This window comes from Mus musculus, chromosome 3 (genome assembly GCF_000001635.26).
Source record: "Mus musculus strain C57BL/6J chromosome 3, GRCm38.p6 C57BL/6J".
Classification (NCBI taxonomy): Eukaryota; Metazoa; Chordata; class Mammalia; order Rodentia; family Muridae; genus Mus; species Mus musculus.
Window position 1 is genome coordinate 16965799 of NC_000069.6, and position 132392 is coordinate 17098190.

The following is a 132392-nucleotide window of genomic DNA, read 5'->3' on the forward strand; positions in this document are numbered from 1 at the left end:
TAGTGTCTGTATAACATCTGTTCAGGCTCTTCTGGCTTTCATAGTCTCTGGTGAAAAATCTGGTGTAATTCTGATAGGCTTGCCTTTATATGTTACTTGACCGTTTTCCCTTACTGCTTTTAGTATTCTATCTTAATTTAGTGCATTTGTTTTTCTGAATATTATGTGTGGAAGAATTTCTTTTCTGGTCCAGTCTATTTGGAGTTCTGTAGGCTTCTTGTATGTTCATGGGCATCTCTTTCTTTAGATTTGGGACGTTTTCTTCTATAATATTGTTTAAGATATTTGCTTTTCCTTTGAGTTGAAATACTTCATTCTCATCCACTCCTATTATCTGTAGGTTTGGTCTTCTCATTGTGTCCTGGATTTCCTGATTTTTGTGCTGATGTTCTCTATGGAATCTTCTGCACCTGAGATTCTCTCTTCCATCTCTTGTATTCTGTTGCTGATGCTGGCATCTATGGTTCCAGATTTCTTTCCTAGGGTTTCTATCTCCAGCGTTGCCTCACTTTGGGTTTTCTTTATTGTGTCTATTTCCCTTTTTAGGTCTAGTATGGTTTTGTTGATTTCCATTACCTGTTTGGATGTGTTTTCCTGTTTTTCTTTAAGGACTTCTACCTGTTTGGTTGATTCTTACGTTTACCTTTCACCATATGGTAATCTCTGGAGTTAGTTGTTATAGTTGTCTCTGTTTAGAGATTGTTCCTCTGGAGATTCTGTTACCCTCTATCAGCAGACCTGGGAGACTAGCTCTTTCCTCTGAGTTTCAGTGGTTAGATCAGTCTCTGCATGCAAGCTCACCTCTTACAGAGAAGGTGCACAGTTATCTGTTGTTTGGACCTCCTCCTGGCTGAAGATGAAGGACCAAAACAGAACCTTTCCCAGAAGCTGTGTTGCTTTGACCTGTCCCAGAAGCTGTTAATTTCAGTAGTCCACACTCTCACCTGTTCAGACTACTTTCTGTGGAGTCCCGGAACCAAAATTGTTCCTGCAGATCCTGAGGCTAGGGCCTCCAAGGCTGGCCAACCACCTGACCTCTGGCTGGGAAGGTGGCTGGATGTCTGAAGCCCGAAAATGGCGCTGCCTCAGAAGCTCTGTAGCTCTTGCATGTCCCAGAAGCTTTTAGCTTCTGTAGGCCACACTCTCACCTGTGTAGGTTACTTTCTGAAGAATCCGGGAACCAAGGTGGCTCTCGCTGATCCTGAGGCAAAAGCCTCCGGGGCCAGGCGGACATCTATGCTCTGGCTGGGAAGGTGGCTGGATGTCTGGACCCAAAAATGGTGCTGCCTCAGAAGCTCTATGGCTCTTGCCTGGCCCAGAAGCTATTAGCTTCTGTGGTTTCCACTCTCACCTGTGCAGACAACTTTCTGCGGAGTCCCGGAACCAAGATGGCTTCCATGATCATGAGGCAAAAACCTCCCGGGCTGGGCGGACCCTGTCCTCTGGCGGAGAAGGTGGCCGGATTTCTGGAGCCTTAAATTGGCGCTGCCTCAGAAGCTCTGTGGCTCTCGCCTGTCCCACAAGCTATTAGCTTCTGTAGTCCATATTCTCACCTGTGCAGACAACTTTCTGCTGAGTCCGGGAACCAAAGTGACTCCCGCCAATCCTGAGCCAATATCCTAGCCTCCCGGGCCGGGAGGACCCCTGTCCTCTGGCCGGGAAAGTGGCCGGATGTCTGGAGCCTGAAAAATGAATCTGCTGCAGAAGCTCTGTGGTTCTCATCTGTCCCAGAAGCTGTTAGCTTCTGTGGTCTCCCGGAACCTAGTCACTCAAATTTAAGAACAAAAGGACTGCTGTAGTTTCTGAAGGTGGTGAAGTTTGTTAACTTTTTATGCCTAAATTCTCAAAATTAATGTTGAAAAGTCATCAGCTTTACTTAACTGTGGCAAGAATCTGTTTTGATTTCTACTGATCTCCTTGCTATTCACCAGTTTACCTTTTGGTGCATATTGAAAAGCCCACTTTCCTTCAGAAAATTTCTGGAAAATCTTCAATGATAAAGTGAGGTGCCCTCTATTGAGATAGTATAAAACAAGCTGAACATGTTATGTATTAAATAAACAGACTTTAGATTTCTCAACATATACATTTTATCATGACCTTGCCTTTTGATTTTGACATCTCTCAAATGATTTCTTGTTCTCACACACATAAATATATTTTTCTTAATTTTGTATGTTTTTCCTTTTCCCTAATTCCATATCATTCAATAATGCTAGGAAATGTAAAGCATTCTTGCTTTACATCAGAAGTTACACTTTTATATTCTTATAATTGTGTAGACAAGGGAAGAGAATGTAATTACTGGAGTAAATTTATCTTTTGTAGAAAAGAAATCTTGGTAGCACTATAACTATTATAATGGCATAGTAAATATACAGATTGTAATATGCAGCTATTTTTCAGTATGATTATTATAGTGCTGCTATTACTAGAACCAATTTACTGTAGATTTACTAGGCAAAATATTAGTTACTCTATTTTTCATATAATAACTATAGTTTGTTATGGTTTCATGAAAAAACTAGAATGATATTATAATAGATTTTATTATGTTGTCTTTATTAGTGGTAGAGAGGGACTTTCAACTTGTTTTATAGCTTGGTTTTGTACATACTTTATGACCATTTTCATCCTCATTTTCTACTGGGTTAAAAGAAATATTTATTAAAAATAATAATTATATTAAAATATAAAGCCCCATGCTAATTAATTGCTTTTTTATTCTCTTCATGGATTAATTAAAGTGAAATACTATATTTTATTATTGAGTATACATGATTGTGTGTTCTTTGTCCCCACAATGGATTAAGTACTGCTAATAACCATGATATTTGCTCTAAACCTAAATAATGAAAACAGACCATGTGTGGAGACATCCTTTTGCTCATTACTATTTTGCTGCAAATTTTTGCCTAGGCTTTAAATATTTCCTCATTTCATGGTGGGGTTTTACCATAATGTCTAGCCTATCATGAGTTTCTGCTTCTATATATTACAAGAGACAGCAAAGCTGTTCACAGAATTGTTTGTGCCACCTATTTCAATGTACTCTTTTGGTCTTGGTATACAGCATTAACATTACAATCAAGAATACAACTGTGAAGGCCGTGGAAATACCTCAGTGGGTAATGTGTTGCTCCACAAGTATGAGGATGTGAGTACCGATGTCTAGCATCCATAGAAACAAGCCATGATGGCACACATTTGTAATTCAAGGGATACAATTGGAGGGATGTGCAAAGACAAGCAGATCTTGGAAGCTTGCTGGGTTACTAGACTATTCAAAATGCAAAGTTCTAAGTGCAGTAAAAATGATCCTACATCAAAAAATAAGGTGGAAAAGAAACTGATGAACACATCAATATACCAGTTCCTCAACTCCAGATATGCCTATATGTATGAACATATGCCAGTGCACATGTGACTACCAAACACACATACACACACACACACATGAACATACATAAAAAAATAATTTTTCAAAAGGTTACAAATGTAAAGGATTATATACTATCTGAAATATAATATACTCTAGACACACACATATACACACATACACACGCACACACTCACACACACATACATACAAACATACACATACACACACACACACACACACACATATAAACATACATACAAATAATTTTTTAAAAATTACAAATGTAGAGAATAATATTTTATCTGAAATCTACCATACTATTTTTCTAATTTCCATGAAACTTCTACAGCAATAATGAATTCTTTGAGGAGTTTAGTCACTTTAATCATATGTTGGTTTTTATTTTATGCATTAATCTACTAGTACTCTAGCAATGTCAATGATTATATGATACATAATATCCATTTTTCCTTCTCTGAAATTTTGTACCATTTGGGAGAGAGCATTGAGACAGAGAGAAGTCAAGATAACTGGTAGTAACTGAAAGCTTTATTTGGAGTAGTAGATTTGATACTTAGTGAAACTATAAAACTTTTCTTTGTATCTTTACTGGTAGTTCAGGACAGAGATACAATGAGTTGGAAAACACAGGTAGAAAGAAAGACAAAAGCCTTCTGGACACAGCTGCTCTAGGTAGGGTGCTATCTGAGTGCTAAGCAAGCTCAGAGCTTCTTTCACAATCACCTATCAATTGAATTACTAAAAAGAGCAGCAGAGTATGTAGTAGCTTATTTTCCTGTTGCAGCAATAAAATCTCCTAACAACAAAAAAAGAATTATGAGAAATAAAATTTATTTTGACTCACAATTACCAGTTGAAGCCCCACCATACCTGGTAAAAGAGCTTAAGGGAGTAGGTTATGTCACATCCACAATCAGGAACACAGACCTTGTACTCAAAGCATGTGTGCTCTCTCTCTCTCCCTCTAGGAAATGGTGCCATACAAATCATTTTCCACCTCAATTAACTTTATGATGATAGTCACACAATGGCATGATCAGAGCCTACTCTTCCTAGTGAGTCCAGATTTTGTCAAATTGACAATTGAGATAAGTTTTCCGAGAGTGAAAGATTGACAGCCCTTATTTTCTTATTCCCAAAAGGTCAAAAAAGTAACAGGCAACCTGAAACCATCTGTAAAAAGGAAAGGATTTGGGCAATCAAACCAATTTTATATGAATCCTTTTTTTTTTTTTTTTTTTTGCTATGTTATCTATATGACTACATACATGTTATTAAAAATATTAGTGTTAAATATTCATTTCAACACAGAGACAACCAGCTTTCTATGAAACCCCTTTTCTTTATCCTCATTGCTATTTAAGAACAGACTAGTCATGTGACTGTATCCTAACCAGGAAACTACTAATAGAATGAAGCTTGCTATTTCCAGGCCTGACTGTGAAGGATTCTCCACAATTCCCTGAACAATGTTCTTGTGCCACATCTCGGTCAGAGGGATACAACTGAGAAATTAGGAGCCCCAAGGTATGGTAAAAGGTGACAGAGAGGAAATATGGGTGCCAGAAGTTACAATAGAATGTGCTTCCTTTATTATGTATGGGTAAACAATTTCATCAAGGAAAAATATTCATTTTATCAAAATTATCACCAAAGTTTCTGTTTGTTTGAGATAGGGGTTGCCATAACCTAATTAGAACACTGATAGCAGTAAAAGAGACAAAAGGGGATACAATTTGGAAAAGGTGGGCTCTATGATCCTATACAATCAGAAGGGTTATACAAGAGCCTGTCACTCTTGAGATGAAAAGGACTTCATAGAGATCATGTACAGAGCTGCACAATGCAGGGCTTTTCCTCCATAAAATGGCTACTTTGTGCTTTTATGGTCAGTCTGTTGACTAAGATGTACTATGAGGTTTATTTAGGAAAAAAAATAATTAAAAATATCAATTGGAAAAATTATTTTCTTTAGGGTACAATAGCTCAACCAAATAAAAATATATTATGTTTCTCAAGGGATGTAAAAGATGGATTCTAACCAAGCTGTGATGTAAACAACAGTAATATTTACATTTTCTTTTACCTACTGAACAAAGAACACCCAAATTGATATAAAATAGTTAAAGCATATTAACGATAAATGTCATTTAGCCTAAGGTAGAAAAAAATATTTTCATCTCAAGCTATAGTCAATAAAATTGCTAATGAGACATTTTACACATTTTCATTTTATATTGCGAAATGCAGTATGCAGATTCTCCTTACAGCACATCCTCTTTGAACTTCTGCTTGTCAAGTGCTCAGTAGACGCATAAGGTGTGGGACTATTGTTGATTTTTGACTCTGTACATTCAGATTAGTATTTTCACATTTATCATTTACATCCTATTACAGAGATTTAAGATTTAATGATATTCTTCTCCCTGCCTGTCACCACTTTCTGAGCTTCACTTCTTAGATTTGGTGTTTGGACCAATGGAATGACTAGCTCTATTCCCACTATTATCCATATCATAATTTAGACAGATATTTCGTACTTTTATACTCTGTTATTCATCTTCTATTGTTTATAGGTTAAACTCACCCTGAATCTTTACAATCTTGTTTCTCAACTATTATTGAATCATTTAAAATTTTAAGTATTATTACTGAATATATTATTAAGAACTTCTTAAAGCTTTACTCCTTGTCCATTCATTCATACATTCTCTACTTCATCTAATTACCATGTACACTGAAAGAACTCGTCCCATAGACATGGTAAGATGAATTAAACTGCTATACCCATAAGGAAAATGATATAAAAATATAAGGATGTAAGGGTATATATATAAGTGTTTATAATACAATTAGAAATGATAGTAGCTTCGGAAAGTGGTTGTAACTGGTTCTGTTCTAGCATCCGTTACCTGAGTAGACACAGGTAGTGGACTAGGGTTATGGTACCTGGAATAAATTCTTTCCTGTTCAGTAGCTTTATATCCCATTAGATGGCTGTTGTACTCTGATAATCAGTCCCATTAATGTATGTTTCAGGAGATCTTGCTATTCTGGTAATTGTTGGGGTTAGTAGACATTACGGCTGGGTATTACTACTGATTGCTTTTCTTTTTTGGTTGCTTAGATAGATACTTCTAGTAGCATGAGATCTAGTCCTTAGGGAGTAGGCTTCTAGTTCCATTACTTCAAGTCCTGTGTCTGAAGTGTATGGTAACTTCAATATGTCTTAACTTTAATTTCTCAGAGGCAACTTAAATGAATGCCAGCAACTTGTATTATTTGTGGAGATCCTTGAACTACCTTTACAAAACTTTAAAAGCATGCTCCCCATGCTTGGCACAGTGACCTCTCTCAGATAATCTATAACTTTTCAGGGAATTTTATCAACTGCATATATGTATATACAGTTACACTTGTATATACAGTCTCAAGTACACATAAAATAATATACTTTTCTATGGGCTTTTTATGCATTCTCAGGTTTATTTATTCTTGCTCTCTCCTTGCTGTGCTGCCCTTCCTCTTGCTTCTTCAGGTCAATCTCTGCCCATCCAGTTTTCCCATTTTCCTTTCATAGCTCCAGAATCTTACTTCTTCTCTCTCCAGAGTTCCTTCTTCTTCCTTCCCCATAGTCTCTGGTTATTTCTTGGTATCTGGAATTACTCCAGATGATATATTCAAATCTAAATATTCAGAGCTAGGATCTACAAATAAGAGTCCATGTAGAGCTTGTCTTCTTCTTCTTGTACTCACTGTATTTTGTAGTTTCAATTGACCTGTAAATTTTATTTTTATTAATATTTGGATAGTATCCCATTGTGTATTTGAACTACATTTTTATCACTCACTCATTAGTTGAAAAACATTCAAGTTTTTTTCCTTCCCTAGCTACTGTGAATAAATTGGTGATGAACATTGCAGTGTAAATATCTGTAGAGTAGGATGCCTTCTGCTCTTGCTGATTTGTATACTGGTGTGCTTTCTAACTACATCCTAAAAATCTATCCTTGTATCATATATTAAACATAGCCTTTTCTAATTAGTAAAGTTTATTTTTGCAGCAGATGGAGAAAGTGGTAGAAAGTGAAACCTGGTTAAAATGTAAATAATAATTGATCACAGGGCACCCAGCCCCAAGTGATATACCACCCCCCCAACACACACACACACATCACACCCCTTACATCTAAAATATTAAGAGGATGCAGAAATTGTGTGAGAGCCAGAAGACTAAAAGTTGTGCTCTAAGATTGTTTTCCTTATAAATAGTAGGGAAGCAACACAAGTGAAATTTCATTGATACCATTGCCTAAGCAAGATCAACACAGTGGCTTTGTCAATATTTATAAAGCCACATACTTATGCTAAGAGCTCTCTCAGTCAGAGAGGGGGAGGAGGCAGAGGGGGAGGGGGAGAGGTAGGGGGAAAATTCTCCAGAGATGAGCCCACCTGATAGGTTATCCAATCCGAAATGGTCAACTTTAAATATATGTAAGTACTATATAGCATTAAGTGGACTTCCACCTGACACTGCTGACCACCCTTATTTGTAATTCACTCCTCCCTTGACTAATCCTCATTATTTTCCTTTCTTTTAGCTCATTTTAATTAAGTCTTTCTCCTCCCTTCCTTCAGCCCCCCATACATTGGTGTTTTTCAGTTCTTCTTGTAGTTGCTATAAGGTCAGAACTAAACCCTGGCTGCCTGGTGATGTATAGTTCATATTTTGAAGCAGGTTCTGTTTTTGCTGCTGTTGTTTGTTTGTTTCCTTATACTTTTTTGGTTTTTGTTTTTCTTTTGTTTTTTTTTTAACTATGAATGATTTTTTTTTTTTTTATTGTATAAAATCAGCAGATTTTTCACATATATAAACCCATGTTTCTGGCATTGAATCATTAGGAAAATTTAGTTATTTTTAAAGAAACAACAGTTTTTGAAAGCAAAATATTTGTATATTTTTAATAGAAGTTTCACTGGGCTACACTCACCAAGTCTGCTTGGAAGTTCTAAGGAACATGAGTCTTTTGCCAGAAGTACAGTTCTTTAGAGATGAGTTGCCTAACAGTATAAAAAAATCACTCCAAAACCCATCTTGGAGATGGTGGGTTGAGCATCCAACCCTGTCCCTAGGTACAGCTGAATGGTCATTATTAGTTATGAGAAAGACAGTTTTAGTTGGCCATATGCCAGGAGAAGACCACTCATCCAAGAATATTTAGGCAGCACAAATCAATCTTAAAGAGCTTTTAAAAAAGACAAAAATAGTTCTTATATATGTTATCTTTTATAGATACCATTTTGGGTGCAGTTTATTATTATTATTATTATTATTATTATTATTATTTATTGCATGGTGTGTGTGTGTGTGTGTGTGTGTGTGTGTGTGTACGTGTGTGTACGTGTATTTTCCATTTAGTAAGAGTTTGACATCAATGTGTGTAATACTGGATAGAGTCATGTCTACCTGTGACTATTAGGTTGAACCATAGATACCAGTAATGTGCTACATGTGTAGGTAAGAAAGAAAATAGAGCAAATGCTTGAAAGAAATGGTGAATGGTGTCTAAAACAAAGCTTTGATTTATTGGCAATAAACTCAGAATGAAGAACTAGAGAAATGTGCTACTGAAAAGAAGATAGTGCAGAGTCTGAAGGAACACCCATACAGAGACCACCCCACTTGGGGATCCATCCCATAAACAACCACCAAATCCAGACACTATTGCAGATGCCAACAAGAACCTGCTGGAAGGAGCCTGATATAACTGTCTCCTGAGGGCCTTTGCCAGTGCCTGGCAAATATAGAAGTAGATGCTCACAATCATCCATTGGACGGAGCACAAGGTCCCCAGTGAAGAAGCTAGAGAAAGTACCAAAGGAGCTGAAGGGGTCTGAAGCCCCATAGGAGGAACATCAATATGAACTAACCAGTAACCCCTAAAGGTCCTTGGAACTAAACTACTAATCAAAGGAAACACATGGTGGGACATGTGGCTCTAGCTGTATATGCAACTGAGGATGGCCTAGTCGGTCATCAACGGGAGGAGAGGCCCTGTGAAGGCTCTATGCCCCAGTACAGGGGAAGACCAGGACCAGGAATGGGAGTGGGTGGGCTGGGGAGCAGGGGAAGTGGGGAGGGTATAGGGGTTTTTGAGAGGGGAAACTAAGAAAGGGGATAACATTTGAAATGTAACTAAAGAAAATATCTAATAAAAAGAAAAGAAAAGAAGATAGTGAAGGAAAAGAAAAAAGATAGAAAAGAAAAGATGACTGAGTAAGAGAAGGTATGTTATGCCAAAAGATTCCGTGCTTTAGAGATTCATATCTGTTAAGTCAATCCATTCAGATTTGAGTCCGTGACTGTGTTGAAGCTTAGTAGAAGTCAGAGTGATTAGAAATAAGAAAAACAACTACAAGCAAAGGCACTATGTGTCTGCAGATACTTTTTTAATACATCAGAAACAAGTTGTTTATTCTTGTTTTTATATGCATGTACATGTTTGGGGTCATAGTTGTATGAGTGTCATGAAAGTACTTGATGCTACCAAAGTATAAACACTTTGGTAAAAGCAAAAACAGCATTAACAAAATACTTTTACCAAATCATATCCAGTACAAAATAGTTCAGTGAGTAATGAATCGGTAAACACAGCAGCATGTGGACACAGTAGATTCCTTTTACAATATGTTTCATATATATATATGACTCACCACAACAGAGGTTATAACAGGAAAGACTCAAGGTAAGACCAATGTAAACTAACGATAAAACAGGAGCAACTCCTGAGCCTCCATTACATTTTGTGTAATCTTTACGAAAATCTATAAACAGTAAGACAGCAATAGTAAGTGCCTTTAATATTTTAACAACTATTGTTTGTCAATTATTATTTGAACTTAGAATGCACTTTCCCCAGTAATTTTCATTAGAAAAAGCAGGGAATTCAATTAATTTTTATGAAGAAAAAAATAAACAAAATAATAAGATTTTATTTTTTAATGTTGTATGTCTATTGTTTGCAAGATGTAGTTACTGGCATTTTTGGGTGTCTTAATTCTTGCCTTTTCTGTAAATACATGCATTGTATAACCAAATGCATGTATGAAGTGCTCATCTATGCATGTGAGCTCAATTATGTATATGTAACTGTTACTGATTTTATAGGAAAAAAGGGAGCAGAGAAATTATATAATAATGCTATAACCTTAAAAATTTAATAAGTAGATAGTAAAGAAAAATTCAGTTTTAATCAGAAAAGCACACCAAAATAAAATAAAATAAAATGTTTTTACTTGAAAATACTGAAAGATGCTTTTAATGTGTGTGTGTGCATTTGGTGTTCAAGTTTCAAATTTCCTGCTCCTACAGTCATTTCACCTATGACTGCTGTGTCACTTGTGTGTCTATGTGCAGTGTTCTGACCTATGAACATCTGAATAATTAGTAGCCTAATGTTCCCTGAAAAAACAAAAACAAAAACAAAAACAAAAAGCCTGAGACAAGCAGCAGTCTGGTGGCAGGCAAGCCCAGACTGACTCCCAGGACAGGAAGAATGCTGGAGACTAGAAGAACCCCGACTAGGTCTGCAAGCCCTGGGTGGGCATGAGCCTGAGATAGATGGCCACTCAGCCAGGCTGAGTGAGGAATGAGCCCAAGGCAACCATCAGACTGGAACCTGCACAGGAAGCTAGTCTGAGATGAACACCAGTCCAATGCTGTACAGGCCTGGGGTTGATGGAGATGCAGATCATGCTCGAGAGGACCCCTATCTGGCACCATCATGCATGACAGAGCAAAACACTCCTGAGACCACTGTTGAGGTTACCCATAACTCTCAGAGACTCGAGATCCCACTATGAGGAGTAAGTAATGGATAAATGGAAGAGAAAGGGAAAGGGGCCTTTCTGAGACAAAAGTATTGAGAAACAGCCTGATGTAAGTAGCCAGACATAAAACCTGGGTCCATTGTGGGTACCTGGCCTGTACTTCCACTAGGGGCCATTTCTGGGTACATAGCCTCAAAACTGTGAGTCTATTAGCCCCAAAGGCCAGGCAGATGTCCCTGGTCTGGGCTGCCACCTGGAACATCTTGATGTCTGGGAGCTATGCACAACAGGACCCACCCCTCACCTGGGCATCACGAGAGAGCTGGCCCTAAAGCCCTGAGAATAAAAGAGCTGACCCCACCACCCTAGCCAGCTGCATTACTTGGGAGAGCTCCTGGTGGCTGAGCCCAAGGATTTAAGTATGGGAGAGCTGACACTATCATTTATCTCAATGCCATGGCATGTGTCAGGGCAAGATGCTACATTCCTCCTGCCTTACTCCTCAACACTTACAACAGGTGGCAGAGCTGGCCCTGGGGTCATGAGAGCAGGAGAGCATTCTTTGCTTTCTACCTGCTGCAACTCTCAGGAGAGTGGGCCCTGCACCTTGGCTGGGCAACACAGCAAATCTTTCCATGGTGATAAGGGCACAGGTAAGCAAGGTCTGAGGGAATGAGCATGGGAGAGCTGGTCCTCCCACTTGTCTGCTACTTGGAGACATGGGCAAGGGAAAGATGACTCCCTCCTGCTCCTTGCCACTTATGGCAGGCAGGAGAGCTGACCCCAAGGTCATGAGAGTAGAAGGTCATGGCCTTCATCTGCTGTAGCAATAGGGAGAACAAGCACTTCATCTAACATGGACAGCACAATAGAGCTGACCATGGACATCAGGGTTGCAGGTGAGCTGATCCCAAGGGTGTAAGTGTGTGAGAGCCAGCCTTGAATTTTGTCTGACATGTGGTGGCATTAGTGAGGAAGAGAGCCCATCCCCTCCCTTTTGCCTTCACCAGGAGTGGCAGATAGGAAATCTGGCCCTGACAGGGTCAGGAGAACAGGAGAGCTGTCCCTGGCGATCAGTGGTGCAGCACAATAGAGCTGACTCTGATTGCAGGGGTTTGAGTGAGCTGGCCCTGAGGGCATGAGCATAAGAGAGCTGAGCATGCCTCTTGTCTTCTCTTCAGCAACAGGGTCAAGAAGAGATGCTTCTCTCTACCCCCTTAACTCTTGTCACCTTTTGCAGGCAGGAGAGCTGACCATGGAATCATGAAAGCATGAGAGCTATCCCTGCCCTGCACCTCCTGTAGCACTCAGGAGAGTGGGCCCCTGCAACTTACCCAGGCAGCACAGTTGACCTGGACAAGGATGTGGAAGTTTCAGGTGAACTGACCCTGAAGATATAAGGGCAGAAGAGCTGGCGCTGCTTCTTTTCTACTGAATAGTGTCACAGATGAGGGAGAAACACTGCTCCTTTCCCTCACCTTTTATGGCAGACTAGAGAGATGGCCCCAGGTTTATGAGAGTGGGAGATCAGGTCATGTCCCTTACTAGCGGCAGCATTTGGGAGATCAGGCCTTGCACCTCACCTGTACAAGAGAGTTGAGCTGGCCTGGTTGTGGCTCAAGAGAGGTGAGCACGCCTGATAGCTCTCAGGCCCAGATCAAGGGCTTTGAATTGACTCAAATGAACATCTACCCAACTGAAGAGATGCTGCTGTTCATGAAGGGGCTGATTATGCAAAACCGCAGGATCTCCATGTCACAGGGCAACCACACGATATTAAATAGGAGTCCCAGTGAGGTTCCAATACTGAAAGAATAGCAGAAGCCAGATTCCTTGTCCCAGACAAATGAACCTTTGCAATGAACATTGGCAAGTGAAGAAGTATGGACCAAAGGGAATACTGTGGGGCACACTGTAACACACCACAGTTTATACAAGGAGTTTTTTTTTTTTTCTTTGATGAGGGGAGATTACAAGGGTGGAGAGTGGGTATGAGATGGGGGGAGATAAGTGGGATCAGGGTGCATGATGTGAAATTCACAAAGAAACAATGAAAAGCTATTAAAAAGGTGCATTTCTATGTAAAATTCAATAAGAGTGTATCTTGTGGATAATCTTTAGCAGAAAACATGTATGTAGGGAAGGGAGTCTTGAGAATGAACTGAAGAGATAGAAAATAATAAGGTCTGAGTGCTGTGTCTTTTCCTATCATGGCACTTTGGTGGAATTTCTCAATGTGTTCTATAGGCACAGGAAAGGAGACAAGTCTGCATTCCGCGGTGCTTCCAGTGCCAAATGGAGCATGTCTTTGCTTTACAGCCATAACCAGCAAGTAAAGAGCAGAAGAAATTGCACTCAGTTCTTCCAACTATAAAATGTGTAACATAAGAAAAATATATATGTTATTCACTTTAAAAACACGAAACACCACAATGAACATGTTTCACATGGGGAAAGAACACAAACCATAGACTTGGATAGTCTGTGTTAGCTCCTTTACTTTTAGAAATTCCCCAAATCTCTAAATGTGAATAGCTCATTGGCAAAGTTAAGCCTAGACAAAATATTTTGTTTGCATAAATTTCATCTAAAAATTTAATGCATGTGCAGAATCTATATTTTCATTTATAACTGATTATGTTTTAACCAGGAGAACAAGGAACAAGACATAAGACAAATTCTGAGATCTGCAGGAGATTAATGCACATTTTATTTTATAACAGAGCTAACCAAATGGTATCTATGACCCCTGTATTCTTTTAAAAGTTGCAATAATATGAATACTAATATATAATATATGATCAAATATGTTTGAGATATATGAAGGCCTCATCACATTTCTCATTGTGTTTTTTTTATAGTTTTCCCCAAAATTAAATATCTGATTTTATTTTCAAAAGAAAACATATATTTCTTCTTGATCAACATGTGGCTTCACTAGATATAGACCTTGAAATGCAAATCTCTGTTATTCAGCATATTCAAAGAAGATAATCAAGATTTGTCTGCACAGTTCTAAAGAAAGTAAAATAAAAAATGTTTCCACACTTTGCCCCTTCTTAGAATTGGAAACGATCACCCATGGAAGGAGTTACAGAGACAAAGTTTGGAGCTGAGACAAAAGGATGGACCATCTAGAGACTGCCATATCCAGGGATCCATCCCATAATTACCTCCAAACGATGACACCATTGCATACACTAGCAAGTTTGTTGCAAGGACTGTGATATAGCTGTCTCTTGTGAGACTAGGCCGGGGCCTAGCAAACACAGAAGTGGATGCTCACAGTCAACTATTGGATGGATCACAGGGCCCCCAACGGAGGAGCTAGACAAAGTATCCAAGGACCTAAAGAGATCTGCAACCCTATTGGTGGAACAACATTATGAACTAACCAGTACCCCAGAGCTCTTGACTCTAGCTGCATATGTATCAAAAGATGACCTAGTCGGCCATCACTGGAAAGAGAGGCCCATTGGTCAGGCAAACTTTATATGCCCCAGTACAGGGGAATGCCAGGGCCAAAAAATGGGAATGGGTGGGTAGGGGAGTGGGGGGGAGGGTATGGGGAACTTTTGGGATAGCATTGGAAATGTAATTGAGGAAAATATGCAATAAAAAATATTTAAAAAATGTTTCCAAGTTTATAAATAGCATTTAGGTTCAGTATTGAAGACCTCAAGATTTTAACTCTGTTATTTAATGTACTACTGTTCCTACATAATGCTTAAAGTCTTCCATCTTCCTACCCATTCTCTATGTTGCTATTTCATAATCTTCTCTACTTCTCAACAGCTTTCACATTTCAATGTTTTTTCTCTACCTTTATCTCCTCTTAGGATTCTCTTAATGTTTCTCCAGTATGTAGTAGCTAGTGACTTATTGATACCTTTATTTCTTGATTATTTCTGTTGGACTTAGTATCATTTTTCTAACCATTCATAATACTTTCTTATTAGAATTGTGGAGATGATCTTATCACACCATGCTCATTAGTTATCTCATCTGAAAGAATGAGACATCTTAATTTGAGGAGGCTCAGTCCCTTTACAGAATCCTATGATAGCATTTGAGGAATACAGCATCTGAAGACACTGTGACACTAAGCACAGACTTAAACATTCTTGAAGGAGGCGGAGATTGGTGAATCTGTGTGAATAAAATTCTAGTTAAGACTTTGGATGGCTAGAGAGTGATACCTCTATTGTAGAAAGAATTTAGAAAACTCTACTGAGGATGGAGCTCTTATTTTCACACTATTTTCAGGGTTAGGAGACTGTCTAGATGGGTTTTAAGCGTTAGTGTAGGTTTTCTTGTGGGTAAATTTCTTGTGAGAGAAGTTTCCTGCTAGTCACTTTTTATCAGCATATAGATCTTTCTCCCCAAAGCACGTGCCATCTCCTAATTCTGATCTGAGCACCCTATCACTCCAATGAAACTCTGGAGAGATGAGCTTAGATTTTCTGAAACAGATGGTTCATCTCTTCAAACTTAACCTGTTTGTAAACAGAAGCTATTGAGTATATTGGTGAATTGAGGCAAAAAAAAAAAAAAAAAAAAAAAAAAAAAAAAAAAAAAGGAAGAAGAAGAAGAAGAAAGTAAAGAAAATTCAGCAAAATCTATACCATACAACAGATCTCACCTAACAGGATTATTTGGGGAGGGGGTTACAGAGAGACACAGAGAAGGAACATGAGAGAGAGAGAGAGAGAGAGAGAGAGAGAGAGAGAGAGAGAGAGAGAGTTTACATTTACTCTTCTGCCATCAATCGTCATTTTCTGAACACACAGAACCTAAAGGGTAGAAGGAAGTAGACTGTAAAAAACTAGGTATTTCTGTCCTATAATCCTATGGCTAATTCAGATATGTTATCCATGCGATGAAATTTTCTGAGTGCCTACTTCACTAACCCCACAAGAATGAAAGCCAGATAAGAAGCCAGTGTTTCCCCAAAGCAACATTTATGGCTTGAGGCTCCCCATTGCTGAGTTTGGCTTGATCATGGTAGGGATAGTGTGACATGGTTCCCTCCCCTGAAAGAGGGCATCATGTTGTCTCAACAAATGTCAGTGGTTGCTGTGGTTGTAAGACTTGTGTGTGTGTGGTGTGTTTGTGTGTATTACTTCTTGTTCCTCCTTTGGGAAATATTCTCCCTGCCAAGGTTAACATGGTTAATAACTTCATAATAATTAGAAACAGTCCAGGAGTTAGGGTGTGTCTATGTCTCAGAAAAAAATGGTAAATGCTGAGATCTCTAGGTCCACCATTAAGGCTGTTCAAAAGAACTCTGAAAACAAGAGTTCAAATATATATAATTTCTCAACTATGCAAAATATAAGGATGTACTATAAGGAGATTAACAGATCTAAAAGAACAGGTTAAGCTGCACTATGAGCCAGTTTTTCAGAAAAATACCAAGGAAGGAGATAAAGAGAATTTATAGAGTGGTGATCATAGGATAAGATTCCACCCAGCTAAGTTTTTGTTTGTGCTTAAAGTGGAGAGAAGATTCCGAGATTCCAGGTCAGTCTAAGATAGGGGGAATTCTCGTTCAGGTCCAGGCATTGTAGGAATAGTAATTTCAGAACAGGGACTGGGGTTCCAACCAGCTATCTTCTTGTGTGCGCTTATTAATGACAGACATCTGTGAATATTTTTGCAATGTTGAAAAAATTGTGCTGTTGTCTCTAAGAATCAAGGGGCTGGGGTCATGGGATTCTGATTCATGGGAATGTGGGACAATGACTGAATTGACATGTAATGGAAAGATTATGCTTTTGAGCTGCAATGAATGAGCTATCCAAAGTGTTTTTAGGATAGTAAGAGAAACTATCTTGAGCAGAACATACAAAGAACAATCTGGAAACCTGTCAAGCATAACATAGGCTGTCAGCTTGTAACCACTGATTTCACTTCGTGGTATTTGTTTCATTCTCTCCCAGACACTCTGGTCTCAGAAATCTTGAGTTTAACAGTATACTTAGTGAAAGGCTCTAACATACCTAAGCATAGCACTGAGCTGCCAGCACACCCCACCCTCCCCTTCCCTCTCTCTTGTTAAATCATCAGATGTGGGGAATTGCAGGCTGGTTTCCAGTTGAGCTGAGGTCTGAACCGCAATGGTCATAATTCTCCTTCTTGACATGGTAGGCATTCCCTCATGCTCCTGGAACTCTGGCCCCTGCCTTAGTTACCACCTCCCACAGCCCCCACAAGAGAAGCATGGTCAGTAGTCAGGTAAGCAATGGCCCAAGCTTCTGACCTAGCAACAGTGAAGACCATAAAAGGGGCTGTTAGGCCCCCACCTCACTCTCTTACTCTTACTCCTTTGTTCCTTTACCTCTCACTTCTCTCACTTCTCTTTCTCTTTGTCTTCTTCTTTCCTCTTTTTCTCTCCCTCTTTCTCTCTAACCTTCTCTCTCTCTCTCTCTCTCTCTCTCTCTCTCTCTCTCTCTCTCTCTCTCTCTCTCCCTTCTCTCTTTCCCCCTTCATTTCTATAATAAAACTCTTAAACCATAGAGAGTCTCTGCTCCATTAAGACCCGCTGCACACTCTGGTCAGTGTTGGGAACTTCTTCCCCTATTTCCCTCTCTCCTACAACCCTGGGGCTTTAGCAAGGTAGCTCTGTGGTCCCTGGGAAGGGGCTGCCCCTTTTCCACCGCCCCTGCCCCTGCTGTGTCGGTCAGGCATGCTCACCTGGGCGGAGTAGAAAAGTGTCCAGCAGCTCTGCCTGTGTCCGCCTGCCCAGAGCACAGGAACTATGGTCGGATGTTTGGCCCCTTTTCTTTCCTCTTCTTCCCCAGGACCTCCCCAGGGCCCCCCTTTTTTGTTTCCTAAAATTAGATTCCCTTATTTAGCCACTACCACATTTCTAAAACTGGCTATAAGGACTATTCCTTCATTTGGCCACTTCATGATACCTGACTCATTTTGAGCCTGACCCCCAAGGTTCATTCTGAACCTACCAACTAGTCCTAGTTCATTTCAACATGGACCAAACCTCATCTTTTTTCCCTTTAAAAGGCACTCCTGCAAAGCCATTTGCTGCTGTTTCTGCCCAATTCAGATTCAGCCACCATGCCTCTGTCTTGCTTAATAAAGAAGCTTTTGGTGTTGGAAATTGGTGTTTGAGTATGCTTTGTGCCTAACTAGGGGATCTGGAAGGGACCATCCCACATTGCTTAGGTACCTTCACTTAGTTTAAAAAAGTGCCAGAAGTCTGATAAATGTGAAGTATCTCATCTATATGTGAAGATTAAAAGGTAAAATGAGAATACCAATATGGTCTCAGAAAGTTGAAAAGAACTTCAGAAAGTTCAGAAAAAAAAGTGATTTTATTAAGTGATTTGGAGATATTTTTGTCTCAAATATATTTATTTAATTAAAAAAATTAAAAAAACATAAATATTTAATGTAACTTAGGTTTTGTTACCTATACTTTTACAAGAGAGATTTACACTTTATTAATCAAAGTCCAATTTTGCCAAATATTTCAGCTTTTTCCCTGTGAATTTTGCATCCTTGAGCTGCATTTTAATGACTTTCGTGTAAATTTGGAGCACTTTCATCATTATATTCACTGTACTCTAGCTGAATATTCTCTCTATTAATCTTTATTTAAACTTGGGGTTAACCAGAACACTGACTTCAGGGAACAGAACTGTTAGTGTCATTTCAAAAGCTGACGAACTAATACTTAATTTGTATTTGTTGGTTTCCTGCCATAATTTATTGTATTTCCTTCAAGATTCTGTAATCTGTCATTTACAGTGTTAAATTGTATATTTATGTCACTGATTACCATGCTTCAGAGGATTTTGAAAACACATTCACATTTATGCAATTTTGTAAAACATGTTTTATACTTTTCCCCCATTTTCTATTATTGTGACATAGAATCTTCTTACTTTTCTGTTTGTTTCCAGTGTAGTAATTTTACCACTTTTGTAGATAATTCTGACTTTCAAATTCATAGAACTCATTTTGAACTTCAGAGTTGTTTTGGAAGCAGCAGTTAGTCTGTTTTTAAGTCTTTTGATGGCTTGATTGGAAAACAAAGTGGCCAGGGTCTGCATTTGGGGGGGGGTGGCAAATGTATACTTACATTTTATACCAGTAATTCTGTCTTTGATTTATGATATTTTGTTTTTAGTGATTTTACTTGATCTCTCTGCAATTATATGTAGAGTGAAAGGCTAAATGGATAGTCTTCACAACAGCTTCTCAAATGTGTTTCGAATTTCCTTGCAGTAGCACCTCTCCATTAGGCAGATCTTCCAAGTTTATATTCTTTACTCAAAAGCTCATTTATTTTGCATTTACCTGTAGTGAACTCTATTTCCATGCATTAGTGTAGATACTTAAATATTCTCCATTGTGATGCATTCATTAGAGTGTTGCTATGCCTTACTTTTTCTAGTCATTTAAAAATAATCAGCAAAAAGGCAGGTTAAAGGTAAACTCTATCTGACCTGATTTATATTTTTAAGACAGATAAATTATGAGGAAACTTAACAGAATAATTATGGAGTAAACTTGCTCTCTTGTGCTTAGCTTTTACATGAAATCCACTAACTGTACATAATAATAATTGAAACAACCTAGAGGGCCTGAAAAGAGCTAACATAGCTTGTTCACATCACCCACCCAATAAACTTGTTTTGTGTCTCACTGTCTCTGTGCTTCAGGTAAGACATATTCACAGGTTTTGGCGAATAGGCTTACATGTACTAGAATTTCTTAAAGAATGCTGTTTGGAATAGTGTGAAGAGCAATGAAAATCTAATTGTATTCTAATATAATCAGGGAACCAGAATTTCCCCAATCTTCCATAGCAATGATCATTCCAGACTAAATTATTCCCTCAAGAAATATGAGTAGATTGTCCAGGAAATTTTCTTAGTTTCATATGTATCTAATAAACTTAAAACAATATCCTTTGAAATTGATTTGGAGGCTATTTCTTAGGATTAAGGATTTATTATTTTCAATTAGTACAAATTATTATTAATATCCAAAATATCCAAGCAAATAAACAAACAAAAAGGAAGAAAATCACCTTCCATTGCTAAAAGTAAAATATCTTTTTTGCATTAACTAACTAACTCTCTCTCTTTTTTTTTCATTTCTGTCATACACATTTCTCTTTTTTTTAACTACATATTTTCTTTCTTACATTTCAATTGTTATACCCCTTTCTGGTGTCGCCTCCAAAAACTCCCTCTCTCCTCCCCACCTCCTGCTCACCAACATACCCACTCCTGCTTCCTGACCCTGGCATTTCCCTACACTGAGGCATAGAACCTACAGAGGACCAAGAACCTCTTCTCCCATTGATGACTGAACAGGCCATCCTCTGCTACATATGCAGCTGGAGTCACTAGTCCCACCATGTGTACTCTTTGGTTGGTGGTTTAGTTTCTTGGAGCTCAAACACATGGGCACAGGGGACAATTTCCTGAACAGAACGCCAATAGCTTATGCCCTAAGATCAAGAATTGACAAATGGGACCTCATAAAATTGCAAGGCAAAGGACACTGTCAATAGGACAAAACAGTGACCAACAGACTGGAAAAAGATCTTTACCAATCCTATATCTGATATAGGGCTAATATCTAATATATGCAAAGAACTTAAGATGATAGAATCCAGAGAAACAAATAACCCTATTTTAAATGGGGTACAGAGCTAAACAAAGAATTCTAAACAAAGGAATACCAAATGGTTGAGAAGCTCCTAAAGAAATGTACAACATCTTTAGGCATCAGAGAAATGCAAATCAAACCAACCATGAGATTCCACCTCACACCAGTAAAGATAGCTAAGATCAACAACTCAGGTGACAGCACATGCTGGTGAGGATGTGGAGAAAGATAAATACTCCTCCATTGCTGGTAGGATTGCAAGCTGGTACAACCACTCTGGAAATCAGTTTGGTGGTTCCTCAGAAAATCAGAAATAGTACTTCCTGAGGACCCAGCAGTACTATTCCTGGGCATATACCCAGAAGATGCTCCAACATGTAATAAGGACACATGTTCCATTATGTTCATAGCAGCTTTATTTATAATAGCCAGAAGCTGGAAAGAACCCAGATGCCCCTCAACAGAGGAATGGATACAGTAAATGTGGTACATTTACACAATGGAGTACTACTCAGCTATTAAAAAGAATGAATTTATGAAATTCCTAGCCAAATGGATGGACCTGGAGGGCATCATCCTGAGTGAGGTTACCCAATCACAAAAGAACTCACACAATATGTACTCACTGATAAGTGTATATTAGCCCAGAAACTTAGAATACCCAAGATATAAGATACAATTTGCTAAACACATGAAACTCAAGAAGAACGAAGACCAAAGTGTGGACACTGACCCTTCATAGAATTAGGAACAAAACACCCATGGAAGGAGTTACAGAGTCAAAGTTTGGAACTGAGACAAAAGGATGGACCATCTAGTGACTGCCATATCTGGGGATCCATCCCATAATCAGCTTCCAAACGCTGACACCATTGCACACACTAGCAAGATTTTGCTGAAAGGACCCAGATATAGCTGTCTCTTGTGAGACTATGCCAGGGTCTAGCAAAGACAGAAGTGGATGGTCACAGTCAGCTATTGGATGGATCAAAGGGCCCCCAGTGGAGGAGCTAGAGAAAGTACCCAAGGAGCTAAAGGGATCTGCAACCCTATAGGAGGAACAACAATATGAACTAACCAGTACCCCCCGGAGTGGGTGTCTCTAGCTGCATGTGTATCAGAAGATGGTCTAGTCGGCCATCAGTGGAAAGAGAGGCCTATTGGTCGTGCAAACTTCATATGCCTCACTACAGGGGAACGCCAGGGCCAAGAAGTGGGAGTGGGTGGGTGGGGGAGTGGTTGGGGGAGCGTGGGGGGGGGACTTTTGGGATAGCATTGGAAATGTAAATGAAATAAATACCTAATAAAAATTTTTTTTAAAAGTAAAAATAAAAACAATGAATTCCAGAAATTCTTAGGCAAATAGATAGAACTAGGAAATATCATCCTGAGTGGGGTAACATAATCTCAAAGACCACACATGGTATGCACTCAATGATATGTGTATATTAGTCCAGAAGCTTTGAATACCCAAGATATGATTCACAAAACACATGAAACTTAAGAAGAAGAAATACCAAAGTGTGCATATATTGGTCTTTCTTAGAAGGGGGAACAAAATACCCATGGAAGAAATTACAGAAATAAAGTGTGGAGCAGAGACTGAAGGAATGACCATCCATAGACTCCCCCACCTGGGGATCCATCTCATATACAGTCACCAAATCCAGACACTATTATGGATGCCAACAAGTGTTTGCTGACAGAAGCCTGTTATAGCTGTCTCTTGAGAGGCTCTGCCTGTGCCTGACAAATACAGAGGTGGATGTTCACAGCGAACCATTGGACTGAGCAGAAGGACCTCAATGGAGGAGCTAGAGAAAGTTCCTAAGGAGCTGAAGGGGTTTGCAGCCCCATAATAGGAGCAGCAATATGAACTAACCAGGCTTGTTTTAGACTTGCATTCTGGTTTTTTGGAGATAATCCCTGGAAATAAACAACAATATAAATGGGGACCAGAGAGATGGTTCAGTGGCTGAAGTTCTTCTTGCACAGATATGAGGTCCAAAGTTCACATCCTCAGTACCTTACCTAAAACAGAGCATGAGAGCAATGCACATCTCTATTCCAACTATGAGAGATGCAGAGGCAGAGAGTTTCCTCGAGTAGCCAGCTAGTCTTACTGAATAAGTGAGCTCTAGGTCCAGGAAGGGACACTACTGTAAAAAAAAAAAAAAAGTGGAGAGTATTTGAAGATGACCACATTTCTGGTCACATGTGTATATACCCCCCCAGACACACACAGTGTATGTGTGTGTGTGTGTGTGTGTGTGTGTGTGTGTGTGTGTGTCTGGGGGAAGGGGAAGGAAGAGAAAGAAAATAAATCTTTGTGTTCATGCCCATCAAATAATGGAGGAGTTTACTGGATCAGTTTTAGATGACAGGTTCTTGTAGGCTTCTTAAACCACAGGAAAGTAAGAGAATGGTAGTTTAGAAGTACAGAGAAAAATTTATCAATTTTAGCTCAATATATTCAAAGAGTTGGTATTCTCATGTCTCTCAGTGAAGTTTCTTCTTTCTTATAGAAGAATAGTATGAGGCTGGATAGAAGATAGTTTCCTGCTTCATGCTGGCTGGTGTTTGCATTTCCTGGATGATTGATATATAGACTGTGGAAATTTGTGCCAATTCTGAGACATTAAGACATTTAGAAAGATTCCTTATTGTCTGTGCCAGTGACAGGCCACCTTAGGCTAGAATTCAGCCAAGAGTCCCACTGTTTCCAGAGGACTCTCCACCACACAGGCGCCCTAGCATGCCCAGGATCTTAGGATCATTGGTGAGTGGAACACATCTGTTCCAACAGAACCAGGGGTGTCTGGGGCCAGCTGGAGCAAAGGCACAGGAACCCCACCGGACCAGTGCCTCTGGTTCCTTCAGGTCGGTGCTGGTCTATGTTGGTTTAAAACTCAGCAGACAGCCCCCACAGTCCCCCAAAAAGATATCACTTCCAGGCACTCTAACATGCCCATGATCTTAGGATCCCGGGATACCAGGAGCTTGGTCACAACAGGATCTCAGAGGAAGCTTGACGGCCAAGAACTCTGACATATCCAGAATCTGAGGTTGACAGGATCCCAGAATCACAGGATCACGAAAAAAGCTGGACTCTGAGAAGTTCTGACTCAATTGGGATTACAGGAAGGACAGGCTCCAATCAGATATAGCGATGTCAGGGAGCACTTGAGACAATCAGATGGCAGGATGCAAGCATAAGAACAGAAGCAACAGAAAACAAGGTTACTTGGCATCATCAGAACACATCTCTGCCACCATAGCAAGTACTGGATACACTATCACAACAGAATAGCCTTGCACGCACTCAACTGGCCAGGAAGAACGACGCTGCAACAGGATCCTTCTGCACACGCTTATTGGGAGAGCATTGATTGCATAGGCGAAAGAAGAACCCCGAACAAGGAAAATGATGCTGCTTATATACCCCTCCATGTGACATGTCAGCTCCTGATTAGCTGCTCACTCATCACCCCACTACTACACCCTGGGATGGGCAGCGACTTGGCATGAATTTACTCTTGCACCTGCGCACATGACTTGTTTACCAGTTAGGCACAGCGGAGGCTCATGATGGCAATTGCTCATGGCTCTCCACATCTCCCCCATTTTATTTTATTAAAACGCAAGTCACTCTTTAATGGATGAAGATAGAGGTCGAATCCCTAGTGTGCAGAAATAGGGGCCATGTACAGGATTAGCTCTTAGGCTCACAGGCTTTTACCCAGAGCAACCCTGACCTGCTCCCGTGCCGTTTTTCCTAGGGGAGGGACACTTGGACACTCAACCCTCATGCAAATCGACTTGTCTTCTAGGAGTGCCCAAACCTCTGAGCGACTCCTATGCAGTGCTTAGCCTAACAATCCATAAGAGTCAACGACCTACTCACTCGTCCCTGTGCAATGAGTCTAGCCCCTAGGGGTGCAAGAGCTGAGTATGGCCTAAGGCGAGCTTTAATTGTTGAGTCTCTCTCATTTTCCACAGAACCGAAGAGCGCAAGAGCAGAGAACTCAGATGTCAATTAATTCTTAAGCATGGATAGCCAAATTTCAGGGGAGGCCCCTTGTTCAATGGCTGCAAGTGCTTGAGTGATAACGACCTTGTCACGGTTTTGTTTTGTTTTGGGTTCTGAGCTTGCAGACCAACCAGAGCATGGACACAAGCCCACAGCAGCAAACAAAATTACCCCCACCCATTCCTTAAAGTAAGAAAAAGCAGAGGTAAAATTGCCAACAATGATGGACGCTATTTGAGTTCCATTAAGGCTTAAAATCTGGCGTTAGATATAAGGAATTGAGGAAACACCCGAATTCGTCAATGGCATAGGTTTCAGGAACACAGAGCTCTTCAGTTTTCACTAGCGGGAGCACCTCCAGCCACAGGAACATCCACGTCCTCACAGCTCCACCTGTCCTGAATTGCTCTGGTCAGCCACTCCGGGACCTGCAGCTGTTGTCGATGATCCTGAGGAAACAAACAAACAGACCCTCTCTCCCAAACCAATTGAGAGCGCTCCTCTCTCACCTGATTCAGTGCCTCATTGTCTCTCTGGAGTTCTACAACACTGTCAAACCTGGTGGGCAATAATTTCCATACCCTTATGGCAATCTGATTCACCTGCTCAAATACCTGCACTGGATATCCTGTCTGTTGTTGTGCAAATCAACCTTGATCAAGCAGCATATCTCTATCCCTTGCAAATTCAGCTTGATCAGTGAAAATAGGACATCCCAGCAAGGAGAATCTAATCTCTCTCCAAATCCCCGAACAGAAGGTCCGTCTATATGCGGCTGCCTGCCCCTTTAAGAGCTCCATTTGCAATCGGCCCTCAGCAGGGCTTTTTCAGCTGTACCTGACTCCCAGCCACAGTGCTTTTATCACTTTCTACTGTGCAAATTGAGGCTGCTTTTCAAACAAGTTAAAGGATGGACAGCCAGCAGATAAAGTTTTAACCAATTATATTTTTCAACATAAAACACAAAACAATAATCATACACCAAAAACAGACAATAGACAGACAGGGAATAAAACTTGGGGTCTCAAAGGGACACAAATATCCTATCCAAAGCTAAAAATATCTCCATAGGAGCCAGAGCAGGACGTCTCCCATTTTTCTTCTGTCCCTAGGAAAGCTCTAAAATAACTTTTTTTTTCTTTTTTTTTTTTTTTACTTATTTTTCTGCACGTGCCTTCTTTTTCATTTCTCTCTGTTTCTGATATGCTTTTCTGGTGCTCCTGCAAAAGTCATTGCCCTTCCTTAACAGCTAGCTCACATTTCTTGTCCTGGATAAAGCGTCCTTGAGGTACTCACTTATCTACGTGAGGTTCTTAGCCCCAAGGTCGATCCACAAGTTTATCTACACTTGCTTTATGATCTTATGTGTCTGCCGAGCTACCCTCAGCAGATACACTCGTGTCCAGGGTGATAAAAAATTAAGGCAATAGCATAATATCAAGGCTAAGAAAGCAAGCAAGCAACACAATCCCAACGACAATTACCAGACCTACTGTGTAAGAAAGCATACCTCTCAGAGACTCACATTAATTTCCTTTTACTTACGGGTACCCCTGTTCCCTAGCTGAAAAGTTCTGAATCCACGCCATTAAATCCTTCTCAACAGTCTGTGTTGCGGGAACACTTCATTACCACCGTTCCCCAGCTGAAGAGTTCTGAATCCACGCCGGATCCTTCTCAACAGTCTGTTTTACGGGAACCTTTATCAACCACTCCTTCCCCGCCATGCAGTTCTGAATCGTCCCTGTAGCAGGGGGTCTTCGCTCGTGCCTGAAGATGTTTCTCGGTCTCGGGTTTCAGCACCATTTCTTGCACGTGCTCAACTGGCCAGGAAGAACGACGCTGCAACAGGATCTTTCTGCACACGTTTATTGGGGGAGCATTGATTACATAGGCAAAAGAAGAACCCCGAACAAGGAAAATGATGCTGCTTATATACCCCTCCATGTGACATGTCAGCTCCTGATTAGCTGCTCACTCATCACCCCACTACTACGGGGATGGGCAGTGACTTGGCACGAATTTACTCTTGAACCTGCGCACATGACTTGTTTACCAGTTAGGCACAGCAGAGGCTCGTGATGGCTATTGTTCACGGCTCTCCACAGAATAGCAAGATAAGGATCTAAAGTCACTTCTCATGATCATGATGGAGGACTATAAGGAGGACATAAATAAATCCCTTAAAGAAATACAGGAGAACACATCCAAACAGGTAAAAGACTTGAACAAAACCATCCAGGATCTAAAAATGGAAATAGAAACAATAAAAAAAACCCAAAGGGAGACAACTCTGGAGATAGAAATCCTAGGAAAGAAATCAGGAGCCATAGATACGAGCATCAGCATCAGAATACAAGAGACTGAAAAGAGATTCTCAGGTGCAGAAGATTCCATAGAAAACATAGACACAACAATCAAAGAAAATACAAGATGCAAAAAGATCCTAAACCAAAACATCCAGGAAATTCAGGACACAATGAGAAGACGAAACCTAAGGAAAATAGGTATAGACAAGAGGGAAGATTTCCAATTTAGGGGCCAGTAAATATTTTCAACAAAATTATAGAAGAAAACTTCCCCAACCTAAAAAAAGATATGCCCGTGAACATATAGGAAGCCTACAGAACTCCAAATAGTTTGGACCAGAAAAGATATTCCTCCATCATATTATAATCAAAACACCAAGTGCACAAAACAAAGAAAGAATATTAAACGCAGTAAGGGAAAAAGGTCATGTAACATATAAAGGCAGGCCTATTAGAATTATACCTGACTTCTCCCCAGAGACTATGATAGCTAGAAGATCCTGGGCAGATGTCATACAGACCCTAAGAGAGTACAAATGCCAACCCAGGCTACTATACTCAACAAAACTCACAATTACCATAGATGGAGAAACCAAGATATTCCATGACAAAACCAAATTTATACATCTTTTCATATACACAGCCCTTCAACGGATAATAAAGGGAAAACACCAACACAAGGAGGGAAAGTACGCTCTAGAAAAAGCAAGAAAGTAATCTTTCAACAAACCTAAAAGAACATAGCCACATGAACAAAATTCCAACTCTAACAACAAAAATAACAGGAAGCAACATTAACTTTTCCTTAATATCTCTTAATATCAAAGGACTCAATTCCCCCAATAAAAACACATAGACTGGCGACATAAACAGGACCCAGCATTTTGCTGCATACAGGAAACCCATCTCAGTGGCAGAGTCAGACACTTCCTCAGAGGAAAAGGCTGAAAAAACAATTTTCCAAGCAGATGGTCCAGGAAGTAAGCTGGAGTAGTCATTCTAATATCAAATAAAATCGACTTTCAACCTAAAGTTATCAAAAAAGATAAGGAGGGACACTTCATACTTATCAAAGGTAAAATTTACCAAGATGAATTCTAAATTCTGAACATCAGTGCTCCAAATACACAATGGAATACTATTAAAAACAATGAAATCATGAAATTCTTAGAGAAATGGATAGATCTGGAGCATATCATCCTAAGTGCAGTAACCCAATCACAAAAAGAATATACCATATACACACACTGATAAGTGGATGTTAGCCTAGCAGCTCAGAATACCCAAGATGCAATTTGCAAAACATGTGAAACTCAAGAATAAGAAAGAAAACTGGCGGGCCGCAGACAGCCGGCCACCGTCCGGACCAGAGGACAGGTGTCCGCCTGGCTTGGGAGGCGGCCTCAGCCTCAGCAGCAGCGGTCGCCACCTGGGTTCCGGGACTCAGCAGAACTTAGGAAATTAGTCTGATCAGGTTAGAGGGTGCGCCAGAGAACCGGACAGCTTCTGGGACTGGCAGAAGCACAGAGCCACTGAGGCAGCACACTTGGCGGGCCGCAGACAGCCGGCCACCATCCGGACCAGAGGACAGGTGTCCGCCTGGCTTGGGAGGCGGCCTCAGCCTCAGCAGCAGCGGTCGCCATCTTGGTTCCGGGACTCAGCAGAACTTAGGAAATTAGTCTGATCAGGTTAGAGGGTGCGCCAGAGAACCGGACAGCTTCTGGGACGGGCAGAAGCACAGAGCCACTGAGGCAGCACCCTTGGCGGGCCGCAGACAGCCGGCCACCATCCGGACCAGAGGACAGGTGTCCGCCTGGCTTGGGAGGCGGCCCCAGCCTCAGCAGCAGCGGTCGCCACCTGGGTTCCGGGATTTCCGCGGGACCTAGGAAATTAGTCTGAACAGGTTAGAGGGTGCGCCAGAGAACCGGACAGCTTCTGGGACGGGCGGAAGCACAGAGCCGCTGAGGCAGCACCCTTGGCGGGCCGCCGACAGCCGGCCACCGTCCAGACCAGAGGACAGGTGTCCACCTGGCTTGGGAGGCAGCCTCAGCCTCAGCAGCAGTGGTCGCCACCTGGGTTCCGGGATTTCCGCGGGACCTAGGAAATTAGTCTGAACAGGTTAGAGGGTGTGCCAGAGAACCGGACAGCTTCTGGGACAGGCAGAAGCACAGAGCCATTGAGGCAGTACCCTTTGCAGGCTGCAGACAGCCGGCCACCGTCCAGACCAGAGGACAGGTGTCCGCCTTGCTCGGGAGGCGGCCTCAGCCTCAGGAGCAGCGGTCGCCATCTTGGTTCCAGGACTCCCTGGAACTTAGGAATTTAGTCTGCACAGGTGAGAGTCTGCACCACAGAAGCTGACAGCTTCTGGGAACTGCCAAAGCAACACAGCTTCTGAGAGAGGCCCTGTTTTGGGCCTTCTTCTTCGACCAGGAGGAGGTCCAAAAACAAGATATCTGCGCACCTTCCCTGTAAGAGAGCTTGCCATCAGAGAGTGCCCTGAGCACTGAAACTCAGAGGAGAGAATCTGTCTCCCAGGTCTGCTGAGAGACGGTAACAGAATCACCAGAAGAACAATCTCTAAACAGAGTCAACTATAACTACTAACTCCAGAGATTACCAGATGGCAAAAGGTAAACGTAGGAATCCTACTAACAGGAACCAAGACCACTCACCATCATCAGAACCCAGCACTCCCACTTCGCCCAGTCCAGGGCACCCCAACACACCCGAAAACCTAGACCTAGATTTAAAAGCATATCTCATGATGATGGTAGAGGACATCAAGAAGGACTTTAATAAATCACTTAAAGAAATACAGGAGAACACTGCTAAAGAGTTACAAGTCCTTAAAGAAAAACAGGAAAACACAATCAAACAGGTAGAAGTCCTTACAGAAAAAGAGGAAAAAACATACAAACAGGTGATGGAAATGAACAAAACCATACTAGACCTAAAAAGGGAAGTAGAAAAAATAAAGAAAACTCAAAGTGAGGCAACACTGGAGATAGAAACCCTAGGAAAGAAATCTGGAACCATAGATTTGAGCATCAGCAACAGAATACAAGAGATGGAAGAGAGAATCTCAGGTGCAGAAGATTCCATAGAGAACATCGGCACAACAATCAAAGAAAATGGAAAATGCAAAAAGATCCTAACTCAAAACATCCAGGAAATCCAGGACACAATGAGAAGACCAAACCTACGGATAATAGGAGTGGATGAGAATGAAGATTTTCAACTCAAAGGACCAGCAAACATCTTCAACAAAATTATTGAAGAAAACTTCCCAAATATAAAGAAAGAGATACCTATGAACATACAAGAAGCCTACAGAACTCCAAATAGACTGGACCAGAAAAGAAATTCCTCCCGACACATAATAATCAGAACAACAAATGCACTAAATAAAGATAGAATACTAAAAGCAGTAAGGGAAAAAGGTCAAGTAACATACAAAGGCAAGCCTATCAGAATTACACCAGATTTTTCACCAGAGACTATGAAAGCCAGAAGAGCCGGGACAGATGTTATACAGACACTAAGAGAACACAAATTCCAGCCCAGGCTACTATACCCAGCCAAACTCTCAATTACCATAGATGGAGAAACCAAAGAATTCCACGACAAAAACAAATTCACACATTATCTCTCCACGAATCCAGCCCTTCAAAGGTTAATAACAGAAAAAAACCAATACAAGAACGGGAACAATGCCCTAGAAAAAACAAGAAGGTAATCCCTCAACAAACCTAAAAGAAGACAGCCACAAGAACAGAATGCCAACTTTAACAACAAAAATAACAGGAAGCAACAATTACTTTTCCTTAATATCTCTTAACATCAATGGTCTCAACTCCCCAATAAAAAGACATAGACTAACAAACTGGCTACACAAACAAGACCCAACATTTTGCTGTTTACAGGAGACACATCTCAGAGAAAAAGATAAACACTACCTCAGAATAAAAGGCTGGAAAACAATTTTCCAAGCAAATGGTATGAAGAAACAAGCTGGAGTAGCCATCCTAATATCTGATAAGATTGACTTCCAACCCAAAGTCATCAAAAAAGACAAGGAGGGGCACTTCGTTCTCATCAAAGGTAAAATCCTCCAAGAGGAACTCTCAATTCTGAATATCTATGCTCCAAATACAAGGGCAGCCACATTCATTAAAGAAACTTTAGTAAAGCTCAAAGCACACATTGCACCTCACACAATAATAGTGGGAGACTTCAACACACCACTTTCACCAATGGACAGATCATGGAAACAGAAACTAAACAGGGACAGACTGAAACTAACAGAAGTGATGAAAGAAATGGATCTGACAGATATCTACAGAACATTTTATCCTAAAACAAAAGGATACACCTTCTTCTGAGCACCTCATGGTACCTTCTCCAAAATTGACCACATAATAGGTCACAAAACAGGCCTCAACAGATTCAAAAATATTGAAATTGTCCCATGTATCCTATCAGATCACCATGCACTAAGGCTGATCTTCAATAACAAAAAAAATATCAGAAAGCCAACACTCACGTGGAAACTGAACAACACTCTTCTCAATGATACCTTGGTCAAGGAAGGAATAAAGAAAGAAATTAAAGACTTTTTAGAGTTTAATGAAAATGAAGCCACAAGGTACCCAAACCTTTGGGACACAATGAAAGCATTTCTAAGAGGGAAACTCATAGCTCTGAGTGCCTCCATGAAGAAACGGGAGAGAGCACATACTAGCAGCTTGACAACACATCTAAAAGCTCTAGAAAAAAAGGAAGCAAATTCACCCAAGAGGAGTAGACGGCAGGAAATAATCAAACTCAGGGGCGAAATCAACCAAGTGGAAACAAGAAGAACTATTCAAAGAATTAACCAAACGAGGAGTTGGTTCTTTGAGAAAATCAACAAGATAGATAAACCCTTAGCTAGACTCACTAGAGGGCACAGAGACAAAATCCTAATTAACAAAATCAGAACTGAAAAGGGAGACATAACAACAGATCCTGAAGAAATCCAAAACACCATCAGATCCTTCTACAAAAGGCTATACTCAACAAAACTGGAAAACTTGGACGAAGTGGACAAATCTCTGGACAGATACCAGGTACCAAAGTTGAATCAGGTTCAAGTTGACCATTAAACAGTCCCATATCCCCTAAAGAAATAGAAGCAGTTATTAATAATCTCCCAGCCAAAAAAAGCCCAGGAATTCAAGGCCCATACCTAAACATGATAAATCAATCTACAGCAAACCAGTAGCCAACATCAAAGTAAATGGAGAGAAGCTGGAAGCAATCCCACTAAAATCAGGGACTAGACAAGGCTGCCCACTTTCTCCCTACCTTTTCAACATAGTACTTGAACTATTAGCCAGAGCAATTCGACAACAAAAGGAGATCAAGGGGATACAAATTGGAAAAGAGGAAGTCAAAATATCACTTTTTGCAGATGATATGATAGTATATATAAGTGACCCTAAAAATTCCACCAGAGAACTCCTAAACCTGATAAACAGCTTAGGTGAAGTAGCTGGATATAAAATTAACTCAAACAAGTCAATGGCCTTTCTCTACACAAAGAATAAACAGGCAGAGAAAGAAATTAGGGAAACAACACCCTTCTCAATAGTCACAAATAATATAAAATATCTTGGAGTGACTCTAACTAAGGAAGTGAAAGATCTGTATGATAAAAACTTCAAGTCTCTGAAGAAAGAAATTAAAGAAGATCTCAGAAGATGGAAAGATCTCCCATGCTCATGGATTGGCAGGATCAACATTGTAAAAATGGCTATCTTGCCAAAAGCAATCTACAGATTCAATGCAATCCCCATCAAAATTCCAACTCAATTCTTCAACGAATTAGAAGGAGCAATTTGCAAATTCATCTGGAATAACAAAAAACCTAGGATAGCAAAAACTCTTCTCAAGGATAAAAGAACCTCTGGTGGAATCACCATGCCTGACCTAAAGCTTTACTACAGAGCAATTGTGGTAAAAACTGCATGGTACTGGTATAGAGACAGACAAGTAGACCAATGGAATAGAATTGAAGACCCAGAAATGAACCCACACACCTATGGTCACTTGATCTTCGACAAGGGAGCTAAAACCATCCAGTGGAAGAAAGACAGCATTTTCAACAATTGGTGCTGGCACAACTGGTTGTTATCATGTAGAAGAATGCGAATCGATCCATACTTATCTCCTTGTACTAAGGTCAAATCTAAATGGATCAAAGAACTTCACATAAAACCAGAGACACTGAAACTTATAGAGGAGAAAGTGGGGAAAAGCCTTGAAGATATGGGCACAGGGGAAAAATTCCTGAACAGAACAGCAATGGCTTGTGCTGTAAGATCGAGAATTGACAAATGGGACCTAATGAAACTCCAAAGTTTCTGCAAGGCAAAAGACACCGTCAATAAGACAAAGAGACCACCAACAGATTGGGAAAGGATCTTTACCTATCCCAAATCAGATAGGGGACTAATATCCAACATATATAAAGAACTCAAGAAGGTGGACTTCAGAAAATCAAATAACCCCATTAAAAAATGGGGCTCAGAACTGAACAAAGAATTCTCACCTGAGGAATACCGAATGGCAGCGAAGCACCTGAAAAAATGTTCAACATCCTTAATCATCAGGGAAATGCAAATCAAAACAACCCTGAGATTCCACCTCACACCAGTCAGAATGTCTAAGATCAAAAATTCAGGTGACAGCAGATGCTGGCGAGCATGTGGAGAAAGAGGAACACTCCTCCATTGTTGGTGGGATTGCAGGCTTGTACAACCACTCTGGAAATCCGTCTGGGGGTTCCTCAGAAAATTGGACATAGTACTACCGGAGGATCCAGCAATACCTCTCCTGGGCATATATCCAGAAGATGCCCCAACTGGTAAGAAGGACACATGCTCCACTATGTTCATAGCAGCCTTATTTATAATAGCCAGAAGCTGGAAAGAACCCAGATGCCCCTCAACAGAGGAATGGATACAGAAAATGTGGTACATCTACACAATGGAGTACTACTCAGCTATTAAAAAGAATGAATTTATGAAATTCCTAGCCAAATGGATGGACCTGGAGGGCATCATCCTGAGTGAGGTAACACATTCACAAAGGAACTCACACAATATGTACTCACTGATAAGTGGATATTAGCCCAAAACCTAGGATACCCAAGATATAAGATACAATTTCCTAAACACATGAAACTCAAGAAAAATGAAGACTGAAGTGTGGACACTATACCCCTCCTTAGAAGTGGGAACAAAACACCCTTGGACGGAGTTACAGAGACAAAGTTTGGAGCTGAGATGAAAGGATGGACCATGTAGAGACTGCCTTATCCAGGGATCCACCCCATAATCAGCATCCAAACGCTGACACCATTGCATACACTAGCAAGATTTTATCGAAAGGACCCAGACGTAGCTGTCTCTTTTGAGACTATGCCGGGGCCTAGCAAACACAGAAGTGGATGCCCACAGTTAGCTAATGGATGGATCACAGGGCTCCCAATGGAGGAGCTAGAGAAAGTACCCAAGGAGCTAAAGGGATCTGCAACCCTATAGGTGGATCAACATTATGAACTAACCAGTACCCCGGAGCTCTTGACTCTAGCTGCATATGTATGAAAGGATGGCCTATTCGGCCATCACTGGAAAGAGAGGCCCATTGGACACACAAACTTTATATGCCCCAGAACAGGGGAACGCCAGGGCCAAAAAGGGGGAGTGGGCGGGTAGGGGAGTGGGGGTGGGTGGGTATGGGGGACTTTTGGTATAGCATTGGAAATGTAAATGAGCTAAATACCTAATAAAAAATGGAAAGAAAAAAAAATCCAAAAAAAAAAATAGAAAGAAAACTAAAGTGAACTGACTTAAATACAATAGTCAATGCACATATTTATTCAACTATTTTTATAGTTCAATTTAATAAAAGCCATTACTATTAGAAGAAGATTAAGACGCAGATGCCAAAACACAGTATATATGATCTACTTCTTCAATTGCTTTCATAAGTCAGACTTAGTAACTCAAAATCAGACTGCTCCCTAGCAGTGAAAACCAATACGTAAGAGCTGGATCCAAAAATCTGCTATTGTTACCCTTTGCCAAGGAATCTTTATTGAATTATAGCTATTATTAGACACAGGGTACTCTTTTCCCTCCAGTGCCATCACTATAAACAACTAACAATTTTAATGTTGAGAAGAATAACTCCAGATATCCTCAAGAATGATAATGTGAGGTTGGTGGATTATAAAGGGAGTTTTCTTAACAATACAACAAGACATATACTTAAAGAAACTGTGTTGCTTTGGGTATTTCAGATTACTGAGGGCTTAATTTCCTTCAAAACCCAACAAAGGTTTTATATCAATTGTGTTAGTTTTAAAGCAAAGACTATGAAAAGACTAGGTTTGTGTTAAATAATAAATAAAAATTCAAGTAAAAATACCCTAAGTACATCAAAACAAATTTGTGAATGGAGTCTAAAGTATAGACAGATGCATTAAAGCACTGTGGTCGTGTTACCCCTTGTACCAAGCCATTGCCAGATGCTATTTTCATGCATCACTTTGAAGATACTTAATGCAAAATATGTTGGAAAGCTGTTATTTGGCTTTTTCAAAAGTTCCCAGGAAATAACCTTCAGTCCAATTATGTTTTTCCTCAAGATAAAAATGTTAGGCCTTTATGATTTATAATGGTTTTCTTCTGAGTGAATACCAAGTACATAAAAATCCTTTTCATTTTTGGAAATCAGTAAGTACTTGATGGTAAATATATGTAGAATGGATAACTATGAGTCAGAAGAAACAAGACATAGGGCAAGAAAGAAAATTCTTAGCTTTATGCCAAGGTTCTATTATGGAGGATTTAAATATAATGCATTGAAAGAAAATTATGTATCTTGACACATTCTGGTTTAAAAATTTTATCCATTAAGACCAGCATGTATGTGCTAGTGAGTAAAGGCAATGAACAGGTAACAGCCACGGACCTGTCATAAAGCAACTTAGTCAACCCCACACCCTCTGTCCTCATAAAACCATCATCCCAGTGTGCTCTGTGTCATGACGGATGGTGATTTATGACAAGTCAAGTGAAAGAATTTGAAAAGAACATTTTGATTCTAAAGTGTAAATATAGTTTGTAGAGGAACTGTGTTTACATCATAGTATGCTAGAGTCTGCTAATCTGTGAATCAATATGTATGTAATACTAGAGTCAGCTATACTCCATAACAAAGGCCACATTTGAGATTTCCCTTGATCTATGGCCCAATAAATGGATGTTTATTCTCAGATGACCTAATTCCTGTTTTATTCATTTAATGCCTTCAGGCCCAAGAGTTAAAGACAAGGTCCAGCAAAATGTCAGTTATTTCTTGAGTTAGATGGCAAGAGATAAACAGAGGACCAATAACGCAGCACACCCAGATGTCCTTGGTAAGAGATGTCAGGTCAAATCAGATTGAAAATATAACCTGACAGAAATGACAGAGAAAAAAGATTATGGGGATCTCCTTCAAGCTTCATGAGCATTTTTAGTTTTCAGGCATGTTTAATGATAAGTGTTCCATGTTGCTGTGAATGTTGAGCATGTAAATAAAAGAGTAGACTTAGAGCCTCAAATACAGCCTATAATAAAAAGTACTTTATTATTTTGAGGAATAGTTTAAATCCTGGCTGAACCATATTTTCAGAGTAATGAAAAGGAAAAAGTCTAAAACATTTTTAACTAAATACTGTACACTAGAGTTGGTCAGACACACTAGTTCATGCACCATTTCTTCCATTTATTAAGTTATATCAAGCTCTTATTATGGCATGAGATAATTCTAACAATGTTTTGCGTTTCTGAGTGGTGCATAATATGCAAATATCTTATAATCATTCACAACACAGTTCCTATCATTTACATTGTAAAAATTCATTCTGTGTCTATCATATCCTAGGAGCAGGATTATAAAAATAAGAAAAGATATTTCAATACCTCAATACCCCATGGCTTCTGAACTCAGATATCCTCTAAACTTAGAAGGCATTACAATGTTAGGAACTGGTATTCAATAGATAAAGAATAATGGACATGAAACTGATACAAGGCATCGACATCATAAAAATATGGCAACCTAGGGTTTCACAACAGATATCCAGAAGAGCATAGTGTTCAAAGAGAGAGTCTATTTTTCAGGTGTTTGCTTCTCCAGGCTGCTGCTCCAAATGAGATCACTATCCAAAGTAAAGAGAGCAGTTGGGAATGTCTTCCCCTCTCTATTGCCTGAAGGTCAGCAGCCATCTGTTCGAACCATGCTGGCTTTCCAACTGAGTGTGAAAACAGATTTTCACATCCAAGAACAAAGGGCATGGCTGAGTCATGGAAAATGTAGATGATACAGTTGCCTTCATCCACTGAGAATATGCGTCTCAATTTTCTATAAATGGACTCTTCATCAAAGTGTCCTGTAATGGAAAGAATGAAATATATTGATCATTAGGAAAGGAGAAAAGATGATCAGGGATTGAGTTTTCTTTCGGAATGATAAGGAAATTGCAAAAATGAGAAGGTTATTCTTGAATAATAAACCCCAGTACTACATTATAAATATACAGGATAAATCCACTACACAAGAATCTCCCAACTCTTGGAAAATAATAAAACACAAGTTATATACTTTAGCATTGCACACTTTGAATGATTTTTTTTTACATTTTAATTGAAATAATTTTTCATTATGAACACATTACTGACCAAAAGATTAAAATCATTAATGATGACTGTTCTTTCAAATTTTGGCAGGCAAAATGCTGACCTAGCAGCAGTGTATTGTTTCTGGTTTCCCTGGCAATTAACAAATATTGCTTGATGATAAACTCTCCAATTGTATGTACCACAACAGATATTATTTACATTATAAACTATACAGTTTTAATACAATACAAAATGCTGAATTTAAGTAAGGTATCTCTACTAGATATTTCAAACACATCACACAGTTTCTTATACTTGGTGAAATATTTAAAATAAAAACTCAAGTACCAGGTGCCTTATTATTTTTAATTTATTTGAAAGACATTAAATAGTCTACAATTAATTATGTACCTGTATTAAGACCTTCAGTTTATAGGATCAAAACTTCATAATAGCCCTAAGTAATTCCATTTTGCAGTATGATGAACATTGGTAATGTTCAAAAATTAGAAAACATATTCTCTTTGATCTTTGTACCATAGTGAAAATCAGAATTCAGATCCTAGGAATAGATTTTTCTTCCAATAGCTGATTTCTCCTAGAGGAATACATGATTAAGTAGCATATGTTAATTGTAATAAAGTAACAAAGGAACTAGAAATTTATTTTTTGTTTACTGAATTCTAGCATCTAGCATCTCAAAGATGTTTGCCCTGGGATTAAAGCACTGAAGGAAAAAGTTGCTAACCCTAGGACTGAACAGTCTTACTAATTATTTTAGCAATTCCAGCACTGAAATGGAGATTGGGACTCAGGCAGGCACACATTTCAGAGTGAGCATTTTGTATAGCTGATTTTAATTCATAGTTCAGCATATAGATTGGGCATCTGAATGTATGTTTAAGAAGTAAAAAGATTTACCGGATGCATGGAAGTTTTCTAACTGATGATGCAGAAAGAAAAATGATTTCTCTCATATCACGTCATGTTTCTGAGAGTCATTGTTGAAAATCAATCCTTATATGACTTCATTCATTTCAAAGTTATGTATGAGTAGAACATTGCTACCAAATGCAGAGATGAACAGTAGAGTTTTGCTTGTGTTCCCATTATTGTTTAGTGGAGCCTATAGTTGGTTTACCAATAAGACCTCATTGCTAGACATTTGGAGCCTCAATAAGAAGTATCAAATATCTTTTCTTTTTCTTTATAAAATAAGCTTCTGCATGTTTCTGAACATAGTAGTAAGAATAATTAAAATGTAATCATCAATTGACTGAGGCAGTTTGTCTCTCAAGCTGCAGTAAGTTTTGCTAGGTGATTGTACCAGGGTCTCTTCACTCAGCAAGAAGTTGTGTGAGGACATGGGGGAAAGGCATCCATGTGTAAGTAAGGCAAGAGGGTGCAGGAAATATCGGACATGTCAGCAACTCCGTCTTGGAATCCAAGCATCCAGAACTGTGGAAGATATTTTCTATGCTCACATCACCCAGTCTGTGATAGTTGGCTACAGCAGCTCCAGCAACGTGGAAGGAAAGAAACAGTGACTATATTTTGAAATTGGTTATGACCAATAAAATTCATTCCCTCTTAGACTCTAAATTCCAAAGTAAAAAACAAATGATATATACAAATAAAAACATAAAATCATTTACTGTATAAAAAAGTTGAAAATTATATGAAAAAAAGTTAAGTAGATTTAGAGACTCAGCCCGGCTTTTCCACTTCCCTTCCAGCAGGAGAGTGGGGAAATCATCCTTAAGGTGTTAGTGATTTAGCAGTAGAGAACATGGGAAATCCAGTCATAAATATAGAAGCACACGATTTCAGAGAAAAGAAGCATGCAAAGGCTCTTACATGGGGCAAAAGTAGAGTTCTGAGTACAATGTGGCAAGCCAAGGAGACAGGCTGGGATGTGTGAAGAAGGCCAAGGCAGAACAGTTACTATCTTTGAAAAATCTTAGAAACCAAACCAACCTCTTAGATGTTGGGAAGTTGCTAGGTGCTTTTCCAGCCATGAATATTTCTTATTTCTCAGTATCTGTGTGTCTTACAGATTTTTAGTATGTGAAAAGCAACAGTACTTATTTTCTTCAAGATCTATATGTTTGTTTTTTAATAGAGTAAACAAAAATCCTTGAATGGCATTCCATAAACTGCATGGATTCCACTCCCAAGTTTGAAAGACTTTTACTTACACCATATTCTTCTATATTTTATGTTGAGAAAATTAATGTATGTCTCCTTTTCAGATCTACACCATTCAGTGCTACAGAGTAAAATAAAGATTATATTATAAAAGGGAAAACCTCTGAGATTGTTCGGAAGAACACAGAATAAGGCTATTGACAAATAGACTGCTTAGTTCCAAGGGAAGCTGGCAGGTTTAAAGTGAACCACACTTCTTTTTAAGGTAGAAATGAGGAGTGGAATAACCCAGTTTTCTTAAAACACACACACACACACACACACACACACACACACACACACACACACACAGACTCTACAAATAGATATAAAGATTATAAAACTTTAGTTACACTATACTTTTTGAACAACTGTATACTCATGGAAGCTTTATTTCAATATAACCAGTCCAACAGATCCTTATGCACATATTATAAAACACAATTAGATTTTAATTATAAAAGATTAGACTCTTATGGCTTTGAGTACTACAGTGGTTGCTTTTCATGTTGCTAGGACCAAATGCCTGACCTGAAGTAACTTAAGGAGAAATTGTTCAGTTTGCTTCCTGAGGCAAGGTATAAAATTCATTATGTAGGGAAGCATAGCATTAAGAACAATGGACTGATGGTTTTATAGCATCCACAGAAAGCAGATACAGAAGAATTCTAGAACTCAGCTAAGTTGCTCCTGTTCCTCCTCTTATTTTACTCTAGTCCCCTAGCCAATTGCCTGTTACTACACACACATTAAGATGCCTTTCCATTCAGTTAATCGTAACTGGAAATGCCCTTGCAGACACACTCTGAGTTGTTCCTCTTAGAAAACTTGAAATCAGGTTACAATGGTAATTAAGGTTAAGCAGAATTAGAGATGTGAGTAATAGATATAAAAAGTGAAAAATGTTTTAAATCAACTGATTCAGTTCACATCTAATATTTATTGTCACTCTTACACTTCAGGTTAGATGATACTGCCTTCACGTTCATTTTCCTGAATAAAACACACATCAAATCAATTATTTATTTAAACTAACATATCTGCATGAGTTGATCAAAAGGGAAACACAATACATAATGATAACTGAGTGAACATGTACCATTTATATAGGTGTGGGCCAAGAAAATGTTACTGAATTAAAAATTCTTTTGTTAATAAAATTGTTATCTACATTTTACCATAAGACATTGGTGAAGTTCTTGTGATATGGACATAAGCAAAACTATTGTACTCCTATTACATAGAAAGGATCACATGTCATATGTGAATACATGCAAGTTGCTAGAAAGTCCCAGATTCCAGGGACCCAAGAATTTCCCAGGACCCAACAGGGAGGACATTATCTGAAATACCCAACAAAGGGGAGATGAAAACCTGTAGAGACCATATACAGTGGATAGGAAACATCAACAGTTGAGGGATGGGACCACCCACCCACCTCAAAAAATTTAATACAGAATTCCCCCTGTCAAAAGTAAATGCAGGGACAAAGTATGGAGCAGAGACTGAAGAAAAGGCCATTCAGAGACTGCCCCACCTAGGGACCCATCCTGTCTGCTGATACCAAACCCAGACACTATTGCTGATGCGAAGAAGTGCTTACTGTCAGGAACCTAGTATAGCTGTGCCCTGAGAGGTTCTGTCAGAGCCAGACCAAGACAGATGCGGATGCTCACAGCCAAACATTGGACTGAGCATGCGGACCCCAGTGGAGAAGTTACAGCAAGGACAGTAGGAGCTGAAGGGGTTTGCAGCCTCATAGGAAAAACAACAATATCAAACAACCAGACCTCCAAAGCTCCCAGGGACTAAACCACCAACCAAAGAGTACAGTGGGTACCCATCGCTCCAGCTGGATATATATCAAAGGATTGCCTTCTCTGACATCCTGGGAAGGGAGCCAGTTGTCCTTTGGGGCTTGATGACCCATGATAGGGGAACACTGGTCTGGTGAGACAGGAGTGGCTGGGCAGGTGGGGGAGCACCCTCATAGAGGTATCGGAGCAAGGAGGTTATAGGGGGCCTGTGGAGGGGAAACTTGGAAAGGGGTTAACATTTAAAATGTAAATAAATAAAATAACCAATAAAAAGTGAAAAATTAAACCTTTAAAGCACAAAATAATATTTAAGTTGCTTTCTTCTATAGTCACTGCATTATACATTTAGTTTTAAATGCCATCATTCTTATAAAAAGGTATTATAAGGATGGAGAGATGGCTCAGTGGTTAAGAGGACTGACTGCTCTTCCAAAGGTCCTGAGTTCAAAATACGATCAACCACATGGTGGTTCAGAACCATCCCAAAGTGAGTTAGAGTGTACTTACATATAATAAATAAATCTCTTAAAAATATCATATATATATATATATATATATATACATATATACTTATATATTAGATATTTTCTTTATTCATATTTGAAATGTTATTCCCTTTCCTGATTTCTTTTCCAAAAATCCCCCTATCCTATCCCACTTTCCCCTGCTCACCAACCCACCCACTCCCACTTCCCTGACCTGGCATTCCCCTACACTGGCGCATTGAATCTTCTCAGGACCAAGGACCTATCCTCCCATTGATGTCCAACAATGTCATCTTCTACTACATATGCAGCTAGAGCTATGGGTCCCTCCATGTATACTCTGGTTGATGGTTTAGTCTCTGGGAGCTTTGGGGCGGGGAGTACTGGTTGGTTCATTTTGTTGTTATCACTATGGGGCTGCAAGCTCCTTCAGCTCCTTGGGCCCTTCTTCTAGCTCGTCTATTGGGAACCTTGTGCTCAATTCAATGCTTACTGAGAACATTCACCTCTGTATTTGTTAGGCACTTCCAGAGCCTCTCAGGAGACAACTATATCAGGCTTCTGTCAACAAGCACTTGTTGGCATTTTTCTTTCTTTTCTTTCTTTTTTTTTTTTCTTGGATATTTTCTTTGTTTACATTCCTTTTTTTTTTTTTAATTAGATATTTTCTCTATTTACATTTCAAATGCTGTCCCAAAAGTTCCCTATACCCTCCCCCTGCCCTGCTCCCCTACCCACCCACTTCCACTTCTTGGCCCTGGCGTTCCCCTGTACTGGGGCATATAAAGTTTGCAAGACCAAGGGGCCTCTCTTCCCAATGATGGCCGACTAGGCCATCTTCTGCTACATATGCAGCTAGAGACACGAGCTCTGAGGGTACTGGTTAGTTCCACCTATAGGGTTGCAGACCCCTTCAGCTCCTTGGGTGCTTTCTCTAGTTTCTCCATTGGAAGCCCTGTGTTCCATCCTATAGATGACTATGAGCATCCACTTCTGTATTTCCCAGGCACTGGCATAGCCTCATATGAGACAGCTATATCAGTGTCTGTTCAGCAAAATCTTGCTGACATATGCAATAGTGTCTGGTTTTGGTGGCTGACTATGGGATGGATTCCCAGGTGGAAAAGTCTATGGTTGGTCCATCCTTTCACCTAAGCTCCAAACTTTGTCTCTGAAATGCCTTTCATGGGTATTTTGTTCCCTATTCTAAGGAGAAATGAAGTATCCACACATTGGCCTTTTCTCTTCTTGATTTTTTTTGTGTCTTACAAATTGTATCTTGGGTATTTTATGTTTCTGGGCTAATATCCATTTATCAGTGAGTGCATATCTAATGACTTCTTTTGTGACTGGCTTACCTCATTAAGGATGGTATCCTCTAGATATATCGATTTGCCCAAGAATTTCATAAATTCATTGTTTTTAATAGCTAAGTAATGCTCTATTGTGTAAATGTACCACATTTTCTGTATCCATTCCTCTGTTGAGGAACATCTGGGTTCTTTCCAGCTTCTGGCTATTATAAATAAGGCTACTGTGAACATAGTGGAGCATGTGTCCTTATTACCAGTTGGCACTTCTTCTGGGTATGTGCCCAGGAAACGTATTGCTGGATGTTCTGGTAGTACTATGTCCAGTTTTCTGAAGAACCACCAAACTGACTTCTAGAGTGGTTGTACAAGGTTGCAATCCCACCAGCAAACATCAAAATTCCAACTCAATTCTTCACTGAATTAGAAAGGGCAATTTTCAAATTCATCTAGAATAACAAAAAACCTACGATAGCAAAAACTCTTATCAATGATAAAAGAACCTTTGGTGGAATCACCATGTCTGACCTAAAGCTGTACTACAGAGCAATTGTGATAAAAACTGCATGGTACTGGTATAGTGACAGACAAGTAGACCAATGGAATAGAATTGAAGACCCAGAAATGAACCCACACACCTCTGATCACTTGATCTTTGACAAGGGAGCTAAAACCACTAACAAAGGCCACCAACAGATTGGGAAAGGATTTTTACCAATCCTAAATCTGATAAGGGACTAATATCCAATATATACAAAGAGCTCAAGAAGCTGGACTACAGAAATTCAAATAACCCCAATAAAAAATGGGAATCAGAGCTAAACAAAGAATTCTCACCTGAGGAATACTGAATGGCTGAGAAGTACCTGAAAAAAATCATCAACATCCTTAATCATCAGAGAAATGCAAATCAAAACAACCCTGAGATTCCACCTCACACCAGTCAGAATGGCTAAGATCAAAATTTCAGGTGACAGCAGAAGCTGGCAAAGATGTGGGGAAAGAGGAACACTCCTCCATTGCTGGTGAGGTTGCAAGCTTGTACAACCACTCTGGCATTTTCAGCAGTGTATGGTGACTGTATATGGTGACTGTATATTTGGTGACTGTATATGGGATAGATCCCCAGGTGAGGCCTGTTGGATTGTTATCTACTGTATATTCAACTAGAATATATTGATACATGTGTAAAAGTTTGCCATATATTTTAATCTTTTCCAGTTATATAGTTATATCATATATGTCAATATTTTGATTTTAACTTGCATACATAACCTTTCAAATATAGATTTTTGAGATTATTACTAATTATATTGTATCTTTTAGTTCATAAAATATGGCTATAAATGTTTTTTATGAATTTTGTGAGTATGTGTTAATGTAATGCACTCACAAGTCTGAGTATTCACATTTGTAAGGCATTGAAGTTTTCAAAATAAAAATAGGATTGCCGTTTTTGATATATAGTCACTTTTTAAAGATGTATCCCAATCGCTGTGTTGGGAACACAATATGAAGGCCAAGTTGATTCTGACTTCCATGAGAAATGGAATCAAATGTACCTCATACAATTTCCTAATGCTTTCCAATGTGACCTTCCAGGGAGCTCTTCTACCCCTGCCAGTGGTCTGTCACTGACAACATTTGGCAACATCCTATAGCTTTTCTTGACCACCATCAAGTAAACATTGAAATTTATGAAAATTGTCATATAATCTCTAGACTATTTCTACACCCCAACTCCTTCCAGTGTAGGAATTGTATTAGTAGACTCTAGTTTTTAAAACTCATTTCTTCTGCTCTTCTAATCTGTTCTGGCTGCCCCATAAGGAATTGGATTTAGGAGCTGAATATAGACCTCAGAGAATACTCTTCAATTAGCTATTGGATGAAGCCTTTTTCTATACATACAAAGGAAAACTTCCATAATATTTGTTTTTGTGAGAAAGAATCCTACCATATAATCCATCCTGCCCCTGTAATACAACCCTCTTATTTCTTCTTGAATTTTGGGATTAGAGGCTAGTGCCATCAAGTCCAGCCACTTATATAAATCCTTATTAAGAATTAATGACTATATCTGCATCTATAGTTTATCTCTAAGAATCAGGGCAATAGATGGCTATGACTATAGCACAGTGGTTCTAAGTGTTCCTAATGCCACAACCCTTTAATACTATCCTTTATATGATGGTAACCCCAACCTATTGATGTTTGGTCTGCTGTTATGTATTGTAATAATAACTACTGTCCCTGGTTGCCTAAGTGATGAGAAAATCCTCATGTACACTAAATGATGCTATGTAACCTTGCTACTTAATATAAAATCTATATTTGAATAAAGATGCCTATAGCCTATAGTTGGGCAGAAGAGAAAGATAGAACGAGCTTTGATTCTGACAATTTGGGGTTTTAGGAGAGACCACAAGAAGAGAGAGGAGAGAGTGGAAAGAGAGGAGAAGACACTATGGGATAAGTGACCTTGAGAACTAGTCATGAGGGATTCCCAGATGTAGTAAGAGCAGCCCAAATTGAATATGGCAAGTTCTATCTCAGGGTTATTGACAGGGAAGTAGATAACATCACATAGAGAGTTGTTTTCTGCCTACTAAGTGCAGGTAGAGTTTATTACAAATAAAAATGTTTGTATCTTTCATTTGGTAACTAAATGATCAAAGGTAGGGTAGAAACTCCCATTAAATATTTACCATTAAACATTTGCCACTTCATAACTATACTATTGCTACTGTTATGAATAATAATGTAAATATGTGACATGTCATGCATCTTATATGTGACGTCCAAAGAGGTCATGAGACACAGGTTGAGAACCACTACTGTAGCAACAAATAACCAGCTTTAAAATATCAGAAAGGCTAGAGACTAATGACAGAGTACAGAAATATCTTCAAGGATGATATTCATACCAAAACATAAGCATCTACAGAAAGCCTCAATGAAATAGAGGAGACAGATGCATCAATACAAGGAGTATAGTTCTAGACTTGAAATAAGAATGTAATCAGAAAAAAGAGCTCTAAGTGCAACCATGTGGCATAATATAGATCTGTAGAAACTCTCTGAGCCTCTGGGAAGGATCATTGCATCTTTTCATTAGCTCTGTGGCATTGGTTGTAGAGGGTTGGTAAGTGCTCAGTTTAGTAAGAGCAAGAATTGGCTCTGATTTTTTTTTTTTTTTACCTGCTTTTATCATAGCTTTCTTTGTTTATCCCACTGAACCTTATTGTGTCACTGGAAGAGTTTCTACTCTAGAGAAAATGGGAAGACAGGTAACCTCATGTCTGAATATTGCTACAATAAGATATCTTCAGAGAGATTTTAAATATATCTGAAATTCAGCAAACATATTTGAACACAGTCACCAGTTTCTTTTGCAGTAAATAATCTTCTTGTTTTAGTTGTTTGTACCAGGATAGGACTTCAGGAATCATATTTTCTGGACTGACAAATGGAAACTAAAGTGGTATGCAAGATGGATACCATATTCCAGATACAATTATTACTTGCATAGTCAACAGTCCAGTCAATTGAACTTACATTAATTTCTATATTATATGTTTATTTGGGCAACTAAAGGTCAACCTGGCAGCTCACACTAACCTTTTTACTTTCATCATTACTGGTTTCTGAAGTCTTAGAAATTAACTTCACTCATGGGAGCATTTCGGATACTGATCACCACAATTTTTCTCATGTTTTCTTTCATAAACCCTAATTAAAAATTTTCACATTATATTAAGCTTCTACTATTTTATTTTCCATTTGTGTTGAATTTTTAAGGAGGCTCGAAGTTGAAAAGGATGGACATCTATTATTCCTCAGTAAACTGTTCCTTGCCTACCTTTGTAGGGCAACCATTCTCAGTTCTAAGGGATCTATGCTACAGCAAGGAATATTTTAAATCTATCCTATTGTGAATGTGGTCAAACACATACAAACCAGGAAAATCCAGAGCCTTTCTGTAAAAACAGCTTGCCCATACATTTAGATAGTTTTGTACCTGAGGTCTCCACCTTAGGATCTGGTTATGCTCTGTAGGAAATTGGGATTAATGACAGGACAAATAGAAATAGAAATAAACAAAACAGAAAGAAAAGAAATGGAGCCCCAGAGCTGAAAAATTAACTTAATCTTGGGCTGAAACACACACACAGACACACAGACACACACATACACACATTGAAATTTTTCCAATGATATATTTAGCCCAGTAATATTTCTATAAGAAATATAACATATTTCTATCAAGGTAGTATTCTACTAGAAAATTGTCTGAGATGGAGCAATACTGGATGTTGCTGTATTTGAAGTCAAGCAATTTCACTCTTCTTTCTAGGGCAAAAAGAAGGCTACAGTTCCTTTCTCTTTAAAACAATAAAGTATTTCTCTATAAAGAAATTCCTAAATTTCTCAGTTCTTCAGAAATTTCATGAAGTATTATCTGTTTTGATTATGTCAGAAGTCAGGAATTTTTTCCCATATTGCTGCAGTTTGAAACCTTCTGACAATTAGTCAGACATAAATTACTTACAAACATAGAAAATTCTTTGATTAACAGGCCATGGAATTGCAGGTATTAAAATCACCCCCGAGAGGGAGCCCATATCGTTCATTAGACATCTAGTTTGAATTACAAAGAAAAAATAATTAAAAAGTATATGTTTATATGTAGTGTGTGTTCCCTGGAGTTAATTCTAAAAGCCACGTATATCTAATAAAAATGAAATTATGTTAGCTGCATATTTTACCTAAGGAATATGAGGAAATGGATAAAGGCAGGTGCTGCTTAATGTTTCATTCAAGGAAGCTTTCTTGTTGTCCCACCCTCTCAGCATGGATTGCAGTGCTCTGCATCAACTGCAGAAATCCGCATAACTGAAAAAAGACCATAACTAACTTACAAAAGAGTGATTTGGGGTTGCTATGAGTAGCTGCAGGTTTCTGCATTATTTTAGCCATGTCCACAGAGATTCTGCAGAGTGGCTGGTGATCGGAAGATTCAGCGAGCTCTTTTAACAAGGCATCATGGATGCTGAAAAAATGCAGGCAATCCTGAGGATTGTTTGCCATTTTATTAAGACAGCCCCAGGAAGAGTATCCCTGCCATTCTGATATATCAGATGGCATAGCCTTCATATTCCTAGATGAGTAGAGGTCTAGAGGTAAATGTATTCTGACATCCAGCCCTTCCCCATATTTTGTTTATTCTGCAGACATTTCATTTTGTTAGCTTTTAATGCTGTTTTTGTCCTTTCCTGTGCTTTTTACCCCCTCTGGTTACCATGGAAACAATTTTCCTGGGAGGGGAGGAGCCTAATGGCATCCAAGAGTGTGAAGTAAAGTCAATTTATATTATGGCTTGTGAAATATTGAGAGTTTGTTATGGTTGTTATTGCCACATATGGTGAATCAATCTTTCTCTGGAACAAATTTCTCAATATTGATATGTGTGCAGGAATTATAGAATTATAGAGAACCATGCATTTTAGAGACTTGCAGGCAACCTTGAAGATCTCTGCTTTGCATGCTTGAATCACAAATAAATTACCAATAAGAAAAGAACATGTTATGCTTTAAATAATCTTTTTAAGGTATCTCAGAGTATCAACTAATGTCTAAAAAAAGTATATGATTGTTATTATATAATAACATGATGTAAAAGGTCTTATTTATCACTATCAAAGCTTATGTAGATTTATTCATGCACAGTTCTTTACACATAGCTTATACATAGCTCAGGTGCTATTTCATCTTCACTCTCAGTCCCACCAGTCCCACCATTCCCACTTTAAATCAACAAGGAACTTTGCTAATCTAGAATAGGCAGGCTTTAAACACTTGCTACAATGTGTGTGTGTGTGACACAGAATAATCAAGATGATTGTTTCCAAGTTTAAAAATAGCCTGATTTGTCCCTCTTGCGTTTCTTGTTGAAACGCAAATTTGTTTATTTGGTTTCACTTGCAGTTCACTCTGTTGTCTGTTTTCTCTCCAAGAGTTGTGAATGAAGAGACGACAAAATATTGGGTTATTTGTGCTCTTGAAACAGATGCCACCTGAGCGGTGACAGGTATTTTTAAATACAATCATCTGCATTCACTTAACACTCCCATTTAAAACACTGGGCATATTCTTGTTCAGTTTTCACTGAAATGAGTCACTTCTTGGATGTGGAGAGAGCAGGTGTGTAGGGAATAGGACAACAGAGGTAGAACTGTTGGAAAAGTGATACTTGACTCCAGAGACAGAGCCTGAGGAAGAAGAATAAATTCTCATGTTGGTCTCTGAAGGGCTACAGCCACCTCGTTCTTCTACTTCTTGTGTTTCAAAACTTGATCTACAATGGCTTCTTACTCAACTAGTGATTTGGAAATACAATTGCTGCAACACTAGAGAATCTGACAACTCTGTAGATAGAGATGCTTGCTTATCACCTCACCACCCAAGAGAAGTACATTTCTCCCCAGAAAAGATCTGAAGCTGGTAAACATTGCAGAGTACATCATAGCCAGTCTGAGCAAGGAGACCTGCCTTACTTAGTCTTCCAGATGGTTCTTATGCCACTTGAAGATATTTGATCATTTTCTTCCTGAGAAGTACATGCTATATGTGAACTTCCTAGTACATATGGATGTCCTGCCCTGCCCTTCACACATTCTGCAGTGTCTACCATGAAAACAAAGAAGCTACTTGTTCCGTTGACCTTTATTGTGTGTCCATTTCCCTGTTGGTATTAATGAAATGCATGCATATCTTCCTTATTTTACTCTTCATGATTGATAAGCCAGTCAATGACCTGGGTCTGGGATGGGCAGCCATATAACATTAATTGCCCTGTCTGGAAACAAAGGCAAAAACTGTGTAGTTGTCTTGGGTCTCTTCTCTGATAGATAATGAAAATAATAAAGCAACACTAAAAGAAAACCTATATAACAATATTTTAACCAAAATATCAATATTAATAAAATCAACATATTGCAAACCACTAGCACATGAAGTGGTTCAGATTGTTGTTTTATGGGAAAATTCATTTCTTCCCATCTTCATTCTTTTCATAACTGAATAACCACAAATCTTTTCCTTACTGCCATAACTTCAGTTCAAGAATGTTACATAATGAAATTATATCGTGTGTATGAGTTTACTGTTGTCTATTGTCTGCCAGCATTAACTGTGGAGATACATCAAAATTATTAGGTGTATTGGCAGCCATTCCCTTCTAATCATAAATGCTAATTTTGGTACATATGCACAACATATTCATTTTCCATTCATTACTTTACACCAAAGGGCATTTAAGTCTGTTTTCTGTTTGGAACCATTATGAAATATAGCAAAATAATTCATATTATACAAATAAGCTTCTATCTACTTTATACATAGGAAAATTGCTATGTTGTATAATAGCTATATACTGAGAATTTAATTATTAAAGTGGCTGCACCATTTTCATTTCCAGTAGTTATTTTAGAGGGATTTGGTTTCTCAGGGATCCCCACCAGCTTTGGTGTGTCCACAATTTTATATTGTAGCAGTTCTGATATGGTATTAATAAGTGTGAGTTCACCCCAGATAAGGCATTGATGATAGATCAAAGTAAGAATTCCATAAAAGTCCAATTTGATGAACCAATTAATATTTTTGGACTTCCTGCCAAGCATGGGTGAGAGGTTACTTTCAAGAAGGTAAGTGACCACAAAATGGTAATCAGTTCACTCACCACTGTGTGCCACCTTACTGTGCATCAACACTTCCTAGAAAATACACCATGCAGTACTACTTCCAGTTAGATTTCAACATGCTGCACATTCTGTCATCTTCCAAGATCATTTACAGTTAGGGGTAGGATGAGAATAAGAAGTGGACAGAATCTCAAATAAGGTCCTATGATTCTCTTACCCTTTCCAATTAGGGAGAAACCATAACCCCATTTCCATTTCCGCAGACCTACCTATCACTATATTTGTCTTCTTAATTTGTTCCCATGGCTACTGGCCAAGTTTATCACTACTCCAAGATGGCAATAAACGATGATGCTATGTACAAAAGGGGGAAAAAAGCACACTATAGCAGATATGTATTAATGTTGCATGGCTTTAATTTGCATTTCCTAGTAGGTGATAAGTTCATCAGCTTTGCATGTGCTTGTTCATCTTCTAATTTAACTGTTTCTTTTTATTGATGAATTTAAAAATCACTTATTTTGTTCTAAATACAAGTGCATTATCACATGCATAACTTTCAGATACTTTCTTCCACTTCATTACTTGCTTTTTATTCATTTAACATCCACACATTTGTTGTTGTTATGTGCAAACACAGTTGGGTTTTGAATTTTTATCACTTGTTATTTGAAGATACAAAACTCATTACTTTATTTTAAAGTAATTTTAGGTTATCATACAAAGTAATGGGTTTCATTATAGCACTCAACATACCATGTTCTCATTCCTATGGTTTCTAATATCCTGATTATTTTATTTTGATTGTTAATTCTAAAAAATCATGCTTATCTTAGCCTTGAAGATTTATCTTATCTCTCTTCCTAAAAAGGCTTTATCGTTTTACACTTCACATTCTTAAATTTGGTTGAGAAATATATGGTCAGAACTGTTTTTGCATCTTTTTCAATAGTGAAGTGGTTTTTTGTGTGGTTCATAGGTTTCCAGTCTATTCTATTATCTATTTCTCCCACTTCAAATATCATATAGTTCTGATTATTAAAGTGGAAGTCTTGAAATCATAGAGACTGATTTCTCCCTCTTTTGCAAAGTTATATTTTGTATTCTAGTTTTTATACCTCTCATAGAAATTTTATCAAGATTCTGGTTGAAGTTTTGCTAGGTTTTGCTAGGAATTTGGTTAAACCTGGATGTCAACCAGTGGAGCAGTGTCTTTATCATGCTGACTCTTCTGTTAAAAAACAATGTATGTCTTTCAATAGATTTAAGTCTTTTAAAACTTTGTTTTATCACATTTACTTTTCTATTTTTAATTATGAAAGTGAAGTGGAAATTCCTATTTTCTAAGGAATGTCAGTTGTGTCAAATGATGTTTTGCTGGGACACACTGGTAAAAGGATGTTTTGCTAAAGCACACATGTGAAAGAATGATTTCCTGAAGCAGACAGAGGAGAAAGGATGGAACATCTTCTGGATATATGCCCAGGAGAGGTATTGTGGGATCCTCCGGTAGTACTATGTCCAGTTTTCTGAGGAACTGCCAGACTGACTTCCAGAGTGTTTGTACAAGCTTGCAATCCCGCCAACAATGAGGAGTGTTCCTCTTTCTCCACATCCTTGTCAGTATCTGTTGTCACCTGAATTTTTGATCTTAGCCATTCTGACTGGTGTGAGGTGGAATCTCAGGGTTGTTTTGATTTGCATTTCTCTGATGATTAAGGATGTTGATGATTTTTTTCAGGTGCCTCTTAGCCATTCAGTATTCCTCAGTTGAGAATTCTTTGTTTAGCTCTGTATCCCATTTTTTTTCCATTTTTTATTAGGTATTTAACTCATTTACATTTCCAATGCTATACCAAAAGTCCCCCATATCCACCCACCCCCACTCCCCTGCCCACCCACTCCCCCTTTTTGGCCCTGGTGTTCCCCTGTACTGGGGCATATAAAGTTTGCAAGTCCAATGGGCCTCTCTTTCCTGTGATGGCCGACTAGGCCATCTTTTGATATATATGCAGCTAGAGTCAAGAGCTCCAGGGTACTGGTTAGTTCATAATGTTGTTCCACCTATAGGGTTGCAGATCCCTTTAGCTCCTTGGCTACTTTCTCTAGCTCCTCCATTGGGAGCCCTATGATCCATCCATTAGCTGACTGTGAGCATCCACTTCTGTGTTTGCTAGGCCCCGGCATAGTCTCACAAGAGACAGCTACATCTGGGTCCTTTCAATAAAATCTTGCTAGCGTATGCAATGGTGTCAGCGTTTGGATGCTGATTATGGGGTGGATCCCTGGATATGGCAGTCTCTACATGGTCCATCCTTTCATCTCAGCTCCAAACTTTGTCTCTGTAACTCCTTCCATGGGTGTTTTGTTCCCACTTCTACAAAGGGGCATAGTGTCCACACTTCAGTCTTCATTCTTCTTGAGTTTCATGTGTTTAGCAAATTATATCTTATATCTTGGGTATCCTAGGTTTGGGGCTAATATCCACTTATCAGTGAATACATATTGTGTGAGTTTCTTTGTGAATGTGTTACCTCACTCAGGATGATGCCCTCCAGGTCCATCCATTTGGCTAGGAATTTCATAAATTCATTCTTTTTAATAGCTGAGTAGTACTCCATTGTGTAGATGTACCACATTTTCTGTATCCATTCCTCTGTTGAGGGGCCTCTAGATTCTTTCCAGCTTCTGGCTATTATAAATAAGGCTGCTATGAACATAGTGGAGCATGTGTCCTTCTTACCAGTTGGGGCATCTTCTGGATATATGCCCAGGAGAGGTATTGCTGGATCCTCCGGTAGTACTATGTCCAGTTTTCTGAGGAACCGCCAGACTGATTTCCAGAGTGGTTGTACAAGCCTGCACTCCCACCAACAATGGAGGAGTGTTCCTCTTTCTCCACATCCATGCCAGCATCTGCTGTCACCTGAATTTTTGATCTTAGCCATTCTGACTGGTGTGAGGTGGAATCTCAGGGTTGTTTTGATTTGCATTTTCCTGATGATTAAGGATGTTGAACATTTTTTCAAGTGCTTCTCTGCCATTCGGTATTCCTCAGGTGAGAATTCTTTGTTCAGTTCTGAGCCCCATTTTTTAATGGGGTTATTTGATTTTCTGAAGTCCACCTTCTTGAGTTCTTTATATATGTTGGATATTAGTCCCCTATCTGATTTGGGATAGGTAAAGATCCTTTCCCAATCTGTTGGTGGTCTTTTTGTCTTATTGACAGTGTCTTTTGCCTTGCAGAAACTTTGGAGTTTCATTAGGTCCCATTTGTCAATTCTCGATCTTACAGCACAAGCCATTGCTGTTCTGTTCAGGAATTTTTCCCCTGTGCCCATATCTTCAAGGCTTTTCCCCACTTTCTCCTCTATAAGTTTCAGTGTCTCTGGTTTTATGTGAAGTTCCTTGATCCACTTAGATTTGACCTTAGTACAAGGAGATAAGTATGGATCGATTCGCATTCTTCTACATGATAACAACCAGTTGTGCCAGCACCAATTGTTGAAAATGCTGTCTTTCTTCCACTGGATGGTTTTAGCTCCCTTGTCGAAGATCAAGTGACCATAGGTGTGTGGGTTCATTTCTGGGTCTTCAATTCTATTCCATTGGTCTACTTGTCTGTCTCTATACCAGCACCATGCAGTTTTTATCACAATTGCTCTGTAGTAAAGCTTTAGGTCTGGCATGGTGATTCCGCCAGAAGTTCTTTTATCCTTGAGAAGACTTTTTGCTATCCTAGGTTTTTTGTTATTCCAGACAATTTTGCAAATTGCTCCTTCCAATTCGTTGAAGAATTGAGTTGGAATTTTGATGGGGATTGCATTGAATCTGTAGATTGCTTTTGGCAAGATAGCCATTTTTACAATGTTGATCCTGCCAATCCATCAGCATGGGAGATCTTTCCATCTTCTGAGATCTTCCTTAATTTCTTTCTTCAGAGATTTGAAGTTTTTATCATACAGATCTTTCACTTCCTTAGTTAGAGTCATGCCAAGATATTTTATATTATTTGTGACTATTGAGAAGGGTGTTGTTTCCCTAATTTCTTTCTCAGCCTGTTTATTCTTTGTGTAGAGAAAGGCCATTGACTTGTTTGAGTTAATTTTATATCCAGCTACTTCACCGAAGCTGTTTATCAGGTTTAGGAGTTCTCTGGTGGAATTTTTAGGGTCTCTTATATATACTATCATATCATCTGCAAAAAGTGATATTTTGACTTCCTCTTTTCCAATTTGTATCCCCTTGATCTCCTTTTTTATTGGGGTTATTTGAATTTCTCTAGTCCAGCTTCTTGAGCTCTTTGTATATGTTGGATATTAGTCCCCTATCAGTTTTAGGATTGGTAAAAATCCTTTCCCAATCTGTTGGTGGCCTTTTTGTCTCATTGACAATGTCTTTTGCCTTACAGAAGCTTTGCAATTTTAAGCGGTCCCATTTGTCAATTCTTGATCTTACAGCACCAGCCATTGCTATGCTGTCTAAGAATTTATCCCCTGTGCCCATATTTTCAAGGCTTTTGCCACTTTCTCCTCTATTAATTTCAGTGTCTCTGGTTTTATGTGGAGGTCTTTGATCCACTTAGACTTGAGCTTTGTACAAGGAGATAAGAATGGATCAATTTGCTTTCTTCTGCATGATAACCGCCAGTTGTGCCAGCACCATTTGTTGAAAATGCTGTTTCACCACCACCGCCCCCCCCCCCACACACACACACAGGGTACTTTTAGCTCCCTTATCAAAGATCAAGTGACCATAGGTGTGCGGATTCATTTCTGGGTCTTCAATTCTATTCCATTGGTCTACCTGTCTGTCACTGTACAAGTACCATGCAGTTTTTATCACAATTGCTCTGTAGTACAGCTTAATGTCAGGCATGGTGATTCCACCAGAGGTTCTTTTATCCTTGAGAAGAGTTTTTGCTATCCTAGGTTTTTTGTTATTCCAGATGAATTTGCAAATTGCCCTTTCTAATTTGTTGAAGAATTGAGTTGGAATTTTGATGGGGATTGCATTGAATCTGTAAATTGCTTTTTGGCAAGATAGCCATTTTTACTATATTAATCCTGACAATCCATGAGAATGGGAGATCTTTCCATCTTCTGAGATCTTCTTTAATTTCTTTCTTCAGAGATTTAGAGTTCTTATCATATAGATCTTTCACTTCCTGAGTTAGAGTCACACCAAGGTATTTTATTTCATTTGTGACTATTGTGAAGGAGTTTGTTTCCCCAATTTCTTTCTCAGCCTGTTTATCCTTTGTGTAGAGAAAGGGCATTGACTTGTTTAAGTTAATTTTATATCCTGCTACTTCAGTGAAGCTGTTTATCAGGTTTAGGAGTTCTCTGATGGAATTCGGTTCTTTCTATCTACTTAGAAAAGGAGAGGCCATCCATAGATATTAGCCTCCCTTGGCCAAGTTGTATTAAGATTAGGGTTCATCTTCTCTTATTGTAACTAGACAAGGCAGCCCAGTTAGAGGAAAATGAACAAAGGCAGGTAACTGAAACACCCCTGTTCATGCTGTTAGGAGTTCCACATGAAGACCAAGATATGCGAATATTACATATATGCAGAGGGCCTAGGTCTGTTCCATGCATGCTCTTTGGTGCTGTAGGGGCTCTGTAGGCCCCTATAAAACCAGGATATTTGATTTTGCAGGTTTTTCTATGGTGTACTTGACGTCCCTGGCTCCTTCATCCCTTCTTCTCCCTCTTCCACAGGATTTTCCAAGCTCTGCTCAATGTTTTCATCAGATGCTAGGTGCAGCCTCTCTGATGATATTTATGGTAGTTACCTGTCTGCAAGTATAGAGAAATAGTATTAATTAAATCATGGGTGGGCTCTCTCTTTTTTGGCATGGGTCTCAAGCTATGTCAGTCATTTATTAGCCTTTTCCTCAATTTCTGCTCCATCTTTACCCCTACACCTCTTGAAGTCAGGACAAATTGTATAAGTAAGGTTTTATGTCTGGGTTAGTGTGCCAGTTCCTCCTTTCAAGTCTTTTCTGGTTACTGGAAATCACTGCTTCGGTTTCCATATTCCCCATTGCTAGACATCTTAGATAAAAATCACCCTCATAGGTTCCCAGGAATTCCCATTTTCCTTGGTTTCTAGCTTAGTCCCAGAAATGCCCATCCCCCACTGATTCTAGTTCTCTATTCCAGTACTCTACATCAGTCCACTCCCCCATTTGATTTCTCCTGCTTCCCTGCTTCACCAAGTCCACTCCTTCCATCTACCCCAGATATCCTGTACTTTACCCTTAATATTACCTTATGACTACATACTATATTTGTCTTTCTGGGATTGAATTACATCACTCAGCATGACCATATATAGTTCTATCCAATTGCCTGAAAGTTTCCTGATGTCCGTGTTTCTAATAGCTGAGTAATACTCCGTTGTGTACATGTGCCATAGTTTCTTTATCCAATTTTTGTCTGAAGGAGATCTAGGTTGTTTCTGGCTTCTGGTTTTTATGCATAAAGCTGCTATGAACATAGTTGATAGAGTCTTTGTGGTACAGTGAACATCTTTTGGGATATGCTCAGGAGTGATATAGCTGGGTCTTAAGAAACCACCAATTTGATTTTCAAGGAGGTTTTACATATTTGAACTCTCACCCGCAATGGAGAAGTATTCCCATTTGTAGGCATAATGATATTGTGCATTGTGTAAAGGTTATCATTGTGTTACTCAAATGCTGATCTCTCTGCCCTCATGTCTTGTTTTAAGTCAGTAATGAGTTTGTTATTTTTATTCTTAGAAGCTTCTGTCTCAAGTTTGTGTAAATATTGCTTCTCATTCACTTTCTGTCTTACCAATATAAACCAGAGTCACTACAGTGCTTTGCAAAGCATAAATTGGGACTTCAATTCTAAGAGGAGTGGAGAAAAAGATAAGATCGGAATGAAGAAGACATAAGTAGAGGTCAAGAAAAATGTCAGAGGAGAACTGGATTAACAAAGGATGAAAAACAGCAAGTAAGATTGCATATTGTCCAGAGGAAACCTGACTATATTAGAGGTTTAAATGGAGTAATAATAGATCAGTGTTTGACACGACACAACTTTAATAAATCTTGGACTCTCTGTGTGATTATTGGGGAACTAACAAAGATAATGGAATATAGCTGTTGGATTAATTTGCAACCTACCTTTTTTTTAAAAAAAAGAATTCATCTTATACCCTTTGTTCCAAATCCTTGTCAACATGTGCTATCCTTTGAGGATTTGTATCTTACCCATTCTGGCAGGTATAAGATAAAAAATTTCAGAGTTGTTTTGATTTGCAATTCCCTAATGTCTAAGGTGGCTGAACATTTCTTTTTGTGCTTGTTGGTTATTAGAGATTTCTCTGTTGAGAATTCTATGTTTAGATTTATACCCTATTTTTTACATTAGATAATTTGGTTTGCTGATGTCTATTTTCTTGAGTTATTTACACGGCATAGACAACAGCCCTCTGTCAGATATAGATATGGTGAAGATATTTTCCCATTCTGTAAGTTGCCATTTTGACCTTTTGATAATGTTCTTTGCCTTACAGAACATTTTCAGTTTCATGAAGTCCCATTTATTAATTGTTGATCTTAGTGTCTGAGTTGTCTTGTGTGCCAATGTGTTCAAAGTTATTCCCATTTTCTCTTCCATCAAATTTAGAGTAATTGATTTTATGTTGAGGTCTTTGATTAACTTAGACTTGAGTTTTGTGCACGATGCTCTTTAGGAATCTATTTGCATTCTTCTTCATGCAAATATTCAGTTAGTTCAGCATTATTTGTTGAAGATGCTTTCTTTTTTCCACTGTATAGTTTTGGTTCTATTGTCAAAAATCCAGTATCCTTAGGTATGTTGGTTGACTTCTGGGTTTTTATTCTATTGATCAACCTGTCTGTTTTCATGTCAATACTATGTGGTTTTTATTACTATTTCTCTGTAGCACACCTTGAACTCAGGGTGGTGATACCTCCAGAAGATCTTTTATTGTTTAGGATTTCTTTTAGCTATTATGTGGTTTTTTTTGTCTTCCCATAAGAATTTGAGTATTGTCCGTCCTACCTTGGTAAAGATTATTTTTGAATTTAGATGGGAATTAAACTGAATCTGTAGATGATTTTTGGCAAGATGGCCATTTTTGCTATGTTAATACTATCTTTCCATGAGCATGTTGGGGAGGTCATTTCATCTTCTGATATATTCCTAAATTTATTTATTCAGAGACTTGAAGTTTTCATACAGGTCTTTCACTTGGTTGGTGAGAGTTACACTAGGATGATTTATACTATGTCTGGCTATTATGAAGGGTTTTCTTTCCTTACATTTTTGTCATCTCTTTATCATTTGTCTAAAGGAGTATTCCTAATATTTTTCTTTGTTGTATGGTTAATTTTGTATCCAGCCACTTTGCTGAAGTTATATATTATGAAGTATGTAGGAGTTCCCTGATAGAGCTTTTGGCATCACTTATATAAAATATCATTATTTAATTTGATTTCTTCATTTCCAGTTTATATTTCCTCAATATACTCTGTCTTATTGTTCCATCAAAACTTCAAGTACTATATTGAATAAGTATTTGGAGAGCAGACAGCCTAGTATTGTTCCTGATATTAGTGGAATGGCTTTAACTTTCACTCCATTTAATTTAATGTTGCCTATCAGCTTTCTGTATATAATCTTTATTATGTTTAGGTTTGTGCCTTGAATTCCAGACTTTTCTAAGACTTTTATCATAAAGGGATATTGGATTTTGTCAAAGGCTTTTTGAGCTCCTAATGAGATATTCATATGTTTTTTTTTCCTTTAGTTTTGCTAACATAGTAGATTTCTTTGATGAATTTTCCTATATTGAACCATCCCTACATCTCAGGGATAAAGCCTATTTAGATTTCATTTGCAAGTATTTTATTCAGTAGTTTTGCATTAAAGTTCATTAGGGAGATTGGTCAGAAATTCTTTCTTGGTTGAATCTTTGTGTGATATTGGTTTAAGGGTAACTATGGCTTTATAAAATGTATTTGACAGTGTTACTTCTGTTTTTTATCTTGTGGGAAAATGTGATCAGTATTCCTATTAGTTCATCTTTGAAAATCTGGTAAAATTCTAAGCTAAAACAATCTTGCCCTGGGCTTTCATTTTATTTTGTTTTATTTTTGATTGGTTTGGTTTGGTTTGGTTTGGTTTGGTTTGGTTAATGACTGCTTCAAATTCCTTAGGTGTTATAAATCTACTTAAATTGTTTACTTGATCTTTATTTAGCATTGGTAAGTGGTATCTACCAAGAAAATAATTTCATTTATATTTTCTAGTTATGTAGAGTGCAGGTTTTTGATGGGGAACACATGGAATCCTTTGGATTTCCTAGGTTTCTGTTGTTATGTCCTCCATTTCAGTTCTGATTTTATTAATTTAGATATTTTCTGTTTTTATTTCAATAGCTTGGTTAAGGAATTGTCTATCTTGTTGATTCTTTTCAAAGAACCAATTCTTATTTTCTTTGTGTTGCTCTCTTTGTTTTGAATTTCCTAAATTTAGCCCTGAGTTTGATTAATTTCAGCCCTCTATTCCTTTTTGATATTTTTTTCTAGAACTTTCAAATGTGCTGTTCATTTGGTACTATGATATCTCACCACTTTCTTTAGGAAAGCACGTAGTGGTATGAACTCTTTCTTAGCATGCTTTCATTGTGTCCAATAAGTTTGGATAGGTTATGCATCCCTTTTCTTTGAATACTAGAAAATCTAATTTCTTTATTTTCCCTTGACACAGTGTTCATTGAGTAAGGAGTTGTTCAGTTTCCATGAATATGTAGGCTTTCTGCAGTTTCTGTTGTTGTTTTAACCAATAGTGGTCTGATATGATACAAGGGACTATTTTACATTTTTTCTATCTATTAAACATGCTTTGTGACCAAATATTTGCTCAATTTTGGAGAAGATATCATTTTTGTTTGGTTGAAATGTTCTGTAGACATCTGTTACTTCCATTTAAATTATAACACCTGTTTGTTTCACTGTTTCCCTGTTTAGTTTCTGTCTGTATGACCTGTCTGATTTTCTTCAGAGTGAGATGTTGAAATTTCCCACTATTAGTATATGATGTTTAATGCTTGATTTAATTATGTTTTTTTAATGAATGTTTTGGAGCATAGAAATTCAGAACTGAGACATTTTCTTAGTCTAATTTTCTTTTGATGAGTACGAATTGTCTTTCTCCTTTTTTTTTTTTTTTTTTTTTTTTTGATTAGTTTTGGTGAAAAGTCTGTTCTATTAGATGTTGCAATGGGTATCCCAGCTTGTTTCATGGGCCCATTTTCCTGGAAAATATTTTTCCAAGCTTTAACTATGAAGTATGATCTATCTTTGATTCTTAGGTGTATTTCTTATATGCAGAAAAATCATGGATCCTGTTGTAGATTCCATCCTGTTAGGTTTTTTATTGGAAAATTGAGTTCATTAATGTTGAGAGATATTAATGACCAATGACTGTTTTTTCCTGTTATTTTGGTGTTAGTGTTGTTAGTGTGTATGTGTGCTTTTCCCTTCTCTTGGTTTTGCCAGTGTTCAGTTATTTATTTCCTGTGTTTTCTTAGTTGTGAGTAGCATCCTTTTGTTGGAGTATTTTGTCTAGTATCTTCTATAGGGCTGGATTTGTGGATTAACATTGCTTAAATGTTGTTTTATTTTCTTCCTCTATAAAAGTTTCTCTCTCTATGTAAGACTGAAAGTTTTACTATGTAGTCTGATCTAGTTTCTCTTAGAGACTGAAAAATATCTTCCCTGGATCTTTGGCTTTTAGTCTCCATTGAGAGGTTTGGTGTAATTCTGATAGGTCTGCTTACATATGTTATTTGCCCCCTTTCCATTGTAGCTTTTACTATTTTTTATGTTTTGATTTAGTGTTTTAATTATTGTGTGGTAAATTTTTTCTACTCTAATCTATTGGTTATTCTGTAAGCTTCTTGTATGTTTATAAGCATCTCTTTATTTAGGTTTGGGAAATTTTCTATGATTTTGTTAAAAAATCTATTATTGGAATCTTCTCCTATTTCTATTATTCCTAGGTTTGGTCTCATAGTGTCCTAGTTTTCTTGGAAATTTTGTGTCAGGATCTTTTTATATTTAACAGTTTTTTGACAGATGCACAGGATTTTTATATTGTATTTTCTAGACCTGAGATTCTCTTTCTGATTTCTTTTATTGGTTGGGAATGCTTGTATCTGTAGTTTTCAGTCTCTTCCCTAGGTTCTCAATATTCAGGATTCTCTTAATTTGTGTTTTCTTTAGTGTTTCTATTTCACTTTTCATGTCTTGAACAATTTTATTCATTTCATTTACCTCTGTGATTGTATTTTCTTGTTTCTCTTTAAGGTAATTATTTCCTCTTTAAAGGTCTCTATGATCTTCATAAGATTGTACTTAATGTCATTTTCTTGTGCCTCAGCTGTGTTACGTAATCCAGGGCTTGCTGTAGTAGGACACTTAGGCTCTGACATTGCCATATAATGCTGGGTGTTGGAATGTGTCTTTACACTGGCTGTTAATCATTTGAGTTTTGAGGTTATTATAGGCTTAGATACTGATTGCTGAGTTTATCCCTCTTAAGTGCATCTTTTTGGATATTTATTCTCTTGGTTTCTAATTCCTCTCTGTCTTCTGGCCTGAGATGACTAATAACAATGTAAGTCTATTAGGTCTTACCTGGTTGTCCTTGGTGCCAGTGGACCTCCAAGAAAGCAGGAAGATTTGTGGTGCAGAAAATATAGTGCATGGCCATTACTGCTGCTGGATGCACTCTTAGAGGAGTTGACAGGCACGGATTTTGAGGAAGGGAGGGTTTTAACTGGTGTCTCTCTTGCTTGCAGGCTTTCAATAAGCAAGCAGGGTACTAGTACAAGAAATTCAACTGCAGGATACATGGAAGAGTTTTTATTGTTGGGAATCAAAAAGAATTTAAAGAAAAAGAAAGGTTAAGAAGTGAATATTGGGCCGGGCGTGGTGGTGCACACCTTTAATCCCAGCACTTGGGAGGCAGAGGCAGGTGGATTTCTGAGTTCGAGGGCAGCCTGGACTACCTCCAATAGTTTAAAACTTAAGGTGGATATTAAGTATTTTTGTCACTGTTATTAAATCTGTGAGTTTGCCTGGTTGTAATTTGTGATGATATGCTTTTGTTGATATCATTGAAAATTATTAAATGAAAATCAAAAGCATAATGTACATGTTAACAAGAATAGGCAGATGTGTTCATAGATTCTGGCAGAAAAGTACAGAGGTACATGCTGGAAAAAGGTGGGTCTTGGAATATCCCACAACCTGGAATAGCAGCATTCGATTCACTCAGTGGGAAATAAGCCTAAAATACTTTCTTGTGGAAGGAAAGAAATATGCTACTTAATTTAGTCATTACTGTCATTGACAATTTTATATTTTGGTTTTCTACAATCTGCTTATATCTTCCAGGCTCATCTCCATTTTTCTTTCTACTGTGAGAAATAATTATTAATTTAAAGAAAAGCTTACCAATGCATTAGTGTTCCATTGGTATGTACAAAATAATAACACAACAATTAAATTATATTACATTAAATTAACTCAATCAGCTGCAATTTTTCTCAAGAAGCATAGTGGCCCATCCAGAGATTGCCCCACCTGGGGATTCACCCATAATCAGCCACCAAACACAGACACTTTTGCATATGCCAGCAAGATTTTGCTGACAGGAACCTGATATAGCTGTCTCTTGTAAGGCTATGCCAGTGCCTGGCAAATACAGAAGTGGATGCTCACAGTCACACAGGGCCCCCAATGGAGAAGCTAGAGAAAGTATCCAAGGAGCTGAAGGGGTCTGCAACCCTATAGGTGGAACAACAATATAAACTAAGCAGTACCCCCAGAGCTCCTGTCTCTAGATGCATATGTATCAGAAGATGGCCTAGTCGGCATCATTGGGAGAAGAGGCCCTTGGTCTTGCAAAGATTATATGTCCCAGTACAGGGGAATGCCAGGGCCAGGAAGTGGGAGTGGGTGGGTTGGGAAGCAGGGTGGGTGGAATATATAGGGGACTTCTGGGATAGCATTTGAAATGTAAATGAAGAAAATACCTAATTAAAAAATTCTTTAAAAAATGCAGAGTGGCTTGAATGGGGTGACAGAATGCCACATGAAGTACGTTATTATTTCAGATGGTTTTATTATTTATTTGATTCATTTAGTAATATGGTCTAACACTCCAGTCATGGAATGATTCCATCCATATGTATGTCTTGCTATATCCACAGCCTTTCATTTACTTTAGATATTTTTATTTTTCTGTATCTAAACCTCATTAGGTTGACAACATTAATCATTGTTCTGGGTTTTTTGCCTAATAATTTTTAACTTCAAAGTACTGAAGCAACAGAGACATAGTTTGTTCCAAACTCTCGTTGAATTTCCAGTGCTTTCAGCTATGGTTGAATCTAATGCCTACATGTGAGGTCAGGCGTAATAAGTTCAGAGACTTACTAACATTGTGTCTCCTTAAAATGGTGCAGTGCACAGACCCTGGAGATCTTTAAGGTTTTTTTTTTTTAAATTGACAATAATTGAAATATAATTCAGAAATTCTCAAACAAATGTTTTGAGGATATGTGATATTTATAAATATTTCATGAGAACAAGAAACATGTTTTTCACAGTCAACTATAAAAAGTTAGGTAATCTTTACAGTCTAGTATATACTCCATCAATAATTCTTGAAGGAATAAACTAATAGATGGAAAGATGGATGTACTGATGTTGTTAACAAAAGCATTATATAAAGCTTGATTTTAGAGAATAAAAATAAAACTGAGCAGCTAAGAGAACATGTTCCTCTTCCAGAATTCTTATCTCAGCTCCTAGCACCATTACTAGGCTGCACACAACTTTTAGTAAAGCTGGCTGCTGAGCATCCAACTTTCCCCTCTTTTCTCCATGTGAAACTGCACTTGGCATGCATACATATTTAAAGGTAAATAAATTTTTCATTAAAAAATCTCAACTTTTTAATTGCATTTTCTGCTTTAAGCTTCTTGCTTTGGTATGCTTTCCTTGAAAGTGTGTGTGCTGATGGAAATACCTATTGATCCAAGCCTGTGCTAGTCAAATTAGAAATGACAGAAATGGAAGTTAAAACAGTTTTTCTGCTTGCAATTCGTTTGAATTTAGTTTCATTCATTACTAAGGTTCAGCACAAGAACACATAGCTCCGTGAATGTATTGTAAAAGCCACGAGAGCACAGTACATGTAGAAGAGTCATTTTATATTCCCTTCTCTCAGCATATGTACTGATACAGCCTACTCCCAGATGAGATTGCAGTATCACACTCCAGGCTATTCTAAATATCATACCGTGCAAGTGGGCTTATTTCTCAGTCACTTGAATTCTCAACTACTTTTGGATTTCTGGTGTTCTGTAAACCCTGTTCTTGTCTCCTTACAGTTCTACCTTTCAACACAGGTGATAATATTAAACAGTTTTTAGATAACATATACTTATGATATATAATATTTTAACTGTGACATATTCTTACATGCATACAATGCTTTGGATAATTTTCATCTATAATTGCTATTTTTCCCCTGCTCCTGCTGATATACTGCCTCTTCCCAAGCAACTCCCCTTCCATTGTGGTATGTGTGTGTGTATGCATGTGTGTGTACTTGTGTGGGAGTCAATGGAAATTAGTGCTACTTACAGAAAGGTAGGGGACAAGTTATTTATAGGAGCATGGACTGATGTTCTATTACAACGAATGAGAGAAATCTGGCAACCACTAACATGGTCCAGGTCAAACATTTTTATTTACCATATCAGGTAATTGTAATGGAAACATGTTCAATTGAATTTTCCAATAAATATTATTCCGAAAAAAGTATTATCAATGTTTTCACACATGATTTGAGAAGCCAAAGTCCTCTAAACATCATCCATAGAATGAAAAATATCCATAAGCTCATATTGATACTCGTAAATACTTCAACTAGTAAAGGAGAAAATGAAGTTGTTGTTGGTTTTTTTTTTTTTTTTTCAGTAAAAACTGAATAAATTAACAAATGTACCAAGGAAGTAATTTGAAAATTCCCAACAGTCAGCTACTCGAGTATCAGTTGCACAGGGATGTTTGAGGAGAAACATTTCTGTAGTGTTGGCATGCCTCCCCTCAATTTGCAAATTGTGAAATAAAAAAAAAAAAAGAAGATACTAAGGAGAAAATTAAAAGATATTACCAAATGAACAAATTATCATGAGTCATATTATCATGTGACTCACTGATAACTGCACTTCATTTCTACTGTATCATTACAAAGTTTGAAAATTTTTAGTTAATTGTGTCATATCATAGGGGGTAAATTACACCTAGAGTTATTTGTCAGTCCACAAAATATCTTACTTGCATTACTCAAGTAAACCATGACAAACAATGAAATACTGTGCCAGTCTGGATAAAAGGAGAAAAGAAATGTCACAGAAGATAAAGGAGCAAAGAAAGGGCTGGGATGTAACTCAGTAGTAGACCACTTTGCACATGGAAAGCTTTCGGCTCTGGGATTGAATTCAGCAAGACAAAACCAGAGAGAAAAGAGAGAGATACAACAATTCAGTGCAGAATAAACAAAAATTGGGATAAAACCAATGAAATTTGAAACTATTATAGATTATATTCCATTCTATAAGTTTAATGCCCATGTTAATATCTGAATACTGATGATTACATTGTAATTAAGGAAAATGTTAAAGAAAATTCAGTGAAAGGTGAAAATTCTATATTATTTCAGATAAGTCTATATTTCTCACAAATTTATTTTGGCTAAACAATTAGAAATGGCTTAAGACGAAGTCCAACATAGTGTATATAAATATGTTTATATGTCCTCAGACAATGTGATTGTACCTTTTCATTATTCAGAATACCTTTCTGTGCCACATTTAGCAAATGTTATCCTTGGTTGAACACACTGTCCCTTACCAAAATGAGAATTCTGTGTAAATTTGACAAACTCCTCAGCATCTAGGCCTTCTCAAACAACACATGGAGAAATAGAAGTGTAGTTTCATTGTCTTCAATCACAATAAGCTGAAGCAATACAATACACAATAAAACTTTCTCTGTCTGTTCAGTACCTACAGTGAGAGATGGTTTGGTCTTCTCTGAATTAAGATATAGAATTCTAGCAATATGGCTTAGAGATAATTAAGACTTCACGCACACATGGAAGACCATATTTCTCTACTCCTCTGGATCTCATGGACAGTACTATTGCTTTGATCAATAAAAATATTTTCAAAATGTGTGAAAAGTTTTGACATTTAGTATTAATATCTAAATCAGACTCAGGGAATAAAAAGTAAAATAGCATAGTGTCAGAAAACTAATTTAACAGCAGTAGACAAAAGACAACCATAGAGGGCAAGTTCAGCTTCAAGGAGGGTTAGAAGTAGCATGCGTTCCAGAGCCCTGGGAATAAGACCTATATATTTTAGGACATGAGCAGAGGAGAAAAGATCATTGAATTTGCTGGTGATACTAAAACTGAAGTCAGGAAATAATAAGGTGCAATATTATCAGATTGAAAAGGATTGAATTGCAGATGATTAAGGCAGAAGATGCCAAACACAGTCTAGTATAAAAATACAAACTAATAAGTATAGGATCAAGAAGCCAATTATGTAGAACATACACCCAGGAAAGGATTTGGAAGATATTGTGTGAAAATCTGTAAAACCAACAGCACAGAGCAGAGGGCATTAAGAAAAGCAACCTGGATTTACTAGGTTATCTCATCAATGGGAATGGAGAGAAGAGAGAGTGAACATAAGGCATTCACTTGATTTCTATATGGATATAGTGTTCAGTAGTAAACTGAACAAGAAAGGAAAACAACTCAGCTTGGGGACAGAGGATGCAGGAAAGGGAAAGATTTAATTGGATGCAATTTCCATTTTAGTTTCACTGGGGAGTGGGGGTATAATAAGAGAGCTTTTGAAAATTTGATATTCTCAGGGAATGTTTTGAAATATAGATAATGATGAAAACATTGTTGTTCACATGTATACTCTGTTTTACTGAGAGCTCAAATATTCTTTAATGTCCCAACTAAGCATATTCTCTCTCTCTCTTTTTTTTCACGGCTATGTTGCTGTTTACAAAAAAAAGCAAAATTCATCCCCAGGGTTGAAAAGTGAAATCAGAACTGAACTATTTAATGCAAGAAAATTCTCCAAAAAAAGCTGGTGAACTAAAAGTGCAAATGAATTGAAATGACAGTTAAACTTATTTTTGGTGAAGGTAGTGCTTAAAAAGCATTGCTAAAAAAATGAAAATCACAGTGAATGGAAAGTGTGAATACATTTTAAGTGGCCAGTTTTGACATGCAAAGTTTTCCAAACTGCAATGTCTTCACGTTTAAACTAGAATGTAGCTGTACAAACAAGCCTTGGCATTCTCCATTTATTTATATTTGTGTGTCTTGCTGTTCTGAGTCTGCCACAGGGAACATGGATCATTTTAATAAAAGTACAGTGGTTGCCAATTCCACATAACTCAGTAGAGCATTATGCTCAACTTGGTTTACTCACGTCCCTATGTATGGAGTTTTGGTTGGTATAAAGAGTAAAATATGAGTTCAGAAATTTTTCCTGGTGATTTAGGATTAAAGAATAATTTTCATTTGAAATACACAAAGAAACAGAGCAAAGTATTGAGTCTTCTTCTCTTTTGATACTTCTAAGTGGTTACCTCACTTCTCCACTTTAGTTTGCATGATAAAGAATCATGGACAATTCTTCATGGAAGGGACTTTAAAAATCATCTAGTAAAATCCTCTTAAACTTTTGATAAGGAAAATGTGGAAAAAGGAGAAGCTAAGAAATGTACCCAAACCTTCAAACAACTACATAACACCTAGGATTAGACTTGAGGAATTCCTAGTTCCTCATTTTAACATTTAGGGTTGTAGGATCCTAAATTTACCATTTTGTCAACAGACAATCTGAGTTTTTGCAATTATGTTTAATTTTCTCTTTTTTGTGCTTTTGCTTTGAAATATATATTTTCAATTTTTAAAGTAGTAAGTCTAGGCAGATTTGCAAAATTATAGCACATGAGTGGACTGGGGATAGCAAAGCACTCAAAAAGAACAGAGAATATCCAAGACAACAAGTGTGGCTGCTGACTGTGAGCACCAGGCATGGAAATGCACCAGGCATGGAGAAGTCTAATTCCCCTCAGGAACGCACAGACATGCAGCCCAACTATTTCATGACTAGTTATATTATAACAATACAGTACCATTTTGTCCATTCCATCATATGTGATTTTGTGTCTTCTTGCATCAGATAGTAATTTATACAAACTAATTATGAACGAAATAAAGGATTGCAGTGATATCATGTACTAGATGATGGAGAAGGGAATGTGCATGACATTGGAGTGTAGTCAAATTGACCACTAGGTGTTCTTTAGCAGAGCATTTAATTTAAAAACAGCAAGAGATTTTATAATAATGCCAGTCATTACTTGTACATTTTAGAGGCTAGGAGGATAAAGAAGCTCTCCATTTAGAGACTGAGAAACTGGTAATGATTCACTAAAATCTAATGATAGGTAGCACATAAAAATTCTCCTGAGAATTCCATGACCTTCGGGTCAAATGAATGAAAGACTCATGATTTTTATAAAAGATCTTGTAGAGAGAAATGTAGAAGTAGATGGATCTAGTAGATAGAAATCTAGAACTTAATAGATCTAGTAGATCGAAATCAATATTTAGTACAGGGAAATTTACTGTATACATCCTGCATGTTTGTTCCTCTGTCCCAATGGGTTAACTTTGAAATTGTTTTCACCTATGGTCATTATCTCCTACCACATATTCTCTATTTTGCTGAACTCTCTAGAGATAAATTATTGCTATCAATATGTGAATTGACATTATTATTGTTTGTTGCATGACTTTTCCTGAAAAGGCTTGAGTATATGTCTACTCACTACATATATGGCATTTATGATAGTCCAAGAAAGTATTCTACCCAAGTCTAGCATCATGAATCAATGATTTTACTAGGAAGTCCTTACAGAAGTGTGAATGACTCAGGAAAACGCTAATACAGAACATGCTCATTCCAGACTGGGTAACATTTCTAATATTCTGCATCCCTGGAGCTACTTGACCAACTCTACCATAGAGAGCTTCCTTTCCTAGACAGTCTCTGTTCCTTTTGAGTGCTCTGCTATCCCCAGTCTGCTCATGTGCTATAATTTTGCAAATCTGCCTAAACTTACTACTTTAAAAATTGAAAATATATATTTCAAAATAAAAGCACAAAAAAGAGAAAATTAATCATAATTGCAGAAACTCAACAAAATTGTCTTACCAATTTAGGATCCTACAACCCTGAATGTTAAAATGAGGATATATATATATATATATATATATATATATATATATATATATATATATATGTGTGTGTGTGTGTGTGTGTGTGTGTGTGTGTGTGTGTGTGTGTGTATTTCAATATCATGAAATGTGTTAAAATGTTATTATTCAAATAATATCTAACATTAGGTATGATGACCAAAGCAGGAAAATGGAGTAGACTTGAATAAATTATATTTCATTATTTATTTCTACATCATGGAAGCCATAATCTAAGTCTGACTTTGAATTTCATCTTTAAAAGAAATAGGGTCAGTAAGTTCTCCTGAGAAGTTGAGCTTACTAAAAATCCCTATATTCTCATTGACATTTGAAAAATGATCTTATAATATATAATGCTATAATACAAAAAATACATAGTTTGGAATATGTCTACCAATTAAGTACATGACACTGGGATTTGTAATTTACAATAATTTAAAATTCTGTTAAAATATTTGTGTTAAATATTTGGTTTGATGTACTTGCCAAATAACATGAAAATATTAAATATATGATATTTGAAGTTCTGAAGGAAACATTTTTGATATCTTTTGTTTCTATTTAAAGAATTCAAAAAGTAACTCTTGCCAGACCCAGATTCTATTTAGGAGACAGCCACTTTTATTTTCTTGATAAATTGGACTTTTGTTGTTGTTGATGTTATTGGATATTTTCTCTATTTACATTTCAGTTGTTATCTCCCCTTCACCCACCCACCTACTTCCTCCTTCTTGCCCTTGAATTCTCCTACACTGGGACATCAAGCCTTCACAGGACCAAGGGCCTCTCCTCCCATTAATGACCAACAAAGCCATTCTCTGCTACATATGCAGCTGGAGCCATGGGTCCCTCCATGTGTACTCCTTGGTTGGTGCTTTAATTCCTGGGAACTCTGGGAGGGTCTGGTTGGTTGATATTATTTTTCTACCTATGGGATTGTAAACTTCTTCAGCTCCTTTAATCCTTTCTCTAATTCCTCCATTGGGGACTCCATTGGGGACCCTGTGTTCAGTCCAATGGTTGCCTGAGAATATCCACCTCTGTATTTGTCCTGCTCTGACAAAGCCCCTCAAGAGACAACTATATCAGACTCCTGTCAGCAAGCACTTGTTGGCATCCATAATACTGTCTGGGTTTGGTGATTGTATGTGGGAGGGATCCCAAGGTGGGGCAGTCTTTGGATGGCCTTTCTTTCAGTCTCTGCTCCACACTTTGTCCATATTTGCTCCTGTGAGTATTTAATTCCCTTTCTAAGATGGACCAAAGTACCTACACTTTGATCTTCCTTCTTCTTGAGCTTCATATGGGTTGTGAGTTGTAATTAGTGTATTCTGAGCATTTGGGCTAATATCTACTTATCAGTGAGTGCATAATATGTGTGTTGTTTTTGTGATTGGATTACCTATCTCAGGATGATATTTTACATCCATTAGCCTAAGAATTTCATGAATTCATTGTTTTTAATAGCTGCATAGTACTCAACTGTGTAAATGTATCACATTTTCTGTAACAATTCTACTGTTGAAGGACATCTGGGTTCTTTCCAGCGTCGGGCTATTATATATAAAGCTGCTATGAACATAGTGGCGTATGTGTCCTTGTTATATGTTAGAGCATCTTCTGGGAATATGCCTAGAAGTCGTACAGGTGGATCCTCAGGTAATACAATGTCCAATTTTCTGGGAAAACACCAGACTGATTTCCAGAGTGGATATACCAGCTTGCAATCCCAACAAAAATGGAGGAGCGTTCCCCTTTCTCTACATCCTTGCCAGCATCTGCTCTCACCTGAATTTTTGATCTTAGCCATTCTGACTGGTGTGAGGTAGAATCTCAGGGTTGTTTCGATTTGTATTTTCATGAAGACTAAGGACCTTGAACATTTCTTTAGGTCCTTCTCAGTTATTTGGTATTCCTCAGTTGAAAATTCTTTGTTTAGCCCTATAAAATTCTTTGTTAACCCCATTTTTAGTAGGGTTATTTGGTTCACTGGAGTCTAACTTCTTTAATTCTTTGTATATATAGGATATTAGCCATGTATCTGATGGAGGATTGGTAAAAATCTTTTCCCACTCTGTTGGTTGCCATTTTCTCCTATGAACAGTACCCTTTGCTTTACAGAAGCTTTGCAATTTTATGAGGTCCCATTTGTTGATTCTTGATCTCAGAGCATAAGCCATTGGTGTTCTGTTCAGGAATTTTCCCCTTATACCCACAAGTGCAAGGCTCTTCTTCACTTTTGTCTTTATTAGCATCAGTATATCTGGTTTTATGTGAAGGTCCTTGATCCACTTGGACTGGAGCTTGGACTTGAGCTTTGTACAAAGAAATAAGAATCGATCAATTTGCATTCTTCCACATGCTGACCTCCAGTTGAACCAGCACCATTTGTTGATAATGCTATGTTTTTTTTCCACTGGATGATTTGAGCTCCTTTGTCAAAGATCTAGTGACCATGTGTGTGTGCATTCATTTCTGGCTCTTCAAATTGATTCCATTGATCTATCTGCCTGTCTTTGTACTAATACAATAAATTTTATCACTTTTGCTCTGTAATACAGCTTGAGATTACGGATGGTGATTCCTCCAAAAGTTCTTCTATTTTTTAGAATATTTTTTGCTCTCCTGGATTTTTTGTTATTCCAAATGAATTTGAGAATTATTCTTTCTAACTCTATGAAGAATTGAGTTGGAATTTTGATGGGGATTTCATTGGATCTGTAGATTGCTTTCAGCAAGATGGCCATCTTTACTATATTAATCCTGTTAATCCGTGAGCATGGGAGATCTTTCTATCTTCTGATATCATCTTCAATTTCTTTCTTCAGAGACCTGAAGTTCCTGTTATACATATCTTTTACTTACTTAGAGTCATGCCAAGGTATTTCATATTATTTGTGACTATTATGAAAGGTATCATTTCCATAATTTCTTTCTCAGCCTGTTTATCCTTTGAGTAGAAGAAGGCTACTGATTTATTTGAGTTAATTTTATATCCACCCACTTTGCTAATAGTAAAGGCAATATATAGCAAACCAGTAGCCAACATCAAACAAAATGGAAATAAATTTGTCTTCTATTTTGTTCATAAAAAAATGATGTTTTGTATTTGCTTAAGAAGATTGCCATTCATTTGCACCTATCTAGATTTAGCTACAAAGCTTACGTCATTAAATGATTTTTGTGGATTAAACCAAATATTATTTAATAAGAACATCAGAAATTATTTTTGAAATTTTTTGGGTATGAAATTGCGGGTATAAATATTTAGTATTTAGAACATTTTTCATATATTAGGTAGGATCATTATATCCTAAAAACAAGTATTTTTAAAGAGCTTCATCTCTAAATTTTAATTTTAATTAAGAATAATGAATATACCTAAAAGACATTTGAATAGCATTGCACAGTTGCTTAGTTTTTCTGTAGCAAGTTGATCACTAATGTGAAAGAATTAATTTGAAGAAACCGGAAATATGGGATGCTTTACCACATTTATATTTTAGCAAAGGGATATTTCTATTTCCTATGTAAAATAATATATAGGAAAGATATATATAACCTTAACTAACAATCCTTCTTCAGGATCATTAGTTGTTGGCTTCCACTAATTATTGGGTGAGTGCTGAAAGTAACTATCATATGGATTTTGAAAGATGATTTTAAATTAAACCTTATATGTGTTTCAAAATATTCATCAGGCATACAATTTTGTAAGGGTTTGTGATATTTAAACTGATAAGCAAGAAAAGAAATAAGGAAACCTCCTTGTACAAGCTTCTCTCTAGTCTAGAAAACTCATCTCTTTCATTCCATATTTCTTTTACTAAAAATGAGCAAGCCAAATATAACCCACAAAAATATTAGTTTTACTTCAATTGCTTTGCCTACAGTATTGAGGGGGGTATATTGAATGATCTTACATGTCTTTCCAATCTCTCATGCATGTCAATGTCAAACAAAAATTGGTGAAATACCACAATTTTAGGAAATGGATGATATCTCATAATTAAGAAATGGAAAGTGTAGCCACAAACCTGGCTACAACTCAACTTAATAGTATGGTAACTTCTCTCTTCTTCTACTTAATTCACCAATTTTAAAAATGAGACCTATCATTACAGAAAAAAACAGACACTTTTAAAATTTCTCTACCAGCCATTGTGGAAGCAAATATGAAGAGATAACTCCTTAGTTTGTATATTTTTACAAGCACATGACATTTTTATTTACCTTTTTGTCTTAAGAGATTGGGCCAATTGCATATGCTCAAAATTTAATTAAGTTTAAATTTAGGACTTGCTATTACTTTAACTCTTTATTTACAAAAGTGTGAATTTTGTGATAACAAGGAGTGAAACTAAACCATATTCAAGTTCTTTTGACAAATTAAGTAAAAGCTATCTTCCTATGTTCTGATGCAGAATATGAATTATTTGTTGTTAATAATTGATTTTCCCTTAATATGGTACTGAGTATCAAAGTTGGAATTCATTCACACTCAACAAGTGCTTGGCAAATGTGTTTCATCTCAGGCTTACCAGTTAAGTCTAAAAGGGTGAATCTGGAGAATCAGAACAGAGAACATACACATATAAGCAATATTCCTTTGCTAACCTCCACTTTAGATATTTGAACATTTTGAGTTGTAAAAGAAGACAATGAACTCATGCAATCATGCAAAACAAGGTTTTCTATAGTATTCTAGTGCCAAGGGTTAAGTCCCTCGCAAGGAGAAAGGATTGTAAACATCAGTCTAGGCTCAAGAAAGTCAAAACTGATACAGGAAAATCACTGGTAGGAGGCATCTATGGAGGTCCAATTACTTGATCATTACCTTGTTGATTAAGATGATAATAAACATAATTTACATTCCTCCTTGATTTTTTTTTTACAATGGTTTCTTTAACCAGGGGAAAGAGTTCCACGCATGTCAAAAGTCTAAGAGTTCAAAAAGCTGCTTAAAAGCTCAGAGAAACCCTTTATAGTATAATTGGACACAGACTTATAAACAACAAGAACAAAATATGTGCCATTACTGTGATCAAAAATATCATACAACAGTACATTAAACTTGATAAATCAATCCAAAGAAATAACCAAACAGGAATTAAAGAACCATACAATGCAATTCAGGAAATATAAATGTAGAACATTTATTTGACCACAGACTGTGTGCAACAAAAGAATGAATGACTATGTAAACATAATGACATACTAGGAAACACTCAAGTCAAACAGGAGCAAAATGATGAAAAATATAATGATACATACTAGCAATGTGAAGAAAAGATCTTAATATATATAAACCAGACACCAAAAAAGGCAGGGAAAAGAACACAATATTTTAAAATATAATTATAAAACTATTATTTAACAAATAATATATCATCTCAAATTTCAAGAGTAAATATGTACCTATGCAGAATACATATTTAAAAACCACATGTATATATTAAATCATAAAAAAGTGAAAAAAAAATTGAAATTACTCTAAGTTGAAGATGATAAATTACCTCTAAGGAAGCAATAAACAGGAAATGCAGATTTTTTATATAAAGCAGTGAATATAATTTGGCAATATAATATAAAATTTTCAAAATCTGAAAATTAACTCACAGATATTGCACCAGTGGGCAAATCCTGCATGGCAGGAAGGTACTGTGCAGAGTGCAATGCAGGAAAGAACATTGGTATCTTTTCTCCTTCATCAGTCTGTACAGTACCTTTCATCACTATGAAAGGCAACAAGCATGGAGAGTTCCCCAGTCAATTCAACACTGATTTCTTTGGTTCTTGTAAGCAGAGTGAGTAGTATTTTCAGTAATATGGTCTTATCATTTATTTATGATGAGAACAAAAAGCAGAGGTAGCAGCTCGCATTGTTTAGGGTATTTCTTGCATCTCTCTGATCAATAACTCACAGGGAGGAAAACAGTCCCTGGAGTTAAGATTTATTTTTAATAATTTATTTGTTTTCAAAACAACATAATTCACTAAAGGGGCATTTCTTAAAATAATTTTTATAAACTTAATTTTTATTTTAAGTGTATAGATATTTTGCTTCTTTTTTTAAATTGGTGCACCACATATGGAGTGATCATGGAGGCAGGAAAAGGGCTTGTATCCCTAGGATTATGAATTACAGAGGGTTGCGAACACCTAAGTAGGTGCTAGGAATCCTTCAGAAGATCATCCAGTGCCTTTAACTTATTCATATCTCCATCCTCACAAAGTCATTAAAATATATATTTAAATTAGCTTTAAAATTAGCAGGCTGCTTCATAAACTCTTTTAGTTTGATTAAGCCTACCCCTACTGTTTTCCCTCCACCTTCTTTCCTCATACTCATTTAAAACATTAGTTTCCAATATTGTTACCATGTAACAGTCTATGTATCTATCTATGAATCTATTATCTATGTATCAATATGTATGTATGTATATATGTATGTATGTATGTATGTATGTATGTAAGTATGTATGTATGTATGTATCATCGATCTCGGTATCACATATATATGTATATGTATACATAGATATTGATCTATTTATCTATCATCTATCTGTCTGTCTATTTATCTATTTACCTATCTATCTATCTACTTATAAATAATTTGGATTTCAAGATCATAGCTTCCACGTAGCTTCTTTATGCACACTTCATTTTGGTCATGTCCTCCCCTGGCCTCTCCACATATATTCCTTGTTAAATACACAAAAGTTTTAAATGAAGAACCTCATTTAAGAGAGCGCTTGTGACAACTCTCTTTTGGGGATTTGGTGACTTCTGTTAGACCCATAATTTTCCAGTCCAATCAATTTACCTACAAATTTTATGATTTCATTTTTCTTTATAGTTGGATAATAATAATTCATTACAAATATGTTCCACATTTTCATTATTCATTTGTAAAGTTGTTTAACATCTATGTTGATTACATTTCCGGACTAGTGTTAATAGCTAACCAGTGAATACGGATTTTGCAAGTGCTGTGTCTGAAAAAAGAAATACATATTTTGGGTTATGCAGAAGACTTACCAATTCAATGCCAGTAACATAGGAACGAAATTCATCTATGGTACTAAAAACAAAACATATACCTAAAATTCTCAACTTGTAAAGATTATGAAAATTAAGAGCAATTACAGGCCAAAGTGTCAAAGAAGAATTCTCAGTGTGATTGGAAATGCATTCTTATATAAAAGTATAAATGGACAAACAGATTTCAAGCTACAGCTGGTGCCATTCAAGGGAAATCCATATTTGAAAAGTAGAAAAAATGAATATTCCAACATTTAAAAACTCAACAAGTTAGAAGAAAAAGACACAACAAAAGGAAGGCATAAAGACAGCACATACATCAATAAAATATGTAGAAAAATTTAACTACAACACATGATTCCTTTTTCTTTTTTTTAGATGAGTTTTATTTATTTTTCTTTTTTTATTAGATATTTCCTTCATTTACATTTTAAATGCTATCCAGAAAGTCCCCTATACACTCCCCCTGTCCTGCTCCCCAACACACCCACTCCTGTTGCCTGGGCCTAGCATCCCCTGTACTGGGGCATATGATCTTTGCAAGTTCAGGGCCTAATCTCCCATCGATGGCCAGCTAGGCCATCTTCTGTTACATATGGAACTAGATACATAGTTCTGGGGAATACTGGTTAGTTCATATTGTTGATCTTCCTATAGGTTTGCAGACCCCATTAGCTCCATGGGTACTTTAACTTCTTCATTAGGGGCCCTGTGTTCCATCCAATAGATGACTGGAATATCCACTTCTCTATTTGCCAGGCACTGGCATAGCCTCACAAGAGATAGTTATATCAGGGTCCTGTCAGCTAAATCTTGCTGGCATAGTATCTGGGTTTGGTGGTTGAATATGGGATGGGTCTCCAGGTGCAGCAGTCTCTGGATGGTTCTTTCTTCCTTCTTAGCTCTGAACTTTGTCTCTGTAACCCATTCTAAGAAGGAACAAAGTATCCACTAGTTGGTCTTCCCTCTTCTTGGATTTCATGTGTTTTGCAAATTGTATCTTGGGTAGCCAAAGTTTCTGGGTTAATATTCACTTATCAGTGAGTGCATATCATGTGTGTTCTTTTGTGAATGGGTTACATCACTCAGAATGATATACTCCAGATCCATCCATTTGCCTAAGAATTTCGTGAATTCATTGTTTTTAGTTGCTGAGTAGTACTCCATTGTGTAAATGTACCACATTTTCTGTATCCATTCCTCTGTTGAGGGACATCTGGGTTCCTTCCAGCTTCTGGCTATTAAAAATAAGGCTGCTATGGTCATATTAGAGCATGTGTCCTCATGACAAGTTGGAACATCTTCTGGTTATTTGCCCTGGAGAGGAATGGTTGGATTCTCCAGTATTACTGTGTTCAATTTTCTGAGGAACCGCCAGATTGATTTCCAGAGTGGTTATAGCAGCTTGCAATCCCACCAACAATGGGGGACTGTTCCTCTTTCTCCACATCCTCACCAGCATCTGCTGTCACCTGAATTTTTTTATCTTAGCCATTCTGACTGGTGTGAGGTGGAACCAGAGTTGTTTTGATTTGCATTTCCCTTATGATTAAGGATGTTGAACATTTTTTTCAGGTGTTTCTCAGCCTTTCCATATTCCTCAGTTGAGAATTCTTTGTTTAGCTCTGTACCCCATTTTTAATAGGGTTATTATTTGATTTCCTGGAATCCATCTTCTTGAGTTCTTTATATATATTGGATATTAGTCCCATATCTGATTTACGATTGGTAAAGATCCTTTCCCAATCTTTTGGTGGTCTTTTTGTCTTATTGACAGTGTCTTTTGCCTTACAGAAGCTTGACAATTTTATGAAGTCCCATTTTTAGATTCTCAATCTTACCACATAAGCCATTGCTGTTCTGTTCAGTAATTTTTCTCCTGTGTCCACATCTTTGAGGATTTTCCCCACTTTCTCCTCTATAAGTTTCAGTGTCTATGGTTTTATATGGAGTTCCTTGATCCACTTAGAATTGAGCTTTGTAAAAGGAGATAAGAATGGATTAATTCGCATTCTTCTACATGCTAACTGCCTGCTGTGCCAGCACCATTTATTGTTAATGCTGTCTTTTTTTCCACTGGATGTTTTTAGCTCTCTTGTCAAAGATCAAGTGACCATAGGTATGTAGATTCATTTCTGGGTCTTCAGTTCTATTCCATTGGTCTACCTGTCTGTTACTGTAAGAGTACCATGCAGTTTTTATCACAACTGCTCTGTAGTACAACTTGAGATCAGGCATGTTGATTCCACCAGAGGTTTTTTTATCATTGAGAATAGTTTTTGCTATCCTAGTTTTTGTTATTCCAGATGAATTTGTAAATTGCCCCTACTACTCGCTTTAGTCGGGTGTATGGATCTGTGTGCTTTTCCGTAATATTGTTTTATTATATGATCCTTTAAGGATTGATTTTGACATATAGCTAAGTTCGATTAGCCTCCATCAGTGTTCTAGGAAGTCCTTGAGCCTACCCTGAGCTTGGAATTCAGTAAGAATGTTACCTATTCAGTAACATTCAAATTTACCTCTAGTAGAGACAGTGAAAATAATCAGGCATTACAATTTACTTGAATAAGAGCTAGAAAGCTCAGGGCTAGTCTACATAGTAAATTCTTAAAACAATAACCGAGTCACACTCATACACAGGAATACACAATGTCATAGGAAATGGGTGAGTTGTGGTTTCATGAAAGGGTTAGTGAAATGAAATTCCCTGGTGCAGGTTTTTCACTAGGCCCAGAGGAATAGCATAATCAAGTATTTACTAAAGGACCCCTGGTGGTAGTTTTAACAATAGACTAGCATTGCACCCGAGCATTCACCTGGATCTTGTGTTTAGCTGATCTTAATTAAGGGTTGTTTCTATTCTCAGTTGTAAACAAGGCCTGGTTCCGCCACCTTCTTATGTATGCATTTTCTTTGTTTCATGTAAAGAAGCAGTGTACCTTGCCAAATGTATTCACCTAGCTTTCTTGTTTTTCTTCTGTACTATAAGCCTGGTGCTCACTTTAAGAAAATACATTCAGTTACACACACTCTCCGTGTTCTCAACAACTCTTTACTCACCTGCAACCAGTACCCCGAGTTTTCCCGAGGATTGAGCCAGGCCAACTGAGGCCGGTCCATGGAATTGCCCTTTCTAACTCAGTGAGGAATTGAGTTGGAATTTTGATGAGGATTGCATTGAATCTGTATATTGCTTTCGGCAAGATAGCCATTTTTACTATATTGGTCCTGCCAATCCATGAGCATGGGAGATCTTTCCATCTTCAGAGATATTCTTTGATTTCTTTCTTCAGAGACTTGAAGTTCTTATCATACAGATTTTTCACTTCCTTAGTTAGAGTCACACCAAGGTATTTTATATTATTTGTGACTAGTATGAAGGGTATGTTTCCCTAGTTTCTTTTTCAGCCTGTTTATCCTTTGTGTAGAGAAAGGCCACTGATTTGTTTGAGGTAATTTTATATCTAGCTCTTCATTGAAGCTGTTTATCAGGTTTAGGGGTTCTCTGCTGCACTTTTTTTAGGGTCACTTATATATACTATAATATCATCTGCAAATCATCATATTTGGTATTATGATATTTTGACTTCTTTCTGACTTGTATCCCTTGTCCTCCATTTGTTGTCTAATTGCTCTGGCTAGGAATTGGAGTATATGTTGAATAGGTAGGGAGAAAGTGGGCAACCTTGTTTAGTCCCTGATTTTAGTGGTATTGCTTTCAGGTTCTCCCCATTTAATTTGATATTGGCTACGGGTTTGCTGTATATTGCTATTATTATGTTTTGGTATCGGCCTTGAATTCCTGATCTTTCCAAGACTTTTATCAATCATGGGTGTTAAGAAAGATTTTGTCAAATGCTTTCCCTGCATCTTATGAGATGATCATGTGGTTTTTGTCTTTCAGTTTGTTTAGATAGTGGATTAAGTTGATATATTTCTGTATATCACACCATCCCTGCATCCCGGGAATGAAGCCTACTTGATCATGATGGATGATAGTTTTGATATGTTCTTCAGATTCAGTTAGTGAGAATTTTATAGAGTATTTTTGGATTGATATTCATAAGGCCAATTGGTCTGAAGTTCTCTTTGTTGGGTCTTTATGTGGTGTAGGTATCAGTGTAATTGTGGCTACATAGAATGAATTGGGTAGTGTACCTTCTGTTTCTATTTTGTGGAATAGTTTGAGGAGAATTGGAATTAGGTTTTCTTTGAAGTCTGATAGAACTCTGCACTAAACCCATCTAAATGGTCCTGGGCTTAATGGTTTTGGTTGGGAGACTATTAATGACTACTTCTATTTCTTTAGGGGATATGTGATTGTTTAGGTCATTAATCTGATCCTGATTTAACTTTGGTACCTGGTATCTGTCTAGAAAATTGTCCATTTCATCCAGCTTTTCCAGTTTTGTTGAGTATAGCCTTTTGTAGCAGGATCTGATGATGTTTGTGGTTTCCTCGTGTTCTCTTCTTATGTCTCACTTTTCATTTCTGATTTTGTTAAATAGGATACTGTCCCTGTGTCCTGAAGTTAGTCTGCCTAAGGATTTATCTATCTTGTTGATTTTCTCAAAGAATCAGCTACTGGGTTGGTTGATTCTTTGAATAGTTCTTTTTTTGTTTCCATTTGGTTGATTTCAGCCCTGAGTTTGATTATTTCATGTTGTCTACTACTCTTGGGTGAATTTGCTTCCTTTTGTTATAGAGCTTTTAGGTGTGCTGTCAAGCTGCTACTGTATGCTCTCTCTACTTTCTTTTTGGTGGCACTCAGAGCTATGAGTTTTCCACTTAGGAATGTTTCATTGTGTCCCATAACTTTGGCTATGTTGTGTTTTCATTTTCATTAAATCTAAAAGTCTTCAATTTCTTTCTTTATTGCTTCCTTGACCAAGGTATCATTGAGAAGAGTGTTGTTCAGCTTCCACGTGAATGTTGGCTTTCTATTATTTATGTTGTTATTGAACATCACCCTTAGTCCCTGGTGATCTGATAGGATGCATGAGATAATTTCAAAAATTTTGTATCTTTTGTGGCCTGTTTTGTGACCAATTATATGATCAGTTTTTGGAGAAGGTGCTATGAGGTGCTGAGAAGTTACATCCTTTTTTTTTTTTTTTTTAGGATAAAATGTTCCATAGATATCTGTTAAATCCCTTTGTTTCATAACTTCTGTTAGTTTCAATGTGTCTCTGTTTAGTTTCTGTTTCCAGGATCTGTGCATTGATGAGAGTTTGGTGTTGATGTCTTCCACTATTATTGTGTGAGGTGCAATATGTGCTTTGAGCCTTACTATAGTTTCTTTAAAGAATGTGGATGCCCTTTTTTTGGAGCATAGATAATCTGAATTGAGAGTTCATCTTGTAAGGTTTTGCCTTTGATCAGTATGAAGTGACCCTCCTTGACTGTTTGATAACTTTAGTTTGGAATTCAATTTTATTGAATACTAGAATGGCTACTCCAGCTTGTTTCTTCACACAATTTGCTTGGAAAAATATTTTCCAGCCTTTTACTCTGAGGTATTATCTGTCTTTTTCCCGGAGGTGGGTTACCTGTAAGCAGCAAATAGTTGGGTCCTGTTTATGTAGCCAGTTTTTAGTCTATGTCTTTTTATTTGGGAATTGAGTCCATTGATGTTAAGAGATAGTAAGGAAAAGTAATTGCTGCTTCCTGTTATTTTTTGTTGTATTTTTTGGTTGTTTGCAATTCTGTTCTTCTGGCTGTCTTCTTTTAGGTTTGTTGAAGGATTACTTTCTTGCTTTTTCTAGGGTTTCATTTCCCTCCTTGTATTGGTGTTTTCTCTTTTCTATCCTTTGAAGGGCTGGATTTGTGAAAAGATATTGTGTGAATTTGGTTTTGTCATGGAATACCTTGGTTCCTCCATCTGTGGTAATTGAAAGTTTTGCTGAGTATAGTAGCCTGCCCTAGCATTTGTGTTCTCTTTGGATCTTTTGGCTTTCATAGTCTCTGGTGAGAAGTCTGGTGTAATTCTAATAGGCCTGCCTTTATATGTTACTTGATCTTTTTACCTTACTGCTTTAAATACTCTATCATTATTTAGTGCATTTATTTAGTGTTCAGATTATTATGTGTCGGGAGGTATGCATTTTCTGATCCAGTCTATTTGGAGTTCTGTAGGTTTCTCTTATGTTCATGGTCATCTCTTTTTTAGGTCGGGAAGTTTTCTTCTATAATTTTGTTGAAGATATTTACTGTCCATTTAAGCTAAAAGTCTTCATTCTCATCTGTACCTATTATCCTTACATTTGGTCTTCTTATTGTGTCCTGGATTTGCTCGGTGTTTTAGGTTAGGATATTTTGGATTTTGAAATTTTTTTGATTGTTGTGTCCATGTTCTCTATGGAATCTTCTACTCCTGAGATTCTGTTTTCCATCTCTTGTGTTCTGATCCTAATGCTCGCATCTATGGTTCCTGATTCCTTTCCTAGGATTTCTATCTCCAGAGTTGTCTCTCTTTGGATTTTCTTTATTGTTTCTACTTCCATTTTTAGATCTTGGATGGTTTTGTTCAATTCCATCACCTATTTGGTTGTGTTTTCCTGGGATTCTTTAAGGGATTTTTGTGTTTCCTCTTTAACAGCTTCTACCTGTTTTGCAGTGTTCTCCTTTGTGTCTTTAAGTGAGTTATTAATGCCCTTCTTAAAATCCTCTACCAGCATCATGAGATATGATTTTAAGTCCGAAACTTGCTTTTTGGGTGTGTTGGGATATCCAGGACTTGCTGTGGTGGGCATACCGTGTTATGATGATACCCAGTAGTCTTGATTTCTGTTAATTAGATTCTTACATTTGCCTTTTGCCACCTGGTAATCTCTAGTGTTAGATGTTCTAGCTGTCTCTGGCTGCAGCTTGTTCCTCCTGTGATTCTTTAGCCTCTATCAGCACTCCTGGGAGTCCAACTCTCTCCTGAGTCCTAGTGGTCAGAGCACTCCCTGCAGGCAAGCTCTCCTCTTGTAGGGAAAGTGTACAGAATTCTGGAGCTCTGATCTACCTCCTGAGTCCTGGGGTCAACACCCTCCCTGTAAGGCCGACTGTCCTCTTGCAAGGAAGGTGCCCAGGGATCTCTGTCTCAGTTCTGCCTCCTGGCTGAGGATGAAGGCTGGAAGGGACCCTGTCCAAGAAGCTCTGTTCCTTCTGCTGCCCACATGCTCTCCTACATAGACTTGTCTCAGTGATCCCAAGACCCTGGGTACGCTAGGGCTTGCAGAGTTAGTGCCCGAGATGGTGTAAGGCTGGCACTGAATGGAACAAACCACAGAAGCTGGTTGTGCAGGTTTCCTTTGTCCCTTTTCCTGCTGGCACAAAACCCTCTGTTTTTTTTGGAACAAATGTTGCATTCCACTCACCAGTGATCTCAAGATCCTTGTTTTGCTAGGGTACCTGCATTGTGGAGTGTTCTCTGGGGACCTTGGGACCCTCCACTGAGTTTGTGCCCATGATAGTGCAGTTCCTTTTAAATTTTAATTATTAAATAAAAATTTTAACAGAACGGAAATTCCAGGTTAATGGTATTTCATTAGTTAATCTTTTCAGTAGTTAAGGGAGAAATGAAACTTGTAGCATCTGCTTTTCCAGAGTCAAAGAAAAAATTCCCTAGATTAAATCAGTAGGTCAATATAATCATAATTCCAACAGTGTGACAGGCCAATGAAGGAAATGAAAATCACATTCTTAATTCATGTCTGAGTTTTGAAATAAAATTCCTAAGAGAATTAGAAAATTGAACCCAAAATATGTTAACTTAATAATACACAATGTTCTAGTTAAATGGATCTAGGCGTGTAAGATTGATTAGTAGTTAAAAACCAGGTGTTATAATATACCGTGTTAATGAAACTACAGAAAAATATATATGTTCATTATACATTTCAGAGAAGTTGATAAAATTCATTTAAAAATAAATTTAACAACACACTAGAATAAAAGCAGTAATTTCTTAATCAGATGTCTGATGTGTTCACAAACAAGTAAAAACCTTTAGCATATATTACAAGTGAAGCTGCTGTATAGATTGTTTTACTTCTATTGTTTCTTCTTTATACAATTATACCTTAATTCCTGTAGGTTAATTTGGATTGCATTATCTGGGAATGAAATGGCTATTTCTGGTTTCTAACTTGCCACATCTTGGAAGAGACAACTTCAACTGAGAAATTATTTCCTTCAGATGGTGCATAGAAATGATTGCAGAATATTTTCTTGCTTAAGGATTGATGTGGGAAATCCAAGTCTACTTTAAACTTCTGAGTAAATGCTGGGCTCTATTAGAAAACAAGATGTGCTGCATATATACGTGTGTGTGTGTGTGTGTGTGTGTGTGTGTGTGTGTGTACACAATCAATGACTCTCTAGATTTAAGCCCTGCTTAAAAATGAGAAATCATGCCTGATATTGTAAAACTAGCCAACTGTTCATGGCTAATGAAGTTATGGGTCATAGAGAAGCAATTATAAATCATCTCTATACTAAATCAGCATAATCTTTACGTATCTTCTAAACCTTTGACATTATACCAGCAGATAAACTAGTCCCTCACCTCTCTAAGAGTAAATTTCTTTTTACAGATAGAAACAATTAAAGAAAATCATAATCACACCTTCGTTCTAGTTCACAACTGCTCCCCGGAGCAGATACTGTGCTCCAGGCCTCACCCATCCTGCCAACACCTAGAGACAGATTGACCTGCAGAGGTTCTGATACCAAGGCTCACAGGTGAGTGAGTGCCCCCCTCTTGGCCCAAATGAGACACACACACACATCACTACCCCAAAGGATTCAGGACTATCAACCCATTTTTCTTCGAGTTTATAACTGCACCAGGGAGCAGATAATGTGCTCCAGTCCCCCACACTCCCTACCCACACCCAGAGTCAGCCTGACTCCCAAGAGTTCTTCTACCTTCAGGCTCACAATCCAGGAACTCCAGAACCCCTCCTACACCTTTATACGTCCTGACACAAGGAAGCCCAACATAATCAAGCTCACAAGAGGGACAGGCTCCAGTTAGAGGCAGCAAGACCAGAAAACACCAGAGATAAGCAAATGGCAAGAGGCAAGTACAAGTACAAGAACATATGCAACAAAAAACAATGCCACTTGGCACAATCAGAACCAGTCCTCTCAACACAGCAAGCCCTCAATATCGTAACACACCTGAAAAGCAAGTTTCTAATCTAAAATCCCATATCATAAATATGATAGAGGACATTAAGTAGGACATAAGTAACTCTCTTAAAGAGAACACAGGAGGATAGGAGAACAGAGGTAAACAGGTAGAAACACTTAAAGAGGAAACACAACTCCTTAAAGAAATACAAGAAAACACAACCATATAAATGAAGAAATTGAGCAAAACTGTCCAGGATCTAAAAATGGAAACACAAACAATAATGGAATCAAAGAGGGAGAAAAACCTGGATATGGAAAACCTAGTAAAGTGATCAAGAGTCACTGAAGAAATCATCACTTACAGAATACAAGAGACAGAAGAGAAAAATCTCAGGTGTAGAAGATACCATAAAAGACATTAACATACCAGTCAAATAAAATACAAAGTGCAGCAACCTCCTAACCCAAAACATCCAGTAAATTCAGGATAAAATGAAAAGACCAAACCTAAGCATAATAAGTATAGAAGATTTCCAACTCAAAGGGCCAGTAAACATCTTCAGCAACATCACAGAAGAAAATTTCCCTAACCTAAAGAAAGAGATGCCATGAACATACAACAAGCCTACAAAACATCAAATATATTAGACCAGAAAAGAATTTGTCCCATCAAATAATAAGCAAACAACAAATGGGAGGAACAAAGAAAGAATATTAAAAGGTGTAAGAAAGAAAGATCAAGCAACATATAAAGGCAGACCTATCAAAATTACATCAGACTTCCCAACTCATACTCTAAAAGAAAGGATATTTTGGGCAGATGTCATACAGACCGTTAGAGTATACAAATGCCAGCCCAGGCTACTATATCCAACAAAACTCTCAATTACCAGAGATGGAAAAACTAACATATTCTATGACAAAATCAAATTTACACAGTATCTTTCCACTAAATCAGCCCTACAGATGATAATAATTGAAAACTCAAAAACGAAAACAAAAAAAGAGGAAAACTACACCCAAGAAATTAATAATCTCACAACAAATCCAAATAAAGAGAACCATACAAACATATTTTACCTTTATCAAAAAATATAAGAGAAATCAATAGTGATTGTCTTTAATATCTCTCAATATCAATGGACTCAATTCCCCAATAAAAATACATAGACTAAACACTGGATACATAAACAGGACCTAGTATTTTGCTGCATACAGCAAACACACCTCAGTTACAAAGATAGGCCCAACCTCAGAGTAAAAGGCTGGGAAATTTTTTGCCAAGCAAATCATCACAAGAAGCAAGCTGGAGTAGCCATCCTAATATCCAAAGAAAATACACATTAACCCAAAAATTAACAAAAAGATTGGGAAGGACACTTCATACTCATCAAAGAAAATATCCACCAAGACGAGCACTCAATTCTGAACATCTATGTCCCAAATACAAGGGCACTCACATTTGTAAAAGAAAAACTTATTAAAGTTTAAAGCTCACAATGAACCTCATAAATAATAGTGGGAGACTTAACCACCCCACTCTTAATGGACAGGTCATAGAAACAGAAAACTAAACAGAGACACACTGTAACTAACAGAAGTTATGCACCAAACAGATTTAACAGATATCTATAGAAAATTTCATCCTAAAACCTTGAATAGGCCTTCTCAGCACCTCGAGATACCTTCTCCAAAATTGACCATATAATAAGAAACAAAACAAGCTTCAACAAATACAAGAAAACTGAATTAATCCTATGTGTTCTATCAGATCACCACAAATTAAATCTTGTCTTCAATAAAAACAAAACCCAAATTAGATAGCCCAAATACTCATGGAAGATAAACAACTCTCTGCTCAATAATTTGGTAAGAGAGGATATAAAGAAAGAAAATAAACTTTTTTAGAATTTAATGAAAATGAAGGCAGAGCATAACCAAACATATGGGATACAATGAAAGCAGTGCTATGAGGAGAACTCATTACTGTGAGTGTCTTCACAAGGACATTGGGGAGTTTATATTGTAGCAGCTTTATAATACATCTGAAAGACCTAGAACAAAAAGAAGTATGTACACCCAAGATGACGAGCAGACAGCAGGAAATAATCAATCTTAGGGCTGAAACCAACTAAGTATGGACAAAGAGAACTGTACAAAGCATCAACAAACCAGGACCTGGTTCTTTGAGCAAATAAACAAAATGAAAATGGAAGCATAACAACAGAAACTGAGGAAATTGAAAAAGTCACCAGATCCAACTACAAAAGCCTATGCCTAACAAAACTGGAAAATATAGATGAAATAGATGATGTTCCAGACAGATACCAGGTACCAAAGTTAAGTCAGAATCAGATAACCCATCTTTTTTTTTTTTAATGTACAGCGAATATTACCCGATTTATTTATTTTTATTAGATATTTTCTTTATTTACTTTTCAAATGTTATCACTTTTCCTGGTTTCCCCTCCAATAATCCCCTATTCTCTCACCCCTCCCCCTGCTTTCCAACACTCCCATTCCCATTTCTGGTCCTGACACTCAACTATACTGGGGAATAGATCCTTCACAGAACCTAGAGCCTCTTCTCCCATTAATTACTGACTAGGCCATCCTCTGCTACATATACAGCTAGATCCACATTCCACCATGAACAAAATAAAACATGATGTTTGCTGTTGGTTTATTTTATTTATTTATTTATTTTTTGACTTGTGGTTTAGTTCCAAAAAGCTCTAGGGGTAGTGGTTAGTTCATATTGATGTTCCTCCTATGGTGCTTCAAATCCCTTCAGCTCCTTCATTGGGGACCTTGTGCTCCATCCAATGTATGATTGTGAGCATCCACTTCTGTATTTGCCAGAAACTGGCAGAGGCCCTCAGCATACAGCTAGATCAGGCTCCTTTCAGCAAGCTTTTATTGGCATCTGCCAGAGTGTCTGGGTTTGGTGGTTGTTTATGGGATGGATCCCCAAGTGGGGCGGTCTCTAGATGGTCATTCCTTCAGTTTCTGCTCCATACTTAGTCTCTGTAACTCCTTCCGTGGGTATTTTGTTCCCCTTTTCAAGAAGAATTCTGAGCTTCTGGGCTAATATCCACTTACCAGTGAGTGCATATCATGTGTGTTCTTTTGTGACTGGGTTACCTCTCTTATGATGATGTCCTCCAGATTCATTAAGAAGTTGGACTCCAGAAAACCAAACTACCCTATTAAAAATGGGGTACAGAGCTAAACAAAGAACTCTCAACTGAGGAATACCGAATGCCTGAGAAGCATCTAAAAAAAAAATGTTCAACATACTTAATCATCAGGGAAATGCAAATCAAAACAACCCTGAGAATCCACTTCACACCAGTCAGAATGGTTAAGATTAAAAACTCAGGTGAAAACATATGCTGGGTAGGATGTGGAGAAAGAGAAACACTCCTTCATTGCTGATGGGACTGCAAACTGGTACTACCACTCTGGATATCAGTTTGGCTGTTTCTCAGAAAATTGTATATAGTTCTACTGGAAGATCCAGCAGTACCACTCCTAGGCATATATACCCAGAAGATGCTCCAATATGTAGTAAGGACACATGTTCCCTATGTTCATACCAGCCTTATTTATAGTAAGCAATACAGAAAATGTGATACATTTACACAATGGAGTACTACGCAGCTATTAAAAACAATGAATTCAGATAACCCATCTTAATGGTACCATAACTCCTAAGGAAATACAAGCAGTCATTAGATGTTTCCCAATCAAAACAAAACAAAAACAAAAAACAAAAACGCAGGGCCAGATGTTTTTACTGAAAAATTATATCCGACCTTCAAAGAAAACCTAACATCAATATGTATCAAACTATTCTACAAAATAGAAACAGGAGGAACTCTACCTAATTCATTCTATGAAGCCACAGATATGCTAATACCTAAAATACCAAGGAAAATAGCTTCAGACCAACTTTCCTTATGAATACCAATGCAAATACTCAATAAAATTCTGGCAAAACAAATAAAAAATGCATCAACCATATCATTCACCATGATCAAGTAGGCTTCATCCCAGGGATGCAAGGATAGTTCAATTATGGAAATTCATCAATATAATTCACTATGTAATAAACTCAAAGATAAAAACCACATGATCATCTCATTAGATGGTGAAAAAGTCTTTGACAAAATACAACACCCTTTCATGTTAAGTCTTGGAAAGATCAGGAATTCAAGACACATATCTAATAATAAAGGCACTATATAGTGAATAAGTAGCCAATATCAAAAGGAATTGAAAGAAACTTGAAGCAACCTCACTAAAATCATGGACAAGCCTAGGCTGACCATTTTCTCCCTGCTATATCAGTATAGTACTTGAAGTTTTAGCCAGAGCAATTAGACAATAAAGGGAGCTTAAAGGGAAACAAATTGGTTGTGAAGAGGCCAAGATATCACTATTTGTGACTGATATGCTAGTACATATAAGGGACCACCAAAAAGTTCTACAATAGAACTCCTTCAACTGATATAAACTTCAGAAAAATGGCTGGATATAAATTGACTCAAAGCAATCAGTAGCCTTCCTCTACACACACACATACATACACACACACACACACACACACACACACACACACACACAGACACACACACAAATGGGTGAGAGATAAATTACTGAAACAACACCCTACACTCTAGTCACAATAATATAAAAAAATCTTAGTGGGACTATAACAAACAAGTGAAAGATGTGCAGGACAAGTAATTCAACCCTCTGATGAAAGAAATCAATGAATGCCTCACGCTCTTAGATTGGCAGGATTGACACTGTAAAAATAGCCATTTTACAAAAGCAATGTGCAAATTCAATGCAATCCCCATCAAAATTCTCTCTCAATTCTTCACAGAAATAAAAAGAGCAATTCTCAAATTTATGTAGAATAACAAAAAAAAACAAAAACAAAAACAAAAAACAAAAACAAAAACAAAAAAACAGGGTAGCCAAAACTATTAACCATAAAAGAACTTCTGGAACCACCTTTCCTGACTGCAAGTAGTACAACAGAACAATAGTGATAAATATCACATGGTATTGGTACAGAGATAGATAGTAGGTAAATGGAATAGGGTTGAAGACAAAGAAACAATTCCATGCACCTCTGGACACTTGATACTTGAAAAAGAAGCCAAATGCAAATTGGTCCAATTTTTTATCTCCTGTACAAAGCTCAAGTTGAAGTGGATCAAGGATCTCCACATAAAATCAGATACACTGAAACTAATAGAAGAGAAAGTAAGAGTCTTGAATGCCTCAGACCCTCTGGGCCCCTTTGTCTGCTTGGAACGGGTCTCTAGTCTCGGGTGAGCAAGGCGTCGGATGAATGACAGACAGATGCACACAGGAGAGGTTGTGTAGAATCTGAATGTAATTTGTCAAATCGAGCATCAAACTTTTTATACAGAAGACAATAAGGAAGTTGGGTGACACACTCGCAAGGTACAAAGAGGTAACTGGATTCTTACATAAAACAGAGGAATGCAAACACAGAAGGTGTAATGGGAACCACCTGGGATAGAATTCATTGTTAACAACTGGGATCAACAAGAGCTCCACCTAAGATTCACTTAATCTTAGAAGCCAGGGTCAAGGGCTTCGTGCCCTTGCCATAGTTCCTATTTTAGTCTATTGTATAGTCCACCTTCCCCTTAGGCCATTGTAAATTCGTGTGTGGGTGTAACTCAGCTATAGTCTTAGAAGCCAGGTGTGAGGTCCTTACTCTCCTAGGGCAAGGGCTTTCACACCCAAGTCATGGTTCTAACTAGGGAGTTCCGTTCTAGCTAACCATCTCATGAATAATGCAATGCTCTAAAACCACAGCCCGATCTACTTCCTAAACCATTGTAAATTCCTGTATATGGGAGTGCCTTGGCTTTTATTCTAAGTGATAGTGTAGTACCAGAGGCTATTCTGAATGTCACTGAATAGCAACATTCTTCCTGAATTCCAAGCCCATAGTCTTGCTCAAGGACATTCTAGGACTGTTGGAACACTGGCTTTAGCTATGTCAGAATTCAATCTTAAAAGGCAGTTATATATTATAATAGGATAATACTAAAAGAGAGCATGTGGATCCATACACTAGACTAACACGGGAATAGAAAATTAATGTATGGGTTACAGAGAACGCCAGACTCCAGGAGTGAGCTTCTGTGAAACTCTTCTGCCTCATGAGTAGCTTCCAAACCTCTCGGCTTGTCAAGCTAACTCGACCAGAGCGCGTGGCACTTGAACACATAGGCACAGGGGAAAATTTCCTGAACAAACCACCAATGGCTCATCCTCTAAGAAAAATTGACAAATGGGACCTCATGAAATTAAAAAGCTTCTGTGAGGCAGAGAACACTGGCAAGATGACAAAACTGTAACTGCCAGATTGGGAAAAGATCTTTACCAACCCTACATCCAATAGAGAGCTAATATCCAATATATACAAAGAACTCAAGAAATTCAAGTTCAGTGAACCAAATAGCCCTGTTTAAAAAAAATAGGGTGCACAGCTAAACAAAGAATTCTCAACTGAAGAATATCAAATGGCCAATAAGCTCCTAAAGAAGTGTTCAACATCCTTAGTCATCGGGAAAATGCAAGTCAAAAGACCCTGAGATTCTGTCTCATACCAATCAGAATGGCTAAGATCAAAAACTCAGGTGACAACAGATGCTGGAGAGGTTGTTGAGAAGGAGAAACACTACCCATTACTGGAGGGATTGCAAACTGGTTACTTTGGAAAACAATCTGGCAGTTCCTCAGATTATTGGAAATAGTTGGACCTGAAGGCATAGTTATACCACTACTATTCATATAACTAAAAGATTCTTTGATATATAACAAGGACATGTGCTCCACTATGTGCATAGCAGCCTTATATGTAATAGCCAGAAGCTGCAAATGACCCAGATATCTCTCAGTGGAAGAATGGATACAGAAAATGTGGTCCCTTTATATAATAGAGTACTATTCAGTTAATAAATATGATGACTTCATTAAATTTGCAGGCAAATGGATGGGACTTAAAAATATCATCCTGAGTTAGGTAACCCAGACCCAAAAGGATATGCATGATACATACTCACTAAGCAAATATTAGACCCAAAGCTAGGATATCCATGATACAACTCACAGATTATATGAAGTTTAACAAGAAGGAAGACAAAAGTGTGGATGCTTTAATCCTATGTAGAAGTGGAAACAAAATCATAGGTGGTAGAGTGAAGGTGGAACCATTTGGGAGAGAAAAGGGATATGGGAAAAAGAGGGGGCAGTATCAGGTGTGGAAAGAAACAGGAGATAAGATAAGAGGATCAGGAAAATGAATAGAAATATGTAGCAGTGGGGAGTTGGGAACAGGGGAACCATTAGAAATTGCCAAATGCCAGGGAATCAAGAGTTTCCCAGGACCCAATGGCTATTACATTAGCCAAAATACCCAATAGAGGAGAAATAGAACCTCTAGAGACCATCACCTGTAGAGAGCTATGGCCCTTGGTTGAGGGATGGGGCTACCCACTCATCTCAAATAATTTAACTCAGAACTGTTCTTGTGTAAAGGAAATGCGGGGACAAAACAATGGAGCAGAGACTGAAGGAAAGGTCATCCAGAGAATGCCCCATCTTGCGTTCCATCACACCTGCAGACACCATATCCCAACACTATTGTTGATATTAAGAAGTGCTTGCTGACAGGATCCTAGAATAGCTTTCAATTGAGAAAATAATATAGATGCAGATACTCACAACCAACCATTGGACTGAGCCTGAGAACTTGAATTGAAGAGTTTGGGGAAGGAATGAAGAAGCTTAAGGGTATTACAGCCACAACAATATCAACCAATAGGAACCCTCCCCTTCCCCAGAGATCCCAGGAATGAAAACACCAACCAAGGAGTATACATGGATGGGTCCATGTCTTCAGCTTCGTATGGATCAGAGGACTGTGTTATCTGGCATCAATTGGAAGAGAAACCCTTGGTCCTGTGAGGGCTTGATGCCCTAGTGTGGGGGGATTGCTAGAGGGTCAAGGCGAGGAGTGTATGGTTAGAGGAGCACCCTCTTAGAGGCAAAGGGGAGGGGAGATAGGATGGAGGATTTGTGCAGGGAAAATCAGGAAGGGGGAACAACATTTGAAAGGTAAATAAATAAAATAACCAATAAAAAGGAAGGGAGAGAGAGAGAGAGTGAGAGAGAGAGAAAAGGAGAGAAGGGAGGGAGAGACAGAGGACAGGAGGGAGAGAGGGAGGGAGGGAGGAAGGGAGAAAGGGAGGGAGGAAGGAAGGGAGGGAGGAAGGAAGGAAGGAAGGAAGGAAGGAAGGAAGGAAGGAAGGAAGGAAGGAAGGAAGGAAAAAATAAAATCACAATCAATCAAATTGCAGAGCTGTGGACCCCAGTCCAAAGTGATATATCTACAAAAGAACTACTACACCTAAGTCTCTGGGAAAAGTGTGAAAGTGCCAGAGTTTGCTGTGAGAATATTTCTACTAGTAATATCAGAGGCTATCCCCATTAAAATCTCACGAACATGATTGGTTGAAGATGAGTTGAATAAAGACAACAGCAACAGACCTGCTAAAGTGGACAGGGAAGGAGCAAGAAGAGGAAAAACCTACTCAAAAAAATTAGGCACCTAAGAAATATTGAGGGTGGGGAAAATATTCTTCCCTATGAAAGAGCACATCAACTGGCTAGCTAGTGCATGTTTTAGCCCTGAAAACACATGCATGCAAGTAAAATCATATGTGTACAAGTAAAAATATACAGACTGTGCAAGTTATATATAGGAATATATATGTATATACACATATGCATATAACAATAATTTTAGTAAAAAAGAGGCCAATAAATTCAAAGAGGAAGAAGGACTATGAGGGAATGCTTGAGACAGGAAAATAAGGAAATGCTGTAGGTATATTATAATCTCAAAAATTTAAATAAATCTTACAAATTCTTCCCAAGGTTTAAAATGTTTCATTTACTCAAAATGAAGCTAATTTTCTATTAATTTTTAGACATATATTTTACTTTTTAGATTATTGTGCATATATGTAATTTCCTTTTTCCAGGTACTCTTTCCAAAACCTCATACATTTTTGTATCAACTTGACACTAGCTGGAGTTCTTTTGAGAGAGGGAACCTCAGTTTAGAACATGCTTTCACTAAACTGGCTTGTGAACAAGGCTAGAGTGCATTTTCTTAATAGAATTTTGATACGAGAAATTTCAATTCACTGTTGTTCATACTACCCATGGGCTGGCAGTCCTGGATACCGTGAGTTTACTCAGTGATTGAATGCTACATGGAAATGAAATAAATCCTTTTCTCCTCTTGGTTCTTTTTTGTCCCAGTGTTTTAGCATAATAATAAATGCCCTAACTAAGATACAAGCTGACCAAGCCATAGAAAGCAAGCCTGTAAACAGGACTGCCATAGTCAACTTTAATTCTTGCCTCCTGGTTCCTATCATGACTTCCTGCCTTGCCTTCCTTGATTACGGGCTGTAACATGTAAGCAAAATAAATCTTTTTCTCCCTCAATATGCTTATATTCATGGTGTTTATTATAGCAACAGAAAGACATCTAGGACAGCGAGGCTACTGGAGGAGTATCAGTCCGGGACCTATTGCTGACAATATTTTCAGCTGAAGAATTCCACGTGATTCAGGCTCACATTGCAGGAAGGACTTATTTACATGAATTTTATCATTTTTGTACAGGGCATTTTAATAATTGAAATGATACAAGACAAAGAGATGCTATTTGCAAAGGCTGGAAAACAGCAAGTGAGACATGACAGTTCAGGACAACCTGATGGCAGATGAAGCTGAGGACTCAAGATAAGCTATTAAAATTAATTTGAGGATTTAGCGAAGCTGCTAGGCACAAATTTAATATATAAAGTAAAATGTGTTCTACATACTTGAAATAAGCAATAATAGATATGAAGTTTAAAATGATGCTTAGGAAAGATTAAAAAAAACATTTTCTTGGCTGAAACTAATAAAATGCCACTAAAAGAAATGAGGACATGTAAAAATAAAGAAAACTCCCATTGCTGTGTAGTCAGAAGTCTTGCAGAGCAGTGTTTCAAAGATGGTGATTATTTCTTTCCAAAAAGCACTGTGGTGGACAGCTTTTATTCTTTTTTCAGGTTATGCAAAAAGAATGCACTGGAAGTTTAGAAAAGGCTGTTTTCTTCTAAACAAATGAAGCTGATAAAGTAGCGTCCCATCAAATTCCAGTTAAAGAGGCAGCTCAGGCAAATGTAGCCTCTACTCACACTGCCATAAATGAGTTCTAACTCATTTTTGGTGTACAAATGGAAGAAGGGAGAAGCAGTTTTGGTAGGTAAGTGGCAGATTATCCCCACTTGTGAATAGTACAGTCAGTGGCTATTTAGGCAACCTCTTCAGACTGTTGTGAAAGATGGGTAGAAATAAATTGTAGAGCTATCAGCCTTCCACTAAGAATTATCATTTTTAATTCTCTGGAATAGGAAAGAATTCTCTAAGATTGAGTTGTAGTTTCATCTTAGTTTTTCTCGCAGTTTAATTACATATGTGCTAATAATAACATACATTCAAATTTCCTGAATAAATTGCTGAGGTAAAATTAAGGGTCCAAAATTTTCTATAATGTGACTAACTACTCTCATATAGAAGCCCCCAAATACCAAAATTCGTCTATTGGTTTTACTTCAGTTAACACAGAATTTATTATTAAATAGCCATTAAATATTAACTATACCAACCAATGAGGCCAGTGGGGTGCTTTTAATGAGTTCACATGCAGGGATAATAATTGAGCAGAGATTATGAACTCAGTCTGCTTACTGGTTAAAGTTAGACTCTGCTAGTAACAGCCATAGCACCAAATAACTGCACCTTTAGTAATATGAAAACTTTGTTTACTCTTAGAACCCTCAAAATTTCTGCGCCATATTTTGAGGGGTGTTTTCTGCTTAGAATACCATAATTCCACAGGAAAAGTGCTCAAACTCCAAATATCCTTAAATATATTTGGACAAAATGGGGGTAAAAATGACTGAAGTACTCATATACCCAAACTGTCCTGGGATTCCTATGGTAGTTTTCACGAGCTTCAGATATACTATCTGAAAATACACTCTGTGAGATACTAGTACAAAGAAGGTTCCTCTCACCTTCTCTTTAGTTTTCTTCTCTTAGGCTAGTAGTAAAACCCAGGTAATATTTTCACTCTTTTGCTAGATCAGGTCTTGTAACTTTCTTTACCTTAAAGAACTGGTGACCATCCAGGCCCAGTGCTAGCATGGCACCCATGCTCACATGGACAACCCTGCTTTTGCCATGCTTTACTTAAGTTCAGAAACCTAATTTATGAAGTTCAGTCTACACTCAAGAAAATATTAACTTATGGGTGATTTCTTAAAGAAATGCATACAAAGACTTCATAAATAAGCTTTTAATACCATACTGACTACATACACCCTCTTCCAGAATTCAAAACATGTCATCCAGTTTGATTTTAAATGCTTCAAGTTGGAAGGAACCCTCAGCTCTCCCCAGAAATCCTAATCTCTTTCTTGAGGTTGTCACTTTCCTGAGTGTCCTAGAAATAGTCTATGAAATTACAGGCAAATCTTGCCAAAGGATTAGGCCCATGAAAAGCTCTGTCTGCAGTGAATGAATTCTAACCATTGTTCTCAGCTTTGATCATTAAAATCAGCACTCCTTTCTGTGTAGGGTGTGAAGATGACTGAGAAATTTCCTTCCCCTTTCCTTTTTCTTAGAAGCTGTAGCCATCTTAGACTCACTTTCATACGTTAGAATATGCCTTTTAAAACATTGGTTTAACAAAATCTATTTAACTGTAGCTGTCTCCCTCCCCTTGGAACATTCTTTATGACTTTCTTTTCCTATTAGCCAGAGCCTTAGGCCGTTACTAGAAAGAACTAAATTGAGTTGCTTTTGTTATTAGCTGTGGTTTGTGAGTGAGCTTACTGCTTCTAAAACAATTACAGAAGGAAATTATTATTTTAAATAGAAATTTGAATATATTTAGGAGAAAATGAACCATATATTTTCTTCTAGCTACCCTTGCTTTCCAATTTCATTTTAAAGACTGAAAACGACTGCAAGAAGCAGGTGTGTGGTGGGAAAAGGAGACTGAGAGAAAGTGAGAGCAAGAGGGAGATAAACACTGAGGGATGGCAAACATAGACCTAAAAGGAGCCTGAAAACTCTCAGATACATGGAGGTGACACTTCAAATTGTATAGTCTATGCAGTTAAATTATTACATTTTCTTGAGATTTCCCAAAATTATAGGATTTGTGCTGACACTATGCCAATCCACATTAGCCTAAGAGATTAGCTTTCAATGACTGTATTCTCAAGGTATGATAGTTTTCTGTGACTGTTCCTGTAAAGATGATACAAGATAATGAAATCACTGTTTGGGCCTGGCTGTTTGCCCCAGATATGTCACTGGTGGTTTTGATTCCCAGTTCTTTATAAATGAAAACCTAAGCTTCATCGAAACCATAAAGCATGATTTTTTTGACCTAGTTCATATGCAGTTAATAAGGCATTGATTCTCCACATACGATTCTAGTGTTCCACTGCTGTAGATTATGTCCCTTGAGTAATGAATAGTTTAGAAAGTTCCTTTATAAGTAGTACCTATAACAAAAACATGCTTTTTTGTTCAATTTTTAATATTTGTCTTTTTAACTGAAAAACAATGTAAAAATACTTGAGGAAAACTATGTATGTAGTTTTGATGAATCCATAACTCATATAAAAAGGAAATCAAGGTAGTGAGCAAGCATTACTTCAAACATTTCTCATTTCTTTAGATAAATAAACATTCCAAATCTTCTCTTTCTAGCTATTCCTAGTTTGATAACACAGTCACAGTAGTGTGTGACAGACACCAGAACTCACTCTTATGTCACTGTAAGTTTGTGACTGCTGAGCAGCCTTCCAGACCTGACTTGGTCCCCATTTTCCCCAGCAGCTGAAAGAAAATTCTTTCCTCTCTGCTTTTCTGAGGCAGGAGTCTTATCTGTTTTAGTAAGAGGTGTTCTGGTTTAAGCAACTTTGCATCCTTTTGGAAATAGGTAGATTGCTTCTGATTTCAGAAGACAAGAAGTCAAAAGTATCACTAGTAACATAGTTATGGTACAATTTAAACTTCCAAAGTGACACCTCTGCCACATTTTAAGCCTAGTCCATTTGATAATTTTACAAGGTAAAAATCCAACCTTAAATAAGTAAAATCAAACCATCATTTTACAAATACGTTTCATGATATGTGTCAGAAATATGAAACACTTTTATGTCTTCCACAATGTCAGAATTAATGAAATACAGTAAATTCAGAAGATAGGAAAATCTCAAGAACATTAATTCAGATAAAAACATTTTCTTTAATAGCACAGATCAAAGCAAACCCAAGTTCTTTTGTTACAATCTTAATTTTAATGATAATTCTCAAATCATATTAATAAATACAGGAAAATATGTTAAAATAGAGATTGTATTAAAAACATGAAAATGAAAGAGAGCTAAAAGTCTGGCCAAAGAACTATTGTAACTGTAATACAAACAGGATACAGGGTCAGAGATAAGCTTTAGAGTTGACTTCCCTTATTGAAGTGAAAGGTTGGGACCAGGTAGAGATAAGCTAATGGATAGAAAAATTAGAGGTAGGGCCAGATGAACAATAGGAGGACAAAAAGACAATTGGATTGGGCTATAACACCTACTAGGACCAAAATGGTATAAAAGCACAGAAGATAAACTAGAATTATCTATCAGACTTTGAGACACATCCCAGATGGTAATATGTGTCTCAAATGGAGACCAACACACACTCTTATGGTATCAATTTAGTAGATTGAAATGGAGGTGTTGAGATTATAGTGGCATTTAGGTATATTAATATCATATTAGGAGCTGGGCAGTGGTGGCACACATGTTTAAGCCCAGTGCTTGGAAGGCAGAGACAGGTGGATTTCTGAGTTTGAGGCCAGCCTGGTCTACAGAGTGAGTTCTAGGACAGCAAGGGCTACACAGAGAAACTCTGTCTCAAAAAACAAAACAAAACACAAAACACACAAAACACACAAAACACAAAACACAAAACACAAAACACAAAACACAAAACACAAAACACAAAACACAAAACACAAAACACAAAACACAGAACACAAAACACAAAACACAAAACAACACAAAACAACACAAAACACAAAACAAAACATAACAAAACAAAACATAACAAAACAAAACAAAACATCATATTAGGAAAATCTGTCCCAAGAGTATATGAGGCATCTCAGACTAAAAAGACTATAACTAACAACAATATGAACTAACCAATACCCCCCCCTCCCCCAGAGCTCATGTCTCTAGCTGCATATGTATCAGAAGATAGCCTATTCGGCCATCAGTGGAAAGAGAGACCCATTGGTCGTGCAAACTTTATATGCCTCAGTACAGGGGAATGGCAGGGCCAAGAAGTGGGAGCGAGTAGGTGGAGGAGTGGGTGGGGGAACATGTGGGGACTTTTGGGATAGCATTGGAAATGTAAATGGAATAAATACCTAATTAAAAAAAAGAGGTGGGAAATAAAGTTTGTGCTGTGTGTTGGTGTAGAAGATATGTGCTACTTTTTCTTTCCATCCAGGTGCACTGTTATTCTCCATCCTCAAATGGAGTCACAAATTACTTGTAAAATGGAGTAGGGGACAGCTTAGTCTAAGGAACTGTAGCATCTGATAAGCAGATGGTTAGAGGGTTTGTTCCACTGATAACCACTGCACATTAGTAATTTCTAAGTGTTACTTTAGTTTTAAAACTCTGAGATCAAAGGGTCCACGCAGCTCAACACTCAATTATGGCATTCTTCTTTCTTTACTCTCTGATTTAATGCACAGAGCTAGGCTACCATTTTGTTTGTTGTCTTTAATAACTAAGAAAATGATTATGTGTGAAAGTTTCTGGTCATCGGATACTCTAGAGAACTAAAGTGTTCAGATGACTTGTTTCAGATAGCTTGACTCGACATATGAGAATAATATGATTTATATGGTTTTTTTTTTTTTTTTTTTTTTTTTTTTTTTTTTTGTAATGGTCAATCTGGATCTATGCAATGGTCAAGGCACCTAAGATACACACAGTGAGTATTTGTCTGAACTTCTGTAGTAGACATTGAAAACCATGATACTACTCTAATGACTATACTAACTGGTTTCTTGATAATTGCATGGCCCTTTTCAAGGTAGGTACTAGTTAATGTTCATTTCCTGTGTAGGAAATAAGTTCGACACCTACCTAATATATACTTAGAGATGCTAAAAACCAGCTGATACATGCTTTTGGCAATACCACCAGATTAGATGATGAAAGTCAGTGAATCGGGTTTATGCTTCCTGTATCACATGGAAATTAATTATTACCCAGTTTTCCTTATGAACAGATACTATAATGTATTTCACAGGATTAATAGACTTTATATAAACTGTTATTATACTTTATTACTCAGAGTGGAATTAGAAAATTTTCCTATGCTTCCACTGTGACATCCAATAATTTATACAACTTTGCAAGCTGGAAGAGTTACCTTCATCCTACTATTCCAGTCATTCCAGCACGTATCACCATTGACAGAATTTCTCAGGAGTATACAATTTGTCTTGTGAGATGGAAGCTACCAGACGTAGCTTCTAGCCAGCATTCTGTCCCAGTTTCATCAGGGCATTTAAAAAAAAAACTGTTTTGGTCTTTTAATAATGACGGCCAATAGTGACAATGTAGAAAATAAATAACACATACGTAGATAACACAAGTTGGTGGGAAAACATTTTAAATCTATTTTCATCTGGTAAGTAATACAGGAGTCCCTCTTCTATTTTTCATAGTGACTATCACACTCTCTTAAGACACATAAATTTATTACACACACTTGAATTAGTAGTCTAGCATTAGAGACATTTAAGTTTAATGTAATTTCCCCAGTAGTGAGAAATCAGGAAGGTAGATGTTCCAAATCACACACACACACACACACACATAAACGCCTAGAAATGGAAGAACATGAACATACACACTCACACTTATGGGACACAGACATGAGGGGTCTGCATTGAAGGCTGTTAAACTATAAGCCAGATAGGAATTAGGGTAGACACAGCCAAACATTAGGCAGAGCTTAGAGAATCCTGTGGAAGAAGGGGAGGAAGGATTGAGGAGCCAGAGATGTCAAGGGCACCACAAAAATCCCACAGAATCAACTAAACTGGGTACATAGGGCTCATGGCATCTGAACCACCAAAGAGAGAATATGAATGGGACAGACATAAGTCCTTTGCACTGAATAACAGTTATCCATCTTCATCTTAATGAGGAACTCCTAAGAGCAGGAGCAGGGGCTGTCTCTGACTCTGTTGCCTGACTTTGGTCCCTTACCTCTGTCTAGAGTCGATAGAAGACGTTCTTAGTCCTACTGCAACTTCATATGAAAAGGTGGAATGATATTCATGAGAGGCCTCCACATTTCTGAGGAGAGAAGAGGGGAGATGACACAGCAGGACTGTGAAGAGAGGAGGAAGGAGAAGTTTCATTCAGGATGTAAATTAATTAATTACTACTAATTAATTAATATTAAAAAGTAAAAAATGTAGAAATCATTATTTCAAATTCTGTTGTGTAGTAATTGCAATATATTTTAGCAAATCTACAGCCAAACCAGTCTCAAACACAAATGAATTCTGGGAAGTTTTGGGGTAAATTTTTTTCCAAAACTGGTGATCATGTCAGTCTTATACTTGCAGGTTGGAGAGGTATAGAGTTATTTACAAACTGAACTAAGTAACATTTGTGAGAGTTTGAGATGTAAGACAGGAGATCATTTCAGAAACAAATTGCCATGTCTTGCCCTCACCAGTGGTTAGAAATTCTCACCTACCCTTAGAAGTAGAAAGAACTTCTGTGAAGTGCAAATGGGTTCTGTATGTTAAGAGCCTGGCAGACTCAGGTGGCATTTAAATTAGCCTTTCCTGTAGTGGATATCATTGAGGACCTTGCAGCCCAGTTTCTTGTCAACTTGACATAAGCTTAGAGTGGCTGATCTGGGAAGACAGAACCTCACTTTAGAAAATTCGTTCATCATGTTGACCCGAATTCAGGGTGAAGGGTCTTTTCTTGATTAGTGAGTGGTTAAGATGAACGTTCTACTGAGCCAGTTTTAGGCATGTAGTCCAGAATTGTATAAGAAAGCAGACTGACTAAACCATATGAAGAAAGCCAATAACCAGCATTACTTCATGATCTCTGCTCCTGTTTCTGTCTTCAAGCACCTGCTGTGCTTCCGTTAGTACTTTAGCAGATTATGATAATAACATGTAAGCCAAATCAAACCTTTCCTGCTCAGATTGCTTTTGGCCATAGTCTCCGTCACAACATTATTAAGCAAACTAAGACAGCCTACCAAGAAGTTTGACATTTTTCTGGATAATGTTCATTGACATGGATAAGCCGTGTTTCTAATATTTCATGGAGGGAAGGGGAAGGCAAGAGAATAGTGACATAACACAACAGTCCTCACAACTTCCAGTAGTCTCACTGTATATTCTAAGTGGATTAACTCGAACATTCCAGGCCATAACAATTCTATAAATAAAAAAAAAATGTTTCACACACACACATGCGCACACACACCACACACACACACACACACACACACACACACACACTAACTCCTAAGGGTTGGTGAGAATTTCTTTTCTCAGGAGAGAGCAAGATCTAGCACTTTGTCTCTGAAAACATCTCTTGTCTCACACTTTTGCATCTGTTACTTGGTTCAGCTTTTAGGTCTTTCTATACCTCTCCAACTGGCTTTATTTAGAACTTTCCTAAAGGTTTTTGCCGCTTAGAAAATCATGTAACCTATAATAGTGCCTCTTGCGACATTTGACTTTCTTGTGTCTCATTCTGCACAGGAGAGTCTGTATGTGGAAACCCATGTCTGGATTCATTATCATGTGTTCTGCTATGGCTATGGAATGGATTCCCATAACGAGATATCTTAGATACTTTTATCACACATACGTAATGTGATTAATGACTCTTTTTGTGGTTTTGTTATCTATGTATATTTATTTATCATTAGATATTTTCCTACAGAGTAAATATTATAAAGAAAGCATCAGAAAATATTTGCTATAAAACCTATGTTTTTACTCTCAGTGCTGGTATTTACTCTCAGCTAAATACATTTTTCTCCCTGGCTCCTAAGCATGCAGTCCTGTCTTTCTTCATAGGTAGCTCTTAACTTCTGACAGTGATGGACAGCCAGAAGCCAGAGAAATGATGAGTAAAAGTCCAGACCTGGATTGTGGTTACCAACCTCATGCGTACCCTTATGACTAATACAGTTGAGACAAAAACTAGGACAGTCCATGAAGATAAGTGGAGAACAGAGCAGATATTGTGTCAGCATTGATTTTCTTTTATAAAAAGATTAGAAGAGAAATATCCTATGATAATATGTACTGATTCAGTTCTGTGGAAGAAGGGGCATATAGTTCATACTTTTAAACAGTCCTAGGAATATCATCATACAAACTGTTCAAATTCTAGAAGCCTTGAGTTTGAAGTTTTGGCCTCTTTTAGTCTGTGACTATATTAGGAACAGTGTATATTATATATTGCAGTTTCTGAATTTGCATGCCAGTTGCCCTCTAAAATGTTTGTTAATACAGAAAATATCCAATATTTTCATTCTTTTTACATTCTATTTGTTTTAGAAAATAAAATGAAAATCACACCACATAGTAAAAGTTTTAAAAATGAGTGATAATAAAACTGATCAACATATTTTATGAAGAAATACATTTAAAGCAATTTAGTGCTCAGGAAGCAGGTGCGGCCACATGGGCCTAGATGGTGCCCTGGCCCATTGCCATGCCCCGAGAACCTCACATGTTTACTGCCTTTCCTGAGCATGCGCAGTGAGAAAGCATGTGTATTCCTCGTGATCCGGATCTGTCAGCCTATCGATGACCGACCTGAGCTCGTGCCTGGATTGTGTGTGGTTTCTGATTGGATGAGGTGGAGCTAGATGAGGTCAGTCGGCACAAGGATAGAAGTTGTTGTTGTAAGTAAAGCTGCAAGAAGGAGTAGAAGAAGAAGCTGCTGGGGAAGAGAGCTGTAGGGGAAAAAGCCACAAGTAAAAGAAGAAGCTGTTGCTTGAACCCTACTTGGTGTCCATGTGGTTCTTGTCTTCGCGGGTCGGAGACTGGGGTATAGTGCCTTCTTTAAACATACTCTTTGTGGATGTTACGATTCTATAAATAAACAACCACAGAATTCTGCCAGAGAAATTCAACAACTGATATACAAGTTCAACAACATGGATGGATATAAAATTAACCCAAACAAATCAGTAGTCTTCCTTTATTCAGGTGATAAATAGAGCTCATGCTCTAAGATCAACATTTGACAGATGGGACTTCATAAAATTGAAAAGTTTCTGTAAGGCAAAGGAAACTGACAATAGAACAAAATGTTAAATCACAGATTGGGAAAACAAATCTTTACTATTGCTACATTTGATAGAGGGCTAATATCCAAAATATACAAAGAACTCAAAAGTTAGACTTTAGAGAACCATACAACCCTATTCAAAATGGGGAAGAGAGTGCTAAGAAGAGAATTCTCAATTGAGGAACCTCCAAAAGATGAGAAGCACTTGACTAAATGTAAAATATAAATAAAATAAATGAAAAAGAAGTTTAAAAAAGAAATGTTCCTTAGTCATCAGGAAAATGCAATTCAAAATGACTCTGAGATTCTACTTCACACCAGTCAGAATGGTTGAGATTAAAGGATGGACCATCTAGAGACTGCCGCACCCAGGGATCCATCCCATAATCAGCCTCCAAACGCAGACACCATTGCATATGCCAGCCAGATTTTGCTAAAAGGACCCTGATATAGCTGTCTCTTATGAGGCTATGCTGATGCCTGGCAAACACAGAAATGGATGCTCACAGTCAGCTATTGGATGGACCACAGGGCCCCCAATGGAAGAGCTAGAGAAAGTACCCAAAGAGCTAAAGGGGTCTACAACCCTATAGGTAGAACAACAATATGAACTAACCAGAATCCCCAGAGCTCGTGTCTCTAGCTGCATATGTATCAGAAGATGGCCTAGTCGGCCATCATTGGGAGGAGAGGCCCCTTCAAGGTCTTGCAAACTTTATATGCCCCAGTACAGGGGAACACCAGGGCCAAGAAGTGGGTGTGGGTGGGTAGTGGAGGGGGGGAGGGTATGGGGGCTTTTAGGATAGTATATATAAATGTAAAGGAAGAAAATACCTAATAAAAAATTGGAAAAAAGTTTTAAAAAACTGCAAGTGACAGCAGATACTTGTGAGGATGTGGAGAAAGAAGAACACTCCTCCATTACTGGTGAGAATACAAGCTGGTAAAAACCACTTTGGAAATCAATCTGATGGTTCCTGGGAAAATTGGAAACAGTTCTACCTGAAGACTCAGCTACACCACTACTGGGCATATACCTGAAAGGTGCTCCATCATATAACAAGGACACATATAGCAGACTTATTTGTAAGAGCCAGAAGCTGGAAACTACACAGATGTACCTCAACAGAGGAATGGATATATGAAATTTACATATATAATGGAGTATTACTCAGTTATTAAAAAACAATGACTTCATGAAATTTGCAGGCAAATGGATGGAACTAGAAATTATCCTGAGTCAGGTAACCCACATACAAAAGAACACACATGGGCTGTACTTACTGATAAGTGAATATTAGTCTCAAAGCTCTGAATACCCATAATTCAATGGACAAACCATATGGAAATTAGGAAGAAAAAGACCAAAGTGTGGTTGCTTTAATACTACATAAAAATAGGAACAAAATAATCACGGGAAGTAAAGGGAGGTAGGAACCTGGGAGGAAGAGAGAAGAAGGGAGGAAAAAAGGAGGGGCAGGATCAGGTACTAGAAGTGACAGGAGAGAAGTACAGAGTGTCCTAAATTGAATAAAAATATGGAGCAGTTTTTAATGAGAAACTGGACCTGGCCAGAAGAAAGTCTCAGATGCTAGGGAAGCAAGAGGCTCCTAGGACCCAATGGAAATGACTTTGGTCAAAATATTCACCAAAGTGGAGAAAGAACCTGTAGAAAATACCATCAGTAGATAGTGACTGACTGCAGTTGAGGGAGGGGCCATTTACCCATCTCAAAATTTTAACCTAGAAATGTTCCTGTACAAAGGAAATACAGGGACAGAAAATGGAACAGAAACTGAAGAAAAGGCTATTCAGAGAAACCCCACCCCAATCGAGGGATCCATCCCATCTGCAGACACCAACCCCCCACATTATTGTTGAAGTCAAAAGCACTTGCTGATAGGAGACTGGTATGGCTGTTTTGTTCACTGAGATTTTCTACCAGCACCTGACCAATAAAGATGCAGATACTCACAGCCAAACAACCACTGGACTGAGCTCAGGGATCCCGACTAAAGAGCTAGGGGAAGGACTGAAGGAGCTGAAGGGGATTGCAACCAAATAGGGTGAGCAATATCAACTAACCAGGCCACTCAGTGCTCCCAGAGACTAAATCACCAAGCAAAGATTATACATGGAGGAATTCATGGCTCCAGATACATATGTAGCACAGAATGACGTTATCTGTTATCAATAGGCACAAATAATATAAAATCCCTTGGTGTGATTCTAACTAAGGAAGTGAAAGTTCTGTATGATAAGAACTTCAAGTCTTTGAAGAAAGAGATAGAGGATCTCAGAAGATGGAAAGATCTCCCATGCTTATGGATTGGAAGGATTAATATAATAAAAATGGCTATCTTGCCAAAAGCAAGATTGAATCTCCAGATTCAATTGCAATCCCCATCAAAATTCCAACTAAATTCTTCATAGAGTTAGAAAGAATAATTTTCAAATTCATCTGGAATAAAAAATAACCCTAGGATAGCAAAAACTATTCTCAACAATAAATGAACCTCTGGTGGAATCACCATGCCTGACCTCAAGCTGTACTACAGAGCACAATCATCCATAGGATGGAGCACAAGGTCCCCAATGAAGGAACTAGAGAAAGTACCCAAGTTGCTGAAGGGGTCTGAAGCCCCATAGGAGGAACATCAATATGAACTAACCTGTACCCCCCAGAGCTTCTTGGAACTAAACCACCAATCAAACAAAACACATGTTGAAACTTGTGGCTCTAGCTGTATATGTAGATGAGGAAGGCCCTGTCAGTAATCAATGGGAGGAGAGTCCCTAGGTCCTGTGAAGGTTCTATTCTCCGTATAGGGGAAGGACAGGACTGGGAATAGGAGTGGGTGGGTTGGGGAGCAAGGGGAGGTGATAGGAAATTTTTGGAGGGGAAACTAAGAAAGGGGATAACGTTTGCAATGTAAATAAAGAAAATATCCAATAAAAAAGATATAACTTGGAAAATGTTTATTTAACAAGAAAATATTTAGGATCCTTGGAAGAGTAAACATTTGATCTATGGCTAAGACCAGACCCTATATACTTCTGACATCTCCTATACACCTTCATCCATGTAGTTTCTGAGTATCTTATAAAGGCATAAACACAGATAAATGTCCTTCTTATTGAATTGAAACAATAAATTAATTTTCCATCTACTAGATAGAGTATATGGTTGACTATGACTACAGAACTCAATAGGAGTATCAACATCAGATTCTAAGTTTGGGGCCAAACTAGTCAAAATGTGCAGTCTTGGTGAAGATGCAGTCAGGAGTAAGGTCTGACCACTTAGAAATATTAAGGTGCTCAGATGATGAAGTGACCATGTGCACACAAGAACAAAGTTGATGCTTCTGTCCAACAATATAGATGATCAAAAGATTGAAAGAAAATCCGAAGACTAAAAGTCTTATAGGCATAAGCAAATCACAAATGAAGTAATTTAAAGTCATGATACTTGGATTCCAATTTATGTGTAATTAACAATTATTACCAAGAATTTGAATATTTAATATAAATATTCACTTATTTTTAGATGATATGATGAAGAATATGATTTTCGGAAATAAAAAAAATTAGTACAAAGTAGCAGGTTGCATATTCATGCCAGAACCCCGAAATACAGTAGAGTGAAACATTCTCTTTTAGTCAACAAACAACACTGAAGAAAAACAAAATCTACTGCTCAATTTGGCTAATTTTTCAATCAGTCCCAGGTAACTTCTTACTTTAAATCTTTAAAAACATTAACATCTCACTAGACATTAAATACCTGTCCAAGCCACGACTCTTACAAATACTGTAAAGTGAAGGGCTCTCCCCTAACACCAACACTCATTAATTTAAGATGCTCCGAAGAATGAGAGTGCATTCATCTTAACGTAAAAGCTCATTTTTTCCTGCTGAATCTCTATCAAGATATACATACCTTGTGGAATTTGGAATACATCACAAGATAATGTGTAGCTGAAAGTTCTACATGCTACACCATCCAAATCCAAGAACATTTCTCAAAGGAAGGTATACTTTAGACTTTGGGAATATTTTTAATTGCTTATGTGCCTCATTCAAGCCTTTGCTCTTGCAGTCTAGATAAACTGCCAATTTATAATTATGGTCAAGCCACTGTTCCCTGTGTCTGATGCAGGTAGAGATAATTGGCTAGTTGCATGCTTTTAAATGTAACAGCTAAAAAATGTACTATAAGAAATAAACTCAGTGAGTCTTAGAGTGGATGCAGATTAACCATCATGTGGGCTTGAATGAGTGAAACCTGGAATGGCCTGACCTGTGATCTACACAAAGAATATACTATTCCTGCGAAGCTTCTGGGACAACAGCTGCAAAAGTTGGTGGACCCAATTTAGCTATCAGCATGCAAAACTGAAAAAGAGGGAACAGTGAGTCTGACACCAACGTGTCCTTCTGCTGAAGAATGAGAACTTCAGATAAGCTTTGGGCAATGATTTAGAAGGGGAAATGCAAATGCAAGAGGATTAAATTAGCTATCCCTACATATTGATTAACAGCTTTTCAGCCCATCAGTCATACTTTAATTTCTATGTGCGGTGTGTTTAACTTGAGCTCCCAATCCACCTGATTAGATTACCTCACCACCCATAAAAGAATCAGCAGCTAGGGCTTAAAACTGTAATTAGAATCAGGCAGTAATTTGTGCTGGGAGGGTTTGGGGCGGTTGTGGGGGCAAACCCTCTTGCCCCCTCTGTTTCAGTTTTTCTCTATAGATGATGAATAATAATTACATTGCAGTCAATTACCTCTGAGATAATAGGCAGTACATATGTGACAGGAAAGCTGAGTTTTACATATTCCTCTTCCATAAAGGGGTCAGTAATATACAGGAGAAAAGCTCATTGTTCATACAGCCTCCAATTTCAGTGCAACTAGTGACTGGTAAGAGATGAATCCTGATGTAAATGTCCAAAATATTCTCATGCTGCTTTTATTTTCTTGCTGATTTTAGGGTTAGAGTAATACATAATACCATGTATATTGGAAAATATAATCACAATATGAAATATCTACCATTAAAATAACTTAAATTTCCTTGTTTAGGATTTAAATATCTAAATTCATAAAATAAACGTAAACTTTTCTGCCACTATTTCTAAAATATGTTTTCCATGATGATGTTTTCCATAAGGATAAAAATCTACTGTTTTCATCTTATTTAAAGCACTTAGTGTCCATGGATTTCAGAAACATAAATTCCTTGAAAAAGATTAGTACTTTCAAATTAGCTATAGTTTGTTAAGAAATAAATTTTGATACTATTTTAAAATATGATCTGAAATAATAATTTACTATTTAAAAGTGAACATACAAATTCAACCTTAAGTGTGCGATAGAAAAATTGGATGCTATGTATAAGAAAATTGGAAAATAATATAAGTATTTGTAATGAAATGTCTAGTTATTTAAGATGAGGCTTCATCCATTGAACAAGTCTACAAAATTTGTACATCCTACACTTAAGTTCCCTTTGTGACACTGAACAGCAAGATTACTATATCATTCTCAGGGCAACCCTTCTGTGAGAGCACATCCACAGGCCAAAACCATGTCAGAAGTGCCATAGCTATCATTCATTAGGCAAATACACTGTTGTCAGATAACATCACTCCCTTATTCTGCCCTAATAGAATCCTCATCTCTATGCAGGCTTCAGTATGTAAACTCATCTTTCCTGGCTCCTCGTGAATCACAATCCATTTCAACACTCTTATCCTAGCTATCACTGGATACTGTGCTCTTCCACTTGATCTCCCTTCTCTTTACTCATCCTGATAGAAAGCCTACTTTACTATCATTGTTGCCCTAATTCTTTCATGCTCTGTGCATTGATGAATACTCATCTTGGTATAGTAGAAAGAGCCTTGGCTAAGGCTTTCATAATTGTCAGTTACTAACATAGAATTTAATATCTCTGGGCCTAAGGTCTATGATATGTAAATGAGGAATTGGTTGAAGGGGTCTCAACCTTGTACAATCGTTTATACAAAAACAGCTTACCATTTTCATAATGTCTTGCTCAGCAGTAATTTCACGTATGGATGCTCTGATTATAATTAGACAGCAAGGTTTCCAGGAGCAAGCACTAGATTTTCTTTTCTGTTGTATCATATCTCTGAGCACATTTCTGAATGTATTATAGATATTCAATAGGTGTTCATTGATTAGTTTACAGAAACCAGCCTGGGGAAGATTTTTTTCTTTATATATCATTGCTACCAACATTATTGTTAGTGTGGAAGTAGAAATAGAAAGCTTTTTTATCCAGGAAATTAATACATTAAAATTGCTATTATGAAAGGGGGTCTAAACCTTGTATGCCACCTAATAGTCCTCTGTATTGGCAATTATTTCATGATTTTAATAATATGCAGCAATAATTTAAAGAGCAATTAGAAAAAATACTCTGAAGGAATGAATATCTGGTGAGTGTTTAAACAACCTACTTTTTACTTCCAGGGCCTGGGTGAAACACTCCTAAACTTTGAGATCTGAGAACCACTATGGGCTTTGACTAGGATGGTCTACAAACTATTTACAACCTTTCCATATGCACAAAGGATTTTTTATAAAGCAAATTCCTGGGATCTATCTTTAACAGCCAAATTCTTTTATTTACAGCGGTCATGGCAGATAAAATTTTCATCAGTACTGTAACTTAGAATTCTTTGAAACAACACAGTTTCTTTAGCATATCTCATCATATTAGATATGAGCATTACTTAGAAAATGCCTTGGAAGGGTTTCCTTTTCTCGCAATTATTAACAAACTTAAAATTTCTTGGTAGTTGTAAGCATCACCAGCTTTTATTATGTGTTCTTGGAGAGCAATGTCAACAGGTTTCTTCTCTACTTATTCACAAAAGTTTCTAGTTGCTATGATCATATATGATCATGAAGCACAGGATGAAGATAGGTTATGAGTGAACAGAAGATTTAGCATAGCATCATAGTCACATAATTAGCTGCAGCATATTTGTCACAAGACTTGTAGGTAAAAGAAGATAATTTTGGTTTACCTTTATGCAAAAACTGAGCATGTTCCAACCTGTGGATCTGTATGTTTTAAGAAAATGGAAGCTTTGCTTTACTTTATTCTTGTAAGCATGCTTTCTCTGAACTTATGATTAGGGGAAAATAAAATGAATTCATACAGAAATAAGCATTTTTCTATTTATTATTTTATCTCTGTACTGGTGAATAGTATTGGTTGTCTGAATGAAAGAAATTTTATATTAATTTTTATGACATGAAAATGTTATTAAATGTGTATAAGTCAACAATGTCTCATATGCCTTTAAAAAATTAGTTGTTAGCTAAAATAAACTGTTACTTAATGCATAAGTGGGGGAAGAAGAGAGAAATCATATGGGCTGGGTTAGATCCCTGCATGTCTGGCCAACTCATGAGTGTCTTTTTCTCACACACTCATACTGAGAACAGAAGGAATGTCATTCTTCACTCTGGGAGAATTGAAGTCATCACAGGAATGTGCAATATTATCAACGATAAAAGAAATCTTGGTGATCATCCTGAGCTCAATTGCTTTATTTCTAACTGAAGTCTTGAGGTTTAAGTAACTACTCTCTCCTCAAGGCTGCATTTCATTTTTCTCTTAGATGGCTTGAGTATAGTCTCTGTCTCCCTAACTAGTCTTTAAGATTCCAGAGTGCAGATAGACTTACTCTTCAATTGACTCTATTCAAATGCTTTTATTTCTAATTAATTTTTGTTTGGAAGTCACTCAAAATGATATTCACAACCTTCATAGTTTGATTTATTATTATTATTATTCTATATTCTGAACTTCCCACTCTACTGCAAACAATGAACAGGATTTTAACCATACAAAGACATAAACACACATACATATATGTATGTAGATCTATGTGAATTTGTATTAGTATAGTTTTTATGCATATTCATTTTTAGTTCTAGTATTCACATGTCTGTCTACATTTGCAAACAATTTGCCTAATTTCTTTTACCTCAATTTATGTTGCAATGTCCTCGTATATAAAATATGGATAAAATAATGTTATAGAAATGCACTTAGCATTTGATTCATTAACAGTCAATGAAATGTTAAAAGAAAATTGAATACATTTCATATTATGATTATTTTATTAATTTAAGGTTATGTAATTTTCACTAATGATCATGCCTGAGATTCAAATATCTATACAAATCAAAAATTAATTTTATTTCTAACGGACTGTAACTATCTCTGTATTCTCACACAAGTGAGTTATTATCTGTTTTTTGTGCCTTCATCTGAGAGCCATGTATTCTGATCAGGTTCTATTAATCCTCAAGATATATGGAAAAACGTTTAAGGAAGACAAAGCCTGTTGATGAGTAATTTAGTTATATGTCCTTATGCTATCTTTTCTAAATGTCTAAGAATCAATGGATGGCTTTATGGTGTCCTTCCTCCTACTGCTGAACTATTGGCTTTTGACAGGTTTGGAGTAACAAGGGGGGGATAATTTTTAGTTTTGTTCCCACTGTTGAAACCATGAAGCTCCAATGGATAGCTTAAACTCATGGTGGTACAAATAGGCTCAATCAAACTCAATGGGTCACAAAACAAATCTAACAAATACGAATCAGAGAAAGATTTGACAAAAAAAATGAAAGCATGGATGGGCAAGGCTAGACATATTTATTTGCACCTCTAAACCCAGTACTTGGAAGGCAAGGGCAAGCACACCACTGAGATTTCTAAGCAACAAAGAGTACACAGTGAGACCACACACACAAACACACACACACATGCACACACACACACACACACACACACACACACACACAACTAATGTAGAGAGTTGGGAGAGAGTAGAGTGTAAAAAGTGGTTAATATGTATTATGTACATGAGTGAAACTATTAAAGAGTAATTTAGTTAATAAAATTACCTAAAAATATTTCTGGTTGGGATTGTACTGAATGTCTTTGAGGACATAAAAACTGAACGACTTAGGTTTTGTCCATTGTGTACTTTATATCTAGCTGTTGAGACAAATGTATACAATTTTAACAAAGGAGAACATGTAATATTCTATGATTTGATAGGAAACAGATGGTCAAGGACCTCACAAGAAAACTCACAGAATCAACTAACTTGAGTCCCAAGGGCTCCCAGAATCTGGACAGACAACCAGGGATTCTGCATGACAGTGACCTAGGCCTTCTGCATGTGTTGTAGTTGTATAGCTCCATCTTCTTGTGGAACTTACAACAATTCTCTCATAATGGATTGCCTCTCCCAGGCTTAATATGAGGGGAGGTGCTTAGTTTAACTGTAATACAGCATGTTTGGTGATAACCATGTGAAGCCTGCCCTTTTCTGAAGAGAAATGAAGGAGACATGGATAGGGTTGGGCAGAAAGGGAGTGGGGAAGTGGTTGAGAGAAGAGATGGGAGAGGAAACTGCAATTGGGATATATATCTATATATATCTATATATCTGTATCTATATATCTATATATCTATATATCTATATATCTATATATCTATATATCTATATCTATATCTCTCTATATCTATCTATCTATCTATCTATCTACATCTATCTATCTATCTATCTATCTATCTATCTATCTATCTATCTATCTATCTATCTAAAGGAAAGGAAAGGAAAGGAAAGGAAAGGAAAGGAAAGGAAAGGAAAAAGGAAAGGAGGGATATTTTGGTACAAAAGTATGTGAAGTGGGTCTCCCTGAAGAAGTCCTGAAGGTATGTGGAACTTAGGCACGGTGAAAAACAAGACAAAGCAAGCCAAATATATTTCTGTATGCTGAGGTTTTACGTATGAGATTCTCATCACTAGAAAATGTTATGAATGGCTTCTTTGCCCAAGGATTAATAGATTTCATTCCATGACCACTGGGCTTTGTTGCCTTGAACTTCTGAGTATATTGTAGTTTAGACTGAGAGCATAAAGCAGAGCCTGCTCAATCAAGGAAGGGAAAGCCTGGACCTATAATCCCATTTTAAAAGCATACTTTTATCAACCTCAGGGTCTCTCCTGCATTCTACCTTCCAAAGACTCTGTCACATATCATCAGATCCCCAGGGCAGTGGCCATCGAAGCCTGGTACTTTCTACTATTTACTAGAAAATGTTACAAATATTCTGTAGATGCTTGAGCCCAGTGATAGTATTAAGTATTATAAATGTTTTTCATATACATACATACTGATGACAAAATGTGTATGTTTTCTTCATTATTTTATTAGATATTTTCTTTATATACATTTCAAATGTTATCACCTTTTCTAATTTCTCCTCCTAAAATCCCCTATCCCATCTCCCCTCCCCCTGCTCACCAACCCACCAACTTACGCTTCCCTATGCTGGCATTCCCCTAAACTGGGGCATCGAGCCTTTACAGGACCAAGGGCCTATCCTCCCACTGATGTCAAACAAGGCCATCCTCTGCTATATATGCAGTTGGAGCCATGGGTCCCTCCATGTGTACTCTGGTTGGTGGTTTAGTCCCTGGGGAACTGGTTGGTCCACTCTGGAAATCAGTTTGGTGGTTCCTCAGAAAATACGACAGAGTACTACCTGAGGAGCTAGCTATACTACTCCTGGGCATATACCCAGAAGATTCTCCAACATGTAATAAAGACACATGCTCCACTATATTCATATAGCAGCCTTATTTATAATAGCCAGAAGCTTGAAAGAACCCAGATGTCCCTCAATAGAGGAATAGATACAGAAAATATGGTACATTTACACAATGGTGTACTACTCAGCTATTTAAAATGATGAATTCATGAAATACTTAGGCAAATGGATAGAACTAGAAAATATAATCCTGAGTTAGGTAAAACAATCACAAAAGAACATACAAGATATGCACTCACTGATATGTAGATATTAGCCCCAAAGCTTGGAATACCCAAGATACAATTCACAGATCACATGAAGCTCAAGAAAAAGGAAGACCAAAGTGTTGGTACTTCCATCCTTCTTAGAAGTGGGAACAAAATAACCATGGGAGGAGATAGAGACAAAGTATGGAGCAGAAACAGAAGGAAACACCATTCAGAGACTGACCCATCTGGTGATTCATCCTGCATATAGTTGCCAAACCCAGACATTATTGTGCATGCCAACAAGTGCTTGTTGGCAGGAGACTGATATAGCTGTCTCCTGAGAGGTTCTGCCAGTGCCTGAAAAATACAGAGGTGGATGCTCTCAGCCAACCATTGGACTGAGCACAAGGTCCCCTATGGATAGGCTAGAGAAAGGGCCCAAAGAGATGAAGGGGTTTGTAGTCTCATAGGGGGAACATTATGAATCAAAATTTGTATGTTAAGCATTTAAAAAGATTAACAACTATTACAGCAAATTGGAACTCGTATTAATATCATAAAATTTATTTAATGCTCTGCATAAATTAGTTGTTTTTGGAGTTGTACACTTGAAATTATCAAACCAAGGGACCAGTGAGATCCAAACAATTGAAAGTGAGAATATGAGTGAAAAAACCCACCAGACTACCCTTGAGTGGTCTAAACTCCCTCATTTTGATCTAAGAGGCATCTACCAACAGCATCATTCAGTTGATATTAGAATCATTCTAAAAACAAAATGTGGTTAGAACCTCGAGAAAACAGTCATTGTGGGTTCTCTCTTTTTCCTTCAGAACCTTTGTTTGCTGTGTTCAAATAAAATAAAGAACCTGACATGAATTCCCGATGTTATATTTTGCTAGAATGTTAGTGATGGAAAGTCTTTGTACACATGAATCTTTGTTACTGGCCCATTATTGGAAAGGTTCTCAGGCATCACTGATCCTGGAAAGACTATGCAGCCAAGGATGACTTTCAATAACTCCTGCTGATTTTGTGCCTCCTCCTACCAAGTAATGGGGTTACAGATTTGGTCCACTATGCCTGCCTTCCAATTGTGACATTTAAATGTCCTTTCAGTTTTATTTTGTTATAATTTTAAGTATTTTAGTAACAAAACATGTTGAGAAAACTATAAAATAGTGCAACTTTTCCCTAAGCACTTACGTGTTAATAATAACTACTTCTATCAAGTAAGAATGTATATGTTGTATTGTATATTCTTTTGAGTATTTCTATTTGTTTTTGTTTTTTTTTTCTTTTTTTTATTAGGTATTTTCCTCGTTTACATTTCCAATGCTATCCCAAAAGTCCCCCATACCCACCCCCCCAACCCCCTACCCACCCACTCACCCTTTTTGGCCCTGGCATTCACCTGTAAGGGCATATAAAGTTTGCAAGTCCAAAGGGCCTCTCTTTCCAGTGATGGCTGACTAGGCCATCGTTTGATACATATGCAGCTAGAGACAAGAGCTCCAGGGTACTGGTTAGTTCATAATTGTTGTTCCACCTATAGCGTTGCAGTTCCCTTTAGCTCCTTGGGTACTTTCTCTAGCTCCTCCACTGGGGGCCGTGTGACCCATCCAATAGCTGACTGAGAGCATCCACTTCTGTGTTTGCTAGGCCCTGGCATAGTCTCACAAGAGACAGCTATATCTGGGTCCTTTCAGCAAAATCTTGCTAGTGTATGCAATGGTGTCAGCGTTTATAAGCTGATTATGGGATGTATCCCTGGATATGGCAATCACTAGATGGTCCATCCTTTCGTCACATCTCCAAATTTTGTCTCTGTAACTCCTTCCATGGGTGTTTTGTTCCCATTTCTAAGAAGGGGCAAAGTGTCCACATTTTGGTCTTCGTTCTTCTTGAGTTTCATGCGTTTAGCAAATTGTATCTTATATCTTGGGTATACTAAGTTTCTGGGCTAATATCCACTTATCAGTGAGAACATATTGTGTGAGTTCCTTTGTGATTGGGTTACCTCACTCAGGATGATGCCCTCCAGGTCCATCCATTTGCTTAGGAATTTCATAAATGCATTCTTTTTAATAGCTGAGTAGTACTTCATTGTGTAAATGTACCACATTTTCTGTATCCATTCCTCTGTTGAGGGGCATCAGGGTTCTTTCCAGCTTCTGGCTATTATAAATAAGGCTGCTATGAACATAGTGGAGCATGTGTCCTTCTTACTGGTTGGGACATCTTCTGGATATATGCCCAGGAGGGGAATTGCGGGATCCTCCAGTAGTACTATGTCCAATTTTCTGAGGAGCCACCAGATTGATTTCTAGAGTGGTTGTACAAGCTTGCAATCCCACCAACAATGGAGGAGTGTTCCTCTTTCTCCACATCCTTGGCAGCATCTGCTGTCACCTGAATTTTTGATCTTAGCCATTCTTTCTGGTGTGAGGTGGAATCTCAGGGTTGTTTTGATTTGCATTTCTCTGATGATTAAGGATGCTGAACATTTTTTCAGGTGCTTCTCTGCCATTCGGTATTTCTCAGGTGAGAATTCTTTGTTCAGCTCTGAGCCCCATTTTTTAATGGGGTTATTTGATTTTATGGAGTCCACCTTCTTGAGTTCTTTATATATATTGGATATTAGTCCCCTATCCGATTTGGGATAGGTAAAGATCCTTTCCCAATCTGTTGGTGGTCTTTTTGTCTTATTGACGGTGTCTTTTGCCTTGCAGAAACTTTGGAGTTTTATGAGGTCCCATTTATCGATTCTCGATCTTACAGCACAAGCCATTGCTCTTCTATTCAGAAATTTTCCCCCTGTACCCATCCATATCTTCGAGGCTTTTCCTTGTTTTCTCCTCTATAAGTTTCAGTGTCTCTGGTTTTATGTGGAGTTCCTTAATCAACTTAGATTTGACATTAGTACAGGGAGATAGAAATGGATCAATTCACATTCTTCTATTTGTTTTTTAATTAATTTATTTTTTACACTCCACATTTTATCCCCCCATCCACCCTCTGACTGTTTCACATCTCATACCTCCTTGCCACCTGCCTGTCTCCACATGAATGCCCCCAACCCTCCACCCCACCTGACCTCTAAACACCCTGGGGCCTCCAGTTTCTTGAGGGTTAGGTGAATCATCTCTGAATGATCTGAGAAAGGTGCATCTTCCTTAGGCTCCTTTCCATTTCCATCCCTGTAATTCTTTCAGACAGGAACAATTATGGGTCAGAGATGTGACTGTGGGATGGCAACACCATCCCTCATTTGATGTCTTATCATCCTATTGGCTGTGGGCTCTATAACTTACCTCTCCTTTCTGTACAACATTCATCTAAGGTTCCTCCCTTTGAGTACTGGGGGTCTCTTAACATTCAGGTCTCTGGTGAATTCTGGAGAGACTCCCCAACCTCCTATTTGACGAGGTTGCCTGTTTCCATTTTTCCTGCTAGCCCTCAGGTCTTCAGTCCTTTTCCCTCACTCAATATCAGATCAGGTTCCTCTCTCCCCCATTCCTACTCCCCAACTCCCATTCACTTTCCCTTCCAGGTCCCTCCATCCATCCCAACTTGTTATTGCTTGCTTCTCTCTCCCAAGTGGAAATGAAGGGTCCTCAATTGAGCACTTCAGCTTGATGAACTTTTTGAGTGCTATAGACTGTATCTTGGGTATTCTGTACTTTTTTTTTTTTTTTGCTAATGTTCTCTTATTAGTGAGTACATAACATGCATGTCCTTTTGAGTCTGAGTTACCTCACTCACGATAATATTTTCTTGTTCCATGTATTTGCCTGCAAAACTCAGGATGTCCTTATTCTTAATAACTGAGTAGTATTCTATTGTGTAAATGAACCACATTTTCTGTATCCATTCTTTCATTGTGGGACATCTAACTTGTTTCTAGCTTGCAACTATCACAAATAAGGCCACTATGAACATAGTGGAACAGGTGTCCCTGTGGCATGGTGGGGCATCCTTTGGGTACATTCCCAAGAATGGTATAGCTGGGTCTTCAGATATATATATTTTCAATTTTTTGAGGAACCTCCAGATTGATTTCCAGAGTGGTTGTACCAGTATGCAATCCTACCAGCAATGGAGGAGTGTTCCTCTTTCTCCACATTCTCTCCAACATGTGCTGTCACTGGAGGTTTTGATCTTAGCTGTTCTGATTGGTGTAAGGTGGAATCTCAGGTTCATTTTGATTTGCATTTCTCTGGTCACTAAGGACTGTAAACATTTTTTAAGTGCTTCTTAGCCATTTGAGATTCCCCAGTTGTGAATTCTTGGTTTAGTTGTATACCCTATTTTTGGGTTGTGATGTTTGGTTCTTTTGGAGATTAACTTCTTGAGGTTTTTTTTTTTAAATATATTTTTTATATTAGCCCTCTATTGAATGTGGGGTTAGTGAAGATATTTTTCCCAATGTGTAGTAAATAAGATTTGCCTTACATACTAAGTACTTTGCCTACAGACGTTTTCATGTTTCATGAGGTCCCATTTATTGAATTTTGATCTTAGAACATGAGCCATTGGAGTTCTTTTTAGGAAATTTCCCCGTGTGCCGAAGAGTTTGAGGCTCTTTCCCAGTTTCCTTTCTATTAGATTCAGTGTATCTGATTTTATGTTGAATTCCTGGATCCACTTGTACTTGAGCTTTGTATAAGGTGATAAATATGGGTCTATTTTCATTCTTCTACATCCTGACAGCCAGTTAAAGCAGAATCATTTATTGAAGATGCTTTTTTCCATTGTTTATTATTGGCATCTTTGTCAAAGATCAAATGTCTGTAAGTGTGTGATTTTATTTCTGGGTCTTCAATTTCATTTCATTGATCAACATGTCTGTCTCTGTACCAATACCATGCAGCTTTTTTTACTGTTGCTCTATAGTAAAGTTTGAGGTCAGGGATGATGATTCCCCCAGCTGTTCTTTTATTGTTAAGAAGTGTTTTCTCTAGTCTGTGTTTTTTGCCTTTCCAAATGAATTTGAGAATTTCTCTTTCCATGTCTTTGAAGAATTGTCTTGTGATTTTGAAGAGGATTGTATTGAATCTATAGATTGCCTTTGGTAGGATGGCAGTTTTTACTATATTTCTTAAAATGCTGTCTCTGTAGCTCAGAAGTCTCCAGAGCATCTTGAATCAGAGACCATCAACAGAGCACTGAGATAACCATGCACTGAGCATTAATGACCTTTCATTTAAGTTTTACCTCAACTATACTTTAGCCATGTACTTTGGGACATAGGCCCTAACCTCTCTGACCTCAAAAGTTCTATAAGATGGTAATTTCCCACTGTCCTTTTCAGCTGTTATAAAATGGTATGCTTTAAACACAATAGAATAAGCATTTTATATTTTTATTTATTTACTTACTTCTTACTTTAAATTTCCTTGAGAGTTGCTAGATTTATAAGAAAGAATAACAATGAATTTGAGTGAAGACTTGAAAGCTAAGAGGACATTTCAAAGGAATGTTGTGCCTGACTCTAGTCCTAAAGGTGGAAATGGCAAAGGGCATGCTTTGTTTAAACCACTCCTCACACAACAGCCCTAAGGAAGAAGAGAAAATAAATGAGCCATGAACCTTTAAACATGGAAGGCTAATGAAATTGTCTGTGGCTGTCAGGCAAGGGGACCGTGAACTAATAGCTACTGAAATATAGGAAAGAAATTTTGAAGTGGTTGCTTATTAACACAGGCACATAAAGCTTTTCCCTGAACTGAAATCTATACTAGTTTTGCTTCTTGTAGGGCCCATACCTCTTTTGAGGGTAAGGATATATAAATCAGTGGAAGAGTCCTTGCCCAGCATGCATGAAGCTCCAAGAAATCTGAGCATTATACCAAAAACACACACACAAACAAACAAAAGAAACGGTTCTTCTATTCTGTTTTGTTTAGCACATGGGGCCTATAAATTAAATCCCCATAAGAAAGAGAAGTGTTAGCAAAACAGTCAAATCAAAAACAAAAACAAGCAAATAAGCAAACAAACAAACTAAAAACTCAACAACAGTTATTGTTATTCAAATAGATATACACAGAATCTCCCAACAAATCTGCCTTAAGTTCCTGGCTTTGTGTAACATCCTCATAGGGAAAAGGGAGTGAAACAAGGTCGTTTCCACTTAAATGCATGGTATTCAGAAAATAAAAGTAACCTTTAACAGCTAGATAACAGTGCTTATGGAGAGGTCTCTTTTATGGTGATCAATCAGCTCTAGGTTGCTCTCACGCAGATAATTGACACCAATTGTATCTTTTGAATATCTTTTAAATTATTTTGAAAAGTTTTACTTTTAGGCAAGTGGTACCAGGATCACACATCTATCTATCTATCTATCTATCTATCTATCTATCTATCTATCTATCTATCTATCTATCATTTATCTACTGAATATAGCATGAGCTTCTAAAGTTGTCTTTTAACACTGATGCATATATGGTGACATTGGGGCTTCTCTGTTTATCTTCTGCTCTAGTTTTCTCACTGTTGCTGTGATAAAGATCCTCCAATATCAATTAGCATTTAATATAATGCTTTAGAGACATGGCCATAGGCCAGTCTGATCTGGGCTGTTCTTCATTTGAGAAACCCTCTTCTCATGTAATGACTGAAGCGAACTATGGAATCCTTTCTGCTTAGTACATGAGCCCAATTATTATACTAACCTTATACGAATAAAATAGTGTAGTAGTTAGAAATTAGAGTTTGAAAATATTAGTCAAGTATAAAGCAGACTTTTTTGAAGATGAGCTTTCTAATTTAAATTCAAACCTTTAGTTTCTACCTCATAATTATTTTTCTTCAAAATATTGCATGCTATTTCAGACCTAAATTTACACCAAAACAATTTTATTGCAATATGCCAATATGTTAATTTGAACCATATAAAGTTGATAGGTTTTAAATAAGATTATAGGAATATTCCCAATTACATGTGAAGTTGTATTATAACTGTTGCAAACAAGCATGTAAATCCATGAAAATAATGTGAGAAGAAACTTTGAATTTTACACTTAATTTTAATCTATTTTCCCCACAGCTGAGCCTAGTGATGAGCGGACAGTTTAGTAAGTTTTATCAGATTGATGAAGTGGATTGTAGCTTCACTTCTAAGTGGCACCTCAAGTGAGAAGATGAAAGAAATGTGTCGCACTGATGGTGAAAGAATAATTAGACAAATAATAGTCTCTCTGGGCATATTTAGTAGAAGAGTGATTGCACAGAGAAGTATCCTGTGCTGCTGGAAATTAAGAAATGAAGTAAAATTTTTCTACCTAAAGATACCCCCAAATAAACACTGAAATATTTGTTGCCTTCAAGAAAGTTATCATTCTAGATACCTTCCTAGTTAGTTCTTTCTGAGCTACATAAAAATATCATAGGGTTGATTCAGGCAGATACTTCCTGATAAATGGATCTAATACACAGGATTTCTATCAACATCTGAACATAAAGAAGCACTAGACTCTATATTACATCTATATTACATAAGCTATATTACATCTCAGATGGAAAATACAGGCATCCAAATGTGGCGAGAAGTGAGCAAGCTAGGATGACGATGGAACTGGTGGGTGAGAGGAAACGTTCAGCAGCACGCACATCTTTTAGTGGGAAAAGAATCTAGAAAGAACAAGAGTAAATATTAATTTTAATATAAATGTTAGTAGTGAATGAATATGGTGGCGCAGAGACCAATATTAATTTTCAAGCTTCACCTCAATACCTAAATTAATCAAGTCCAAATTCCCATAATACTTGAATTTAGCTCTTTCCATGCTTCAGCTGGTTTCTCATGAATTTATTTTGTCCCTCCTCATGGATACTCTCTCTCTCTCTCTCTCTCTCTCTCTCTCTCTCTCTCTCTCTCTGCCCTTCTTCTTCTCCTGGTTGGCTATTGTTCTGTCCTATTCTTTCTTCTGCCCAGCCATTTTGTGATCATCTTTTATTGACCACAGAGAGAAACAAACTTGAGACAGGGGATTCTTGACATAAGCATTACAATGTTGTGTCCAGAATGAAACAAGATATTAGAGCAGAAAAATCAGCATTTAATAACAAAAGGATAACATTTACATACTATACAAAAACATTATGCCTAAAAATAGGCAGATATTCAAATCTAGATATTTATTTGGCTGCATTTCAACCCCTTTCCCTGCCAAGCATACTCCAAGTTTGTTTTCCAGGCTTTGTTTGATATGAGTTTATATTTTTTGAGTAGATGATGTGGTAAAGAACATATTGTTCAAAAGTCATTTTAGGTAATTGGAATTTCTGATAATTCAAGGTAGAAAAACCTTCTCATCTCTTTTCATGTGCTAAATCTTATTATTTTGAAGGGAATGGTATAATAAAATTGCTTCACTTTGGCATGTACTTTATGGGCTAGAGTAACATCTATGGTATTAGTGTGTCCTGCTGATATGAGTAGATGAGAGGACAAGCCTCAGATTTATTGAGAACTTGTACTTTTAAATATGACCTTGTATCCCTCTAGTTGCCAGTCTCAAGGTGTTATTTTATGAAAATGGTATAATCCATGGACTCTTCTTACACTTATTACTTGAAGAAAAGGTAAAAGTAGGATTTTCCCTTTTAAGAGTTTTCTGAACTTCTAGGAGCAGATATCTATAACATCAAGTGTCTCTCACTGATACAAGCAGCAGTGTTACCCCATCCCCTCAGTCGTTTTCTCCTTTTTGAGAGACACTACATGCTATCTATGCTATTGGGAAAAGAGTTATTTTGATTACTGTTACATTAAATCTTCCCGGAGACATGAAAAAAAGCCTAGTCTCCAGGCATGGAATAAAGGAGAACAAATACATTATTTTACCCAATTTTAACTTGGTGAAGCAATAAGTGAAACTGGATTACCTACTGGACTATGGGTGAGAAGAACTTATAAGCAGGTACACTATTACAGAAAGACTTCTCCCCACCTAACTGGGAGTCACTTATGTATGCTTGAGAAGCATTAAGCCCTGTGAGCCTTTCTCCCTAGAATGGGATACTGATAGCCCAATCATGTGCAGGGTTTATCAGCATAATCACAACCAGTGAAATCTCAAGATAGTAAGATCCTTGTCACACTGGAGGACAACATTCCCCAACTATTGTATGCTTCTCTTTGATAATATGGGACTAAACTATACCCATCCTTGGTGCATCAAGCACTTTATCCTCAGTGTCTCTTTAGAAGCAACTGAAACAGACTGAAGATATAGCTAAATGTTTGTGAGGTCAAGCTGCTCCTGCAGAGAACCAGAGTACAGATCCCAGCATAAATGTAGGGCATCTTACAATTGCTTGTGAGTCCACCTTCAGGAAATTCTAATGTCTCTGGCCTTTAGGGGAACCTTCACTCATATACACACACATACATGAAAACACACACAGACACATACAGATTTTAAAATAAAAATAAATCTTAAAAATTAAAAGCTGCTAACGAAAGCATACAGTAGATCAGTTAAGACCCAAATCCTCAGAATGGTTTATCAGCACTAGAGTACTGTTTTTGTTGTTTGTTGTTTGTTTGTTTGTTTGTGCATTAATTTCTTTTGTCTAGGTTAAACATTTCCAGCTATGGACACATGATAGTTTTGTATCCTCTCAATATACTTCTTACCTCCTCACAAATTATAAGTCATTATCCATGGTAAAGGACATTTTTGCAAAAGGTGTTTTGCAGACAATGTATGTTTAGTTCTTGAAATGTAATCATGGAAATTCATGTGGGTGGTATGAAAGGGTTATATGTGGGAAGCTACTTCTGTAACAGAGAATAATACCATGGATGTTCCTAGGGAAAGAGATCATGGTACCTTTAAGCTCCTGTTGCTTCATTTATGGCTTTATGACATTGTGCAAAGTAACATTCCTTCATGGCAAAAATTAGAATGCTTTGAGATCATTAGCACAGAAGATGTGGGACTTGAGAATGGAGCAACATTGACTACTTAGGCTTTCCTCCTTCTTATCCCTGGTATTTCATATCCATTAATGTCAATAGCTTGAGAATCAAGTGACTACAATTACTGAGGCTACAGGCATCAGAAGATACATGAATAATCTTTTCTGGTTTGTGTGTGTGTGTGTGTGTGTGTGTGTTTGTGTGTGTGTGTGTGTGTATAACTGAGGTGTTAATACTAGAATATAATGAACACTAAAGTTTTGAAGACATACAACTTTCTTTTTCATTTATTTGTTCTCTAATTTCATGGTAATGGTCAAGGTTTAAAGTCAATAAAACAACCTTGATTTCCCCCTCCTGCAGCATCAGAGTTGGCTATTTAGAGAAGTTCACAGAGTGCATCATGGGATATAGCATCTGTCTCTGAACACCACATGAATACATTCTCAGTACTTTTTCCTTTTGCTCAAAACATTTTATCAAAACCATGGAGCAAATATAACTTTTGTGATTTGATTTGAAGAGTGTCTTTACAGGAGCCTCTGAAGATGGTTCAAGGACTTGATAATAATTCCTACCTAATGCTCCTAAAGGGCAATGCGAGCTCACTGTGATTGGGAAAATCTGCTTAAAAGTATAGAAAAGAAAAATAACTATTGAATAGGATATTTAGAATGAAAAACTGGACACAAACTGTGCTCTCCACTTTGAAATCATACAAAGCACAGGAATGTGGATGGCCCTATATAGCAAAAAGCTGACTGCTATGTCTTTTCACTGAAGATAATGAAAACCTGACTGTGAGTGCTTGTCAGGACGTCTTTGAAAACTGCATTTCTTCTGCCCAGCTTCAAGCACACTTGTCTCCTGGCCTCATCTGACACTGACCAAGTCTTCTAGGAAATGCTAGAATTGTACTATTTTTATACAACATGGCCACCTATCCTCAGTACTAGCATGTAGCTCAGCAAGACAGAGCTGTGACCTTTTTCTTAATGTTGCTGTTGAAACTATAGAGGATTTGAGATTTCCCAGAGTCTAATCTTGGTAATCTCTTCTATAGCATTATCTCACTGTTTGGCTTCCTGCTGTATATTTGTTTCTAAAAAGAGACAAATGAATTTAAAATCTTTAAATTTGAAAATAACATTTGTTTATGGTGCATATAACATCATTGATAACTTTAAATGTGTATTGTCGGTGGGGGGTACTTTAAATGTTCATAGACTATTCCATGAGAAATCTACATGAAAATTTAAAAAACCTAATTTTTCACAATCTATAATTACTTTAATTACAGGATAATTATATAAATAATGCATTTAGATGTAGGTTACAGTTTTCTTTGTTTTCTAAATATTATCATCTTTCACTGTTTTCAAATGTGTAAACAGGAAACATTTGAGTTTAGATGAAGAGCAGGTGAACTGCCTGAGATACAAGGAGAGACAATCAAAGGATGATTAGGCTATTGAAAACTGCCTAACTAGGTGCTAATTTTTAAGTGAGCAGGTGTAGTTACTCATTATAACTTTAAAATGAAAATATGTTGAATTAAACCAACCCTTCAACATTAAAACAATATTAGAGGTCCAAATAGTACTGACAATACCCAGAGGGTAATTCAGATATGAAGCACTCAGCCCATCAGTATGAAGAGAGAGCTGTCGGTTTGTAACAAAATGCCAAATTGTTTTCACAACATTTATCAACTTTTGAACCATGTCTCAAGCATCATTAGCATGTCAGAAATATTAACATTTTATTTATTGTTAAAGAATGACCAGTTTTGCACCAAAATTGTACAAAAACCACAACAATCATAAATACTTCAGGCAGAAGCCAATCAATATTCTCATTCTCAACTCAGTTGTGTCACTTACTGACACTGAGGAGCATTGATGCACCCAGTTCTTCCAATGGGGCACGCAAACCTGATTCTGGGTTAAACAGGATGGTAAACTAAGGCAGAGACATTATATTTCAAGGAGGCATGGCACACTTATTGCTCGTGTATTTAACATATAACTGGACATAAAATAGAAAAAAATTCACTAAAAATGAGTACAACCAAATAAAATCAACTAATATAGTATTTCATATGGGACTGCTTTTGAACAATTAAACAGCGTGGAAAAATCTAAACACTTTTTAAAGATCCAAGTGATTTTTAGAACATTTAGAAGTTAATAAAGTTGTCTTTAGTGCAAAAAATTATACTTCAGCATCTGGAAAGTGCTTAAAGGCTCTTGAAAAGTGAAAATACACTACCACAAATTCAAAGGCATAACAAACCAATCTGAATGAACTGTGTAAACTATTTAAGTATGTGTCTGGTATGATATGGTACACTTAATTTCCAGCTAAGTCATTCAACCCCTCACAAGCTGTCTTTTTTCCATAACTCATTACAGATTACACATTTATCACATGGCTTTCACCTTGAAACCATTTAGACTTTTCTCTAACAGCACTAACATGGGTTAAGCATACTAACTGTTTTAATAATTTCCACAAGTATTATGTCCGTTAAAAATATTTTTGAAAATTTATTAAATGTATACAACTTACTCTGATCATACTCTCCCCATTCTATCTTTCTCTAACTCCCCATGGGACTCCATTTATCTCTTTCTTGATTTCATACCTTTATTATTTACTATTCTTAAAACACCATGTTCAATAATTAATGCTGATTATTTGTACTTGTGTATATGACCATTAACTGGGACATGGGCAACTGACCAACAAACACATCTCCAACAATTAAGTGTCAATAAATTTTCTGTTATTGGTGGTGCTTCAGGAACCCATCTACTTCCATCAAAAACCTTTGACTGGCTTGATAGTATGTAGGTTTTGTGCAAGCAACTGCAGCTTCTGTGTATTGACACAATATCATGTCCAGAAGACAGCATTCCATAGTTCTCTGCCTGCCCTCTAGTTCTCAGATTATTTTTGTCTCTTCTTCCATGCGTTCCTGATTCTTGTCATGGAATAGGTTTCTTTTTTTTCCATTTTTTATTAGGTATTTAGCTCATTTACATCTCCAATGCTATACCAAAAGTCCCCCATACCCACCCACCCCTACTCCCCTACCCACCCACTCACCCTTTTTGGCGCTGGCATTCCCCTGTACTGGGGCATATAAAGTTTGCAAGTCCAGTGGGCCTCTCTTTCAAGTGATGACCTATTAGGCGATCTTCTGCTACATATGCAGCTAGAGACAAGAACTCCGGGGTACTGGTTAGTTCATATTGTTGTTCCACCTATAGGGTTGCAGTTCCCTTTAGTTCCTTGGGTGCTTTCTCTAGCTCCTCCATTGGGGGCCCTGTGATCCATTCAATAGCTGACTGTGAATAGGTTTCTGTGGATGACAATTACAGTTGCTCCACAGAAGGGATTGTATGTCCGATGTAAAGCTGGTCAAAACCCCATACCTAGGGAGACCATAGGCCCTTGGGGGAATCCACTCTTTGTTTCTCTAAGCAGTAATGTTGTCAAACTGACTTCTAAATATTTATGTTTATGTCTATAGATTTAGGCTTCTCATGCTTTTTTCACTTGGTATTGGTTAATGCTGTGAGTCTCCATAACAAATGAATTGTTTAAAGAACCTCTTGATGTCTGACCTAATTAGTATTAAATTTGATCCTATATGGTTTTGTGAGTGCTATGCCTCTGAATAAAATTAATTTATGGATGAGTGTTTTAAATACATTTTTGGTATTGTTTGTTTTTGTTTTTGTTTTTCATGTGTATAGGTGATGAAGATTTTTCTAAAAGAACCCATACTGATACTATAGCCTACTATATATTAACCAAGACTGAAAAAAAAGATGTTAGTAATGCACAAATTTGCATTAGATTAAAATTACTTGTCATGGTCAATATTGGTGTTATGAATATATCAAGAAAAATCTTAGAAGAGTTCTATTTTTCATTCTGGAAGTCCTTCCAATGATGTGCATGAATGTATCCCCTTAATATTATTCAAGTACTACCACATGTATATGCTAAATATATATCTAAGAAAACCTAAGGAATTATAGTTCTCAAACTTAACCAAAGCATTTTTCTGATACATCTGGATTTTATGTATATAGTACTAAAGAACTAAAAATAGATAAGTGACTACTAACTCAAATAAACCTCTCTATGTGGAGGACTTTTACTTCTTCCCAATTTTATATTTGTCTTATCACTTCTCTTTTATGATTCACTTCTAATTTCTTTATGCATAGTTTAATCATTTTATTCCTGCTTTGTAATTCTACCAAGATTAATTCAATGTAGAGATTCTCATATATTAATCTATTAAATGAAATTTCCTGAGAATTACATGAATTGAAAAATTATGATTTTTACAAATTCTCACTTTAGTCATTTATGTGCTCAGAGACATTGTCTGGCATCTTCTTTGTCCACAAAATTAAAGTGAATATTAAATATTCTCATTAATTTTTTATATTGTCTGCTTTTTAATTAATTTAATTTAATTTTTTAACAGTCCAGCAGTTGCTTTTTTTTGAAGCTTTATTAAATGATTTTATTTATTTACATTCTAAAGTTGTTCCTGTTCCTGGTCTTTCCTCTTCAAGTTCTTCAGCCCATCCCCCTAGCTCCAACTCAAAGAGGATGCTTCTCTACTTACTAACCTCTACCTCACAGCCAATAGGATCCCTCTTCCCTGGGCATCAATGGAAACCTACAGATTGGGAAAGATCTGTATTAACCTTACATTCAAGAGAAGGTTAATATCCAAAATATAGAAAAATCTCAATATGTTAGACTCCAAATAAATAAATAAATACACGATAAAAAAGTGTGGTACATTGTTGTTATTCCTATGGGGTTGCAAACCCATTCAATTCTTTCAGTCCTTTCTCTAACTCCTTTAACGGGGACCCTGTGCTCAGTCCAATATTTGGCTGGAGCATCCACCTCTGTATTTGTA

At 37.4% G+C, this 132392-nt stretch overlaps 1 long non-coding RNA gene and 1 pseudogene across 1 annotated transcript; one reads left to right on the top strand and one right to left on the bottom strand.

The window, feature by feature from the left end:
* Window positions 1-10805: 10805 nt before the first annotated feature.
* Gm51435 lies at window positions 10806-10853 on the top strand (annotated as a pseudogene).
* Window positions 10854-36872: 26019 nt separating this feature from the next.
* Gm42185 lies at window positions 36873-103673 on the bottom strand. Its single transcript, XR_880672.3, has 2 exons — window positions 103549-103673; window positions 36873-37703 (listed from the first exon to the last, which is right to left on the bottom strand). It is a non-coding gene; the product is annotated as a predicted gene, 42185 (long non-coding RNA).
* Window positions 103674-132392: the final 28719 nt, after the last annotated feature.